The sequence below is a fragment of the Apus apus genome, chromosome 1 (genome assembly GCF_020740795.1).
Source record: "Apus apus isolate bApuApu2 chromosome 1, bApuApu2.pri.cur, whole genome shotgun sequence".
NCBI classification, from domain to species: domain Eukaryota; kingdom Metazoa; phylum Chordata; class Aves; order Apodiformes; family Apodidae; genus Apus; species Apus apus.
This window is the reverse complement of record NC_067282.1, coordinates 93,409,764-93,541,120: the sequence shown is the minus strand read 5'-3', so window position 1 is coordinate 93,541,120 and position 131,357 is coordinate 93,409,764. Positions and strand designations below refer to the sequence as shown.

Sequence of the window (131,357 nt, the reverse complement as noted above, 5' to 3'; positions counted from 1 at the left end):
CAAACACTGTCAGAATTATGACCTGCCTCCCTCTTTACATCTGGTTTGCAACTCTTGTGCATCTCTGTCATAGTTTTTAATGATGGATGCTAGTGCCACTTCCCCCCAGGAACACAATTCAACCAAAATTGCTTGTTCCAATGGAAGATACTATCTTTTTAGAAAGACACAAGGAAAAAAAAAAAAAAGACTATGCTCTCACAGTAAATTACACAAAACAGTTTCAAAGTCTGGGTTACCCAGGCACAGCTCCTGTCCAGAAAATGAGTCTACCAATTTTCTACTGTAAGGCAAACAAGACTAAGTGGGGTAAGGGCAGTAAACTGCTTCTTTTTCATAGGGGGAAAAGAGCATTTGGAGTTTTTTTCTTTCTAAATTCTTACTCTTGCCCCTGAGGCTGCCTGCAATTGAAGGACCAACTGCTACCCTTTTGTCATTATTAATGCCACACTCTTATCACAGGACTTTAAGAAGGAAGAAGCTGATATTCTTGTGAGCTGATGTACAGGACTAAACCAATGATATTAGTAGTCCAGAATATTCCCACATTAATTCATCCACACAATACTCTTTCTTAAGTGTAATACTTCCAGGAAAGATTTGATGTTACCTAATTAACATTAGTCAGGACAATACATTACTTTGAGAAACAACATAATATTGATATTTATCACAAGAAACAAATGCATATAGGCTCTGCCATCAGTTGCTCACTAAAAATAAATTAACAAAATACCCAACTTTTTGTGTGTGTGTGACTTTGAATACTCCACCAAAGAGAATTCCAGTCGTTTTATCACTTAAACTGAAATATGTCTGCTATGGGATTTTTGACAGATTAGCAGTAATGACTCCCAAACACATTGGTTACCTTTAAAAAACCGTAATTCTAGACAGCAGAAAACAGACATTAAGTTGTTATTCCTTTATTTACACTTACTCTATATTAGGCACAGAAGCAGCCGTCTATAGAGAGACCTGCTCTTCAATGCTGCCCCTTAGAGGACACATTGAAGAAATTCCATCTCATGTTGAACGCAACACAAGGCAATCTAAGGAGAATGGTATCAGGACAGTGTAATGTTACACCACTTGAAGTCTATTGACCATTTTAATACTGACTGTTCACCAATATGGCATATTAATGTAAAACTTCTTCACCACTTTAAGAAATTGCCTTTGCTGCAGCAATTTTTGTCAGAAAAATGAACTTGATTACCCATCCTGCCTTCATGCAAGCCCTTCATGACACAATGGTATCGATTTTATGTTTTTCTTCATGTGGTCATCCACAACAATCCAAGAAAAAAAAAGAAATTTACGGACTAAAGCTGTACTAATTAATTGTTCTAACACCATGAACTGCAATGCAGCCTGCTACAGCTCCTGCCGGAGCTCTTTACATCCTGATTCTTGTCTGAGAGTGACAGGAATGCCACCTTTAGAGGCAGGCAGGAGGGAATACCAGTCTTTAAATTATCAGAATTGTGGGCTTATGATAAAAACATTTAAGAGTCTCATATTTCAAAATATAACACCTCTATGTTTGAAGTTTCATCATACTTTGAATGCCTTTAGATCAACAGTCCATTTCACATTAAATGTTATGAAACATAAGACTGCAGTCACATGTAGCTGTCAATGGCACAATGAGAAAAACTGTGAGATATGTGGGTATCACATAGATTTTTGGGGTAAAACTGTATATTCCAAGTTACAGTTCAGATCACCAACATGTCTGCCACTTCATTATTACAAATCTCCAAGCACAGTGCAAAATTAGAACATCACTACTGAAGTACCTAAAAAGAAAACTATTCCTGTTTTCATAGAATCATAAGGGTTAGAAAGGATCTCTGAAGATCAACTAGTCCAACGTCCCTGCTGCAGCAGGAACAATTAGGCCAGATCACACAGGAACACGTCCAGACGGGTCTTGAAAGTCTCCAGAGAAGGAGACTCCACAACCTTTCTTGGCAGCCTGTTCCAGTGCTCTGTCACCCTCCCAGTAAAGTAGTTTTTCCTCATGTTGAGGTAGAGCTTCCTCTGTTATAGCTTGGTGCTGTTTCCCCTCGTCCTATCACAGGGCACCACTGAAAAGAGACTGGCCCATTCTTGACACCCACCCTTCAGACATTTATAGACATTAGTAAGGTCCTCTCTTATCTTCATAAGAATATTTTTTCCCCTAGTAAAATCACTGTACATGATGTTAGAAACATACACTTTGTGTTCTGCTGTTTCAGCTTGGACTGTGATTCCAGTATGTAAAATCAATTATTAGCTCTCAAATTCATAACCCATTAAAAGTCTCATCAGAACTAACAATTTATTTTGTAGTTCCCCTGCACATGCCAGTGGTGACTGCAATTCAGTGTTGAAGAAAAACTGCTGGTTAGACTTTATCATAATGGATTGTAGGCATGGAACACAATGAAGTTCCCCACTAGGTGTGAGAGTTCAAATTTCAGGGACTCTGCAGGCTTGAAAGGCAGGTGTCAACCTGCTGATGAGTGCAAAGAGAGTTACACTTGTGTTTTCAACAGCACCATAAATGGAATCACACTGCTGAATTACTGCTTTGGTTTTCCCATCTTTCCCAAAGATACTTTTCTGGACCGTATTCCACAGTCTTTTTCTGAGTTCATGCACAAAGGAAGTCTAATTGTCAGATCTCTTCTTTTATTAATCCAGCAAATCAAGTTCAAATGAAAAAAAAAAAAAATCAAAAAACACAGCAGTATGTCTTGGAGTCACGTACACTGCCTTCCACCACTCCCTTCTATGAAGGTGGTGTCTTCTGGGCCAGCCTATCCAAAGCCTTTGTAAATGATCAAACAAGACAGTTGCTCTCCAGAGCTTCTGCAGGTGTTGGGAACATAGATGACTCCCTCCTAAACCCACAACATAGTCATGCTCAAAGGAAGAGAGTGATGGGGTGACTTGCTGCCACATATTGTCCCACTTCAAGCACTGGCTTAATGTCTTCTGCTGTTTCTTCACCAGCTCGCTGGCAACAAGGACATCTGTTAGTGGATCAAAATAACTGATGCGGTGCTCTAGTGTATGTTTTGGACCATTTTCATGCGAGAGAATGATTAACAGAGAATCTGACATGTAGTTTACTGATGCCCATATTTTAATCAATAGAACTCAGAATCTGGACCATAACATGCATTAACAAACATTGAGACATTCACTTGACTGTACTGTGTTAAAAATAAATTAATTAATTAATAGACATAAATGCATCACAGGGAAAAATCTATTCTTTGCTAAACAGTGAACACCTAGCTTGCAGAGTTGATAAGATGACCAATACTGATGAGGAAAACCAGTTAAGACAATTTTCTTTCAAAAGCAAAAAAGGCAGAGATTTCTTTATTGCTCAATTACTCTTTCAATCTTAACACCAATACCGGGTTCTGAATTAAATCTGGCTGATAGCCAAAACGGAAAACCAATGATACTGCTGAGTCAGTTGCCACCTTTGCCTTGGAACTTCAGTGTCTGGTAACATCCTTTTGCCTCCCTCAGCTTAGTTTTCTCATTCTCATTTCACCCATTCGTTGTGCAGTGTGCAAAGCATTCAGAGATCAAATAGCTAGCCAATATACACACAAGAGTGGACAAAGAAATGGACTATTTCAGTAGCTGTACATATCATCACAGAACAGTGCAAATATTGGTTCCTGCTGATCAGAAGTACATTAAGGTGATTTTCTTATTAACAAACCTCCAGGACATAACTCTTATTTTATTGTACATATTACAGCATGAGTACATTCCCAGTTGCCGGTCTGTGCTTATTATTTATACGTAAACTGTGTTGCACTGCTTAAACAATACTTTGGTAACAGTTCATAAATATTTTATTCATCTATGTTACTTTGTTCTTCTCTACTGTGGAATGTAAACAGCAGTCTTCAACTGAACAGGTTATTTAGGCAGCAAGCGATGTGTCTACTGTTGAAGACACAAGATCACACTTTTGGGACTTAGCACGCAATACTGGGAAAAAGTCCCAGTGTGATACTCCAAAATTTTGGCATGAATCCATTCTGTGGCCTTTGGCTTTTAATACACGATGGCATGATTCCCTTATTCATACATTGTGGCATAGTATCTTCTGTTTTGGTGAATCATATTGGAAAGACTATGCACTACTGTGTGAGCTATGATTCTTGGTTACAGCTAGGAAAGTTACACAGTGCAGAAATGAGGGCTGAAAAGGTGTCTTTGGAAATCTTTTGATTCACAACCAAGCACAGATTCAGGCCAATTTCCCACCTGGTGGTAGATATATGGGGCTGAGAGAGTAGCCAGGAGATAATGGGGGACACATTCCCCAGGTCATGCTGGTGGGTCACATAAGGAGAGTGCTCTGCAGAGCCAGTCCTAATTCAGAGACCAGTGAGCCAGGAGACTCTCACTGACCTGGGTTCTGGAGAATTAATGGATTTCTCAACAGGTCTATTCAGATGACACATTAAAGAGTACTAAAGTTAATCCGCAAACAAGAATAGGGACAAAGTGAGAAACAAAATGTGGAGTTACTTGGACTCTCACTGACCTGGGTTCTGGAGAATTAATGGATTTCTCAACAGGTCTATTCAGATGACACATTAAAGAGTACTAAAGTTAATCCGCAAACAAGAATAGGGACAAAGTGAGAAACAAAATGTGGAGTTACTTGGACAAGGCTTTTGAAATTATTTGGGTAGAGAGAAACAAACTACTACAAACTGGGAAAACCTCTGTCTTTGTTCTGAAGATCTAGGACTGTGTTAGATAATCCTTAGAAAATTCCAGATTGGCTATTGAAGTCAAGGCATGACACAGAAAGAAGACCACAGATCTCAGTGGCCCAGGTGCCAAGCAACAAGCTGTGGTCTTGATCTCAGAATCCTCTTTTAGCTATAATTTTTCTGCTTAATGTCTGCAGAAAAAAATGCAAATCAGGAGTGGTAGTAGTGTGCAGACAGTTGTTACTTATTTTACTCTTCATTACTTCATTTGGGTGCTATTTCTAGAGAAGTCTGCAGCTATTTAATGCCAAGCTTGCCACCCTTTTCCACTACTTTCTACCTTTTCTAATTACAGCCTAAAATTATTGTTTCCCTCACTCCCCAGTTTGATGCTCTTCAAGTTTCCACATGCCAGAGGTACTGATAATTTCTTCCCACCTCAACAAGAACAGCCAAACTTTCAATAAAAGTTGACTTTTATTTCCAGGTATTTCCAGGCTCCTGGACACTCCACTGGAAAAAAGTTCTCATACGACCACTCTGAAGAAAGATGTTTCTCCAGCCCTTATCTGATCCTGCATTTGACTTCCTCATGCAAAACAGAACTCACCCTCTAGCAGACATACAATTTTTGTCCAATTATGCTTGCTTTTTTATGACATCAAAACCAGAAAGCTCTCAATAATTTTTCTTTCTCTCATGAAGCAGATACTCTTCAACTGTATTTTGGTGTGTACTGTCCCTGTGCCACAGCAGGATTTTATACCTCAATTGTACCTGCAACACAAAATTAATACAAAGAGTATAGATTCCTTTCTCAGAATATCATCCTTTCCAACCTTGTTTGCTTAGAGGAACCTCTGGATTCTTGCCATTTGGGCAGGTAGAATCAAACATACTGCATCCTTAACTCAGCTGGGGACTGTCCTCACTATTTTAATATGTCAGCATTTTCAAATAATTTAATCTACTGATCCCAAGCAAAGGCAATACTCCTCTAAAATCCTCAGAAGTGCTTTCCAGTGACTTGAGATAACTGGATTAGCTATAGCAGAAAGCACATATACTGAGGTATGAATACACAGATGGCAAGGAAAACTTGTGTTGCTGTCTAGCTTGCAATCCTCTGCACCAGCAAGCAAGATAAAACCAGGATGAGGGTAGTGTTTAACCCAGGAGCCATGGACCAATGACCCAAGAAATACTTAGTTGATTAGAGTGTTCCACCTCATTATGTCTCAAGTGAGATAAGCACAATCTGGGAAAAGCTGCTGAAAATGCTGCTAATGTTACCAAGAGAATTACATTCACCCTGAATGTTTAGCCCTCTGTGGTTCACAATTCTGTTTAAAGTATAAGCATGATTCTCTGCAAGCTAGCTATGGTCCTCAGGCTTCCCTCAACATCAGTCCTTCCATCCTCTCAAAGGACGGAGCCAGGCTCTTCTCAGTGATGTCCAGTGATAGGACAAGGGGCAATGGGTGCAAAATGGAACATAGGAGGTTCCATGTAAACATGAGGAAAAACCTCTTTAATGTGAGAGTGACAGAGCACTGGAACAGGCTGCCCAGAGAGGCTGTGGAGTCTCCTTCGCTGGAGACATTCAAAACCCACCTGGACAAGTTTCTGTGTGATGTGCTCTGGGTGATCCTGCTCTGGCAGGAGGGTTGGACTGGATGATCTTTCAAGGTCCCTTCCAACCCCTAAGATTCTGTGATTCTGTGAACATGCCACTCACATTTTTTCATTGGCCAGATGTCAGTGCTTTTGGACAAACACAGTCAGATGTTATTTTCACAACTTCAGCAGATACTTTTCTATCCCTTGTATTCCAATTGTTCAGGTTCTCACTGCTGAATAGTCAAACAGAAATAAACATTGTGTCCTTTTTATGAACTTCCTAAGATCTTGTTAAAGTTTTACCATCCTAAAATTTTGCAAACATGTGCCTACAGATAAGCTGGGGATTTCCATGTGTACAGTAATAGATTTTGGCTGATGAAAGGGCAGCCAACTACCAATAGCGAACCCTCTGACCTTTGGATGGTCTTTTAGCATGGCAGTGTCTGTGAAGAATATAAATGGTGTAGAGTAGCTAAAAAAAGATCAAGGCCAACTCAAAGTCGTGATTAGACAGTGACTCCCAAATAACTCCTGAGTTTAAGAGAGATGTTTAGTGATAGTTTAATACGGAGTAATGTATAAGCATATATTCATAATCACAAACATATATATACATTTTAGCTTTAGTGGTATTCTGGTGTGAAAAAAAAGGAAAAAGGTAGCTACCATAAGCTTCAACAGCACTGTACCCTCAGGGCAGTTCCAGAAATATTTAAAGATGGCATAAGGCCACACCACCACAGAAAGACTGCTGCTCTGCCTCTGTCCTTGTGCCAGCCCAAGGTTTTGCACAGCCATGTACTGAGCAGGAAAGCTGAAGGCTGGCCAGGCTTCTTTTGGGTTAGTCTTAATGCAGATCAGTTCCCTAACCTGGTTTATCTCATGGGTACACAAGTGTTTGGCAAGAGAGGATTTGAGAGAAGGGAAAGAAGAATGCAGAGGTGAAACAAGCAGCCAGAGATGGGACTGTTTGTGGCCACTGTCTAGAATACTGGATCTGGAATGTGGAACCATTAAGCAACACTGACTTTATGACTCTGCAGTATTATGAATAGAAACTAACATGGGTAAATTTACTTCTCCAAGCAAAAGCAACACTTAGAAAGAAGCCTAAACTGGAATTAACTGGACAGCCGATATGCTGAGTAAAAAGAGTTGAGTCTTTCACCCTTCAAGTTGCTTATTTTATTTGAGCAGAGCTGACCTTACAAGAAGCACCATGCAATGTTGAAATGATTACTGTTGGCCTGCATGAGCTGACTTTGCTTTTTGCTGCAGTTCCAACATTATGCAAGCTACATTTCCTTCATAAAATCACTTGAGAGACTAATTCAATAACAGTGTTTTGATTATTGAAGACTCAGAAAGGGAATGTCACCTTCTTAGTAGGACAAATGCCCACAAGGCTATCGTGCTACATTGCCAGGCAATAATTACCCTTGATTTAATTTCTGAGCTAACATTTACAAAGGTTCTGACAAGGCAAGTGCTCTGGAGAGGCCATCGCTGAAAAATCAAAGAGCAGAGTTCAGAAGTTATGAAAAGATAAATATTCAGCCTTTCTTGTTATGGAATGGTTATAAGCAGTGTAAACCTGATCAAGGAAGAATAATAATGTAAATGTATACCATTGAGCTCAGAAACATTTTTAAATACAAATCAATACTGTTTGGGGCATTGTACTTTAAGCCCAAAGCAATCCACCTAGGCAAGTTACAGGATTCTACAAAAAAAGAGCCATGGACTTCCTGGCTGAAGACTTCATAATTTCCAGGAAGCCATTTCATCATTTAACCATTCTTTTGGTACTCGTGATAAGTCCTGCAACAATGAGGAAGCTATGTCCAGCTAATGGCACTAAGAATGCAAAATATATGGGAAAAAATGACAAAACTTGAAAGTGCTGATCAATCACTATGGACTTGCCTGAAGTTATGTAGGGTATTAGTCCCAGAGAACTGAAACACATCCTGCAATTACTGATCAGCAGTCTAACCACTTGAACTATCTTTAAAATCATAGAATCCCTGGGGTTGGGAGGGACCTCTAAAGGTCATCGAATCCAGACCTTTTTAACTAGATCAGGTTGCTTAGAACCTCATCAAGCCTGACCTTGAATGTCTCCAGGGATGGGGCCTCCACCACCTCTCTGGGTAACCTGTTTCAGTGCTTCACCACCCTCATTATAAATAACTTCCCAGAATATCTCTGACGAGAATGCATCCAACTATTGGTAAAATGCATGTGACTTCATGCTCATGACTATGAAAAGTCTTCTGCACTGACTTCAGACTAAGTACCTCCTCTTATATTCATGCCTAATGATAGATTACAGAAGTTGCTTTATAAAATATAGTGTCTGGTATTTTGGCTGTAGAACAGGATGGACATTTCCTTTCTTCCTAGCTGCACTGTGGTGTGGATATACTGGAAGAGATAAGAGAGGGATAAATGTGGTATGCCCCCTATGTCAAACCCCAGCACTTCCTTTTGGTAGTGCCTACACCACTTTTTCATGATAGTCAGGACTGACTAGGTTCCCACTTCTGTTTCAAGTGGCATTTGCCTCTGAGTACTTCTAGCAAAATTGCATATAGATTTTTTGAAGTTCATTCATGGGGTGCTTTATGTAGTTTTGCTCTCTATCACCACTCTTCGTTACACTGCCATGGTGCTACAGATTAAAAATTATTGACTTTTAAGAATTTTAGGATGGCAAAATTAACCCATGTGGGTCCTTTTGAGGTTGCTTAAGCAACACATACCAAGTGATTTAATTAACCTTGCAGGTGACATACCTGTGCTGCAGAGGTAGAGAAAATCTCTGCTGGGTTACAGGCTTCAGTGCTGCATGGCCTAAATGCAGTATTCTTTCTAAGGCCTTGAAGTTCTTGTCTTGAAACAGTGTGTTTGATTTTGTGTGGCCCAGAAGCCAAGATAAAACTGACAAAACCTGAAGCAGCTCCACTCTCCCCTGGCTGGACCACAGCTACTTGTAGAGAGTCAAGGTGAGCCTCCAAAGCACTCTGATGTCCTGTAGCACACATTTTACTTGGGATTACCCTGGATAATGAGGAATTGACTGTACTTTATACTTCTATCAGTACATTTTTATTAAATTTGAACAAGATAGGTACATAGAAAGTCAAATACTCAACTGGACTCTGCAACGCTACATGACCATTTTTTGCCATTAGTGACAAGTGCTCTGAACTGTTTCTGAGACATGTATCACTAAATGTACATACAGAAATGGCTGGGAGACAGTATGTTGAACTCGAGAGTGAAAGAAAAGACTCTGAAGGAGCCAGCATCACTCACCATCACAATACTGTGCATCACTTCACTACATGGGCTATGTTTCCTACAGAACACCACCGTTCAGCACCCCTGACACAGAGACGGAGAGTTATACATAATATGATGAATCAAACAACGACATCTTACCTATTTCAGAAACACGTTAACTGGGCTCTTTTTCTTTTAAATAAATGACATGTTATATGTTCACTGGAAAAGCGAGATGAACCCCTGGCTTAATTTACCTAAAGCAAAACGCACAGCCAACAGGACAAGCCAACCTGTGAGATGTGTTCACCTGATTCGTGTTAAAACAGAACAATGTTAGAGTCACAGGGTGAAGAGTAATTCTTTGTGGAACAATGTTAGAGTCATAGAAGGAAGAATAATTATTTGTGTATAGTATTGCATACTTTTGTACACAGTAAAATTGTTATCTTTGCTTGTGCTGCCTGTTTTTGTATAGTGTAACAAAATTTTTATCTTTTGCTTGCATGTTGCTCTTTTATTGAGGATCTTCTGCTTGCATTGCATGTGATTTTTGTATTGTGTAGCAGACGTTGCGCAAACATTTTTTTTAGCATAGACCGGCTTTGCTGTTAACTGCGAGAATGTTATAAAGCAGATTTTTGGAAATAATTAACATAAGCCGACCCTTTTCTCGCAATAGTAATGCATAGGTATTAGTCAAAAAGATAAAAACTAAGAGCTGGCACTCTTTGGCGCGCGTCTTGGTGGAGCAGAGGCTCCCGGCGTGCCCAGCACTGTTCGCTTGCTTCCCTTCGCTTAATAAACTACTAATTTGAATAAAATATCCCACTTGGGAACGAGTCATTTATCACGAACCCATCCCTCAAGCCGGCACCTCTCCCTGCTGCCCGTTCCCTCCCTTTGAGGCCTTTCCCCAGCAGCCAGGCTCCCACTAGGCGGGCTCAGCCGAGGCCGCAAGGAGGGAGAAAGGCCGGGCGAGACGCTGTCTCCGGGGACCCGTTTCTGAGGGAAACCCTTCCGACCGAGGGGCAGGGGCCCCGCCGGGACGGGCGGGCACGGACACTGACGGGCAGCCGAGACCGGGCACCCCCTCCCGCCGCTCCCCGGGGCGAGGCGGAGCGCACAGCCCGGCCCCGGCGCTGCCCTCCGGCCTCCAGCGGCGGCCCCGCCCCGCCCCGCCCCCCCCTCCCCATCCCCGGGCGCGGCGCTTCCTGCCCGCGGGCAGCAGGGCGGCCCTACCGCGCCTGCGCGCCGCCGCCTTCCCTCCCGTCGTGCCCGCTGAGCCGCGGCGTCTGGCCGGAGCGGAGCGGAGCGGAGATGGCGCTGCACGTCCCCAAAGCCCCGGGCTTCGCCCAGATGCTCAAGGAGGGGGCGAAGGTGAGGGCGGCGCGGGGAAGGCGCCGTCTCTTCAGGGGGGGCAGGCGGGGCGTGGCGGCGCGGGGAAGGTTCTGGAAGGCCTCGGGGCCTGGCGGCTCCGCGCGCCCCGCGGGATGGGCCTGGGGGGGGGGGGGCAGGGGGGTGTCGCGGTCCCCGCCCCGGCCTGCGGCGGCCCCGGCGGGGCGGGACGGAGCGGGGGTGGGACCGGGACCGGGACCTGCTCGGCCCCGCTCGGCCCCGCGCCGCCGGGGGGCGGGGGCAGCGCACGCGGCCTTCGAGAAGGCTCGGCCGAGGCTCTGCGGCCTCCCCCCCCTCCCCTCCTTCCCCATCCACCTGCACCCCCAGCCTTGCGTCCTCTGCCCCCCCTGCCCTGAGGCGCTGCCGCTCCGCGTCGCTCGGTGCGTTTCCGCCGCTTGGCAGGGCCGCGGTGCTGGCCTGAGCCCTGCCCGCGGTGCGGGAGCGAAGCCGGGAAGGCGATTTGTCTGGGAAGCTGCTGTAGGTGGTGCCCGGCAAAGCTACCCCGGGCCCGGTAGATTCATCCGTTCAGAACCGTCCCGCTTGCTCTCTGCCTTCCCTGGCTCTTGTTCTGTGACTGTGCCCGTAAGGAAAGAGCCTGTGCCAGCAGTCGAGAGCAGCACAATTATTTTCCATGTGTTCTTTTTCCATAAATTCATTTTCACTGAATTTATATATAACATAATGTGATTTTTGGTAGTAGTCAAGGGCTGTGTCTGATAAAGCAGAAGCTTTCTTTGAAAAGCAAGCAAGATTTAGTTGTGTTTTTTTTTTATTGCAGAACAAATTTTTTTAAGAAGTCCCTCACTTATTGTAGCTACTTAATAAAAAGGGAGTCAGCAACTCGGAAGGCCCTCCCTCTGTTTTTCTTTTCAGAATCTTTCTTGGAGACAAAGAATGGCAAATGTCAAGAGCAGGGAAACAAAGTGGCTTAGATTCTGGTTTTCTAGTGGAGAATTCGTGGTCAGAATAGCAAGAACTGTCTTCTACAAAACAAGGAGGCAGCTGTCATTCTGGAATGTTTGGTTTGTATTTAGAGGGCAGGAAGGCACTGGAATAGGTTACCCAGGGAAGCTGTGGATGCCCCTGGAGGTGTTAAAGGCCAGGTTGGATGAGGCTTTGAGCAGCCTGGTCTAGTGTGAGGTGTCCCTGCTCATAGCAGGGGGGTTGGAACCTGATGATCTTTAAGGTCCCTTCAACCTTAACCATCCTATGATTATTAGAGAGTGACTTTCTCTCTTATTTTATGGGACATGCCATACATTTTGCCCTGCTCTTTCTTAAGACCCTTTTTGGGGGTCCCTCCTTGTCTTAAGGCTTCTAAACTGAAGGCAGGCTAATTGGCTTCTCAAGCACAAATATTTTATTAATCGTTCCAATTCTGAATTTTCAGACCACACACGTTGGAATGTAGAACTGAGTAAAATTTTTTTTGTTCCCCACAGGAGTACAGAGCTTTGAATAAAGAAGCATGTACAAAACCACATGCTCACAAAACCCTTGTCCCTCTCCAATATGGTATTGGTTATTTTTTGTTTCCCTTTGACATGCTACTGTCTGTTTCGGAAGACTTAATAGATGCAGAAGGTATTGAAAATTGAGTGACTATTCAAATTTCTGATCAGAAATTTATTTTGCCTACTGAACTGCTTAGTTGAGAAGGATTACACAGTAGTCCTTTTCTTACTCTCTTTGGGTAAGGTTTAGCTTCCATTTAAACTGTAAGTGAAATACCGAGTCTAAATTAGTCAAAAACATTCATGGACTCAGATTATTGCTGCTTTGATGAGGAATGACTAGGTAGTCCCTCTCTTTTTGTTAGAAAGCCTAATTCTGAGCAGGACATTTTTCTTTTTAGCATTATTCAGGCCTAGAAGAAGCAGTCTACAGGAACATCCAGGCATGCAAAGAACTTGCTCAAACCACCCGTACAGCTTATGGACCAAATGGTAAATAAATCCTAGAATTATTGTAGTGTTCTTGAGTAAAATGTTATTTTTTAAGGCCAAACCCACCTTGACAAAGAAGCAACTGTTTGTTTCTTGGGGAGACACATCGGACTTGCTCCAGAACTCTACAACGTAGTCTTTGTGGCTATACGGCTCAGACTTGGTTTAGTTAGCTCTGGAGTTACTCACAATGTGCCTGCCTTTGTCAGGTTTTTGTACCAGTTACTGTGTCTTTTTTGCTGCCTTACTGCTGTATGGAAGACCTACAAAAATCAAAGTAAAGACAGTAACTTGGTGGATAGTCATAATGAACATAACCATACCATGTCTGGTCAAAGATACTAAACAAAAGGTTTTGTATAAATTAATTAAATTATGTACTAATATTTCTGAAAAGAAGACTACTTACTTAGAAATAATTGACTTTTCATTAATTTAACAAACTTCTAAGTGTTATTTTGCAAAAATCTTTTAGGTTCTTAAATTATAAGTGGGGCTAACATTTTGGTGTGTAAGATATATTCAAAAGTTATGAAACAGCATCTGTGTACAACATTATGTTTGCCTAATGAATTATTTTTTCTTTTTTTTTTTTTTTCCTTGTTAGGAATGAACAAAATGGTTATCAATCATCTGGAGAAACTTTTTGTTACAAATGATGCTGCCACTATCTTGAGAGAGCTGGAGGTAAAGTTTTTGTGCATCAGAGGATGTCAGTCTTGAGCTAGTGTTTCTGTTCGTGAGCTGCTATCATTTTCAATGTTAATAAGGAAACACATGTTATCCTCCCAGATTATTTACATATATCGTTTGGTAAATGATTTTTTCACAGGATTTGAGTAAGGTCAATGTGCTGTACCCACAGTGAGGAGAACAACTCCTTTGTAAAGCTGCATTAAGTAGTTGCAGGAGATGCTTAATAATTGCCTACTTTTTTTCCCCCAAACCAGGGTAGATTTAGAAGAGGATATGCCTATACGACACAATGTTTGAAAACCTCTGAAGGAAGTAGCCCTTAATCTTTCAGTGTTGGTGGTTGTTGGTTCTGTCTGCTTAGAATCCATTCATTGGATTTAAGAAGCTAGGGATATAGCAACATTCTCCTGTGAATACAGTCAAAGTGTGGAAACACTGACCTGTCCTAACTTTTTCTCTTACTATCAAATTCATGCATATATCACAACACAATATTTTACTGCATTCTGTACTGACTGATAGAAATAGCATTAAATATTTCTTAATGAATTGTCTTTGTGTTCAGTATAAGAAAAAATGTGAAAGTCCCAGTTCTGTTTTTAAAAAATAGTCGTTGGACTACCTGCTTAATCTAACAAATCTTGCATGGTACTTTCTGGGATAAAATGATAGCTGCTCTATAGATTTTCAAGAACACAGCATTTATGTTGCATTTCTTTGAAAGAAAGGGAAAGCAGTGCAGTCTTTAAGCGGAAAAAACACTAGAATTAAACAGTGATTTAGACATCTGCTTCGCTTGTTACACATACAAATTCAGCTTGAGGATCTTTGGAGGCTGCTTTCCTCCTGCAGAGCTTGACTGTGAAGCTACTGTATCCAGTAAGAATAACACAATCAGTGTTGAGGATGTCTAATTCTTGTTGTAGCGGGAATGCTTAGTTCTCCTTTTTTTTAATGTGTATTTGTACTTGTACTTATTAGGAAAGTTAGCCAATTAAGATACTCTGTGGTACTTTCTTCTCCTATTCTGTGCATTCTTGGTATCTTTAGATACAACTTGAAATAAGAGAGCTTATACTTGATGCACAGAAAAACGTGAAGCTGTAGTCAAGGTGGAATGTTGGTAACTATGATGTGTAACTTCTTGTCAAGGTCCAGCATCCTGCTGCAAAAATGCTTGTGATGGCTTCCCACATGCAAGAGCAAGAAGTTGGAGATGGAACAAACTTTGTCCTTGTTTTTGCTGGAGTTCTTCTGGAGTTAGCAGAAGACCTTCTGAGGATGGGGTTATCAGTTTCAGAGGCAAGTTACACTGTGATTGCAGTTCACAGAGCCTGAATTCAGATTGCTGTTGGTCTGTATTCTTGGTTCATAATACTGTGAATCATCTGCTCCCTTCTGAACTTATTTTTTAGATAGAGGTGTATGAAGAAGAACAGTATGTTTTGCTGCTTGGGATTGCTTTTTTCCTTTGTCAGCTTTTGCATTTCTTAATGTTCTATGACCCTTTGAAAAGGATTAGGAATGCACAGTGAAGTGGTGTAGTGAATATTTGTTATTTCCTGCATAGGTGATCGAAGGATATGAAAAGGCTTGCAAGAAAGCCCTAGAAATTCTTCCAGACTTGGTGTGCTGTTCTGCAAAGAACCTTCGAGATGTTGAAGAAGTGGCATCTTTGTTGCACACTTCAGTGATGAGCAAACAATATGGCAATGAACAATTTTTGGCAAAGCTGATTGCTCAAGCCTGTGGTAAGTGAACAAGAATAGACGTGTGCATGCATCTAAAACTGAGTAGTTTTGCTTATAGTCATTACTGTTGTCTTCATGTGAGATTAAAAAAAATTTAGTTTGTCAGGTTAAATTGGATGGAATGCTTTAGCCTCTGAAATTAGAATAATCTTTCTTGCATAGAACTCTTCTTTGGCATTGTGGTTTAGAGAAGGTCTGTGTTTTCTAAGTATTTCTAGAAACAACTTTCTAGTATTTTTAAAGCAGAAGTCCATCTTTATCTTTTTTATCATTAGGAGGATATGTTGAACTTCAGATAAGCTGTTACTAGTCTCAGCTGCAGGACAATGGAAGAGAAGACTGTAGTTGTGCTGAGTTGTTGCTTTCTCCCTTTAGATTTCCAAGAAAAAAACTTTCATGTCTAGTTTAAGTGTTTTCTCAGAATGTTCTGTGTTGGACTTGGCTCTTGAACGTACATGTGTAAATGGATTTTCAGGTTTAATTTTACCGAGCAGCCTGAATAGATATTGCTTTCTGATTACTTTATTGTAAAAACAACAATTATTTTCTATAGAATCATAGAATGGTTAAAGTTGGAAAGGACCTTAAAGATCATCAGGTTCCAACCTGCCAGCTATGAGCATAGTCACCTCCCAGGTTGGACAAAGCCTCATCCAACCTGGCCTTAAACACCTCAAGGGAGACTAAAATTGCCTTACACTGAGGCAGGAATCTCAAAGCATTGAATCTGAGTACTTCAGAAGAACTCCAGACATTATTTATGGTGTTACTGTTTTAATTCCTTAATCAATACAAACTTTTTTTTCCCCCAACAGTTTCTATTTTTCCTGATTCTGGTCATTTCAATGTTGATAATATCAGAGTGTGCAAAATTGTGGTAAGTTGGAAGAAGCTAGCTTTACTCTAATATTAGAGTAAACAGTGTAATGAAAGTTAATTTTTAGATATTTGAACTTTGCAAGTGCCTCTTCTAATCTCAGTTGTGTTGTAGCATGTAGTTCTGGAAATTGTCTCTACATTCCTTGTTTAGTGACCAGTAGTAGCTTTCAGAAGTGAAGAGCATTAATATTGAAAGTTTACACTAAAACAGATACATGAACTTAATTATACATTAGGATGTTGTTGTTTGCATCTGTAGAAGCAGTCACAAGATTAGGATAAGATGCAGCCTGGCTGAAACGTAGCAGTCTGGTCTTGCATTCTTTTTGTCATTGGGATATTAGGCCTCAGTATGATATGTAGGATAGAATTGTAGTTTACATCTACTGTGAGATTCCCCCTGTGTTGTTTGTTTGGTTTTTTCCCAAGGTAATAAATACATAAAATTTGAGCACAGAAAGTGAGTGTCACAGACCTTAGCCGGGAGCCCCAACTAATCTTAAAATAGGAATCTGTAAGGCAATGTTTGATGGTACTAGATCAGCTTGTCTTATTTCTTTATGCTGCAATGAGAACTTAAGTTACTACATTCAAGTGAATATAAGAACTGCTTTTCATAAAGGGTAGTGCAGCTTTCTGACAAAAAATTATCAATAATGCAACTTTTCCCCCATTTCATTTCTTTCCTTTCAGGGTGCTGGTATCTCTGCTTCCTCAGTACTGCATGGTATGGTTTTTAAAAAAGAAACTGAAGGAGATGTTACTTCTGTCAAAGATGCAAAAATAGCTGTTTATTCCTGCCCTTTTGATGGTATGATAACTGAAACTAAGGTATGTAGAAGCTCAAAATAAGTTACATATCTATTTATGCTCATGTGCTCTTATTTTAGACTTAACTATAAATATTCTTGACACTTGGTGATTGAGATATTTCTGTTAAAATTGAGTTCATTATTTTAAAAAAGTTCATAGAAAACGTCTGAACCTAATTTTGCTTTACAGGATTTTTGGGGTTGGAGAGGTGTTGCTTGTTGTTTTGTTGTGTTTGGGTTTTTTTCATTGTTATTTGAGCTAAACTATGTCCTAGAATGTTTGAGTCTCAAGGTTGCCTAGAAATGCTAGAATTGCCCTTTTTTTTTTTTTGACTTGTTTTACCCCAATGCTGGGGAAGGGTGGCAGTATCATAAAATAGGATGACTAGAGGTTTGGATAGATTGGGAGACGAAGTTTTAAGGCACGTGGTGAACACTGGATTGCTAACAGTGTATGTGTTTTACTAGGGCACTGTACTTATAAAGAATGCTGAAGAACTGATGAATTTCAGCAAGGGAGAAGAAAATCTAATGGATATGCAAGTCAAAGCTATTGCCGATAGTGGTGCCAATGTAGTAGTAACAGGTGGCAAAGTGGCAGACATGGCACTTCATTATGCCAATAAATACAGTCTTATGTTAGTCAGGTAAGTACCAGAAGAGCTTAAAAACATTTGATCTACCAGGTTTATGAAGGTACTTGCCATATTGTCTTGCCTCTTAAACAAAATATTGCAGACTGTTTGGTTTTCTAGTGGATCAGAACCTGAGCTGCCATGTGGTTGTTTCACAGCTTATGTTTCTTGAGAGTATTTCACCTCTATGATATCTAACTGGGGCATAATTTGTGTATATAGTACTGTTATTCTTGTTTAAGTGTCTTTATAGCACTACTGACATCAAGAATACAAAATTTTGTGGATGTAATAAAGAGGCCCTCAAGGGCATGTAAGACTATACCATAGTGGTTGTTCCTGATCACAGTCCTCATGTGATGCTTTAGCAATTATGAGATACACCTCCCTGCATCCCTAACGCAGTGTTGGATTAAAGACCTAATTCTTAATACTTTTTAGTCACTTTTGTGGGCCTTAAATCTTCTTATCTATAAATAAAGCATGTTTGTATGTCTTGGAAATACAATCTGAAAAAGCACAGATCACTAGTAGCAACTCTTGCATCTCAATCAAGTAAGTGATCCTTTGTTGAAAGCTGTAGCTTTGGTGGACTCCAAAAACTTTCAGCTTCTGGAAATGAAGCATGATGCTGTAATCTCTTGCATGGCAAAGAAGGATTGTTATGGAGGTGAGGAAAAGATGAATTCAAGTCTTACGTACTAGACAGTGAAGTTTGATGATTTCTATGTATTTGAGTTACTTACTTATTTTTAAATTCTTAGACAATAGTCTTTGGATAGCATCCCTGAAAATATTCATAAAAATAGATGAGTGAATTTTATAACTTGATGCAGTAAATTTTGATGGTTGTCATTAGTTTACAAAATGCTGCTTAGCTAAGAGGATAGTTTCTCAAGTGTTAACATTAGTTGTGGAAACTTGTTATACAAAGTCTTTTTTTTAATTCTTAAAGGTTGAACTCAAAGTGGGATCTGAGAAGACTGTGCAAAACTGTTGGTGCAACAGCCCTACCCAGACTGGTATGGACTTCTCAGATGATGAGCTGCAGGGAGAGAACTGATGAGCAAATTAACCTCATATCTCTTGTTTTCCTTTCCAGACTCCTCCTACTCCAGAAGAAATGGGTCATTGCGATAGTGTGTATCTGTCAGAGGTTGGGGATACACAGGTTGTTGTGTTTAAGCATGGTATGTATGTCCCATAGACCTCCTAATGCTAATGTTCTGGAAGTATGATGTCCGTATGTGTTTGACATCAAACAAACTTAGTTCAGTAATGCACATGTCTGTCTGAACAGAAAAGGAGGATGGTGCCATTTCTACTATACTAATTCGTGGATCTACAGACAATCTGATGGATGACATAGAGAGAGCAGTGGATGATGGTGTAAATACTTTCAAAGTACTCACAAGAGTAAGTAACTGGAACGCTTCAATTATGGAAACTGAGCTATGGATTGGTTTGAGGCAGGACTTAACGCTTGCTTTGTGCTCATTTGCTACAAAGGCTGTCACAGATACATGATTAGCTTAGGAGTCTTCTTGAGAGGTAGAGAAAGCTGTGTAGTAGTGAGTTGTAGAGAAGATTGCTGCCGACATCCTTATGAATGCAGTGTACATAAAAGATGGTGCTCAGCATGTAGTGCACTCAGTTTTTCAGTAATGAGGTGAGTTCTTGAAGACAGAGTAGTTAGTTTTACCACTTTCTAATGGCAGTCAGCTCTTTGTTGATAATACTCCTTTTTTGTTTTGTAATGTTCCTTGAAAACTAGGCACAGAAGAAAAGTTAGCTTTGTCACTGGGGATTAGGAAGAACTGACTGGTTGCAAATTAAACTTCAGTTGATCAGTGACAAGATGTGCTTCTGTCACATTACAGATACACTTTTTATAGGTGAAAAAAATAAGTTCCCCAGAGTGTTTTTTCTGAACAACTTTTGTGGAGGTTTGGTTTGTTGTTTGTTTTGGGTTTTTTTTTAATGCAAAATGAAATGTTTGTGTATTTGGCTTGAAAGGTGGCATGCAAAAAATGTTAAACTTTGTTTGATGCTTAATGTCCTGAATATACCAACACATGCATGTTGATGCAGAGTACAGAAACAGCCAGAGACTCTGTAATTACAATTGTCTCCAAGAGTTGTCCGAACATCTGATGTATGTTGATTACTTTTCTGTTCAAAAGCCTAGTTCCCAAGTAAATGCTGGTTTGCCAAAGGTTATACAAAATGCTTTATTTAAGAACAAAGCAAACCCACCAAAACCCAAACAAATACATCCAATATCTTGTGATACTTGTTGACTTATTAAACTTAGTGTACAGTAGCTTGATTTTCTGCATGAAGTTTTCCAACAAGTTAAAGACAGAAAAACCTAGGATTTCTATTGTTAATAAGCCAAGAGTTGAAATTATTAAAACAAAACAACCCCAGACACACACCCCACTGCATTATTTTTTTCCTTTTCCTAAGAGAAGCTCTTTTTCTTCAAAGACATTTAGCATGAGTGAGTAAATTCTGGTCGGTTTCTCTTACAGTTCATGTGTGTTCTGACGTGAATTCTTAGTGAGTCTATGTGGGATAAAGTTCTATTGCATTCTTCTTGTTAGAGTGTATAAGTTCTAAAAAGTAAAAAAATAATACGATGCTTTAGGCAAAACTTTGCATTTTTGGGATGGTGTGTTCACAGGATAAACGTCTTGTTCCTGGAGGTGGTGCAACAGAGATTGAATTAGCCAAGCAAATCACATCTTATGGAGAGGTACAGCAAATTGGCTTTTTGACTTTTATATATGTGCATATGCAGGTGTACTTCTATAAATATATGACTTGCTTATAAATCAGTTAAAATTTGGGGGGAAGATACCTGCCTGTCTTACAGTTTTTGAAATGCTGACATGGTTCTTGGCTTCACTTTAGACTTGTCCCGGGCTTGACCAATATGCCATCAAGAAATTTGCTGAGGCTTTTGAAGCCATTCCTCGAGCACTGGCAGAAAACTCTGGAGTAAAAGCTAATGAGGTCATCTCTAAGCTTTATGCTGTGCATCAGGAAGGGAACAAAAATGTTGGATTTGATATTGAGGTAAACAGTCTATCATGTTACTTGGTGCTCTGGAATACAGAGTTCTATTTAAAGATACTTCTATTGTTATGAAGTATAGAGTAATTTAAATAATTTAAACTCTGTTTTGTACAGTCTAGAAGAATAATTTAGTACAGTTGTAATACTGTAGGGTTGATCGTTCTTTTTTTTCCATGAGTGAACAGTGACATTCAAGGTAGTGTAATGGCAAAGTGAGATACTGAATACAATGGAGAATAAGTCTGTAGTAATTTCTTAATTTTGTATTCCTGCTTATGGATTAGGAATGAAGGTTTTGTGAAGGGAGAAGGAGATAAGTGATAAATTTTTTCTAAACCTGTAACCTTGAAAACGCAGTAACTTGCTAGGTGGGAGCCTGAGAATGATGTTTTTTCCTCAACAGGCCGAAGCTGCTGCTGTGAAGGATATGTTGGAAGCTGGCGTGTTAGATACATACCTTGGAAAATCCTGGGGTATCAAGCTGGCTACAAACGCAGCAGTAACTGTCCTAAGGGTAGATCAGGTAAGCTTGCAAGTAATTTGGGTGCTGAGCTGAAACCTTCCAATCAGTGTGCACGGCACTAATGCCAAATACATGAATCTTCTGGGATTGTGAGGTGCAGAAGTATGATACTTGAAAACATGGTTTATATTCTGAAAGCCAGGAAGCAGTTTGTTGGGATGTTGCAATCTTGCTGCTTCTGTAGGAATGCTATTTATGCCTCTTTTTTTTTTTTTGTTAACTTGAAAGTTGATACCTGTGTTTAGAAAATTTTCCTAACTTCTGTAGGAACAAGATGTAACACAAGAAACATTTTTGCATACGTTGTTTTTACAAAAAAATCCCAATTTCTAGGAAAAATGGGATGACAGAAATCTAAACTTTCTGTATTTTGTGGAACTTAAGCAAAAATGTATTTGCATGTAAAATTTCTGTAGATTATTATGGCAAAAACAGCAGGCGGTCCAAAAGCCCCTAAGCAGCAAGGACATTGGGATAAGGATGACTGGAAAGATGAGCCTGAAAAATAGTATGCAGTAAGCTCTGTTTCTCTAGCAGAGAGCTCTGTGTGAGTGCATGCATGGATATATTGACGAGCACGTAGCAGATCATATCTTTCTTGAGGACACATAACACTGCTCTCTTATGTATGCTGATTGCTACCTGTTGTATTTGTGCTTTTGTGAGTGAATTTTACTCCTAAAACTGAATTATTTTTGACAAGTGCAATTTTAGTTTTACTTACCGGTATAGCAAGTGGAGGAAATGAGGCTTTAACATGGTAGCACTAGTGAACTTTATGCTTTTCAAGTGTGATGTTTAGACTCAGTAATTCAAAATAGCTCTGGTAATTCTGCTTTTCATAGTATGCATCCTGCAAATAAGTCACTCAGCCTATTTTAGCACTCACATTTTGTAGTCTTAACTAACTGAAGTCTTAATTTGCATGCAAAAGTGAGATAAGAGCCCTTTTCTGTTTATCAGGGCTCAGCATTTGCCATTTTCAAGAAAAAAAAATAACCACTTTGTGAAAATCTCGATGAGATGGATAATAATATTCACTGGCTTAGGTTCAGAGTGGGGAAACTGCATGAATTTAGTGAATGTTGACAGGATCATCTGGCTGTAAGAGAGAATGGGATAAGAGTTTCATTCTAACCTTGTCTTTTTCTACTTCCTTGCTATATTCAAGATCATTATGGCAAAACCAGCTGGTGGCCCTAAACCTCCATCAGGAAAGAAAGACTGGGATGAAGACCAAAACGATTGAAAAACTTACCTGTACTTCTTTAAGTTACATGATTATGCGAGTTTTTAAATATTCCAGTTGGAGCCTGTCAGGACGTTTTGCTCTGTTGCCTTTAAGTTATGAACAGCGTCCCTTGGAGCACAGAGCTTCCAACACTTCAATAAACCTACGGACTGTTAAAATGTTAACTGTCATTTTATTTGGACTCAGTGTGACGTGTTTGTTTGCCATATGTGAATATGAAGGCATTTTTGTGGGGATGACAGTGAGCAGGTGTGGTGGGCTGACTTTGGCTGGCTGCCAGATGCCCCCTCCTCACCAGGACAGAAGCAGAACATGCATTGAAAAAAGCTCATGGTTTGAGATAGAGACTGGGAGATCATTTAGCAGTTTCTGTTGTCGGCAAAACAGACTAGTGTGCAAAATTAGTTTATATTGGATATAAAGTTATAGGATGAGAAACAAGAACAAAATCACCCTCCAGTTCACCTCTGTTTCTTCCCAGGTTTAGCTGTACTCCTTCACTCCTCCTCTACCTTTTCTTCCCTGTGTAGGGTGGAGGATGGGAAATGGGGGCTGTGGTCAGTCCGGAACAGCTCCTCTCTGCTGCTCCTTCCTATGTGAACTTCCCCTCCTCTCCTTCCACAGGATACAGTCCTTTATGAGGTGCTTCACATGAGGATGCTCTGCCTTAGGTTACAGTTCATCAGAAACCACTGCTCCTGTGTGGCTCTCTGTGGGCTGCAGTTTCTGGCAGGGAAACCTCTAGTCTGGGCTCCTCTGCAGCTTGCTTCAAGGGGACACACCCATCTGCTGGGGGCCGGGAGGCCTGTGCAGCTGCTGTGTGGAGGTTCACCATCTTCATAGGCTGCATGGGGAGAACCTGCTCCAGTGTGGTCTCTCCAAGGACCACAGGGCAATCCTTCTCAGGTGCGTGGAGCTCCTCTTGCCTGGCTCCACACAGGGCTCTCACACTTCTCCCTACTCGTGGGCAGCATTTTGCCCTTTCTTATAGGCTTTGTGAGGCACTGCCAGCTTTGCTGGGGGGCTCAGCTGTGCCCTGCAGTGGATGCACCTGAACTGGCTTTGTCTAGCATCAGGCCTCTCCTCATGGAGGCCACATCTGCAGCCCACTCTAACATCTTGCCACCTGCACCCAGTAAAGTTCATGAGGGAGATGGACCATGAGCCAGCTGTGGGGTCCTGTTAGCTTCAGGAAAGCATCATCTATAATTTTAGCTCTTTGAAAGTATATATATTTTAAAGAATATTGCAATAAGTATGGCAGCAGGTCCATGCCTACATTCATTACTGTTACATGCATCTACTTCATCATCACCCTTGAGTCCATGCTCCCAAAATGGCAGCTTGAGAGCAGTGAACTGCATCTCATTCTAATGGCCTTAAAAATAAACACTGAGCAGCAATAGCTAGCATGATGCAGGGGGCTGGAATCTTTCAACTGAAGCCCCTGTTAAGATTCTTCTTGGCAAGTAAACAAACAGCCTGTGTTACTTGGAGTAGCTTGAAAGGAGAACTGCTCTTGAAATTCAAGCCACTTAAATAATTAATCCATTTATTACTCTTGCCAGTGCTACTCTCACAGTCAGAAGGGAGTGGAAGGCTAAATCAAGTCTGGATCTATCTTATTACTAAATAAGGCTGCCCCTACAACAGCTACGTTAGTGCTTGCTTTATAGGCAGTTGCTGGTGTGGCTGAAAAATAAACTCAGTAAGTTTTCAGGAGGATTAGCATACTGATCTAGTCAGCTGCACAAGTGCTGCTGTTGATGGCTGTAGGGTAACAAGAACACAAAAGACTGCCCATGTTTTTTAGTAAGGTTGTTAGGAAAAATTCACTGAGTGTAAACCAGCTGCTGCTCTAGCATGGAGGAGCCAAGATGGTGTTTCTAAGCCCCATGTGAAGCCTAGCCTTAAGAGACTTTCAAAGTTACAAGTCACTGCAAGACTAGTTTTCTTACCCCTCCAGTGCAGAAAGGCTACACTGCAGCGCCTGTAGCAACAGGGATATGTGAGCTCTTGGACTTGCCAAAATACCAGCGTAAGGTTCCCATGCAAAAGAATTCCTAAAGAGTTTGCAAACTGAAGGCTCTGTTGGCCATGAACCAGTGGTGGAAAGAGCTGAAGCTGAATTTGTCTCAGCTCTCAGATGTGTAGGAAGGAACAGTGTCTTATGCTTGGAGCCCAGCTCTAAAATACACATGGAACAGACAATAGCTGAGATAGCTATAGCTCAAAATTATAGCTAGTCCCTCTAAAGTGAGAGTTGTTGATTAAGATGTATAGGGAACTAAAAGTAGCAGCTGCTTGTCTGTGCCAACACAAACATTACTCAATAGAAGCTCAAAGCTGTAATTCTGAAAAAATCCTTTTATTCAAAATTAGTGAAAACACTGGAAAAAGTGTTACTCATTTGTCAGTGTGTCTGGGAAGCACAAAGCATATTATTGAAGTTCTGTATGGTAGCTCCAACCTGTTAACAAGATGATTTGCAAGTCCCTGCCTTCCAGACCATGTGAAGATGGCTGCACATACGAGAAAACAAATTACAGCAGTCGCTCATAGAAAAGGAGATAGGCTTGTGAGCTCAGCACTTTTGATGCAGATACAGCCTGTACATGGGTATCACTGATGTGGAACCATTGCCCTTTTACTAGTTCAGTTTCTAAAGCTGTAAAAGGAAGAATTTGGGAGTAAGAGTTATTAAGAATTAAAGCAAGCAATCCTGTTAGTTCTGCATAAGAAATATTTTGTGAAATGTTTGCAACTATTTACCTTGAGGAGTTTGTCCTCGAAGGACAAGGTCAGAGAGATGGTTGTTCAGACTTCTCATTTTAGCATAAGCAGTGTAGTGCCCAGACCTCATTGTTCCACTGTGTTCAACAACTCCATAGAGAGAGTACAGTACTTTTGTATTCCCTTCAGCCACGTTCTATGAAAGCCAAAGTTTAGATGTGTCAGTCAGGTACTGGGTTTTAAACAAGGCTTGAATATAAATACTTTGCCTTGTTTGCTGATGAAAAGGAAGCTGGTCATTAGAGCTTCATGCAAGCACCATGGCTGTGATCAGTGGAAGTACACTGACTCAAGCACAAATTGTACTTGCAAGTAACTCTGTATTATCACACATCATTTAAATTTTTGCAAGCATTCTACAAAGATTCTGCTAAGCACCTTAACTATGAAAGCACATTAGAACACAGCAAAGGAGAATCTGATGGTTTTCCCACTTACTTTACATTTAGCTGTACAGAAAGGAGCCAAGTCTATCACTTCTGGAAACTTGATATGCCTGTTAACCTTCCGTAGATTAAAGCCAGCCTTAGACAAAGTAGAGGAAAACCCCATAATGTTACATTTTAACATTTTAAAAACATGCTTAGTTACTAAATGTTTCAACAAAACAAGATTAGTTTTACATTACACAAAAATGGGCAACATTGGGTGGATTGGGTTTTTTTCCTACAATGCCCAAGGTTTTCTAGCATTACCTCCTTTCCCTGACATGCTGCACTGGAGCACAAGTTAACATGTCTCTTCAACTCACTCTTAAGGTTACTTAATGGTAGCAGAAGTGAAAAAAAAAAATCAGTCCAATGTACTATGTAACTATAAGCACATTTTGCTTCTCAGCTACTGTAATATGCCTGAGGATCTAATACCATCAAAGCTAATATAACTTCTTCTCCCACCTTATTTAAATAAACTTTCAGTATCAAACAGGAAAAACAAAAGGAAATAACCAATATTTCCTTAATTATGTTACAGTCTCTTGGAACAGGTTGCACATTTCCATTTTCTCTGTGACATTGTTATTCATCTACTTAAAATCACCTCCCTTTTTTCGACCAAAGCACTGAACAGTTTTAAATTTAGAAGAGGCTATACTGTCTTTCATCTTCCTTTCCTCTTTCTTGAAAAGCTAAAGCAAGCCCTACATGAAAAATTTTCCTATAACTTGGAAAAAAAGTTGTTCATATACAAGACTTAAGTTGCATTGCTTTCCAGCCTCCCCCCCCCCCTTCCAAATCTACTGACCTATTATACTACATTCATTTAATAAGGGATCATATTCTATCTGTACTGAAATTTGAGAGTCCACGAACAAACTACTCTACTAACAGGAAATACATAAAGCTAAGATACTGCTGAATACAGTAAGTGATACAAATATAATATATTGCAAGTAAGTTCACAGAACAGTGCTTTCCAGAAAACTACTGGAATATTATTTCGGAAAACAAGATTTTTAACTCCTCAAAGACCCACAAAAACCAACAGTGTGTATAAATGCCTTCCAAACCTTGGGAAAAAAATCCAAAACAAAACAAAACAAGCTTATAGGAATTGAAAATATGCTAACATTAGTTCTGAGTTAAGCTAGTACTATGTGCATAAATGCATATTAAGCTGATACTATTTTTGCAATATCAGTCTGCCACTTACCTGTTGAAACCTCTTTAAATGAAGAGTTAGAATTGGAGGAGCAAGAGAGATTAACATCTGCTTTTTGGCATTAGTATAAACATACTTCTTTTCACCTGCAGAAAAGAAAAACTCAAATGATTAACATGCAAACAAATGTTACAGTGAGAATTTATTTATTTTCACTATTTAGACTGTTATAATGTCATTTACTACAACAACTAAGAAACTGAACATGCCTCTCTTCAATATCACTTTAAATTATGATCTGTACAACAGCTGCCATCTTGCAGATCTGGTATCAACACTCACACCATGTCTGAGCAGTGTCAGCACAAGGAGGATGAATTCTTGCTTGTGTACAACTCTCATAATCAGAAATTGTATGCAGCTTTTATTGGCCTTTTCAGCAAATGCCAACATGATTTCCCTATGAATGTCACAGAAAAATTTTTACATTTGAGAAAGGAAGTTATCTGCTAACAAGCTACTCCCTACATTCATCCACATGATGATTTTTTTACTGACAAGCCCCTTCCCTCCCCCCAAACCCACTCCTCTTTCCTCACTCTTCTTTTTCATTCCTGCAGTATTCTGTACCCAAGCTTGTCAGCCTTCTGTTCTGCTCAATTGAGAAATCATTTGTATTAATCTCTGTGAAAGATGTTCTCACAACCTACCCACTGAATACCTAGTTAAACTGATCCAAGTTAAAGTTACACAAATACCACTTTAGGGACATTCCCACCCTTACCCACCCAAGAAGCAGATAGAGACAATTAAAGGTGTTTTTTTTAAAAGGTAATTTTGCATACTTTTTATGTTGTTCTTTGGTCCATTATGTCTTTGTGTACATACATCACAGAGTAGTTTATTGGTCTCAGTGAGTTTTTCATTACGGGTAAATTGATACAAACAGTGATGGATTGAACTTTCTTCCGGGTTCAGATCTTCCCTGTTTGCAAGAGTACAAAATGCTGTTTCTGGATCGTCAGTTGATACTTCACGCATCTTGGTGGGAACACTTTGAAGGTCATCTAAAGTACTCGTATCAGATTCAGCATTGGCACCCAAGTGTAGTTGTGAGAAGTCAGTAGCAAGGCCTTCCTCATCTTCATCATCCTCATCCTTCAAAGATAGGTTGTCAAGGCCATTGACAAACTTTGTTGGAGAACCTAAGCTTTCCATAGAGAGATCCATGAGAGACTCATTTTCTACACACTCTTGTTCTGGCTTTCCTGTATTTTCATGCATACTCTGAACTTCTGTACTCTTTTCCTGTATATTCAAGTCTTTTTCAGTTAAGCAGTGATCTTTGCAATCATTTGATGATTCTTCTTGCTTCATATCAGGAGTTTCAGAGTTAGTTTCTGACTCTGATTCCTGGTTATACTTGACATCCTCTTCTGACTGTTCAGTTGCACAGATATCTGTCAAGTGAAGAACCTTTCCTTGAAGCTTTTGCTGGCGGCGCTGGTTCTACAAATTGGAATACGTAATATACAAAAATTAAAAAAAAAAAAAGAGAAGAAGTTTAAATTATCTTTAGCATTTCTTACCATCTCTTTATCGAAATTTTTGTAGCTTTGCCATAGATACAAGGGGCAGGAGGGAGAATAATCTATGATTTAATGACCAATCAAAGGCGATCAATTCAACCAATACTGAATTTTTCCTCAGTCAGGTATAGCTCCCACTGCTGCTCCTTCTCACACAGAATCTACAACACATAACTAATGATTATCTTTTTATTTTCCAAATCTTTTCGTATTCATGTATTCTAAACTTAGTGAATATTATTGTAATCAATGACTGGAGAACAGCTGCCTGATACAAAGTAACACTACTTCAGGCAAGCAACACAAATTCCACATTCCTCTGGATACTAGCTTACTTCCTAGCACAGACAGAACATGTAACTTCTTAATAGCAAAGAGGTAGATACTTTTCAGCTGTGCATTTGAGTAAGGAGAAATTCTAAGCTGTCTCTCCTTCTTCATCTAAACCCAGGAAGCAAAAATAATCTGTTTTACCAGAAGTTGCAAGCACATTATTAATAAAAGTGAAATACTTATCAAAACCAACCTTGGCTTCCTTTTTGGCCTGTTTCTTTCTTTTTTTCAGAAGGTGCTTACTTGTACCAGGGGTCTCATCTCTCTGCTTAAGGTAACAGTCAGTGTTTTTATCCTCTTCATCTTCAGATTCCTTTTCTTTATTTTTTTTAACATTTCTCTCATTGGTAATTTTTACTTTCTACAAAAAGCAAAAGGCACCAAAAAAAAATCAAAGGAGCAGAGCTGTTACTGTCCTGAATAACAAAATAGTATTTCAAGGAAAACTAGGGACGAGATGTTATCTACGTTTTCAGCTCAAGATACAGCATTTTAGTGACTATAACATATAACTCACTCCTTTATGCCACCCTAATGTTTACAAAAGAGATGTCTCACTCCAGAGAGAGTCCATGTGAAACAATGACTTGCAGAATGAAACAGTATGAAAAATTATATAAAAGGCCACATTTCAAACCTGTAAAGGTGCAACATTACTTTTAGATGAAATCTCATTAAATGGAACAAAGAGTAACATTTTATACAAGTGGAGACATTTTCAGTTGAACTGCCTGCCACAGAATTCATTTGCTTCTAATAAAATTGAATTTGTTCATTGCAGAAAACATATGATCCCTTTGGCTGAGAGCATCTAATTTCAAGACATGCTGAGAGCATCTCAAGTTATTGACTTGCTAGCTTTTGTGTGAGCAGTGCTACATAACAAACCTGAAATATTACATATACAGATTATCAATATTAAATGTAAAGGAAATAAAGTATTTTGAGTGTCTAGAGATTGACCAAATAAATAAATATTGATCAATTAAGTATTCACATACTATCCTACTGATGTCTCTCAACTTTATTCAATAATCTGAATATTATGAGAAGTATTCTTGCACTTAGTGGATTAAAAAAAGTAAAAAAATACAAGCATTCAAACAACCACTAGGCAGCCATCGCTGTAATGCTATTTAGTTCAGTTTTACATGAGTGAAGATGAATTGGGAAACACTGTTGTCTGCAACTCAGTCTTCTAAAAAAGTGAGACAACATTGAAGCATACTAGATTATTTCCTAAACCAGTATCTAAATCAGAAACATCAACTGACAAAAAAGCAACATCACCAACAGACTATCAGTGATTTTCTACAGACAATTTATGAGCCACAGCTTACAGGAATGAGTCTCATTAAAATCTTATTCTCCATTTTTCTGGGAAAATTTATAATTTTAACTTCCAAAGGAGACATTTAGAAAGATGCATAAATTCATCCTCCAATGATTATATAAGTGTTTTCATATAAACAAAGAAAAACTAAGCCAGAAAGAAAGCATGTGCAATTTCTTACCTGATCATCTAGTACAGGAAGCGACAAATCAAGGAAAGACTCATGGACCAAGGATACCTTTAAATGAGTATTTAAGAATTCACTTTAATTTTGTTTGGAAGTGGCTGGCTTGTCATCAACAGGCTTATTTGTATGTAGCCTTGTCTGCATTCAAGGAATGTTTTCAGTTGTGCATACAAACCTAAAACACAGCTAATCTACCTTCACAAACAGCTATCCATGACCAAAATCTAGCATAACCGTATTACCACAGAAATAAGCAAGAAATATTTTTACAAATTTCATTTTTCTAGTGGCCTTGAATATGAGAACCCAACTTTAGGCCTACGAGATTGATACCTGCTATCTGTCATGACACTTATCTAAGCCCCACTAATACCCTTAATTGTTTCTTTCTCAGGATGCATTATCCCAGTACTGCCTCCTTACTCAAACTATTCTTCTGGCAATCCCGTGGTCATTCCAGTGTGTGGATGACCTAATCATATGATGATAAAGGAAAAAGCCTCTGGCTGCATATTGCTGGTAGCAGAACAATTCATCCACTCTACAGTTTGTGGTGCTGGAAGATGTTACCAGGAATCTGAGAATCAATTCTTCTGGCAGAGGCAGCTTGCTGTTGCTGACCTCTTTTTCTGGAATTCTGAAAGGGACTGAAAGATGAGCTTCATAACACATAAGAAGAAAGATTTCAGCCAAACCATGCCTCTCTGAAAAGCATGCTGCCAGTCAGCTTTTAGAAGTGTATCAACTGAAGCAAACCTCTCCAATTCCATTTACTTCTACCTATACTTGGGGGTTTTCCTGCAGATTACATGGAATTATACTCTAGGCTATTCAAAACAGGTAGTTTACTTACAGTTCTGCATTCATCACACATAATTGTACTGGTTAATTCTCCACCAAAGATTCGATCTACAAAACTTTGTATTCCCTTTTCCTTTTCGTATTCTGAGAATTTACAAAGTATACATGAAAGTTAGTAATATTACATATAATATACTGGCAGATAATGTGGTTATAGCATACCAAATACAAAAAAAAAAGAAAATTAAGCAAGATGAACAATGGAACGTGGTAGTCTGTTCCAGTTTTGCCAGGAAGCAGAACAATATTAAATGAAGATGCTTTTGGGATGAGGGAGAAAACATTTGAAGATGACAGTTTGAGTGAACCAACACCTATTTTTTCAGAAGTTCCATATCCCAGTAAGAGTTCCTGTTTTGTTGCAGGACTTAACTGTCTGAACTTAAATAACAAGCACCAAGTTTTGTCTCTATAGGTGCACTGTAAGCAAAGCAATTTCCTCGAGTTACATTTTCAGTGTAACACGTACTCTGAACTTAAACTTGCTCTTCATCTTCTAACCTAAGTGATGTGGAAAATTTCAAACATCCTTCTGTTCAGTAGTTTGGGTTTGTCGTTTTTTTATACCACTGTTAAGTAATAACGAACTATTAGGACTGAATTACTACATTAATGTGCTAATATTTTAATTTCTTACATAATGTTTGAATGATTGAACACTACCAAACATATTTTAATGTACAATGACTACAGATTCAACTCTCTCTTACTCTGTTAAGAAGTAAACACCACCAACATCAGCAACACATTTAAATAAATAGACTGATGCTATTGAGCCATATGTTCTAGATACACATATATTTGAGACATGGCATAAAGTTGTACAATTAAACATGTATCTCTTGGTTTATACTAGTGTTACTTTGGGTACTTTGCTGAAATATTCCATTTACCGTTAATTTTCTTTTTAAGTTCTTCTTCGTTTTCTTTGTTAGAGTCAGTCAAAGCCTTCAGTATTCCAACACTTACTCGCTGAAATTTTCAAAACAATACACACTGTAAAATTTCCTAAAATAATTCAATTAGATTTACAAAATGTTTAAGGTGGAGGAAAAATTTAATCTTCAACATTTAAGAGAATCCATACTAACAACACAACTGCCTGTAGAGACACAAAATACTTCCTACAGATTTTTAAAAAAACCCCAAACAACTGAGGAACAAGCTTGCAACCACAGTTTTGTAATTTAGTATGCAAAAAAAAAAATTAAAATCATTAAAAAAAAAATTAGTCTAGGATTAAATACTTCCGCATATTAAGCCTGGAAAAAACAATTATATATATATATATATATATATTTATATTTATATATATATATATTTCCACAAGTGAACTTTCAGGCATTTCAGAAATTAAGACAAAAGGACGTTCTTTATGGTGATTATATATACTCCAAATCCACTATTGCTATAGAAGTTTTGGACAAGTCTATCTATTTCTGAAGGACAACAGACATTTATGTTAAAAGTACTAAATCAACCAAAAACCTTTAAAATAAGCAATACGGAACCATTTTATTTTATTAGAAAAGCACAGAGAATAATCAGTACACTGCTTTCCAAAAATGGAGAAAATATCATTACCTTAGAAATGTGGGGGGGTTTTTTTTGGGGAAAAAAAAAAATAAAAAAATTGTGTCCAATTCTGGAGGCCCCAACACATGAAGGACATGGAGCTGCTGGAGTGACTCCAGAGGAGGGTCACAAAGATGATCAGAGGGCTGGAGAACCTCTCCTATGGAGACAGACTGAGGAAGTTGGGATTGCTCAGTCTGAAGATAAGAAGGCTCCAGGGAGACCTTACAGCAGCCTTCCAATACCTGATGAGTACTACAGGAAAGCTGGGGAGGAACTTTTCACCAGAGAGAGCAATGAGAGGACAAGGGGGAATAGTTTCAAACTGGAAAAGGGGAGATTTAGATTAGACATTAGGAAGAAATTCTTTACAGTGAGGGTGGTTGAGACACCCGCACAGGTTGGCCAGGGAAGTTGTGGAAGCCCCATCTCTGCAAGTGTCGAAAGCCAGGCTGAATGGCGCTCTAGGCAACCTGGCCTATTGGGAAGTGTCCCTGCCCATGAAGGGGGGTTGGAACTAGATGATCTTTAAGGTTCCTTCAACCCAAACCATTCTAAGATTCTATGAAATGTAAACAGTGTGTGCAATATATGTAAGAGATATAGGCCACAAACTTAATTTAATAGTTTTGTTAAATGAAAATAGTAATACCCATGGTTGCCCCTTCAAAATCCCACTGCTTAAAGGCTGCACAGTCCTACAGCTGTGTTGCTAATCTGCTTCAAGTAAGAACTATGGGTAGCACAAATCACTCTACAGAGACAGATTTATCTCTGAATACATGTTCTCTCTCTCCTGAGCAGGAGAAAAAGTCTTGGTATGGAATATGAAGAAGAAAGGTATGCACAGCTAGGAAATAAGCACTTACTTGGATTTCTTCTGCTCTCATTCCATCAAGTAAGTAACGAAGCAATTCATGACTGTCTTGCTGCTGATAACCTTTAAATCGTATTGCTCTGTTAAAAGGAACAGTTACTGCTGTGAAGTATAACCGAACTTAAGACAGACAAAACAAAACCAATTCTATACCAGACACAAAAGGACAGTCTCGAGCACAATGCATCTAAAAGCAGTTAAGTCTCTACATATGGTATTTTCTAAAAATATGAAGCTTGCTAACCAGAATATGTCACTGATTATTTTTTATTTTACTTACAGTCACAGAATCTCAGGGGTTGGAAGGGACCTCAAAAGATCCAGTCCAACCCCCCTGCCAGAGCAGGATCACCAAGAGCACATCACACAGGAATGCGTCCAGGCGGGTTTTGAATGTCTCCAGTGAAGGAGACTCCACAACCTCTCTGGGCAGCCTGTTCCAGTGCTCTGTCACTCTCACAGTAAAAAAGTTTTTTCTGATATTTACATGGAACGTCCTATGTTCCAGTTTGCACCCACTGCACCTTGTCCTATCACTGGACGTCACTGAAAAAAGCCTGGCTCCACCATCCTGACACTTCATTTAGATTTTGCTTTTCTTTCAAAACTTGCCAAGTATTACATCAGTTGTATATGCTGTGATGTGAGCTCAAGAAAAGAAAGGGAGAAAACTGACCTTCTTTTTAAACAACTTTTTTTTTCATATTTACTATAACATGCAATTGCACAGATACTCACTTTTTACAAACCTGAGCAAAAAGTTCCTTAGGAGTGACTACCCCTTTTTTTGTGTCTTGCATTTCCATCAGGAACTGATACATGGCTAATGTCAAAGGACCCGGCTGATCTAGCTTTATCAGTTGAGGTTCCTGTTTTAAACAAAAGCAACAAAGGAGTTTTGCCTTAATTTGGTGACAGATCCTTATGGCGTTAGTTTTTCCTTACCTAAACAATTCCGTTTTTGAAAACTTTATTATACAATAGAAAACACAAAATACCAAAATGGCAGTAAGTTAACCTGACAAAAAACAATCAACATACAGCTTCTCATGAGATGGTACCAAAACACTGGGCTAAGAATTACAAATTATTTATTGCCTAGTTGCAACTCTGGATTTCTTGCTTTTATTAAGAAAAAACACAGTTTCTTAAAATGCACAACCCTTCATTCCCAGCCAAATTCCTAACTGTAATGATAAATGCATTATTCAAGTTAATGCTGCAAACATCCTCTAGTTTCTTATTTTGAGTTTAGATAAGTGACACTATTGCAAAAGTTACACATTTTCATCCTTTAAATAACTTAATCATCATGTATGTACCCTTTTGATGACGACTAATACTTAAGAGTACTGAATAAAAAGTACAAAGAGTACAGAGTACTCTTTGACTGGAAGACCTCTGCTGACTTCAGAAGCAGCTCTGTGGAAGTCAATGGTAAAGTTCCCACTGATTTTAAATCTTTGTCTTGTTAGCATTTAGCTGAAACAACTTTTAAAATTGAGAGATGAGTATTGCTTGCTCCTTTAGCAGATTGGAAGGGTAGCAAGAAACACCATGGAAGTTGAAGCATACATACTGTGGATAACTCAGGTGACTCGATTTTAACTGATGTGCCAGGCATTTTAGCCTCTTTAAGCAGTTCCCTCAGGACTGGAGTTTGTGATAAATTCTGTAGAACATAAAAGAAAGAAAAAAAATTGTTAACTGGGGAACAAGAGCAAGAGCAGCCAGATCAGCAGCAATTTATTTTTCCCCAAACACGGAATAAGAGTGTTTACATATACAGCTCTGGAATACAGCTCTGGAAATTCTATCAGTGTTTAAAGGTACATTCCATACAGCTAAAGGGAATTCCATGTGTGCTCTCTCTATATTACTTCAGATTGCAGAAACCCTAAATGTACCATTCTTCTACAGACTGATCTTTTGGCACTCTATTTACTAGTGTCTGTTCCTAAGATTAAAAAGTAAACACATATTTGCTTGGTTTAAAAAAAAAAAAATCAAACCATTTGCTAGAACCTGCAAGTACTGTGGGAATTCTGAATAAAGCTTCGTTATCAAAAGCCAAAGAGTACAAAATTACATGCTAGTTTCAATACACATAAAAAAGCAAGTTTATTCCATCCAAACATTACTTAGCTGAGCAAGACATTTAAGATGGCAATGCAGTGTTGCTCAACCTGTTAATATTTACTTTCATTTGATTTCCTGTTGCTGAGAGAGACATTTTTGTTTCAGTACACACCCATGGTGTTTGAGTATTAATCTCTTGCATTCTAAAACGTCAGCAAGGGTCATGTGCCAGACTATTTTATTTTTTTTACTAAACTAGGAAGTTGGCATGCTTAATCTGTATCAGTGAAAGACACTGTCCTTCAAAGACAGAGCAGTTTGTCTTATCTTCCCTTAGAGCAAGTCTGAACCTGCAGCTCCACTTCTTCGTATTTCTCCAGGCCAACACACTATTTTTAGAATGAACCCATCATTCCTGGCAGATGAAAATCACATTCTAATTGTGTCATTGTACAATACTGGGAGTGGAGTTGTTGTGGGTTGGTTTTTTTGCTTTTTTTCTCTCGCTATTAAAAAAAAATTAAGACCAGCGATAACTACCATACCTGCATCACTGCATTAAAGAAACATGTATTTCCCAAGTTACTAAGTCCTTTCACAGCCACTTCCAAGTTAGTACTTGAATGAGAATTCTCTTCTTTAAGGGAGATTTCTTTTTCTTGCTCATTTTTGCTGTTTTTTTCCACTTTTTTATTTTCAAGCCCTTTGTTCTCCTGTTGTTTTTCTGCTGAAACAAATTTTAAAAATACCACATATTAAGCCAGTAAAAGGGAATGGGCTAGGAAACAGTTATTGTAGGCAGCAGCAATCTACAATGTTTAAAACTTAAAGTTATGATAATTAATTCTGTAATTGTATAAATGTAACACTACTGGAGTTAAAAAAGAAACAAAACAAACAGAAAAAAGTACCAAGAAACCCCTGAAATGCCATTTCAGATTAGCATACAATTTAAATGTGCCACTTGGCCCACAAGCCATTCTTGCCAGCAATCTCTGAAACTCTGCAGTAATCTGAATTTTCATTCCTGTTGCAAAATCACTTATATTAGGGCTTTATAAAACAACCAACAAGATTGCATCCGAGATAGCCCTTCTGACACGGCACTACTGTCTGAAATGAAAGGCACAGGCCTTCACTGTCAAAACATTCTCATGTTAATTTCACTGACCTAAACAGACTAAACTGGAAGATTTATATTCCTCAAGACACATTAAAGATATTTTTCAAAAAATTACTTTGTCGTATAGCTCAAAATGTTAATGACCTGTTTAATAAAACCCTAAGGGAATTTCAGTCAAATTTCAGAATAACACCCACACTGGCTCTGCCAGTTTGGCAGTCAACTATTGAAAAGGTTTCTGATAAATAAGGCTGTGAGCCAAGATTAATTTTAAAATAAAGTAATGCCAGCTCGGAGAAAGCAAGGAAATGAGGCAATACACTCTTTGCAGATGGACAATAAACGGATGGACAACAGATGGAACATGTGAAACAAAGAACTGCACAGGCACTTCTTCATTTTTCAGTTCAAATCTCAAAAGAAATTTCTGGAAACCAATATGATGTTTAAATATTATATGTAGAGAAACTACACGTCTGAGGAAGATTAACCAAAACCGCTCAGATTCTGCTACTTGTGGGAAAACCCCAGCAACTTCCTGGACAAATACTCAGAGACAGCCACTTGGCACTGCTGGATGGTTATGATCTACAATTTCACCTAAGCATACAGAATGTTGTTTGAATTTTGATAGCTATGACTTATATAATTTTTTTTGATAGGCAAATTCTTTCAAATCTTCTAGTGGAAATGCCTTGTACAAAACCAGTTTTTCTGCTGTGGAAACTGGGTTTTTTTTGCTGGGTTTGTTTCCTTTTAAACAATCATGTTTTGCACAGCCTGCTTTGCACATAGACTGCAGGCTGAACATGCTGTTTTAGAGAGTTCTGAATGTACTGCAACTACCTACACTAAATGTACAGACCCAGCACGCAAATCCTTTTGTATACTCCTTCCATTGGGAAATACGCCACAACAGCTGGAGACTTAGCCATTCCAGCTGATACATTCACAAATACCTACAGATCCTTCAGATCTCAAGACAGACTGAGCAATACTGACGAATAAACACAGCACTTCTAAGTACTGCAAGTCAATTCTTTACTCACAGAATAACTGAACGTCAGATTTTTTAAAAAACATCACAATTAAGTTGTATTTTCTCCTCCTGTTTCTGTATTTCTGGTCTGTAAAATGTTAGGGGACACTGAGCAAAATCCTGGTCCAATTAGATCTGTGGGCTAGGACAGTGCTTGTGCTATCAGAACTTCGACCAAAAAAAAAACTGGAATAAATTAGCTTTCCCATTTACCACAGGGCGATTCAAAAGTTATCTAATTTAGTGTAGATTCTTGATGTACAGATCCATCTACCAAATTTAAGGGAGTTTCTGATTTACTGTATATATACTAGAGTTACTTACCTGTATGTGATGAGCCAGCACAAACTTGTTTTCTAATATAATCCACAGTCTGACCCAATCGGGTTGAAGTATTATATGGGACTTCATTATCGCATATGTAGCACCTGTCTCCGCCCCGCCCGCCCACCCCCCCAAGAAAAACAATTAATCCTATTTTTTTCTATTGTTTAAAAATTCTAAACTATTTGCTCATTTCATGCAATTCATTATACACAGCTAATAAAATTACAAGATTTATTTTAAGACTTAGAAATCTTAGAGAAGAGTTCAATCTAATCCTGATTGAGAAAGCAGAAGTTTAAAAATTATCTTTACTATATTATTTCAGTTACCACAGGCTGCAATTTACAAATATTAATTAGAACCTTAAAAGGTGTGCTTAGAAACCTAGTCTGCAAGAAGAAATGCAGGAAAAAAATTGCCAAAATTAATAAACTAAGATATCAGGTCCCAAGGAAATGACTTACAAATTTTCACATTTATTCATGACTCCTTGATAAAACTGGCTCAGCCTTTGAAACCCTGAGTATGTATTTATTGTCTGCCTAGTTAATTATAAAAACAGGTATTCTCACTCCTCGAATAACAAATTATTGTTACTTCCCTGGAAAATTTTTACACATCATAACCTTTCATCCATCTAACATTTTTACAGGAAGCTTTCAAGGAGTCAAGTAATTGGAAAGAAGTTTTTTCAAAAATGACTGTCTGACCAGTGAGAGAAAAACAGAAAGTAGATCCAATTGGTAAGTCATATCAGTACTGAAAATACATACAACAGCAACTGTTGTAACCCCAGATGAGCAGAACAATTAATTACTACAACTCTCCTCTTTCTCTCAATGTTCAAAACCTTTTCTTTTAACCATTTACAGGTAATATTGAAGTCCAACTTCAACCATATATGTAGGCACACTATGGAGATTTGTACATTCGTAGCATTAATAAATTCTGACCAAAAAGGCTTTTGCTTGCATGTACTAGGCCCACTGTGAAATACGTTCTTCATTTTAGGTTTGATTCATAGCAGTAATTTATACCCAGTATCAATCTCTGAATAATTTCTTGTGCAAGTTAGTACAACTAGGAAATTATAGAAGCAAGCAAAACATCTTGCTTAGACATCTTCCTCTCATTTAAATATCATTTGATTTAAAAACTATTTAAGTTTTGGAACAGAGAAAATAAAGCCCTTTAAAACCAGAATTTTAAAACATACTTAAATTCACAAAAATAAGTTCACAACTTCATTAGTAATATATATGTTATTAATGTCCATTTCCATTCTGGAGTTCATTAAAAATGCTGATTGCTGCGTATAAGAGTGCTAAATATAGTAATGGATAGAGACAGTGTTCTATAAAATTAACATAATGACAAATAATAAGTTTTTTAAAAGGTTCCAAAGCAAAATAGACACTTCTTATGTAAGGCACAGTATTTCTGTATGGCACAGGTTGGGAAATTAAAGTTCCCCCTTACATAGTAATGTGCTACTCCTTTTAAGAATATTCCTCTCAGAAGAATTCCTTTTAAGAGAGATGGATTTTTTTTTTATTGACTGATCCAGTAGCATCTTGTATTTCTACAGTTGTGCTTCTAAAATATATATATGGTATTAAAAAGTCATAGTTATTGGGAAAATGAAAGTAATTAAGTTTGTCACTAACTGTGCACCAAAAAGTAGCTTTTCCCAAGGCCCAGAGTTAAGATTTAGAACTGCATAACAACATACATTTCTATACATCAGTATTCTGACCACACAAAAGCAGTAAAATATGAAGTCAACAGCATTTACTAGGTGGTCAATTCCTACTGTAATTATGAAAGCTTCCTGGTTATAAATTTTACAAGTAATATTTACTCAGAAAATCTCAAAGACTGCTGGGAATTTTATGTATGTAAATGCTTTGCAGATTTCTAGAGATAAGTCCTAGAACTCACAAAGAAAACACAAATTATATCCCAGCTTCTATCTAGCTATTTCTTATAACTGTTGTCTGACAAACTCACCACACACTCCAGTTGTCCAAACTGAGAACCAGACAATGGGGATCTGATCTCGGCGTTTTATAGTGCTTTAAAGCATGCTGTTCCTGAGAATTTCTGCCACAGCCCTATAATGTTAATAATCAGAAGTGTCACAAAATCCAAACATAAAGTCAGAGTATAAACAAAGCATTAACATTAAAATAGGTTATGTTAAACTAATTAAGATGAAGAGGTGGATCTCTAGTTCAAGATACTTATTTCTGCACAGAGAAAAGTAACATATGGCACGCAGAGTAACTATAAAGCTGCTCGAGAACTGAACATCTAATTTACAAATTCCAGTTTCGACAGCTTGAAGAACAAAACGTCACAAAACCAAAAACCTCTTCAGCATGCAGAGTTCGAAGTTTAATAAACTAATTATAGCATAAGATCTTATTGTAAAAATCACAAAATAGGAGCATCAACAGAAAATTTTATTTTCTTAGCAAAATAATTGGGGTTTTCTAGGAAAATAAGTCCTCAAGATGGTGTTTTAGCCTTAAGTCTGCTATATGCTTTTGTGTCAAGCTTCTAAGTATTTCATTTGCAATTCAGAGCAGACATTTTTTTTAGCACACTGAAGTATATCAAACCATTTACGTAGCACCATCTTTAAAATAATAATAATAATAAAAAATATAATAGTTTAATTTGAAGCTCTCTTGTTCCTCTATATTATGAGACACTGAAAAATATTAAGACAAATAAACAGGAAAACAAGAGATACCCTATGGCCACATTTTAGACATAACCATATCGAAGGGCCTTCATCAGTCTCCTCCTCAGATTTCTCTTGTGTCTTATTGTCTGCCTTGCAGTCCTGACAAACATGCCATTCCACATTCAGCAGTGCCTTTTTCAGATGACCTTGTTCCAATCCTTTACGAATATGCTTGCACACAGGTTCTACAAAATAAAAAGCACATGAAGAAAATAGGTATCATAACGAATGCAGATGTCTCTAGGTTTTAAAGATACAGGCAGCAATCCAGAAGCTAGGATAGCTTTTCTAGAGCCAAAAAACATTACCAGTTCAGCAGATGTACCAGAAAGAAACCCTTTGTTACCCCCATTCACAATCTGGAGATATTGTTGCTGCATCCTGAACTACTACATTACTAAAAAAAATTTCAAAAACAGCACTCAAATCTACATGTAGTCAGAGAAATTGAAAAAAACCTTCAGATACAAACCTACCTACTGTGCCAGGCTGTGGGCTTCTATTATTGTGGCGTTACGATTCCCACACCTCCCAGGGAGCAGCCACAGCCCACTGCCACGGTTCCCAGTCACCAAGGCAGCACCTGGCTGGCCTATAAAAGTGGAGATCATGGAGGTTACGCTTCCAGCTGAGCTGCCTCACTGGAATTATGCAGTGGACTATGGTAAAAAAAGAATGTCAGAGTCATCCTACCTATACTGTTATGCCTTCACGCTACAATACTACACCCTAATTGGAGCTGCATCTTCTGGGCATGGTGTGAACTCTTATTTATTTAACCAAACTCTGCTAATAGTGGTTATGCTGAGAGCAGGCATCTGAACAATTGAATTCTTGATAGTAGAGATCTTATTTATTTTCTGTTTAATTTTTAAGGTTGTTGGTTATACTGTCACTTGAGTGAAGACGCCTGTAAGCTTAAGTCACACATAGAGAAACTGCAAGTGACAGACAATGCATATGCAAACTGTTTTAAGTTCTTCCATATAAAAAATGAGGAATGTATTTTTTTTCTTCTTTTTTTTTTTTCACACATAGGTTTCTAAAACATTTAGCATTATCAGCCTACAGTTCTTCTTTATTTGCAGTTACAAATGTCTGTGTCTGCAAACACAGGGTCAAAAATCTGACAGTAAAAATAGTTACCTCAAAAGTTGAAAAAGCACAGAGTAAACAAACCCATGCTAAAAGAAAACTGTTGTATGTACTTGGAATGTCAAAAAAAATAAATCACAATTTTGTGAAACTGTTCAGAAGCATTACATAGCTATTGACATAATTCAACTGTCTTAAGTCCTTTGCTACAGAGGTATTTTGATTTTTATTATTGCTATTTTGAATGTAACAGCTCTTAATCTACCTTTGTGGAGGATAAGGTTACAGCCTCAAGATAGCAAACTTTCCTTGGCATAAGCTGAAACTGGTGAAAAGTTTCATACCTACAATTCTGTTTCTGTCTGAGATTACAGGATTTTACCACAGTACAAATGCTAGCCAATAAGAGCCAAATACAGATATTCAGAGGCATTCTTCATGCCTTTTTAAAAGGCACAGGCTTCACCTACAACTTCAATACTGTGTTTTTTAGACAAACCTTTTGTATATTGGTCCCTACTATACAGTGGAATTATTCACAATTATTAGTCTTAGCTTACATTTGTGGTTTTACGGGACTTTGTCAAAGTAAGCTAGCCTATTTTTAGCCAAAGAAGTGAGATGCTATCAGCAACTGTACCATAACTAATTTTCCTGCCAGAGAAAAATAAGAAATGGTCATAGCGGACATTGATCTTGACTCTAGGGAAGTTAAAACAACAACAAAAAAAAAGCTAATAACCTGTAAGAGACAGAAGCTACCACAAGACCAGGACAATCAGGAAATCAAAGTAGAGTAGACTTGAATTTAAAACAAACAGGCCATCACACCGAATCTCTTGGCCACAACTTTAAGTGCCCTCTCTCACAGCTAAATTAGCATGGCTCAACTTGTTTCCCAAGTTGGGATCAACAAAATGATGGGCAAGACACAATCTGTGATGTGGAAGACAAGGTGGTAGAATAGAATGCTACACAGCAGAAGCAAAAACAAGAGCTAGCATAACCAGGATAAACAAGGTAACAAATAAAATTTCAATACGGGGTGAGATCCAGTACAGCTAGAAGGGTAACATTAACAATTCTGGACTTTCTCTGAAGGAACTGAAGGTGAGGAAGAGAAAAGTTTTAATCAAAAAGCACTATGACCAGAGAGCTGAGATGTTCAGGGCCAGTACTATGTTAGTTGTTAAAGACAAATGGTTTCACAGAAATATTTTAATTTAAAAAAAAAAAAAAAATGAAGTGAAAATCTCCTGCAACAAAATTTTCATCAGGAAAATGCTATTTAACCCATCAGGACAAGCTTAGCAGCTGACTCTACAAACACTTTAGATTCTAAGGAACTTTATACGATTCAATACAATCTGCATACCAGTAAAGAGCTGTGTGTCTGTTTCTTGAAAAAAAATATAAAAAATCCTAGTTTTCAAGACACAATTATTATTTTCTATTATAATTAGAAAGTAGCAAAACTAATGTTTCTTGGTACACTTGAGTTTCAACTATAGAAACTCATGCTTTGTAAATGAGACTTCAAAGCCAGTGACTAGTGTAAAGGACTTGGAACACGCATGAGTTTTCAAGTCCTCTTTGAGATTAAAGCAACAGTAGGACCACAGATGTCTCTGAGAAAACATACCCAGCGCGTCCAGAGATTCATCAGACTGTGCAGTTTTGCTTTTGATGCGTTTCTTTCCCATATTTGTAGACTGCAATTTTTCTTACACGGAACAGTGACCTAGCAAAGAAAAACAGCGGATTAGAAGGTAGGTTTTGGTTTTACTTGTTCATTGCTAAACAAGAAATTATTTCTATGGCCAAGATGTCCTTTAAGGTGAATTAACTTGTAATTTACATTTTTTAAAGAAAATAAATACATTTATACTGTACCATGAAACTGCTGTAACTGTTGTAGAGGCAAGATCACTGTGTGAACTATAAATACTAAATTATTTAAAACCTTAAGTCAAAAGCATTGCACAAAAGAACAAGATGGGAAAGTGTAAAAAAAATTCTGTAAACCTTTAGGACTTGTACTCGAACTAGTAACACCAGGATTTTAGGAAGAAAAACAAATAAAGAGTTTGTTACAATTAAACATTGAAGTTTCTTGCAACTACAATTTTTCAGTTTTCTTTCCCACAAATTCCTTGTGTCTTTGATGAAGTCTGACACTTGCAATGTGTTATAAATACACAATGGGAGTTCATATTTTTCAGTTTCTTCACTGGGGGAGATTTATCACCACCTTCCCAACATCCCAAGCAAATAATTCAGATACGGTCTGCTATTTGCTATGTCTGTAAACCCTTCTAGACAAAAGTAATCTGTCACTACAGAATCTGAAGCCAAGTGCTTGCCTTCCAAAAGATGGCTACTGCACATACAGTGGGACATTCTGAAGTTCTAGTCTGTAGCCCCTGTAAAGCCCTGTGCCTTATCTCACAAAAGATCACGTAAACTTAAAAATCGATGTAAGACAATGAAAACATGCAAGCTGAAAGGGTTCAAAACCAAGTCTCCGCAGCCTTATGCCATCTTTGCAGGCTGGCCTAACGCTGCTGCACACCCTTGATGTAAATCTGTTGGTGCACCACTAAACCTGACTCGTAACACCCATCTTGTCTAACCCATACCTTCTCTTGTACTCAGCAGCATGGCAGCCACAGAGAACAGCTGCCAGCTTGGAGCTGTCACAGCTGAAAAATTAAGCCAGCCGGAGAATCAGAGAGAAAACAAGCTGGGAAGCATTCAGATGTGGAACCCACAGAGGACTTCTTAAATGAAGAAGCTTTTTGAAGCATGCTGTTAGGGCCCAGGTGTTACCTGGGAAGCTGGAACTCCATCAAGAGTGAAATTATCACCTTTTGCAACTTAGCATTCAATTCGTTCAGGAAAAGAAGTGACAGCTCATCCAACATACTCCCTCTGCAGCATTTTTTTTGTTTGTTTCAGCAAAAAGATACAACACTTGATGGTACGAAAACGGCTCTAAAACCTTAAAATCCTGGCCAACTTATTCTGCTCTCACTAGGATAACAGGGCCACGCGTGGCTGCTGGCTTAACCCACGCTGTTGGCTGGACGGACCTGTCCGACGGACTCCTCACTAGCCTCTTCCACGGAGTGGCTCACGGGGCGCTAAAGCAACGACACGACCGTCTGATCGATTACGTTGTTAACACATAAAACAGGGCTGCCAGCAAACGACCGAAAGCGCCCCTGGGTCGGACGGAGACCCGGCAAAAACGCCCACAGAGCCACGACTGCGCACCCACCCCCCCGGCGGCGGCGGGGGGCCGGAGGCCGGGCCCCAGGGGTCCCGCCAGACACCTGCCGCCACCGGTAAACCGACACTCCTGTCCCGGGGGCGGCGACAGGGAGCAGGTGCGCCCCGGGGCGTGACACAGACCGGCCGGGCCCTCGGCTGGGCCCCGGCCCGCCCCACATCACCCGGTGCCGCGGGTCGGTTCGGGCCGCCCACGTGCTCCCCGGCCCGGCCGCCGCGCTGCCCCGCCCCGCCTGCTTCCGACGGGCCCGCTCCCGCCTCCCGCGCCCTCGTGGACTCGGGAAAGCCGAACGTCCCGGCAGGAGCGGAGACTATCGGCGGAGTGAGCGGCGGGGCGGGAGAAGGAGGGCGGCGGCGCTGGCGGGAGCAGGGGAGGAGCGCAGGGGAGGGGGCCCCTGTCCCTCACCTGCCGCCGCCGCCGCGGGACCAGCAGCTCGGCAGCGCATGGCCGGCTCTCGGGGCAGCCCGGCAGCTTCGCCCTCTCCCCCGGCGGTTGGGCGGCGGTCACCGGCTGCCATGCGCGCTTCCGGCGCGCTGCATTCTGGGGCCGCCAGCCCGCGGGGGCGCGGCGTGCGCGTGCGTGCGTGCGTCTCGCGCAGTCTCCTCCGCCCCGCGGGGCGTGCGGGGGGCGGGAAATGCGGGAGGTGCGGGAGGGAGGCTGCTGGGGACGGGGCTCGGGTTCCTAGGCCGGGCTTCCTCGGTGGCGGCGGGGATGTCCCCGCCAGGTGCGCTGACGCCCGCAGCCGCGCCCCAGGTACGCGGGTCATGCGCCGGGGAAACGCAGCTGGTGACAGCCCGGCGCCTGCCGTGCCTCGCGGCGCCGGCGGGTCTGCGCGCTGCCGGCCGCCCAGCGGGGACGGGTGCGTTTGGGCGGGCCCCGTTATCAGGACCAGCATGATTGGCGTGGGTCAAACGGATGGACGTCGTCCCTTGCTCGAACCCAGTGTTTCTTCCCTGGTTTCTTATCTGCGTAGGAAACGGCAGAAATGAGTAACCGAGAAGAAGCCGGGGTGCAGGCTTCGGAATTAGACTTGCTCTCTAGCATGTTTCCTTACGAGGAAGAGTTTGTTGTGACTGACCAGCTGGCTGTAGCAGAACTGAAGCACTATGTTGAAAACGAGTCTGCAGAGATGCCATCTTCAAAAGTTCAGTTTATACTGAATGTGAAGCCAGAAGCCCCTAATGCCTCTACGGTATTGTAAACACCTGTTTTTCCAAAAAAAAAAAAAAAAAGGAAAAAGTGGGATTTTAATGCTTACTTGAACTGAACACATATTCATTTATTTTTAGGTGGAATTCTCTATGGCCTGTGCTTTACCTTTTAAATATCCCACCGTTCTACCAGAAGTTACTGTGAGGTATGGCATTAGATAGAAGTCCAGCTAATCAAAACACTTAGAAGCTATGGTGTGCTGCCTAAATGCAGTTATAATAGGAAAGAAAAAGTTATTTTTTGTTTAACCCAGATGGACAGCAATGTTGAAGAAAATCAAATCTACAAGGTTATGATTTCCCTGGTGTCCTCAGCAAAAAACTGAGAAAAATGGGAAAAGCATAGAGGAATGCCATCCTCTGTGGAGAGGGGTTGCTGTGTAGATACTGTTCATAGGCCTGGCATCTTGTCAGTTTGAGAAGACTTAACACTAAATAAAAGACTGAAAAGTTGCTTGATGGTCTTACTCTTCCCTTGTCAAAATGTTACTACTCCAGGCTTCTGATAGTTCTTTTTGAAATGTTTCTGATTAAAGAAGTGGATGAGCATATTGCGGAAATTGGTTCATCTGCCATACTTACTTTTCTAGTACCTTTTTCTTTATTTTGATTTATAGATTAGTACTACTGTCTGTGAACTCAACTAGCACACTGATTAAATACTAATTAAAACCTTTGCATAGCTAATATGACTGAAGTATTGATAGCAAGTGCATGCCATCTAAATATGGCCTGATTTTTTGGCAGGTTGAAGTAAAACTGTTTGAAAAGTGTGTTAAATTGAAAGTATACTAAACTGTATTTGTATTTTTCTTTAGGTCATCGTTATTAAGCCGTTCTCAGCAGGTTCATCTGAACTCTGACCTGAAAATGTATTTGATGCAAAACTGCAGTGGTGAACCGTGCATGTTGAGTGCAAGGGAATGGGTTAAAGACCATGCAGCTGCTTATATTGACAAAGAGATTTCGTCTTCCTCAGTGGCAACATCAAATGCCACACAGTCAGAAGATGTCACGTTCACTCGGCTGTGGATCTACAGTCATCACATTTATAACAAGCAAAAAAGAAAGAATATTATTGACTGGGCCAAGGAGCTCTCTCTGTCAGGGTTTTGCATGCCAGGGAAACCGGGTGTTGTTTGTGTTGAAGGTCTGCTAAGTAGTTGTGAAGAGTTCTGGTCAAGGTTAGTTCTTCTTTGTACTTGAATGCCGTTAATAGTTAGAATATTACGTTTTGTGTTGTATATATGTTTGGAAGGTGGGAAACCCAACCACCTTCCAACTTATAAAAGTCTGCAAAGTATTTGTATTTATCATAATGGATTCACAACTCTGAATATCCACTGTACTGTATCCACCATCCACTACTAGTACTTCACTGTCCACGTTTATTTGTTTTCCTCTGTATTTCACTGGTATGGTGATGGACGGCAGGCAGTACCCATCATGTTAGATACCTGTGCTGTTCTTCTGGGTGGTGCACCCTAAGTGAACACTGCGTTTCGCTGTAACAGTTTAGAGAGGATGAGAAATGAGAATTCTTAGCACAGGGATGGCAGAAGTGAGCACTGAAATTTAAACCACGTTTTCACGAATTATTTTGTAAGGAATAACATTAAGAATCCTGAGGAAGCACAACAAAACAAGTTCCTGCTTATGGAAATGTTTGCATGTGAGTAGTATTTATAGGACCAGCTAGAAAACCATTATCTCTGTAAAGATAGAGGTACAAATTAAATGTAATTATTTCTGTGATAACAGCTATTTCATAGTACTTTTTAAAACAGTCTTAATTTATAGATTTGTATTTCTCCAATTGCTTTCAGAGTAAGACGATTGACGTGGAAAAGGATCCTTATTCGACACAGGGAAGATGTTTCTTTGGAAGGGGGAGGGCATGCTGAGATTCAGAAACAAAGAAAGTTCTCCACTTTGGAAGAAAAATGTTTTGATGCACATGGTGCCAGAGGAAATCACATGGATTTGGGGCAGCTGTATCGGTTTTTAGAAGAAAAAGGATGTGCTGACATTTTTCAGATGTACTTTGGGGTTGAAGGGCAGTGAAAGGGTTGAAGATCAGCACAAGTCCAAGTGCCTACATTTGTAAGTGAATCCTTGTAACAGATAGTTCTGCAGCAGTTGATCAGAGAGGAAATTCATAGTTCAGGTTTCTAAGATGAATCCAGTTTTTAACGAAAACAAATCTTCGGTGAAATCCAGAATAATAAAAATGACTAAATGAAAGCTTTGCATTTTAAGGACATTTAGGGTACATACCTAATGGCAATGAAAGAAAATACATTTTATAACCAGCTGGGCAGTTACAGAATTATAGATGAATGAATAGATAGAATTTTGGTGAATGAAGTATTGATATCTCAGGAGAGGAAATGGGATGTTTACATTATTTGTTACTGTTTACATACACTACATGAAGACTTTTTTGTAAGTCTTTTATTGTACTTCCTACCTGAAAGTATATTAAGCCATGAGATCAATGTTTCATTACAAAAATAAAAGGATGGAACAAGTTCAAAGAAGCCTTCTCCAAGTGAACAGCATGAGCTAGGAGAAAGTTCTTACACAAGCTCCGAGGCAGAAGGACTTGTGGAAAGAGCGTGTGTGCAGATGAGAGGGGTGCTGTGCTGGCTCCGCTACATTTGTAGCTGAGGAGCCTGCTCTGTTTACCCCTGTGAAAGCAGAAGCTTACCCAGGGTTGGGCTGCCTGACCGTGCACTCCAGACCATTAATGGGATCCTCGCCCAGAGGAGTTCACAAGGTTGCAGTACACTAATGTACATTCTGCTTGAATATGTTCTTCAGTCTGGTTTCAACAAAGTTGTATCCATGAATGCTAATTTGTTTCATTGGTTATGGACTCTGTATTAAAATCACTTGGGTGTACTAAAAGGTGGGCATTGATTGCTTCTCATGTCGATGTACTTCTGCGTGGATCTGGGAACATTCCTCCCCTTCAGACCTCCGGTGTGGGCTTGGGCACGTTTTCTGGTGACACTGGGCATCGATTTCATTCGACAGGTGCAGATTTACCTCAGTTTGACACCTACCGCGCCTCAATAAAGGTCCCAAGGTCTGCTTGCAGATCTGTTGGAGGGTACAAAGTTTCAGGCCAGTTCAACCAGCTTACACCAGCGCCAGGTCGGGCAGCTGCCTTGGCGCTTATTGCACTGTTCGCGCTTTCCCGGCCGGCCCCGGCGCACCTCTCACACACGCGTCCCGGGGAAGCGGGGCTGTCGCGCCGCCCCGGCCCCCCGCAAGGCACCGGCCGCCCTCCCGGCGGGGCTGCAGCCGCCCCGGGGCCCGGCCCCGCCCCGGAAGGGCCGCGCTGCCCGCCCTCCCGCGCTGCTCCTCGCTACCAGCCGTTGCCCGGCGTCGCCGCCATCACCATGGGGGGCAAGAACAAGCAGCGAACTAAGGGCAACCTGCAGGTGAGCGCGGCCCGCGACGCGGGGGAGCGCCGGGTCCCTGGGCCCGGCTGCCGTGCGGCCTCGGCTGGCGGCTCCGGCGGGCCCTGCCCGCCCCGCCTCGGCGGCGGCCTGCCCGAGAAAGGGCGTGGACCTGGGCCTCAGGCTTGGGGCTGGGACTTGCGGCACCGGCTGGCGCGTTCAGGCCGCCCGTTCTTCCGCTGGCGGTGCCCCGGGGAGGGGGCTGCGGGCGGCGGCGCCTTCGGGCCGGGTTGCGGTGGTTGGGGCGGGGGCCGGGGCCGAACTTCAGGGGCGACTCTCGGGCTGAGCCCGTGCGTCGTGGGAGGAGGGCTGCGCCTTCCCGTGGCGTTTGTGCGCGTTTCCCAGGGTAGGGGAGCGTAGCGGCGAAACCAGCTCGGGTAGAAGTTTAGTACCCGTGTATGTTTTCTGTGGAGAGCCCTGGAGGACACCTGTCGCGGTGGTGTCCCCGCCTTGCCGCCGGGCCTGAAGTGGTGTGGCGTCCATCAGGTGTGGCGCTGGCTCGGGGAGAGAGAGCTGCGGGTGAGGCGGTGTGTTCAGGTTATGTTATGCGATGTCTACAAATCCTCTCCCTCTCGTGTATTTAGAGGGGAGCGGGAAATACAAAGGAGCATGTTCTTGTAGTTGAGGTTTCACATGCAGAAAAAATCGCTTAGTCTGGAGATAGAGTAGTCAGGTAAGACGTGGCGAGTGTACCTCAAGAAAATCAGAAAAAGTATGATGTGCTTCAGCAAGTTGTCATTACTTTTAAAAAAAAAATCAACAAACTCAAAAGTTCAGCTGTCACTGGGAAATAAAATATATTTGGACTAAGGTATCACAGAGAACATTAAAACATCAGCTGATTTTGAGACAGTCTTAATAAAAGGGTGGCTGACATAAACATGAGCCATGAAAGTGGTGAGCAAGGTGTTGACTTAACTGGGGCAGACTAGAAGAGATACTGAACTCCAAAACACTCACTGTGACACTTACTGTATTGTATTATACTGTGTTACATATGAACCTTTTTGTTTCCTTCCTCTGAATCCTTCTTGGCACGTTTGTTGCAGGTAACATCCTTTGTTTCATATGTGTTCTTATTTTCCCCATGACATGAAGAAGCATTCCTTGGGAGCTGTATTGGTCCATATGCAATAACATGAGAAGAACTAGTAAAAACGGAAGTAGGGAAGGAGATTAAATTGTTTCTTAATATACTGTTCATTTAGATAAGGACATTTCTGTTATGCTTTTTTGCATATGTATAAAACCAGTATACTTTTCCATAAGTATTCATGGCTTAAAATCACTATGAGAGAAGGGAATGCTTATGAGGAAAGGCTGAGGGAGCTGGGTCTCTTTAGCTTGGAGAAAAGGAGACTGAGGGGTGACCTCATCAATGTTTACAAGTACGTAAAGGGTGAGTGTCAAGAAGATGGAGTTAAGCTTTTTTCAGTGATGACCAGTGATAGGACAAGGAGTAATGGATACAAATTGGGGCATAGGAGGTTTAAGGTGAATATCAGAAAAAACTTTTTTACTGTGAGAGTGACAGAGCACTGGAACAGGCTGCCCAGAGAGGTTGTGGAGTCTCCTTCACTGGAGACATTCAAAACCCGCCTGGACACATTCCTGTGTGATGTGCTCTAGGTGACCCTGCTCTGGCAGGGGGGTTGGACTAGATGATCTTTCGAGGTCCCTTCCAACACCTAGGATTCTGTGATTCTATGATTCTAGAAAGAATAATTATTTTCTAGGTCAAACTTGTATGTTTAAAGCATCGGGGGCCTTTTTTTCTGAGACTTTGTTTTAAATAGAAGGTTAATTATACAAATAAACAAGTTCATTGTTTCAGATGCATGATGTATACAAAGTAGTGTAAAATGACTGAAGTAGATAACTGACTTCTGTCCCTGTGTTTATGTCAGCCTTCTAGCAGTGGCCGAGCTGCAGAACTGCTTGCCAAAGAGCGTGGAACAGTGCCTGGGTTTATTGGCTTTGGAACATCTCAGAGTGATCTAGGATATGTTCCTGCAGTTCAAGGAGCAGAGGAAATAGACAGCCTTGTGGATGCTGATTTTCGAATGGTCTTGCGAAAACTTTCTAAAAGGGATGCCACGACAAAATTAAAAGTGGGTGTATCCTTTCTCCCTCTTAATATTTTTTAATTGGAAAACAGTAACTTTTTCTTGGAGGTGGGGGAGGAGTACATCAAAGTAGCTAATACTAATTTCATATGGGTAAATTTTCTAGAACTGTGATCTGTAACGAATCTTGGAAGACTTATAAAAAGTTCCGTCATACAATGCTGATGGAGCATTCATAAATTAACTCTATAGATGCTCAATTGAAATAAATTAATTGATTTTATAAAAAAGAGAGTTGGCATGTTTGGTAGAAGCTGGTAGATTACAGAAGTTACCTATCTGAGTTTTTAAATCATGCTCTTGATGTCTTGTTTTTAGGCTATGCAGGAATTTGGAGCAATGTGCAAGGAAAGAGAAGGGGAAGTTGTTAAAGGAGTTCTTCCTTACTGGCCAAGAATTTATTGTAAAATCTCACTAGTAAGTATTTATGTATCAAAATGAAAAACTTCTCTGCATGCTTCCTTTGAAAACCTCTAAGGCAGTCTTCATTGATATATTTAATTTTGTTGAAGTTACTGACTTGTTCTGGGAAAAAAATGTGAAAAGTAATGTTCTTATTGTGGAGAGGTTTCAGTGTTGACAGTGGGTGGCATCTTGAACTGTTTATGCCTGAACTGTACTTGCTGGATGGAGGTAGCTGTTCGTTACACCTTGAGGTTAAAAAGATGAGAAGATATTTCTTATGAAAAATGCTTTTGTGTAGATTCTAGAACGGCTGAAGAGAATCTACTGTACAGTTAAAATAATTATAAATGGTAACGATAACGGTATAAATTATATACATATATGTAAATGTATAATAATGTTATACAAACTTATAGCATTATATAAAAATATATAATTTCATTATATTATTATATAATTAATATTATATTATATTATTGCTTGTTTTTATCTAGGACTAATATCTGACCAGACTTAATTAAAAAAAAACAACCAAACATACAACCCACAAAAAACCTCACAGAAAAAAACCCAACCCAACAACAACAAAATAAAAAAACCATGCCAAACAGGAAAAGACTATATGTAGCCTGATATTCCATAATTTTCTGATGTATTGAATACTTCTTCAAATTATCTGGACTGGCTGCTGTTGGAAAAGTGATATTGGACAAAATTAATCTTATTCTCATCTCTTAGAGCAATTCCTATTGTTTCTTTCAGGAGTCAATAGCAGAAAAAGTCATGATGTTACAAATTCATACTGAAATAATGGTGCACCATTTGTGTAGGCTTATGGTCATTTTAATCCAAAAAATGTCTTCAGGGCTTCCTGTTTCTCTTGTCTTTCTGTTAAATGTTTATATGAAGTGGGAATGGAAACTGTAGTTAGGAGCATGAGGAGAAGGTTAAAATTTTGAATGTACAACACATTGGAAATAAGAGGCTGCTAAGTTAGGACTCTGCTTGTCTAGGGATTCCATGTTGCTGTTCAAATCCATATAGCACAATTCATTGTGAAAATAGCTGAACAGAGAGACAGCTTTTTTGGTTATCATTTCTGCTTTGACGTACCTGGCATCAAAAATCGATTTCTAAAAACAATAACCCTTTCTCTCTCTCTCTCTCTCTTTTTTTTTTTTTTTCTCCATTTAACAGGATCATGATCGTCGTGTTCGAGAAGCAACTCAGCAATCTTTTGAGCAACTGATTCTTAAAGTCAAAAAGCACTTAGCTCCTTACTTAAAGACTATCATGGGATACTGGCTGATTGCTCAGTGTGACACTTACTCCCCTGCTGCTTCTGCTGCAAAAGTAGCTTTTGAAAAAGCTTTTCCTTCAAGCAAACAGCCTGAAGCCTTAGCATTCTGTAAAGATGAAATTCTTAATGTGAGTTTATATATTTAAGGCTTTTTGTTGAGTATATATCCGTTTTTATTACAAGTTTAAAATTAAATTTATCCTGCCCCCATCTATTCTTCATGGTTAAATTTCTTTCTCATCTGAAACTTTGCTCCCACTAATATGAAGAGAAGACTGCGACAAAGATACACCCTGTTTTTCTGACTTGTGGTTAGAATGACTGGAAGCAGAGGAATGACTATGACGTGAATTTTCTTGCATACGTGTCTGTGTAATGACACTTGATCATTCCATAGTGTTGCTGACAGGTGGAATAATTATGCTGGAGCAGTTCAGCTGCAGCAGCAGAGAATTAGGGAATGTTGAGCAGTGTTTCAGAGAGCCTCTACAAGCTTCGGTTCTGACCAAGGTTAATGCTCTTCTGAGCATTCAGGAAACTGAAATGACTGAATTTAAAAAGGTGAAAGTTTGCATTGCTGGCCCATCATATGCAAACTTAACCATTCTGTTTTATCTCAGTTTGGCTTCTTTTTTGCCAGAAGCCTGTGTCATAGGACTGCAACTTAGAAAGTGTTATGAAGTCTTGATTGAAGCACTGCCACAGTTACTGTGTTCAGCAGAAGTCAATTAAGTTATATTTTTGTTTGCTAGCATGGCTGAAGTGTGTTTAAAGGACTTGACCTAGAGCTTGTGAAGTTTTATTGTAGAGCTGTTTCTGAATAATGTATAGATTATATTACACAAAATACTAAATTCTGATGTGTATGTTTTTCTTTCATCTAGGTACTTCACGATCATCTTCTGAAAGAAACACCTGATACACTCAGTGACCCCCAGTATGTTACCTTGCTAAAATGTATATGGTTTAAGTCTTGGTCTCTATTAGGTTCTTTGTCCCCGGAGGCAGTGGATTTAGATTTGTTTTGAGAGAGAGTACTTATTTGAGTCCATATCCCAGCAACTTTATTTGGGACTAAAGTATAAATGGTTTTGAAAGTGTTATCAGTTGTCTAGTTCTTGTTTCAGCTCTTTTAGGAGTAGCATTTTTAGGAGTAGCACAGCTGGAAGATCAGATTACTGGAAACTCTTTCTAACGCTTTATAATGTAATTTGATATCAGTAGACCGTATGGAAAGTTTACATATTTACATTGCTTGCATCTGAAATCAAAAGAAGAACACAGAAAACCTGGAGACAATTTAGAAGAGCTTGAGAAGCCTGCTGATTTATTTATAGTTGGATTTAAATTTTTTGTTTTGTTTTGTTTTCTGAGAACTGTACCAGAGGAAGAAAGGGAAGCCAAATATTTCCGGATTCTGACCTGTTCCTTGTTAGCTTTAAAAAAGTTGCTTAGCATGTTGCCAAAGAAAGAGATGCATTCACTGGAAGAAAAGTTAATGTCACTTCTGTCCCAAAACAAATTTTGGAAATATGGCAAACACAGCATACCACAGGTGATTTTTTAAAAATTTCTTCTCTATTTTGATTGGTTTTAGTTAAAGGAAATACACTGAACCTAAGCAAGTGCTAATTACTTGTATCCTGCAGGAATGAACTTTGTACTTCGCTGAATTGTGTTTTTGACAGTCTTCACATTTCTAAGCCTTCAATAGACAGTATTGCTTTAAAATCTGCCAAATACACTAGTTATTTCTGTGTCAACAACATCTATTTCTTGGCAATATGCCGTAATTTCAAATTAATATAAAAGGTATAAGCTGTGTCAGCTGACTGCATGTGTTCTCAGTGCTTTTGTATTTTTGGGTTTTTAAGCCATTTTATTGGTCTTTGAAAGTACATAGAGTGATGGATTCGATCTGGTGTTATTTTGTTAAAAATTTTTAAGGTGCTTTTGGGAAGACATGCCTTTTGAGAAGTATATTAAAATAAAATTTTTCAAAACAGGTTTATCACTAAACAATTTAATTTAAAATATTAGCCAAGCTTATAAAGTAATTATTTTTCTTAGTTTTAAATAATATTGAATCCTTTTCTGATGTGATATGATATGGACACTGCATGTTATAAGCTACAGTGACTTGAAAAGGAATGTTATAAACTGCATGTAGTGTCAGAGTGTTGTCATTTGACTGAAATTTTGTTTTGCTGTGGCTTTTATGTCAGGTTCGCTCAGCTTTCTTTGAGGTGGCTTCTGCTTTTTGCCGGTACTTGCCTGAGCTGGTGAAAGCTGAAGCACCAAGAGCTTGTCCTGCTGTTCTTCTCAGCATTGATGACAGTGATGCAGTGGTGTGTCCTGCTCTTTGGGAAGCTGTACTTTATGCTATTGCCACTATTGAGGTAATATGGGAAACCTAAGGGGCAGATATTTTACTCATATTTAACTTTCCACCAAGTACCAGTGTTCTGTGTGTAGAATTAGGAAGAACAGCTTTACTGTGTTTTATTTACATTTAGTAACATGAACTTTTCAATGCTACTTGCTCCTTCTTCCTCCTTAAGGTTTCAGTGTAACTTTCGACTATGTTGTATCCAGCATGTCTGAAAATCAGGGTTGTTTTATATGTTTAATAAAGTTAATCTGAATACCTCTGATTAGAAATAGTTACTAATATAAACAAATATACTGAAAACCTTTTTTTTTCTTTTTTTTCTTTTCCAAAGAATGTTACAAAAACTACAGTGCATTTTTGTTTGTTTTTTTTTCCCTTCTAATTTTTACCTTCTAATGCTTGGTTCTATAATTGTTTTTTTAAAAATTGTAAGTGTAATACCAGCTTTGAATTTATTAGTAGGATGAGTGAAGTTGCCAAAGACTGGGATAGTTTGAGGATTTAATGCTGCAGATCTCTTTTGTAAATGGTGGTATGAACTGTAGCAATTAATGAAGAAAAATAAATACCTTTCTTCCATTTGCTATGCATAGAGGTATTCGGAACAATGATAAATCAGATCAGATGACAAAAAACTTTAGGCTGTGGGTGTGCCAAGGTATTTTGTAACCATCAGAAGATTTTTGAGGGGAGTTTTGAACTTAGTGATGCTTCTAAAGTTAGGATTTTGAAATTGCTGCTTATTCTTAATACTAAAAACTCAGAATTAAATGCAGGACCTGTTATAATAATGATTTTTATGAAGCATCCTTAAAGCATTACTAAAGACAAGTCTTTAATTGCAGTTTGCTAACAAGGAAGATCCATTGATTTTAAGCAATACAGAAACTGTTTTTTCATCTTTACTTCTTAAATTCACAAGCTGAAATAGGGAGAAAGTGATTTTAAAAAATACTGGCAAGTGAATTTAAATTTACAATTACTTGTTTCAGCTACAACACAGGGAGGTAGATTAAACTATCTTGGGAGTTCTTCCACTGCAACATAAAATCCCAGAATTGTTTTGGTTGGAAAAGGTCTTTAAGATACCAAGTCCAACAGTTAACCTTGCACTGCCAAGTCTACCACTAAACTGTGTCCCTAAGTGCCACATCTACGCGTCTTTTAAGTAACTCCAGGGATGGTGACTTGACCATTTCCCTGGGCAGCCTGACAACCTTTTCAGTGAAGAAATTCTTCCTAATATCCAATCTAAACCTGCCCTGACACCACTGGAGGCCATTTCCTCTCATTTAATTTGCTGTAAATGTATTTCTTCCTGTAGGACTGTTGGAGTCATGTAAATGCCAAAAAGGGAGTTCTACCAAAGCTGTGGACAGTGCTTCGAGAAGGTGGACGAGGACTAGCTACCATTATATACCCAAATCTCTTGCCATTTATTAGCAAGGTACCTCCTGGCATTGTAGAACCAAAGCTGGAGTATTTCAGAACTTTTTTCAGCTCTATGATCCAAGGGTATGAACCACAAATTCATGTATTTATTTGAAATCGGTCTCTTTTACTTTTGAGAATAGGACAACTAATCTTATTTAAGCATTTAAAGATAATATGTCATTTGGCTTGAGGATATTTAAATATACAATAATTCTTTATTTGGGAAAAGACTGGTTTGACTATGGAGAAAAGACTATGGAATTTGAAAATAATATTTTAAAAATACTTCTAAATATCCAAAATTAGAGTCAGTTCTTTGTGTTATCCTTGTCTTTGTAGCCTTCTACCTTCTTTTTGATTTTATTACCTCTCCATTACTTAAAGCATTCTTATCTTTCCTTGTCAAAGCTTTGTATTCCATGGAAAGTTTTAAAACAGAAAATTAATTTAAAATTGAGTGTCTTTGAACATATCAGGCTATTCTCACCAGTGTGTAATTATTACAGAGGTTATTTGGGATTAGTGTTGTGTTTGTGAAATTTCCTATATGCAGGAACCAAAATTTTTGTGATACTGGTTTTTAAAGGATTGAAACTGCTCTGATGTTTTGCCTTTAAAGTACATCAAAACAAGCTTTCTATCAAATCTAATTTAAATAGGTGTATGTGCATTGTGTACTCACAAGCATATATGTTACTTTATGTAAGACTAAAATGTAACTTATTTAAGCAACAACCAATTCTCAGCTGATGTTGTCATGGCCATTAGCAGAGCTCTCGGAGAAGAGACTTATGTATGGGCTGGTTTTCAAAAAAATATAAGATTTTATTACAAGTAGTGGAATAGCTGCCATATTTGTATTGTAATTCGTGTGGTCTAATTTTCACTAAAAAAGCAAACAAATCAGTGCTGTTCAGACTCAAACTGGCAATGGTGAAACTGTCTTTTGGTGGATTTTTAGCTTTTTTCTTTTTTTCTATAATGATGGAAAATGACAGCTTGTAAACGTCTGTGGGGTGTGTAGAAAATTGCAAAGCAGTTTTGATAAACAGCTGAAACAGTACTTCACTGGAAGTGTTTCCTCTTTACATAAATATTTTTTATTTATGTTAAAACTAGATTGAAAAGTTATTAAAAGCCTGGATTTATTGTTCTGACTTTTAAAATATGTCTTATTGAATTTGTTTTGATTTGACTCCTATCAGTGATTCTGTGGTTCTCAGATGGGTGTTTTCTGGAGAGAAACATCATAACCAAGTTTACATTAATTAACTACATTCTGGGTTTCTCAGAAGCACAGGTGACTGAACATGCCTTTCCTCTGCTGCTGCCTTTCAATAGGTTGTCAACTGAGCGAGCAATTGCCAGCCCTTTGGAAAGTTCAGCAATTATAACTGCATTCATGGAATGTTTGCGCTTTGCCATACTACAGAAAATAGAAGATGACCAGAGACAAATTCATCAAATGCTTATAAATGACCAGGTATTTATTAGAAATACTTAATTTTGTTGTGTGTACATTTAGTAATTGAAAGTTAAAGAAAAACTGAAATTTATCCAAGGATTTACTTCTCTGTTGAAGGTTTCACTAGATTTTATGAATAAAATAATGTTACTAAATTTAGTAAGCTTTTTCCTTCCTCTAAAATAATCCCTCTTACTGTGCAGTTTGTTTTTTTTTTTTTAAAAAAAAAGAAGCATCCCATCTTGTGTATTTATATTAAGCGTTCAAGCATGAGTAATTCTGATGTTTTTGGAATTGCTTCTGGTATGTTTTTCAAAATTACAGAATTTCTTGGTATTATAAAGAATAAAATGATCATCTAGTTGGATCAGTGTTCTAAAATAATTTTTTGTCTTGATAGCTGATTCCTCTTACTGATGCTGTACTTAAGGAGCCTAGGTTACAAAACGGACCATTATTTTACCAAATGGCAGAAATGCTGAGCTCCTGGGAAGCTAAAGCAGAACTCTCCAATGATGATGGCACAGATGAAGTTTTCCAGAAATTGTTGTCAAATTTTTGGGACCATCTTTTAAAAATGTGTGTACTTCATGTTGATACATTGGATGCTGATGAGAAGTCATTGTTTGCCATATCTGGAATGCTAGAAATTCTTCGGAATCCAAAGAGTGCTACAAAACCAATGAACAGAAAATCTCTAAAAATCAGATTTACAGATGAAGAAGAATCTGAAATAAACTCTGAGAATGGAAAGCTCATGGAAGTGAGAAATAGTGACTCTGAAATACAGGCTGACTTGCAGCATAGTTCACTTCGAAGGAAAGAACATTTAGAGAATTTAGTCTGCAACCTTGCTGAACTGAGTATCGTTTATGTCAATGAACGGAAGTCAGAACAGCATTTGAAATTTCTTGCTGCCCTGCTAAAATCTTTTTCTTCAAACAGAGTTTTCCAAGTACTTTTAGAACAGGGAAATGAAGCAATCTGTGCTGAAGCTGAATCCCAAAACAAAATTAAAGCTCATTATGAAAGTCCATCTGTACAGTTTCTGTATATGAATTTAATAAATTGGCTGAAAGAAGACTGGAGGAAGGACACTCACTTTCTGGTTGATATTTTGTACAGCGTGCTCAATTGTTGCAATAGTAATGATGAAAGGAAGATAATTCTTGATGATTTAACGAAGGTATGACTTGTACATTTTGTTATTAGTTTTTATCAAAGTGACTGCTCTTCTTGTGTGCGTTGGTTGGTTAATAATTTTATTTTGCGGCTGTGGAATGGAAGATGTTCTACAGGAATTTGGACAAAGTCAGCGTAAGGAAGGTAGATTTAGGAAAGGTTGCCGTGACAGTGCTGGGGTGAAAGGTTATGACTTATGCCATATAAAGGGACATCAATTTTAAAAAAGCAACATGAAAATTTAGCTTTAGTTCTTGCTTCTTTATACAGTGTGCTTTTATACTAGTTATTGGTGGCCTTTCTCCTAAATATAGTGTTTATTGATCGGTGTGGTAGAGGAAGACTCAGAAGCCAAAAATAGAATAAATAATAACTGTTACTGAAACATAACAATTTCTGCTTTACCGTGCAGAAAACAGCATTGTAGAACAGACAGTGAAAATGGTATTAAATGCTTCCTATTCAGCAAAACATTTGTTAAATATTGTGGACTTTTGTTTTTGTTTTCAGATGGATCTGAAATGGATTATTTTTCTCCAGATAATTCAAAAGGTACTACTTAAAATTTTTTGTTCATATTTTGCATAGTTTTGAATATTTCCCTGCTGTTAGCACTGAGATCTGCATGGCTTTGAATTACTTTTTTCTAATGTATTTAAGTAGTGATAATTTCCATAGTTTGAAAATCTTGTAGTAATATTTTCAGATTTTTGTTTGTTTTAGCTGCATTTATATATGGGGACAATTCTTAGAAATGAAACATTCATATAAAACCAAAAGCATCTTTGTCCCTTTTATTTTTGGTCAGTTTGGTCTTTGAGCCAGGGTATTCCTAATTTGTTTCTGGTCATCCCTTCTAAGCTAGAGAAAATGGAGTTGGATGCCAATAATTTAAATTATTTCTATCATCACCCTTATGTTGTGCTTCCAAGGAAAAGATAGTATACTATTTTTTTGCATGGGATATTGAGAGACTGACATTGAAGTGATTACCTGGAGTGAAATATGAAGTGTATTAGAAACTTTTGGACAATAAATTTTATTTACAATCCAGTGCGTTGACTATAATACAGTTTCTCACAGATACTGTGTATTTTAGGAATACTCAGTTTTTATGATTTTGTAACTTAAAATGGCTTATCACCAAAATAATGTTTTTCTGATTTGTGACCTTCTAATTTATTTATTTATTTAGAGAAATTCAGATGCCATAAATAGATTTTATGGTTTTTTGTCAGCCAACCTGGTCATCCAGAAGTTATCTTTCTAGCTCAAATGCAGGCATTCCTTGGGCTCTGTAGTCAGAGAAAAGGAAACAAAAAAGAGCTTTCAGAAGGTGGCTTGTTTCACTCTAAAATAGAGCTCTGACCTAGCCATAGGTGCTGTTTCTGACCAAAAAGATACGTAGGGGGATTGTTGCAGATGTAAACACCTAAGGACTTATTGTTTATGACAGATGATATGATTACTATTCTGTGTGTGTAGGTTTGTCATACCAGTCTTATGCTTAGTTAGTAATAAAGTTAATACCCTCAAAAGTTTATTCAAATTATTTTCTTGCGATTCAGGCATGCTCAAACACAACAAAATTTTCCTTAGTCTCTGCCTGGCTGAAGGGAGATACACTTGGAGAAAGACTTGTAATGCTGGCAGATGATCTGTGTCACCTGGGTTTAAAACCTGTAACAGCCTCAAAAGAATCACCTTCTTCAGAAAGGTGGACCCTCCTGAGCTTAGTGTTGTCACAACACATTAAACATGGTAAGCATATTTATTCCTTGGAGTTAGTGATGTGTAAATACTGCTCTTATGCTTTGTAGAAAGTTAAAAGGAATTTGAGATCTTCCAGAATACTTAATTTTGTAACATCTAGGCATTCTTCTGGGTTTTTTTTTGTTTTCTTTTAGGTTTGTTTTATTCTTTACCTGAACTGATTAACCATGTCCAGTTTAATTTAATAAAGACTAACTTGAAGCAATATCATTGCGATTTTAAACAAATAAATATCAAAAGTGTACATGAGAAGAACACAGTTGTAACTGTATCTACTCAGTTGTAGGCTCTGAGTTGTTAAAACTCAGAAAAGGGGTCTTCAGTCATTGTGGTGCTTCCCTGCCAGGGGTAGGTTGGTGCTCAGCAATGAAAAAGCAACACAGTTTATTAGATTCTGCTGTGAAAAGAGCAAAGGACAAATTACAATTATTATATCATTGGTGTGCATGTATCTTGAAAACTGCCTTAGTTTTGATCACTGCAATATTCTTCTTCATCTAAATGTTTGAAAAGATGTATGATAGAAGTAGTGTATGGCAGGGATGGTTGGGCAAATACAGTGACCTCTGCTTGTAGACACAATAAAGCACGCTAGAATTTTTCAGCTTGCAATGAAAGTGATTGGGGATGGTGTTGGGGTGAAGAGCTATAAAACCATAATTTGGATAGAAAAGGCAAATAGGAAGACCTTTTTAATTGTTTCTTTAAATGGAAGAGCCAGAGGTTGCTTACAGATTTTTAGATAGTAGGCTTTAGGAAAGAGAAAAATGTAATTCTTCATACAGTTCAGAATTAAAGGAATTCATTGCTACAGGATGCTATGGAGTTTGAGGATAAAGGAGATTAGCCTACTTTGATACAGTGAGAAAGGGACTAAGCATATTAATGGAAGATGGATCTGATTGGGTGCATTAGGTGCAGTGGTCCAGGTATAATCTCCAACTCATGATTGTGAGGATGTAAGAAGGCATAAAAAGGAAGGGATCACTCTGCACTTGCTCTGTTTTATATACCTTTTGTCTAAGCTGCTTCAGCTGGTATAGAGAAAGGATACTTGGCAGTGTGAAACTTTGGCTAGGTGATCCTAGATGACTGTGGAATAAGAAAGACAGTTTAGCTATATGTTAGACTGAAACTACTTTGCAATTTATTTTACATTCAAAATTAGTAAATAAAATTAGTAAATAAAAACCAAATCAGTAGATCTTAATGTGATACCTTTGAATTATCCCGTTTCTCAAGTAATCAAGTGTGCTGTGTATTTCCTCTCCCCAATAGAATCTTTGATTGGTGAAACTTTTGTTGAAAGGATTATTGATAAACTTCAAGAAGCCCTGTCTAAAGCTAAGGATCTTTCTGAAGCTGGAAATACTGAACCATCAGTATCTTTCATCTGTGATGTAGCTTCAAGCTTTTTCAGCTCCGTTAAAGGGTGCTTACTGATGCCGTCCTCAGAAGACCTGCTGCTTACAGTCTTCCAGTTGTGTGCTCAGAGGCAGGATGTTATGCATTTAACAGGTAATTTGGAAAAAGAACTTAAACTAAACTGTTTTGTTGATGATCATTACATCTAAATTCTTATTTTTAATTAAACAAATTCAGGTATATAATAGAATATTAAGTTCACAGACACTGAGCACTTGCATCTGTAGCTTATGCAAACATTTGTGCTTTAATTTACAATTCCAGTAATTATTACTAAATGTCAAGTCCTGTACATATTTACAAGGATTTTAAACTATTTAATGTTAGTGTCCCTGTGCTTTGGCTATCTTTGATGCTGTGATATTCTGTACTTTTTGGAGTGTTACATCAACTATTTAAGGTCTTCCAAGTACACAGAATGAGCTTTTTTTTGTTGTTATTAATTCTGCAGTGTGAGGATTCTATGAAAAAATGTGTGCAATCACTGCAGTAAGGATGCATACATTTATTCTGAAACTGTTTATATTGGTCAGGTTGTTCTAACAAATTGTGAGCTATTCCTGTCTCCACCAGCATCACGGTTTCAGACTGAGATCTTAATATGTATTTCTTTGAATGCAGAATTTGAGAGTAATACATTGGTATATGCATTTACTGGCATACATAAATAGGAGTCAGTGTTGCAGTGTTGTTGTAGAAGTGAAACAGGATGACACCTGAAAACAACTGATGCTTTGCAAGTGAATACTGATGTTGTGAACGCTCAGTGTTTTTAAAAGATCTGTGGTTTTGAAGACCATATGAACATGGTTTAGTAGGCAACAGGAACGTCACTCTTATTCTCAAATAAAGTATTACCTGTCTGTCAGAATTAATTTAAAATTGCTCTATGACAAGAAGCCTGTATATTTACTCTTGGTAGTTATTTCATGTAAACACATAGAAAAGAGAATTATTTTCCTGCTCTAGGACCTTTAGACATGTAATTATTACTGTATCACAGAATTGTCAGAGTTGAAAGGTACCTCTAGAGACCATCTAGTAAAACTCCCCTGCTAAAGCAGGATCCCCTAGAGCCCATTACTCAGGACTGCATCCAGGTGAGTCTTGAATATCTCCAGAGAAGGGGACACCACAACAGGGCAGCCTGTCCCAGTGCTCTGTCACCCTCACCATAAAGAAATTTTCCCTCATATTTAAATGGAACTTCCTATGTTCCAGCTTGTGCCTTTTGCCCCCTGTCATTGGGAACTACTGCAAAGAGTGTGGCTCCATCCTCCTTGCACCCACCCTTTAGATACTCGTAGGCATTGATAAGGTCTCCCCTCAGCCTTCTCAGAGCTGAAGAGTCCCAGCTCTCTCAACCTTTCCTCATAAGAGAGTTCTTCCAGTCCCCCAGTCACATGCTGTAGGTTGTGATTTGAATTTACCTCTTTGTGGTGGTTTTGTTTGTCATTTTTTCTTTTCTCTTCCCTACAATAGATTTACTTGTATGTAAATTAAAACACACTTGGATGTCTGGTGTAAATTCACTTGTGCGTCAACTTCAGGGTATGCAGAAACAGAGTACCTTTTTGCATAAATCTGCATTGTGGGTCAAGAGTCAAGTTCAGTCCTCCTCTTTGGATGTTAAAAGGTAATTGTGATGTACAAGTCCATTCCAGAAGATGTTTTCCAAAACAAAGTATGATTAGTTCTATACTGTTCTTTATTTAATTGGTATCTGTGTTACTGAGAGTTTTTTCAGCCAGTCAAGAGATGAGAAATGTGGCATAGAGCATAACTTAAAATGCCCTTGGTATAGAATGCATATACTATATATATATAGCCTTGTATTAGTGTAAAGCAAAGCACCTTGATTTTACTGGATCCTGACAAACTTGTTTGAAGTGTTTTCTCCTTTTCTTAGCCTTCAGGTTTTGATCTCTGAAGTTAGTGATTTGTTGTCTCAGCTTATGGAAGCTGGCGAACTGTCTGGACATCTTGTGGGAGCTTATGTTGAGCATGTCATGCCAAACAAAACTGAGTGGGGGAAATTGCATGAGTCCCTATCCACTGAGGTATGAAAGTGAAAATGGACTTGTACATGCTAGTCAATCTTACCTCAAGTCTCTGCCCTTTAGGGTGATAAGCATTCTTTATTTTGACATGGTACTGCAGTTATGAATATGTATGTCTGTCTAAAGGTTCTTTTCAGCTTCTGTCCTTGACAGAGGACAAAATCTGTATGTTTATCCAGTACTGCTGGAGAAAATTAAAGTCTGTGAAATTACCCTTTTCTGCATGGAACACCAGCAACATACTCTATGAGTCAGGAATTTTGTCTACAATACACATGAAGATGTTCTTATATTTAAGTTAATTCTTCTATAAGATTTATTTTGTGAAATATAGCAATATCTGCAGAGGAACATAATATACTGACTGTCAACAAAATGCTGACATAAATAGATTGGAGAATAGGGAAGCACATAATTTTTCTGTCCAAACACTGATCTTCAGTAACTACTGTTTCTTGTAAAATGCATAGAGTTCTAAAGATGCATTGTAATTTCTGAGGGACCAATGCAACTTCAATTTACTGCTGTGCATTTAGGGTTTTTTTTGTGTGCTGGGGTGGGTCATCCTCATTATTTTTGATGTTAATTTGTATCTTTCATGCTCATTTTAAAAATAATTTTGAATATTAAGCATTAAATAGCTCATAACTCCTCTATGCATCATTAAAACATCAGTTAATTGTTCGTACTTCTTTTATGTATGTATTTCAGTGGATGCACAAACCTCTTTTGGAAGGAAGGCTTAGTATGAATTGTGAACCTTTGGGATCATGTGTCAAGCTGTGTGGCACAACTAAACTTCCAGGCCATTTGTGTACTTCAGCCTTATTGAGTAAAATGGTGCTACTTGTATTGGAAAATGGTATAGTCCATGGAAATGATGATGCTGAAAGAAAGAAAATTGACAACATAAGTAAGTTACAATGGGAAAACTTAAAGAAATTTGCCTTTGTAGTGGTTGTAAATTAACCTGAATTAGAAACTAATAAAGTTTGGTATATAGATGTGAGAAATCATTCTTTTACCTTTTGTTGTTTTTTGTTTATTTTTCTTTAATTCTCTTTTAAAAATGTAAGTATGCACGAGTATAGAGTGTATATTTTTAGGACTTTTGTGATTATATACATGCCATCTTAACAGACCTTTGAAATTAGAGAAATTTCAATTTATGAGTATTTAGCCATAATGTAAAGATAATTTGAGACAGCAATTTTTCCTAATTCCACCAGATGGAATCTTGTATCTTTTTGTTTACAGAATGCTCAAATTAGACCAAACGTTGTCAAATTAACGCTTCTTATAATGGTGAGACTTTTGGAGACAGAAGTGTAATTGTTCAGTGTGGGTCTTTGTAAGCTAATGAAGAGACCACATGCTAGCTTTCAGAATCAGATTTGTTTGTTTGTTTCAGGACTTAGATCTTGATTGCCTTGTCTTAAAAAAAATTAAATAGCAAGGAGTTCTTGTCATGCTTGATTTGCTTTAAAATTTCTGAACATTCAGAATAGATTATTATAACCTTTGAATCTCATGTATTTTGTGATGCAGTGGCAAATATCCAGTTCATGCTCTGAGATTGTGTGTAATGTCATCTTTTTAATGCATTAAAATCATAATTAAAATTCCAGCAAAGCCTCAGCATGAAACTTTTTGCATAAGCACTGAATATATTCAGCAAGTGTGTGTAAACAACAACCTTTGTTTAATTAGTTGCAGAGCTGTTGTACTCATTACAATGGATTGAAGAATTGGAGAGTCCTCCTTATCTGCTTCTGGAATATCTTCATATGCTAGAAGAAATGCACATCACATTTGAGAAGTTCAGTACACTTAGCAGTACAACTAGCCTTCAGCAAACAGTATTTGATAGGTATGTAAGGACAAGGAAAACAACCCTTGACTCTGTCTTCATATTTTGCATTGTATGAAGTGTTACTGTATTTCCTTCTGTGTACTGATTCAAAATTAATGCAAATGCTTTTGTTGTGAACTGTACATCTGTATATGTTCACCAGAGTCTGTCTTCTTTTTTGAAGATCAGAGGAGCATGGAAGACTGTGGTCCCTAACTATGGCTAAAGTGATTCGAGCGGAAAACACTGTATCTTGTGAGATGAAACAGCTTTTTAAGACAACAGAAGGGTAACTTAATATATCTTTATTATAATCTTGTAGTTTGTTGCTGATGTTGATAATGTCAAATGATAGTGATTCTGATGAATGACAACTGAAGACTGAAAATTTTGTAATATATATGTATGCTGTGTAAAAGTAAGACTGTGGGAATAGTTACATCATAGCATATTAGATCATTATGAATTTACATTTTCTTTACTAGTTAAATGTTCGGGTTTGTTTCATTCTTGATGTTTTGCTTGTATGAATAGGTTTCTGCCATTAACAGAGGGCAGATTGCACACGCTTCAGTGTCTATCACCTTTTTTAATTGAGGAGGAAAAGAGAGAACTTGTCTTCCACTGTGTGGCCAAGCTTATGATGTGCACACAGACAGAGCTTTCCAGCACAGATGGTGAGTATGTTCTTACCTCAATTCACTTCATTAGAATTTATGAACATTATTTTGTAATAACGTTTACTTTTAGATAAAATGTGTTAACTATCATGATACCATTTTTCCTAGAAAGAAATGTCTTCTCAGTTTGCATGTTTCTTCTAGTCTGTTTGGTGTAATACTTTTCTGCCTTATTTAGGAAGTACAAGCTATACTGTCTGGTTCAAATTAGAACGGTAAGATTTAGGCTGATATTATTAAAAGAGTTTTGATATTGCTGTACTTTTTGTTTGTTCTATCTGATTTAAACGCATCTGAAAATATCAAATTTTTCACTTAATAATTTAGGCTTTACACAGCATGCAAAAATATTACTATTTTCAACTGATAATGTCATGATTGTTTTTAGATGCTTTTAACAAGAGCTCTTTCCCAGTTTGTGTACGATTTTGGAGTAGTTTTTCCAGTGCATGGAATACAGTGTCCTGAGTCAGAACTGCTCTACAAAGACTTTCAGCAGCTTTGTGAAAAATTATTTGAGATGATTGAGATGTGTTATAGTATTGCTTTGAATATCCTTTAAAAAAACTTTTATATTTTCACAAACTTGTTGCTTTTCAAGAAAATTATTTGGAAGTGGTCATACACAGTTCTTCTACATGTTTGAAATAGATGTTTTTTAAAAGAAAAAAACTACTCTTTTTTGTCAGTACTGCTTTTGTGCTTTCTTGCACATACTCTTATTGATCAGTATATATAAACAATTGAAAGTTGATTTTGTATTTGTTATTTGTGTATTTGTTAACAGGACTCTTCTTATGTTGAAAAAGATTATATTTGGTCATTTATATTTGGTTATTTTAATTATCAGAGGAGTTCTTTAAATGGATATCCTCACAACGTGAAAATTTTCAGTGTTGTTGTTTCAGCAATTGATAAGAATCTTCAGTCTTTCTACAGTGATAGTTTCCCTAACTCTTACTCTTCTGACTTAGTTAAGCTTTCTTGGCTTTTTGAGTGAACTGGTGAACCAACCAAATGTGGCTGTGAAACTTAAATCAGAAAATGGGGAAAAGAATCCTCACCTGCTATGGAGTGTTTTTTTCTGAATGCTGGTCTGCTTTTCCTTTCGGCTGCTTCTCATTTTCCCAGAGACTTCTAAGCAGACAAAATATACCTACATTTTCCCATTAAGTGTGACATAGGTTGTACTTGAACTTACCATTCAAGTTCTAATTCTTTTTAAAGATCAGGAAAGGGCTAGTAAAATTGTTGTAGATATTTGCATTGCTGCTTAAGTGCCCTGGTGTTTTTGTTTATTATGCGTAAATGGCACTTTGACTAACTCCATTCACTGTTATGCAACCTGTAAGAAATCTTTTCTTCAAGAAATCTAGATACATGCAGTTTTTCTTAAAAATGGAACTTCACTCAAAGTAAAAATGAACATTCGTATTTAATATTGGAATTCACATCTCACAGTTGTATTTACTTAAATATCTGTCCCAAATGTTGTTTAGCATACTGTATTTTTAGTAGCACAGATAGATTTAAATCTTAGCAGGTATTTTTCCTTTTTGCCAATTGTGTAAACCAACAATATTATGGGAGTTTTTGGTTGGTTTGCGGGCTTTTTTTGTTTTGGGGTTTGTTTGAGTGTTTTTGAAGTTTGGGTTGAATATAGTACTTTGATTTAACAATGGCATTTCTGGATTCAGTGTTCAAAAAGAAAGCTTAGGTATTATCCAGACTATCTTAGAATATTAATGCTAAGTTGAAATAAAATTATGAAGTCAATTGACACACATTCCAATTGTTTGTTTAATCTTCATAGTAAAGACCTATTGAGTATGATATTTTTATGATGTTGTAGGAGCCTTTGGGTGTCTTTCCATTTTGAACTCCTGCTTGAATGATAGAAGTATTGATTGTGATCACCTACTACCTGGAATACTAAAGATCATAATATCTTGGAAAACCGATAATGAGGACAGCTTTCTCTTTAGCTGGTGGGTACAATTTTGAGATAATTTGAGGGGTTTTTTGTTTCTAAAACAAGAGTTTAAAAATACAGTGTGGTTATTAACTTCAACAGAATCAACAAAATCAATTTCTAAATTACAATCACCATCCACTGCGCTAATATTACATTTTAAGCCTTTGTAGAATGGCATCCCTCAGCTTAATAGGCCTACCTATGAGTATCTAATAACTCATTCTGAAGAAAATTACCCAAGTGTTTGAAGGCTGGGAAACTAGGAGTTTTTTTAGTGTACCTAGGTATCAGCTGTTCTCAAAAGCATTTAGAACTGGCCAACTTTTGTAGATGTTGCTGGATATTTAGCTGCAAATTCTGACTGCTTATTTAAGTAGCAGAAAGAAAACTTGGACACCTTAGGTGTCTGTTTTTTAAAATACTGTACCTGAGAATGTAACTTGGAAAGCAGGGAGTAAAAGTATACTGAGGTTCATTTGTCTTGCGTATAGTGAGAAAGATCTAAGCAGCTAAGTCTTGGAAGAATGTGCACTTTTTGGACACTTGAGGGCTGAAATTTTATTTTTAAAATTAGTAACTTAAATGGTTATTTTTCCTGGATTGATTATGTTAACATTGCTAATTTACTAGTTTAGGTAAGCTTATTACTTGAGTGAATATGTAAATTGTACAGTTTGAGCAATGTGTATAACATACAAATGAGCAAGTAGCTCTCGTAGACTATTTGTATATGTTGACTATTTAAACTTGGCAGCTCATGTAGTATCCTAACTTTGAAAGATTTTGAGAGAGTATCAAAAGCTCATAGGGCATAACCTGATGGAAGACTAAATTTGTCCCAAGAGGAGGAGTGAAGGCAAGAATATAAATACTTTTGTCTACAACGTGAAGATGTGTAAGCATTAGTTGTATTTTTATTGCAGCAATCTGAAAGGAACAAGTGCTCAGTTGCTTGGTTTCAACATAGAGATGATCCGTTACATTCCCTTGTTGCTGAAGTATTCTACAGCTCCTTTGGCCGATAGCGAGTGGGACTTTATCATGTGCTCCATGCTGGCTTGGTTAGAGGTAATATGAAAGAGACTATTACTAACCATTGTGTTGAAGCTTTTAACAGGGTCTCCTGATGCCCTCTGATCCTAGTGGACTGATGCAGAGGAGGGGAATTTAAAAAAATAAGCTATGTAATAACTGATCATTTAATCCTAAATTTTTGAAAGCTGTATGTTGAAAGTTCATCTATTTATGGAGTAGAAAGTTGGGTATGAAGATGAAACGGTAAAACATTGTAGAAGTTGAGCCACATGGCAATTAAATTTGAGCAAAGATGCATGAGGATGACCAAGAAGAATGGAAATCAGAGTGCTCCTAATGGTACTTATTTGAAGTTTAGAACACCATGGTCTTAATGTGTGTGCTAACTTTCTAGTACTTTAGGGTAATGATCAATATTAATAGCTGGTTACTCGTAATTTTAAAGATTACTTATTTTAAAAAGCATCTTAATCAAAATATGGAACTAGGAAAATAACCTTTACTTACTGCATGAGTGCTAATGTTCCATCTCCAGTTCTGATGTGACTTGCCTTTTTAGAGTATTCTCTGGATATGGAAGGCACCTAGTTAGCCTAGCAACTATTTGACACAATGTTCAAAAGAATTGTGCAAAGTCCTTTTTTCAGTGACCTTTGACAGAAGTCATGAGTGACTTAAAAGCACAAACAATACTGTATCTTCTCTTTCTTGTTGTATATAGAGATGAAGTAACCTCTCTCTTGAAGCAGTGGTATGTTTAGTAATGTCATTGGTAATTGAAGAATATTTTTTTAATGTGTCTGTGATAGGTCTCTATATTGAACAATAAAGTCTATTTAAGACCAAAGTCTAATATGACATACAAAAAGTAACTGATCAAAAAGCAGTATCTGCAGTTCAATATCAAAATGATCACATGAAACATCAAAATTATATGCTAATGCTGTTAGAAAACAGGTCCAGAGGTCTTAATCAAATAAAGATGCATATTCTCTCACCCTCTAGCCTCTGCCTCTGTCACCACATGCAGGTAGGCTGGAAACTCCATGTGACCTTTCTTGGTCTCAGAATTCATCTTCTTACCTATGCTGTATGTCCCTCAAAACTGTATTTTTTAATTAAAAACCGACCAAACAACAAACTTGTACAAAAAAACTTGTTGCATATGATAGGTGCTTAGGAATATTGTTAATATTTATTGTTGTTCCTTTTTGGGGAAAAGTAGTAAAAAGAAAAATAAGAAGGAGTTATATTGGGAGAGAGGAAATACTCTCCTGATGGCCAGTTCAATAATTTCCCATTTACAGTAGTGTATTGCCAGTTTGCAACTTGGCAATACAAGCATGATACTGGAATGGCTTTTATCTTTGGGAGAGAAAAGTGAGAGCAATTCACATATCCGTTTTGGCTCACATGGCTTCACAAGTGCTCCAGATAAGCTACAGGAGCATACATTTGTATTTCAATCCACTTGGTGGCAGTTTCTTTCTGTTATTATAAAGAAGGTCATATAAGGGAAGCGATCCAGGATTCTAAATGTTTATATGACTTGGAAATAATTTTCAGTAAGTCTTACTAAAAGACAGATTATATTTTTAAACTTTTGTCTTTTTTCCACCCAAATAGTTTTAAAATTATCTCTGCAATTGAGTCTATACTTTTTGATATGGACTTGGAATGTGAAACATATTTTAAAGCAAATTCATAGTTAAGAAATTTTCCTCTTTTTTTTTTTTCCTTCTAGACAACAAGTGAAAACCGTTCACTTTATCATGTCCCACTTGTGCAGATTTTTGCTTGTGTCAGTTGTGACTTGGCATCTGCTCTTAGTGCTTACTTTGAAGCTGCGGCTCCTGAAACTACTGAAAACCTTCCTGCAAACTTGATCAGTGAATGGAAAGAATTCTTTTCTGAAGGAATTCACAGTTTGCTGTTACCTTTGTTGGTCAAAATCACAGGCAAGTTTATGGAGAGGAGGCTAATAGTGCTACCTGTCAGGCTATTCTGAAATAGAACTTGGTGGGTAGTTTTTTAATTTGTAGGAATATTATGTCAACAGAGCTTATAAGAACTCACTTATATGGCAATTAGTAATTGCAGTTAATATTGTGACTTCTAAGATTAGATGGATTCTGGTAAGAAGAATCTGAGCTGTTTCTAGTAATGCTTGTTTATGATATCGTACATACATTCTTTATCACAGCTTCTCTTTCTCTATTTTAAATAGGAGAAACCAAAAATACATCTGAAGCCTCCTTTCAGAACTCTGTCTTAACATCTTTGGGTGAAGCTCTAACGTACATCTCAAAGGACCAGCTGTTAAACCATAAGTTGCCAGCAAAGTTTGTTGCAGGCCAGAAAACAAATCTTCCAGATAAACTCCAGACTCTACTAAATACATTGTCTCCATTGTTGCTTTTCCAGGCTAGGCCTGTACAGATTTCTGTCTACCATATGTTATATAAGTAAGAATAAAAAACTTTGTGACATCCCTCCCCCCTTTTTTAAATATGTGCTGTAGAACATGCACATATAGATACGTTTAGCAGAGTCGTGTTCCATTATGGGACAAAATTCTTAACTGGGAAATTTTTTTGAGAACACTATGTAAAGCTATGAATGTTATATTTATTTTTAAAAGGAGACTAAATATATACTGAGAAATTTTACTGCAGTATATGAAGGTAGAATTTTATTTTCTGTACCATAGTTACATAGATCCCAGTATCATAACTAAAAAGCTATTTCTTTTTAGCCTGTGTTTTGACACTTGGAGAATCCTAAAATGTAAACTGAAATATTCCATGTTTGATCTGGGTCTGACAGTATTGTTAAATAGTATGACCTTTTTATTTTCACTAGTTTAGCTAAGAAAATAAAGAAGGTGAATAAAAATGTAGTATTCCTGTGAACTTACTGGATATTTCTCATACCAAAAAAGGGAATACAGAATTTGAAAAATAGCATGTGCATTTGCTCAAAATGCAGACTGTGAGGCAGATGGTTAAAGTGTAAGAAGCTACCACTATCTTTGACTTACACTGAGGCATAAAGTTGCAATAGCTTTATTCTGAGATAGAGTAGTTTATCTTGGCATGACTCAGGAAGTGTAAAGATCTGAAAATGAAGTGAGCAGAGCTACATGCTCGTTGGCTACTGTTCTTCAGGAGCCAACTTTACAGTGGTGACATGTCTCTTCAAGATTCTGTGTTATTATTAAGAAATAATTGCCAATATTGTATCATTTATGATTAATGTTGAAATTAATAAGCAAAGAACTATGCATTAAATATATGAAAGTAGTAACAATTAAACCTTACTTTCTTTCTGTAACTCTATAGATTAATGCCTGAATTGCCTAAATTTGATGATGAAGATCTCAAATCTTATGGTGATGAAGAGGAAGAATTGGCATTGTGTGTATTTTTTTCTTATCCTTTTTTTTATGACTGTTTTATGTATTTTTAAAATGTGTTATAAGAGTTGAGGTTTGCATCAGAGTAGTCATCTATCAGGAGATGTTAAAAGAAAAAATTACATGGTTATGACAATAGGGTCATAAATATTGAAACTATTCAATATAATTGGTTAAATCTTCCTTTGTGCTAAAAGTGGAAACAGTAATTGCAGTTGTTTTCTAGGTACAGTTAATAGAGTAAGTGCAACATATGTACTCATATACTCTATATTGTAACTTTGATGGATTTTTACTGGACTGCTGTCCAGTATGTCCAGCTTCACAGGTAACTTGAGTTTCTTGAACCTCCAAATTGGACCTGGGTGTTACAGCTTGACAAAGAAAGGAAGAAAGCAAACCAGCTGTCCATGATGTAGGTTAAATCAGCTCAGTCTTAGACTACTTTCAGATTAAGGGATCAGCGTTCAGTTTATGTTTGTCTTGCAAGAGGTAAAAACACCAACTGTCCATTTAATGGAAAAAAATTAAAATTAAAATCTAGAACTAATGTATGAATCTGAAAGTAATCTTTCCTTAGCAAAAAGCCCCTTTAATGTAGAACATACCAGGCATTACCAACAGGTTTAAGGGAAAGCTGTGAATGTGAATGCAGTTAACGCTCTGCTCAAGGTTTGGGTTTACTATGACAGATAATATTTTTCCATAGATCTCCTCCAGCAGCTCTTATGTCTGTCCTGGCCACTCAAGAACTCTTGCTAGAAAATATCCTGGAATGCATTCCAGTTGGAGAATTTGCAGTTATTCAGCCCCTGAGCGATGAGTTCTGCCTTGTTTTAGGATATCTTCTCACTTGGAAGTTAACCTTAGCTTTCTTCAAAGCAGCTTCTTCTCAGGTATAAGTTCAGTCTTTTAACGAAATTTCTTAATGTGCATATTTGATTTGAACCTTGGAAGTTTCATCCAGACCTCTTATTCCTTTAATGATCTATCTTGTTTTTGTGGAATTACTGTAATTCTGAAAGCATGAATAGACTTAGATTTCTGTACTTCAGTAGTTAAGGATGGTAATATTAGAGCAATAAGGAATTTAAATTGATTAATGGATGATTCTTTCTGGCATTTTCAAACAAGCTTGCTACGTTTTATGATCTTCTAACAATTCAAAGTGGTGCAGAGAACTAAATCACTCTTCTGAACACTTGTTCCAAATCACAGTCTTGCTTTTCCTCCCTACGGAAACTTAGGTGTGTTATTTACAGAGTAAGCTGTATTTGTTAAATCTCATCTGTATTTTATGTTTGTTTTGTTTTTTGTTTGTTTTTAAAAAAACTATCAGCTGCGAGTTCTCTACTCACAATACCTTAGAAGAACTAAAAGCTTGAATAAACTGCTTTATCACTTGTTCAGGCTTATGCCTGAAAACCCTGTCTTTTCTGGGCCAACTTCAGAAGTTCCAAATAAGGACACAAAAACCTTCTTTACTGAAGAGCTTCATTTAGATGTCAAAGGTTAGTAAAACTTAAATTTGTGCATTTGAGAGAGTTTTGATATCACTGAAGTTTAAATATGCTCTTCTGCTTAAAAATACATATTTTAAAAAAATCTTACCTATACAATAGATACATACACAAATACACATTTAAAAATCTTTGGCTGACACCCCTCATTTGAAGATTAACCAAAGCTGAAATGTTTATCACAAAAATAAAAAAAAAAAAAATCAAATAACCAGGAAATTATTATTCAGTTAGGGCAGAAATATACATTGCTACTACTATCAGAGCTTGAATGTATGAAAATATTCCAATATACTAAAAATACATGATCTGTTCTGGGACTTCTCCATTACTTCTGGATATTTTTTAATGCTAAATGGAATTTCTATTTACTTTTTCTATTTTAATATGTATAAAAAACATAAAAATATATTTTAATATTTTTTAGATGTTTGAGATGTTAAATTGTATGTTGTTTTCATGACATGTTCAGAAGATGCAGAGAAGATACACTGTCTTTTTAGATGAAAAACATGAAAAAGAGAAATAGTTTTGAAAGTTAATTCATTGAAATTATTGTTTTATGTAGCTGTATAGCTTTTGAGTTCTCATTTCTTAATTTTTCCTGGAACATCACTGTATGTTGCAGAACTATTTGTCTAGATGACAGTAAGAAAATTACTAACATGACATCCCAAGAGAAAGATTTGCCTTATGTTTTTATGGAATTCTATAGAATACTGCAAACCTTGGATATGCTCCAAATATCTTGTTTATTCACTCCAGTGTGTGAGCAGTTTGTAATTTCGAGAATATAATATATATATTATTCTATTATATATTATTCTATTATATATTATTCTATTATATATTATTCTATTATATATTATTCTATTATATATTATTCTATTATATATTATTCTATTGTATATTATTCTATTGTATATTATTCTATTGTATATTATTCTATTGTATATTATTCTATTGTATATTATTCTATTGTATATTATTCTATTGTATATTATTCTATTGTATATTATTCTATTGTATATTATTCTATTGTATATTATTCTATTGTATATTATTCTATTGTATATTATTCTTGATTTCTGATAGTCCACCTCCAGTTCCTATCAAAATTGGAAAATGAATTCTCAGTTGTGAAGTGTTAGCCTAAGAAGCAAAGAAACCAGACTGATGCAGAAAGGCAGAGACAAACAAGCAGTTACAGTAGCAAATATAGGAGCATGTACATAAAATTCAGGTTATCACAGTTATGTTGGTATCAAAATTTGTATATGTGGTGTGGAGGAACCAACGTTTATGACTTCTGTGTTGGAGTATTTCAACATCCTTTCTTTCCCTCCCAGGGAGAGGAGTCCTGTCATCCCAGATTCCACACTTGGCCTGCTCTGTGTACCATATAACACTGAAAGACCTGCCAGCCATGGTCAGGCTTTGGTGGAATAGCTGTGAGAAACGTGTCTTCAATGTTGTAGACAAATTTACAAGCAAATATGTCAGTAGCGTGCTTTCTGCACAGGAAATATCTTCTGTTCAGACCAGCACACAGTTATTTAATGGCATGACGGTTCGTAAGACTTTTTGTCTTTTTTTGTGATTTACTAGCGTTTTTTGAGACATTTTAAGAAATTTTACTTCTCAGAACCAGACTGTATTACAGTGTTTCACATGATTGCTTTTTTGTTGTTCTAAATGACTAATGAAAATGTAATTTAGCTTGGTATCTATATATTGAGTAGTGGTTTACTAATATTCTGTTTGGGGTAAAAAATATGGAAGAAACTGCTATTAATATACTTCTTTTTGGTTTATTAAATATGTAATCAATCAGTAGACTGAAAAATGGCTGGTAATTTGTTTTGCCAAGATATAAGTGGATTTGTTTGAGAAAAGTGTTTTCCCAGTCTAAGAAAATTATGTAATGCGTCTAATAAAGTATGTGTTGGGGTTTTATATATATACAAATACAAAAAGACTAGAGATTATATTAATTTCTCTGGATTTTTTTAATATGTGCTTTTTTTTCATAGGTAAAAGCTCGGTCTGCAGCACGGGAGGTCATTGCTACTTATTCAATTGATGATATATTTATTGAGCTAATAATACAGCTTCCATCCAATTACCCACTGGGATCCATAACAGTTGAGAGTGGCAAGAGGGTTGGTGTGGCTGTACCGCAGTGGCGCAATTGGATGCTACAGTTAAGCACGTATCTTACACATCAGGTGAGTTCAGAGCAAGCCCATGGTTTTGAAAACTTAAGAGTCCTGATAATAGAAAAATATTCCTAGTAATGTAGTATTATTTAGATCAGTATAATGAATCTCAACTGTAGATTTCAAAGGACTGCAAAGAATTGGTCACTCTTACCATTTGCTTTGCTCCAGATGCTGTAACAGAGGTAAAATTACGGATATTAAATCCATAGCCAGAGTTGAAAATGTAGGTCTCTTAAGAGATGGGCCAGTGTTTGCCACTTGTGACAATGCCATCTCAACTAATATTTGAAAATAAAAAACTAACAACAAAACCCAAACCAAAACCCCAGTACCTTAAAGTCTCTAAGATTGGTGGTTGTTGAAATTGCATCATCTGTAGTTAGAACAGAACACAACAGTGACTGAAAATATTAAAATCCCCTTTTAAGTGCTCCTAAGTGCGTTGTTTTTGTTGTGATGAATGCTTGTCTATATACTACAGCATTAACAGCTTTTTTCCTTCTGTTAGAATGGAAGTATTATGGAAGGCTTATCTTTGTGGAAAAATAATGTGGACAAACGTTTTGAGGGTGTTGAAGACTGCATGATCTGTTTTTCAGTCATTCATGGTTCCAACTATTCTCTTCCCAAAAAAGCTTGCAGAACATGCAAGAAAAAGTTTCATTCAGCTTGCTTGGTAAGTACTTACACTAAGTTTTTTAAATAGGCAAAATGTTAATTTATTGTTTGAACCAGGAACTTCTGTCATAATACCATCAATTCTCCATTATGTCATTGGAGTACTTGGGATTAACTGAACTCATAAATTACTTTATGGATTTTGTACTAAGCTGTAAGGGCATGTAATGAGAGGGGTTGCTACACTTCTTAGTAGTTCATGTGTTGTGACACATCAACACAGAAACCATTACATCTACGTAGGGTATAGCAACAGCTATAAATCTTCTTGTTACCAGCTCAAATATGGGGATAGTAAAATTTTAATTTATGTGGCATGCTTTTTAGTAAATTATGCTGATCTGGATAATTAATATTTAACTATATCCAAGTCAGCATTGGTTGTATGGTTACAGAGGATACTGGAACAGGTTGCCATATACTGGAGGAATTATTGCTGCCTTATAAACACTAACTTTTTATTCTAAAATGAGACTAGGTGAGAATTCCTTCGTATCGGTTTTTTTAGAATAAAACTGTAGTGTTGTGCGTATGCAATGTGTGTATATACGTATGTACATATATGCTTATATAAGTGGAAAAGTGTTTTTTTAAAAAACTTTTTTTTAAATTGGGGTTTTTTTATGTATAGTTAATGTTTTGATAGTTATATTAATTGGTAAATCATGGTTATTATTGGCGATAAACTAATGTTCCAGATATTTAGCTTGCATTCATATATTAAATAGTTGTATTTCTCTTTCAGTACAAATGGTTCACATCCAGCAACAAATCCACCTGTCCACTCTGTCGAGAGACATTTTTCTGAAACAAAAAGGTCTTTTCTTCTTTTGGTGAGCGAAGTAATTAATGAAGAGGAAGCAATAAGCTCTATAACTTAGAATAATGTCAGTTACTTTAAATTCTTGACTAGCGGGCTATGACACACATTTACCTCTGGACTGTTTTTTGTAAATGTGAAGGTTCTTCTTTGATATAAAGAAATATATAATAATAATTTATTTTAATTTGTATATTTTTAAGGTATTGAGACATGTTAAAAATTCAGAAATAATGCAGTTAAGTCTGAAAAGTGATGTTTAAGCCACTGCATAGTTGATAAAAACCTCTTAGGTATATTCTAACACAGTGTTATGCACTAACACAGATTATGCCTCTTAATCTAACAGGTGAATTTAACATAGGTGGTATAAAGACTGGACTTTATTATAGTGCATTCTTAATAGTTCCTTTTATGGGGACAATGAATGTTGTTGCTGTTACACATTAAGGCATGGAACTGGGGTGATAACCTTTGGTTAAAGCATAAAATTTAAACATAGCATGCTCTAAATTAACATGTTTATGAACTGAGTTTTTCCAAAAAAACCTTAGCTATCCAGCACCCTCAAACCACGAAAACTCAGAAGCCCAAGTAGAGAGAGTACAATCATTCCTGCATGACAATGAAAAACACTACCTATTTATCAACAATTGGCTTTTGAAGTGAAGGCATGCACACTGATCAGTTAATCAGTTCAGTTCATGTCTCCATTAGCTGGCAAACTAACTGTCACTGAATGTACACTGTACTTCCACCATCCCATAAAAATAATGACTCTTAAGTGAACATGAAAGATGCATCAGAGTTTAATATTGTCTTCAAGTATACATTTTTTTCATGCTCTTTTTTTAACAGCAGTAGCATACTAATAGATTCTAACTTGGATGGTATTTGTGATGGATTTCTTTGAAAAGTCAATAAAAGGGGAGGACTGAATAACTTTTGTCAGCCTCTGTAGTCTCTGGACTGCTGTGTCTTCATCTGTGTGATAAACTTTCGTATGAATTTTCAGATGCCAAATTCATAGTGCACTCAATTGGCTGTACCTCAACAGCTGCTTTTTTTTTAGATTGTGTGTCATCTCAAAGCTGGTACCTTGTGAGGTTATAGCTCTAGAAAAGGTAACTGAAGTGTATAATTTTAATGGGTAACACTGAGCTTTCAGGAGAGACATTTCCTGATGTTTTTTGACATAGAATGGAAAAGATTCAAAACTGGTATTGAAAAGGTCTGAAACGGAAAACACAGGTTAAGGAGCAAGCTGTATTGTTTTCATAATTACTGATACCAAACCTCAAGGATTGTCAGTAACTGAACACTAGTTGTGGTTAATGATATTGCTTGAAGAGACACCTTAAACTCTTCTACAGGACCCTAACTTGAAAATTGTCTACTAGGAGCAGCCTTATGGAACGCTTTTGTCTCAGTACTGCTAAAACAAAGTGCAGGTGCTTGCAAAACAGCAGTGTCTTTTGACAGTGGTACTTGCTGGCAGAGCAGTGCCTAGGGGCCTGGGGGAGCAGAATTTTTGCTTGCTTGTTGGTCAAGTTTGACACTATATATAAAGTCTGTTATCTATCGTGTGGCTTATGCTCATGTGCACTGAATGCAGCAATATGCCTCCCAAAACTTTCTAGAAATAGTGCTGCATTCTGTGGTCTCCTACGAGAAGGGAATAGGTGTTAAATAGTGTTAAATCCCCCTCGGATTGTATTTTGACAAGTGGTTCCACTGAAGTTCCAACAGACAGCAACACAGTATGGCCAGGAGAATTGACTTGTTCTATTAAAGCAGACACATTTTCTTCTCAAAATATCCAGTTGTTAAAGACAGTCCAATGCAATTTTTTTTGCTGAAAGCATTATATGTTTTATTACACTCCTAGAAAAGTTTTTGGGTGGTCAGATCAAAACATGTTTATATAAGCTGAGTAAGTACAGAATCATAAGTTTAGTTCTGAAGTCTCAAATGGAATAGTCTTTTTGGTGCCTCAGCATCCTACAAAAAAGTGGTTTCTCAGTAAAAGTTTGTGTTGACGCAAACTTTTAAAGGTCAGTTTCTTTGAACACATTCTCTCCAACAGGGCTAGTGCTGCTGCACACCCAAACAGTTTCTACCTTTGCGTTCACGTCAGCAAAACATCTTCCTCATAGGCCTGTGCCCACTGCACAGCACACTTCTCATCATGCTGCTGGAATGATGCTGTACCGGAACATTCTGTGGGCACCAGGAGGAGGGAAGCTGTGGAGGAAAGCTGCTCTTCAGGCTCTGGTGGTCAGAAAAGGGCTTTCTATTTTGCATAGTGATTTTGAGAGAGGACTTTTGTTCCACTTCTCTACTTACTGCCATTGTTTTCAGCTGCCTAGCATTTTTAATAGCATGTATTCCCCTTAATATCTTTTAATGGATGAGAACTCTTTATCTAATCTACATCTCCTTAGTAGTACCCTCCTAGAAAAATGGTGTAAGCACCATCACCACAACACTTCACCCTGAAGACTTCAGAAGAATAACAGCTTGCCTTTGTTCCAGCCCTTGAAATACACCTCCTGCATGCATCATTATGTTCTGAAGTACAGTTTTCTTACCATAGAAATAAACTCAGTAAGTATGCCTTAGACCTGTAAGAGTGCCTGGTACTACTTCAAAATTAGTAACACTGATTCCAAATATTAATTTTAAACAGGAAGAATTATATCAGGTATGTTATTTTAATCATCTGCAATGACAAACATACACATACCTATTTACAGAGGAAAAAGTCTTCAGTGCTTAAGTGCAAATGCAACACAGTGGGGTATTTCACAGTTCCCCTAAAACTGCCCTGCAGATACTGAGAGGACAACTACCTCTGACACCAGATTATATCTGGTTAGTATCCAGAATAAAAACAGACCTTTGGTCAGTTTCACTGCAGTAATTAGGAAGTGAGGATAAGCCTTGAGACGATGAAAATCTTGGCTTAAAAATTGCTTTTAGAAGTTCAGTATTCTGTGTTCAACTTTTTGCATGTATCTGGTGGGTTAAGAGCAGTTTTCAGGACTTTCTAAATTTGAGGATAGTAAGCATCTCTTGTCCGGCTTGCCTGGAAAGTACTCGTGTGCCTTCTAAGCCGTATTTCTTCATTGTTTCTAGAATTTCATCTGAAATTGAAAATGCAGTGTTAAAACCAAGTTATGTAAAAGTCCCTCTGTAGATTAGACACCCACACAAACATGAAAGATGAGAAGCTCAAGAGCCTGCAGAGATGCCATGGTTCATATAAAGCATGCAGATACACTCTAGCTGTCAGCAGCATTTCTAGAAAATGGCCTAGAACACCAATTTTCATTTCAATGCATGTTGTCAATCTGCAGTCAGGTGCTATCACCACATGCTACATTATGTTACTACTTTTTCTTGTTTCTGAAGTCTAATAACGTGTAGAACACTGCTGTGATCAACATTTTGATTAATACCGGGTAAATCTGGTTTGGCACATGTAAGGGTCCAGGGAAAGTGATCACCTGGATTATTTTCTTTAATTGTGACCAAGTAGAATAATCCTCCTGGTGAAAGTAGGTCTGGTACTAATGGAAAAACTCTATCCATTACTTCTCTGCCCTTTTTGCCACCAGCCCAGGATGCCTCTATTCCATGGCTTTCCACCTAGGAATAATAAAAGCAAAGATTGTCTTAAGAAGGATAGACGTGTCAGTGGTACTTATAAAGGAAACATCACCATAATTGCTACCTTTGGGTATCTGCCATTAGAAATCTGACAACTTCAATTCAGCCGATTAGTTTGTGCTGCAAAATTACTTCAAAATTACTATTTACACAGTGAGGATACTATTTTTTTTTTTCAATTTCAGTTCTTAAACTGAATTAAAAGAGCTACATTTTGTCACACGCTTCATGTATGTATTTTTCTTGTAATGTTTTACAAGCTTGTCTGCCAAAGGAAGGTGGCCAGTAAAACCTTTTAAGTGTTCCTGGGTGCAATTCTGAGAGCTGGAGTCTGCAGAAGCAGACAATATTTATTTTGCAGGGAAAAAATGCATTTTCCTCTGACAGTTTTCTATAAGAATCCCTTAGCATGCCTAACAGAAGTCTTACATGGTTTATAGTTGATGGAGAAACTAGGTATTGAGAAGGAGCAGCTAGCATTCCTTATTCCCATGTAGTCTTTATATGCACTCTAGTAATAATTTTCACCAAAACAGTGCTGGTCCTACCACATCCTTCACTAGTAAAAAATTCCTACCATAGCTTATTTGATTTACCATCTCTCCTCTGACAGTAGAAATACCATTTTAATTACGTATTTCAAATTTTTCCTACCTCTTCAGAAGGTGTTACCACGTATGGTGGATTAAATAGCAGTAGATCAACACTTCCATTTAATCTTGGAGTCAATCCTTTGACCTACAGATGAAGTTGATTCTTTTGTTATTTTTTTTAACATAAAGATTGCAAACATTTTATGAAAATACAGTTACATAGTTCTGGCTATTCTGAGCATTTCAACCTGACTCAGTAACCCTAAACTTGACTTTCTATGAAGCATCAAGAAGTACCTGTGCATAGCAGAACAATTTCAATAGTTGTAAGGCAGTGTTACATATGGGATGTAGAAGAGGAAGACACACATATGCAGACACAAAAATAGCACTTTATTCTTGCTCAGTTCAGAATTCAAGTTAGATAGGAGAGGATTTTGAATTTATCATGAGGTTAGCATTTGTTACCCAAAATGACCAATCTGTGACATGTTCAGTTCTTAAGTGTGAGCAGCTGACCACATTTATTGTTGCCTATTTTCATCTTTTGTTTATAAACACAGGTATTCAGGGTATTTTAAACAAATATCTTGCTAAAGAGATAAGAAACATAAGCTTTTTTCCATTACAAATTTTGTAAGAAACAAAACGTAACAATATAGTTTCAAATTAAATCAGAGAGCTGAGAACCAAGAACTGTGTCACATTAAAGGAAGAGCTATGATAAAGTCTGCAGAGTGCCTTGTGCAGCATCTTCCAAGCCATATAATTTTTTATTTTTGTTTTTAAATGTCTAATTTAATTTTTAAAGCTTTAATTTTAGAGCTTGAGTAGTTTGTTTTCCCTTCTTCCAGAAGCACTTTGGCAATTTTCAGCTGTGCCTTATTAAGAGAATGTTTTTTCTAGACTTATTGGTTACTTTTCAGTACATCTAATAAGTATTCATAAATTACAAAAATTATAAAAATGTATTACTGAAACATCTATCTTACCAAGTCAGTAATGATTGGCTGAAGGTGAACATTGTTAAGAAGAGCTGTCTCCAGTGTACAGTAAGCTGCCATAGGGTTGATATCAGTACATCTAAAAGGAACATATAACTAAGTGTAAGTTACTGGCTATTGTGTCTGGTAGTTTAAACTTGTGAACAACATGCTTATTTGCTTTCTTGCAGCAAAAATATCCTTTCCAGCATCCCTTACTTTGCAAGTAGATAGCAAAAAATACAATGTATCACCAGCTAAACCAGTGAACACTGCACTGGAAATATTAATGACTGAAAGCTGAAGTACAGGATTTATTTTTGAATGCTAGCTCTGCATAAATATATATGCATACATGTCTTTAATAAAATTCAGTTATTGCCAACACCCAGGTAGCTAATGTTATGGCATCAAACCTCAGTAAGACTATTCAGTGGCTAAAATTTAGGATTCAATTCAGCAAACACAAGAATAAGCTTAGCAATTTGTCTAAGAAGTGGGACATTGGAATTTAGTTGCACAACTACAGAACCTGAAGTAAATACTTTAGGCTCACTTTGCTTTGATTTTCCTATCTGTAGACTGAGCTAATATTTCTTTGTGAATAGTTTTGAAAATGTGAAAAAAGGAAAAGTATACATGTGAGGGCTAAGTATTCCTTGTCATTGCAGCGGCATGCAACAGTTTAAGTGCTGTTATACTCACATGTACAGTGCATTGGATCCTATAATGGAAGAAGCTAGAAATGCTGAAACCACACCAGATCCAGATCCTATTTCAAGGCAGACCTCCACTCTAAAGAGAGAAAACTCTGGATGACTTTTATTTGTAATGTACAAGAGCACCTGCAACAGACACAGAATTAGTCATGACAGTATTATGAAACCTGCTGCCCAAGTGCCTTTCTCCCAGACAGGCTCAAATACTTGTTGATCATATGGCCCCCAAAGCCAACGTTATGTCCTCTGTGTCATAATGGCTGACAGGTCTACTGGTGCCCACACAGACCACTCCTGGTCATCACAACCCAATTTGGGAAACAAGTGTTTTCCCCCCCCCTAACATTTAGTTTCCATTAACTATACGATCACAACCGTACAGGCTACATTTCTACAGCATTTATTACACATTCATTGCGGCAAGACTGAACTCCAACAGAAGTTATGGAAAATCACCATGAAATCACACAATGAAATCAGGACTGAAATAAATAGAATCATAGATGGTTTGGGTGGGAAGGGACCTTAAAGATCACATAGTTTCAACCCCCCTGCTTGGGCAGGGACACCTCACACTAGACCAGGTTGCTCCAAGCCCCATCCAACCTGGCCCTGAACAATTCCAGGGATGGGGCATCCACAGCTTCCTTGGGCAACCTGTGCCGGTGTCTCACTGCCCTCACACTAAAGAATTTCTTCCTGATGTCTCACCTAAATGTCCCCTCTTCCATTTTTAATCCATCACCTCTTGTCCTCTAGCTACAAACCCTTGTAGAAAGTCCCTCCCCAGCTTTCCTGTAGGCCCCCTTCAGATGCTGAAAGGCCACACTGAGGTCTCCCCGGAGCCTTCTGTTCTCCAGCCCCGGGCGAACGGCAGTGAGGGGCAATTTCATGTTAATAACGTGTAAGATTTAACTACTTGGGTGATTTCTGTAGCCGCTACAGTTGCACTGACAGCCACTGACCCCGGGCAGTGACTCCAGGAGCCCTGCAACTCCCGATGCCTCGCCAGGGCCGACAGACGGGACATCTCACCGCGCTGGCCGCTCACTGCCAGCTGCTGCCGGCGCGACAAGCGCGGCGCGACCCCGCTCCAACCCGCCGCCCTGCAGCCCGCGGGCGGGGGCAGAACCCACCCTGCGGAGAGCAGCGGGCCTGCCACCACCGCCTGGGCCTGAAGCTCGGCGAGCAGCTCGGCGCTGGAGGGACAAGGCACCGCAACACCCGCCGCCGCCCCCCCGGGGGGCCGCCGGCACCGCCCCGCCCGCGGCAGCCCCCGCTGGCCTCGCCCCCTCCCCCGAGCGGCCGCTCCCGAACGCCGCACCCGCCCCCGCCTCTCCCCGCTGCGCCTACCGCGCCTCCCTCAGGCCCTCCGCATCCCGTTCCAGAGCGTCCAGCAGCAGGAAGGTGTCCTCGGCCGGCTCGTACACGGCCCGGAACGGGCCCTGCGACCCCACGTGCTCGTACCGCGGGGTGGGGAGCGTGGGCGCCGCCATCGCCGCCCCCCGTCACCGCCTCTCGTCACCGCCCCCCGTCACATCCCGACATCACCGCCCGACATCACCGCCCCCCGTCAGTCACCGCCCCCCGTCAGTCACCGCCCCCCGCCAGAGCCCGACATCACCGCCCGCCGCCCGCGCAAGCGCAGCCACGCCGGCCCGGCCCGGGCTGCGAGCGGCGCGCCGAGGCCGGGAGGGCAGGGCAGGGCAGGGCAGGGCAGGGGGAGGGCTGTGGCTGCGCTGTGGCTGCGCAGCCGCTGGGGTGGAGGGTGCTGGAGAGTGTTTAGGGTTCGGTGTGGGTGAAACTCGAACGCTACCGGCTAAATAAGAGCTGCCGCTTCTCTGCCGAATGCCAGCGCGGCGTCCCACCGTCCGGAGCCAGCTGGTCCGACGTTAAAGATCTTCACTGGGTCAGCGCCCTCCGCTGCCGGGGACCTGGCCGGCCCTGAGGGTTGGTGTGAAGGGCACGGGTGCTACTCCTGCCTGTTCTTTCTCTGCCGGCTTCCCAAATTAATGGCATTTCTGTCGTCACTGGTGCACGGCAACTTAGCAAGGAGCCGAACGAAGAGATGCTGAGGAAGCTTCCAAGTGGCAATCCTACAGCAAAGCACACGGAGGAGAAGCTTGCACGGGTGGTACTCAGGTTAAATGAAGCTCTTCCTTCCAGTTGTTAAACACTGTGTTTCTGTGATTCTTTCCCAGAGAAACTTGGCATCATCCTTCGGCCCAACCCTGTGAACTCCAGAATTCGAACAAAAATGAGGCTCTGCACAGCTAAATATTGAGGGGAAGTTTCAGGGCACAGATCAGATTAGTAATTTGCTGCACTCATCAAAACACAAATGAACAAACAAACAATTATGAAAAACAGGAGAGAGAGGGGTACGGATGCAAATACCCACTAAATGTCTCTGTTCGATTATTTATGCACTGAGTGCTCAAATTCTGAGATGAATAGCTAGGTCAGTGAAGGAAAAAGGTAACACAAACAGGTCAGAATCTTTTATTTTTGTTATCGTTTCAAAGAACACTGTAAACCCTAGACCACCCAGCCAGTGGGGAAACAGGAGAGGGACCTTGGCATCAGGAATAGGGAATATAAGCAGTTATTCACCTTACTATCAGGTGTGCCTACTTATTTAGGTCACTCATTCTTGCAAGATTATAAATAAACTGTGCTCTGCTGAAGGATCTGTTTGGGCCTATTCACTGGCTTGACAACCGTTTCTCATAATACTAATGGTTTTCTTTACTGGAAATCCCATGACTGATGCAGAGTAGGTTTATCACTTTTGTGTCAGAATGGTGGGTTCTGACAGAGGTTAACAATGTCTGCTTTTCCTAAATTACCTCGATCACCAGTGGAGCACAAAGGGCTGCTTCAGGGGGCCATAGTGAGCAGGAGCCTGGCTGGAGACAATTCCTTTTTTTTTTTTTTTAATTAATGCAAAAGGAAACCTAGGAGATAGTCATTTGTGTCATCTGTCTTCCCAATGACTTGCTTCTGTGCCAGAGGAACAAGTACTTGTAAAACATACTAAGTTTGCATAAAATACCATTACTTTGGCAAAACGAAGTCATGGCAAGAGACAGAATTTTGCACTGTGTCCATATTAGGAAAATGAATTATTTGGATTTTTTTTTTTTAATCTCTACAGGTGGTCGGGCTTTGGAGTGTAGCAGAAGAAATGACTTGACCATCTTCAGCTGCACTGTTTGTTATTTTTGGCTGTTTCATACTTCATGAAATCTGGTTATTTATTATTGGGGTTTTTTTTTAATACTTGTAAGTCCTTCTGGGTGAATTTTATAAAACATTTATTTTTATTGCTTATGTAACTACCCGAAATGTTTTTCTTGGTAGACAACAGTACTGTTTTTGCCAGAACAGATTCTATTTCAATTTTGGGAAATTGTTGGAAAGCTAATATTCCTGTTTTCAGTGGTACCTATGCCATGTTATTAAGGTCAGCTTTATGGAGATTAGAACTTGTTCTTGACAGGAATTATAACCATTTGTTTACACTAACTAAGCTGTATGGCTCTATCCCATTTGGAATTCAGTGCTGTTCCCCTCAGACAGTGATGCTTAACCCATAACTTCCTAGCTGCCTGTCAGCTCTCAGAGGTTTCCACTGTAAACTTGCCAAACATTTCATGTCTGTGCCTGGACCTGTGCATCCTGGAAGAGACACACGCCTGTGCTAGACCTGTGAATATGCCTGTTTTGGTGCATCTCAGAAAGTGGAGCCACCAGGATAACTGCAAGGACAGAACTGCTAAGACAGGTCTGAAAGAAATTTCTTTACCTATATAGTCCAGCAGGCAACCACATCATATAATCTCTTCCTTAAACTGAGCAAGTATCTTCCTAAAAATAGCTAGGTTTCTTGCCATCAGTATTTCTAATGAAAAGCTATTATAACACTTAGCGCTCTAACTTTTAGAATCCTTGTAATTCCCAGCCTAAATGCAGTGGTGATAGGTTTTATACTCACTCTTCTGGCAAGTGTGTAAGTGGTTCTTTTCATAGTTTTTGCTTGGTGGATTTGTAGACAAAGGAAGACTCTCATCAATCTTTGTTTTGCCTGACTAAATAAGACTAACTCTTAAATGTTTCCTGTCAGAAGACATGCTTTGACTTTCTCTTACCAATCTTACAGGCTTTCTGCATATTGATTCAAGTCTGACTTCACCCTGCCTGTGACTTGTATAAAATACTCCAGGTAACGCCTTAGTGATGCTTTGCAGAATTTACTGGCTTCACTGTCTCTCCTGGAGCTTTTCTGGAACATCCTAGGATCATGTTTGAATTTTCTTCACAAAGGTGGTTTCTTACCATTTTGTGATCAGCTGGTTTTCCTCAGTTTTTGTTCAATGGTGTTCAAATTAATTCTCTACAAAGTGAAAATTCTGTAGTGTTTTTTTTTTACTAGTCCACTTTGCATGCCTGTTGCTCATGTTCTGGTAATGCTGTCCCCCTGAATGATGTCTCCTGACTTCAAGCTGTCATCAGAGTGATGTCAAGGAAAAACTCTAGGGAAAATCAGCCTCAAAACTGATCTTTCAGGAAGTCACCATTAGTGACTTACTTTTAACCTGATACTATTCCTTTGCAGTATGATGTATGACTGTCTAACCTTCATTCAGTATCTTGTTCACCTTATGTTTCCTCTGCTAATTCCATCATCTCCAGCTTAGTTCATACTTATCCATGTAACATCACATCAGAAGCTGCAAGGGAGTCTTAATAGATTCACTGGCCTTCATTTTTCTTGTTTAAAAATGGAGACAGACACTATAGTGTAAGTCTGTACTGACACTGCAGCGTGCTGCCTTTGTCATCATGGCCAAATTCATCATCCGTCTGTTGTTTTTAATCGATATTCCAGCTTAACAGTAGAGAGGTCCTGCTGTTTTCCTTCTTGTCTTTTTCAACATACATGTAAAACGTTTTGCTCTGTGTTTTAGTATCTTCCTTAAGACAATTTCAAATTGATTTTAACAATTCTTATTTTACAGTGTATTGTCTACCTCTAAGACACAACTTTTTTATGGATCGGTCTTTTTTTCTATTCTTTTTGATACTCTGCATATTCATAATGGCTTTCTTGAAATGGTTATTTAACCAATTAGGTTTGAAACTTATTCCTGCAAGTACTCATTCCTATTCTTCTGCCTTTAACCGTTAAAAAATATGGTCATCCCCCTTTGACCGGAATTAAGACCTCTTTCACATTCACATCCTGAAAGCCCTTCCATAGTTTGATTTTTTTCATCCAGTTATTCTCTTAATTGTTAAAGCTTGTAACTTTAGAATAGAGTTTTAGTTACAGACCTGCTTTTGTTCATCCTTCATTTAATTATATTAAATTATTCCATGGTTAGTCATGTGCAGTTATTTTCCTTGACACCCTTGAAATAACACACTCATTACTTCACAAAGTTGAAAGTAGAATCTTTTTACTGTTTCCCTGAGTATTAAGTGAAGAACTATGCTACTGTTGATGTGAAGAACACTTGGATGTTACTCATTTCTAGTCTTTGGATAAGTAACATATTTCTCCAAGTGTCACATTTCCCAATTACAATTCCCATTCTTATCATATTACTGAGTTCCCTAACCATACCAAAAGCCAAACCTTGGAGTTTATACTCTAATAAAACTTTTCAACTACCTGTTCTCTATGGATATTCTTGGATGATTCAATGCTGTTTTTTACACATTGTTCTTTATTTTGTATTTCTAAGGGGAACAGATTGAATCTTTTTTCACTTCCTCACTTCCCCACTGACTGATGAAAATTCTTGCCCTTACATCATGACATTGCTTCAATACACTATGGCATGGTAATACTTAACCACAGCTGTGGAATTTTTAGACCTGCTAAGAAAAGGTCCAGGGATGACATATTAGAGAGTAAGAATGACGGATACTTGTTTATAGCCCTTCCTGAAAAGATCCCAGAGTGCCTGCTAAACTTTACAAACCAGTTACAAACTGTTCTATTGAAGGAATTACATCACTCATCACTGAAATGCAGCTACCTCAGGGAGAAGGCAAGGAACTTTTAATAGTGTAAAAAAAGTATTTCAGCACTTCAGGAGAGAAAATGAATAATACCATAATCAACTGAGCAGAAAGAGAATGTTTAGTTAAGTAGTCATACATAGTTGTTTTTACTGGATGTAGGCCAGAAAGCTAGGAAAAACCTACTGCTAATGCAAAAAAAAAAAAAAAAAAAAAAAAGAAAAAGAAAAATAATTGGGATTTTTATGTCACAAATTATCAAATCCTTTGGTTTACATTTACATCTTAAAACACAACACCTCCAGAAGGAGAGCTGTAGCAGAGTTTTCTTGTATAACTGGGTTACCAACATTGGCTCTTTCAGTAGGTAGGAATGATGTCTGATTTCCTCAAGAACCTACAACAATGTGCCTGCAGGCGGATTGGCTCCTTCAGCTATTTTCAGGGCATTTCTGATTTTTCTTGCCATTTAACACTGGTTTTAAGAAGTAAATACGGCTGAAAACTGTTTTATTTCATTAGTTTCTGACATACAATCTGGGCAGGTAAGTGATTCCCTTACTTCCTGCCTGCCCAAATGCTGAAGAGGACTCTCTACTATGACTGTTAGTTTTGACTGTGCTTTCTTATTTTGTCTCCACAGACTTGGACTGGAGAACTCAGAGAAAAAGTGAGAAAACAGGAAAATTATGTGCAGCCGCAAGGCAATATTCTTTCTTGACAATTACAAAAGATCAGGAGTCCTTTTTAAAAAGGTTGAAAATAATGTGGATTACTCTAATCACTGTGTTGGTCTGTCAGCAGCACTCATGACAATCTAAAATGCAGATGTATTCCTTTTATGTTTGAGGTAGAACTATCACTAATGGGAAGATACAAGGGGATGATTTGGAATCTTACAAATAGCAAAACTGCAGTGCAGTCAGACTTGGTAGGATCATGACAAGGAATTTACTAAAGAAATAACTGTTTTGAATGCATGCATATACAATGCAGAGACTTACTGGTTTTTAATTACATTATTGATTAAATGCATATATCTGCCAGGAGCAATGTGACACAGGAAGGAAAACACTGGCTAGAAGGGTGTTTTCTTAAGGCTGTATACAATAGAAAAAAAAACCTTCTGGGGTGCATGCTCAGTAAACATGCTCTAAAAAGCGTGAAAAATCTCTCCTATTTCAGAACTCAGGCTGAACTGACATTTTAATTCCATAAATAATGGATAATATCTCTATGTGTCAGTTCACTGGAACTGGAGTGAAACTGAACTTACTCAACAGTTAAGCAGGAAAGCTGGGGAGGGACTGTTTACAAGGGCATTTAGCAAGAGAACAAGGGGCAATGACCTTAAACTAGAGCAGAGTAGATTCAGATTGGATATCAGGAATAAGTTCTTTACAATGAGGGTGGTGAAGCACTGGAACAGGTTACCCAGAGAGGTGGTGGAGGCCCCATCCCTGGGGACATTCAAGGTCAGGCTTGACAAGGTTCTGAGCAACCTGATCTAGTCAAAAGTCTTGGTGCACTGCAGGGGGGGCTGGACTAGATGACCTTTAGGGGTCCCTTCCAAACCCACACATTCTATGATTCTACAAAGTTATCCCAAGAGGGACAGTTTCTTCCTGAATCTCCTTAAGAAATCTCTCTGGTTGCTAAATCTTTCTCTCCTTGTTTTATAGAACACAAAACTCTAGGAGCTAGCCTTTCTTTTTGGCTTAGAGAATGTGTAACAAGGAAATCAAAGAATATGTGCTCAATTTCAATGATAAAAACTGGTTGACAAATTACTGAAGTTATCTAAAATAGTTGTACAGGACTGTAGGGAGAAGCAGCAACACTAAAGTCAGTTATTTAAATTAGTGTTACAGAAAACCATAATAAACACCAATCTTGCCTTATTATAGGCATCTGAAAAGGTATAAATACAGCAGATTCAATCTTTAGCTATTTTAAATTATTTTAACTTTATTGACTTCAGCAGAGTCATAGCTCTTCTAGTGTTCATAAACAGAAGGGAGAAAAACTGGACAGAACAATTATAATTGTCCATAGACATCTCAAAGTAAGTTTGCCTTCACTCTTCAGAAAATCAATCAATCACTGTCATGGGAAATCAGGGACCATCTGTTTAACAAATGCAAGAAATACCTATGGGATAGCTTGGGTTAGAAAAAGGTAAAAAATAAAATGGGAAATATTATAACAATGTTTTAGGTATTGGTGCTGATGCATATAACCATCCATGTATTTATAATGGCATTGTGTAAAAATTGTATTGTATATTGTCATGGGCCCAACACAACAACAAAGGAAAAAGCTCCATGGCTGCTCAGTCAGCTCCTCCCCACACACACACACTCTGGGATGAGGAGGACAAAGCTCATGGGTTGAGACAAAGGACAAGGAAGGTTCTTCACCGATTAAGGTCCCGGGCAAAACAAGACTCGAGGAAAAAATAATAATTTAATTTCACACTAATTAAACACACACAGGACACAGACAACACACAGAGCAGGGCTTGCATATGTTACCCCACCCCTCCCTTCTTGCTGGGCCCAAATCCCTTTGTTCCCGGTTTCTCTCCCTCCTTCCCCCCAGCTGCACAGGGGGACAGGGGATGGAGTTTAGAGTCAGTTCACGGGCTGGCGGTTCTTGCCACACCATCCTCCTCAGGAAGAAGGATTCCTTAAATCCTTCCCTGCTTCCCCATGGGGTCCCTCCCATGGGAGAGAGTCCTCCATGAACCTCTCCTTCATGAGTCCTTCCCACAAGGTCTGTAGCTGCTCCAGCCTGGGCTTCCCACAAAGTCAGGGGCTGCTTTGGGAACAGCCACCTCCCCTGGTGCCGGGGTGTTCCAGAGCTGCCTAATCAGAGTCCACTGGCAGCAAATCCTCTGGCCACAAAATCCAGGTCCCCTGGCCAAGTTCACCCCTCCTGGCACCTCCAGGGAATGTTCCACCACGTTCCTCCATGAGTGCAGGGGGACAGCTGCCATCTCGCCATGGGTTGCAGGGAAACTTCTGCTTGGGCACCTTCTTCCCTTCTTCCTCACCAACCACCAGCCCCACTCTCCTTCCCCAGCACAGCTCTTCTCCTTTAAGTGCCTCTCTGCTCAGGTGTTATCTCAGTTCTTCTGTATGCTAAAGGCAGAGGTGCATCTGTTGTCCCTCTAATGGCTCCTTGGCTGGAACAGTAGAGCTTCTCAGCTTCTTTAGGCAGCCACTCCTGGGGCCCTTCCCCTGCTACCAAAACCCACCAAACCAAACCTAAACACATATACATAATATATTTTATCTGATGATGCATGTATGTATTTTTATATACATATATAATATTTATTGTGTACTGGTTTTGTAAAGAAGCTCATAAATGGGTGATGTTGAAGCCAGGGAGTAAGAATAAAATGTGACTGAAGCTTTTAAAGCAGTAAATGCTGAAAACTACATTGTATGAACTGAAGAAATTGAAACTTTAGTGAGTTCTCAGGAACTCATAAAACTTAAGGGGAATAAATGTATTTTTTTTTTCACAGTATATAATTAAGTAATAGAACTAATTTTCAAAATGTGTACATGAAGCCAACAGTGTGAAGCAATTTATTTAAGGAACAGGTAATAAAAGACACTAACACTTTTAGTTCAATTAAAAAGCAGCTGTCCCTAAATGAGCATATAGAGTAAGATTTATTAATGGTCAGGTTATTCAAACGTTATGCACTTAGTTTTAATTCTGATGGGCTTACTCTACATTAAGTGTGACTACTGAGAGGTGTTAGTAGAAAAAATGTCGTTGTCTGTTAACTGGCTGAAGCAGGTTACATCAGTGGTACAAGAAAAAATTAACTAATCAGCCATTCAGTTTGAACCGAGTAATTTTTAAGGAAGATGCCTAAGAACAATCAAACAATGTGAGAAAGTTTGAGCTGATTTTTTAAAACCTTACTATTTCTATTAAAAGGTCTCTACCTGTAGGATTAAAGAGTCACTTAGGTGGAAAGGAGCTTCACGTCTCTGGTCCAACCTCTTGCCCAAAGCAAGGCCAATCTCTGCCATCAGACAAGGCTGCTCAAGGACTTTCTCCAGGCAGGTTTTGAAACCCTCCAAAGATGGAGCCTGCACAGCCTCACTGGCAACCTGTTCCTCTGCTTGACTGTTTTCAGGGCGAGAATGTTTTTCTTTATGTCCAGCCTGGACCTCTCTTGTTTCCACTTGAGTCCATTGCTTCTTGTCTTTCTACCACAGAACTGGTCCTCCCAGTTGTTCCTCTGAAAACTTGCTTGAGATTCCTTTATTATCCAAGATACTTGTAAAAATGCCAGGGAAATCTCCCTGTAGAAAATTCTGTATGTCTTCTTCTGGCTGACACTGCTGATACTGATTGCACTGGCACTGACACTAGATTAGGTGGGCTGTGGGTCTTGCCTTTGTAAATGTTATGTCTCTCTTTCTCTTTTTATATGGATATATTATGAACATTTGGACAGCAGCTTCTTATCCATACTATTTCCTGGGCAATTTTAATATGTCCATATAGTCAGTAAAGGAAAGCATAACTATTAAGAAATTAAAGAAAATCTGCATGTAATTATGTTTTGGGTGGCAGTTTTCCCAGTGTATATTTTAGTATGAAAATCTAATAAAGAGATATTAAAAAGGATCTTAATTTCAAAACAACCATGAAATGTCTTTCATAATGACATTTAATACTCCATTACAGTCATGCTTCAGAAGCAGGAGGGGGCGTTAGGCTGCTGTCCACCAAAACACTGGATGTTGATGTAGCAAGTTTAATAGGTACTGGATAGAGTGTGTCATCAAAAGGACATGATGGAAAGATTTGCTTGAGGGTTATATAAATAAAGCATCTTCACAGACTACAGGGAAAAGACACATTATGTAAAACTATGTTGACTATAGCTGTATATATTCTAGATGATTGTTGAGTATACATTGTAAAAGTTCATGTCATAGCTATTCATATAAGACTACTTTAGAGAAATAATTTCTGAAATATTGCAGTGGTCAGTCAAAAAAAACCCCACAAAACTCAATATTTGGCCCATATTTAAGGACTTTGTCATAGCACAACACAGTCAAGATAAGACTGCCACCAGAATAGTTTAACTTAATGCTAAGGACTATGGATGGGAGTCCACATTTGCTATGGCTTTCCATAGCAACAAACATTTGCTGGCACTTAGAAAATAATGAAGCAATCCTCTATTTAATGGGGTTTGCAGGTTTTCAATAACTTTATAGCAAAATTTTAATTAAGTTTCCTATTATTTTTTTTTAAAGGAAAAGTAAAAGGAGTACATACAAAAAAGCATGACTGAAAGAAGAAACTAAATGTATTGTGGGAATGAGTCTGAAGATTAGCTTATTTCTGGCTGAGTTAGCCTGATCTATAATCACACTGTGAGATTTGGGAAACTTTTTTTTTTTGGCTTGTAAGGCTACACACTGTAACATTTTCATTGGAACACACTCAAATTGAGTCTTTGTCCAGCTACAACAACCTCCTTGAGCTGTCTGTTTTTCACATGCACACCTGTTAATATATTTTAAAGGAAGTACTAAAAATATGTTACAAGTAGAGACATAACATATGTCAGTAAGAATAAATGAGGTGATTTAGAATTGTATTAAAATCTTCAAGGTGCCTGGTTGGTGAGCCATGCTCTAGAGTGTTGCAGATTGACCTCAGCTGGAAACAGGATGTAGCTGAGCAAGTAAAATTGCTGCAATGGATCCTTCTTGCTTCTCTCTGTGTAGCTCTGCCTTTGGTCTCTTAGTGCAGAGCTGAAGTTTGTAAGAAATACTGGAAAATATTTTGTGATCTGTAGCCAGTTGGATAAAATGTAGTCAAAACTCTGTCGATCCGCAACCATTTCACTGTTGCATGTAAACTTGGAGGACTGAACTGAAAGATCCATTTGGTCCCTTTCAGCAGCAGCTCCCAGCTAGGAGCAAAGAGGGAGATAAAAGAGTGGAGACTTAAAGCTGCAAAGGCTGAGAATTTGAGGAGAAATTCACAGGGACAAATTTTCTACCAAGAAGAAAAAATATAAAAGAAAAGGCAAGCTCCACCTTGAAACAAGGAAAGTGTTGTTTGCTTTAGGTAGATCTAAATAGTTCTTGTAAAAGATAAATTGCGATTTGTTTTCCTTTTGCTAAATCTGTGTTTTCTTCAACTATATTGATGGCAAATTGGAATTTGCCAGAAGAGCTTGGGGACATTTGGTCCCCTGGGGCATCTTTGGTGCATAGACACAAGGACTGGCAGCACCTGGTTTTCTGGAGACTTAATTCAGGAGGGAGCGTGAGGAAGGGACAACCCTCATGAAGAATGCCGCTGAGCTAATGGCTAGATTCTCCTCATCACCGAGAATCTAAAGTCTTCTAAGCCCAGCGTATGTGTAAAGACACAGAAATAGGATTAATAACTACAGAAAGGATTACCTAGCAGTGTTAATTTAAATACTAGATGACCATACATGCAAATGTGAATATTAGTTAGATATCAAAATCGCCATTTTATTTTTCTTCTAAAGAGAGTACTGCTTTCTAAAGGGAGTAAATGATCCCTAAATTGTGGACATCTAATACCCTTAGTTGACAAACAACAATATTTTGAAATGTCACTCTCAAAACTCTAATAACTTGAACAGATGTTTAGTCAAACAAATATCCTATGAGAGATTTCAGTAAGCTCTAAGAGATAAAGTTTGGGAAGGAAATCAAAACTTGTAAATAGATACATAAACAAGGGTCCACAGCAATTGCACATGGAAAAAAAAGGTTATAAATTCTTTTTGCCTGTCATAATTCAGTACGTATGACAAAGAAAGCAAAACTAATAAAACTCTGAAAGGCTGGTGGGCTGATTAGCTAATGTAATTCCCCCCAATAAAATGAATTTCTTTCTAAAATATGCTAAATGTTACAGTGAAACCTATCAAATTAAATTTCATATGGCCATGTTTTTTACATCTCCAGCTTAAAATAACATCACTGACTTTGGCACAAGGTAAGTTCTTGAGATTAATGATCAGCTTGGGTTAATGATCCTTGGCTGTGCAGCTGACCTTCATCTCCCCCCAGCCGGTCATTAATCCTCAGGAAATTTACTGCTCCTTGATTGTTACTACTTACATAGCCCATGTACAAACCTCAGGAGCTGTGGCAAGTATATAAATGGTACTCCAGATCAAGAACTCTCACAACAGAAAACAAAACAAAAACAGCTTTGAAAACTTTAAAAAATCAGAAAGCCAAATCATACGAGTTTGAGCAGACTTAGTAACAACCTCCATAGTGTGCTGTTTTCTCTGTATGACTCTTGGAGCAATTATTGAAGAATATTACAGAATACAAAATATGTAGCATTTGGCATTGACTGTCTGGTTCAGGCAGTTCTAAAACAGCTGTCAACTTTGACTTTAAAATGCCAAAGACAATATTCTGCCTTGATGTAATTCTTCAAAGTACCATTCATTCTTCTTCCACTGGAAATGGTGCAAATCAGAACAATGTTTTTATGAAGCATTGGTATGAAATGAGTGAGGAGGCTTTTGCTCATCAATTATTTTTCCCTACCCACGTGTCATGCAGTTAACTCTTGTGCTTTGCTACAGTTTATAGATGGAGATTACAAGATTATGAGGCAGAGAAAAGATGTGATTTGTCCAAGACGTTACAAATAGTTGTGTATGGGAGTTATAATTGGAAGATGAAATTTTTCTAGTTAATGCTGATATTTAGTGTTCATTCCTGAAGACAATTTTCCCTTTGCAATCTGTGTTAAGGATCCTGTTCCTGATGGTGCTGTATAAGCTAGGGTTGCTTTTCCTAGCCCTGAGAACTTGATCAGAGTTCCAGATGAAGGAACAAATAGGAAGAAAAATAAGTGATACAACACTCCTTTCTAGGGCTGTTTGAACTAGTAATTCAGGAAAAAACAAAGAAATAACACAAAAACACCCTACTGAACTCAAAACCAGCATAGTGTGAGAGGTCTTGCTGTTAAACATAGGTCTAGCTAAACTTCCTTTTCTCTCCAAAAATGAACAACCAGGAATTCAGCAGCTTGAGTAGAAAGACATCCTCGAATTCCTTAGCAATCTAAATGACTGCAGAATTAATTGAAGCAAAGACACCTTTATTTGCAAATTAACAGCTTTAAAGGCCAAGGGGGCTTAATTATTATCAAGCAGAGCACCCTCCCAGCGGACAGAAGCCTCGGACCAGGTGAACGGGGCAGCCTCTACAGAAGGACCCTGTCGGGATCGGCAGGCCCCCTCCTGCGGGGAGCCTTGAGAAGCAGGGAGCGCCGCAGGGCGCGTCCCGAGGGAGGCGGCGGGAACAGGGCGGATTATCAAGCACCGGAACAGGCTGCCCAGGGAGGTGGTGGAGTCACCGTCCCTGGAGGTGGTTGTAAGACGTGGAGACGCGGTGCTTGAGGGACGCGGGGCACTGGGCTCTTGGGAGAGTTCGGCTAATGGTCGGACTGGATGATCTGAAAAGGCCTTTTCCAACGAGCGCGACTCCGCGACGATTCGGTGGCTTCCCGGGTGAAGCTCGGCGCCGGCAGCGCACGCAGCGCCCGAGCTCACGCTTCTCTCTGAAGAAGCCCGGATGGCTCCCGTGGGCGCACACGCGTGGCCGAGGAGCCGGCCCCGGCGCAGCCACCCACAGCCCGGCCCCGGCGCAGCCAGCCACAGCCCAGCCGGGGCGCCCGTGGCGGGCAGGCCCGCGGACCCTCCCTCGCACGGCGGCGGCGGCGACACCCGCCCGCGGGGCAGCAGCGCCACCTGCCGGCCCAGCCCGCGCCTGCCCGGGCAAGGGAAGGAGGAGGAGGAGCGGGCCCGGCCCTGCTTTTCTCCTCCTCGCAGAGGAGGTGCGGCCGTATTGCTTAAAGGTGAGTTTGGAATTTTGCCTGCTGCTGCAGCAATAAGAAGCCGGTACCTGGGCGGGGGTGCTTATTGACTGCTCGTGGCTGGCAGGGGTAGGGAGGTGATGGTGCCCCCCGTTCTCGGCTGTGTTCAGTTCTGGCCCCCTCGCCACAGGAGGGACATGGAGGGGCCGGGGCGAGCCCAGAGAAGGGCAGCAAGGCTGGTGAAGTCTCTAGGAAACGAGTCGTACGAGGAGCAGCTGAGGGAGCTGGGCTTGTGTAGTAGTTTGGAGAAGAGGAGGCTGAGTGGGAGATGTTGTTGCTCTCTACAGCTACCTGAAAGGAGGTTGTAGGGAGGTGGGTGTTGGCCTCTCCTCCTGAGTAAAAAAATGGTAAGACCAAAGGAAATGGCCTGAAGTTATGGCAGGGGCGGTTTAGACTGGGGGTTAGGAAGAATTTCTATACGGGAAGAGTGGTCAGGCACTGGAACAGGCTGCCCAGGGAGGTGGAGGAGTCACCATCCCTGCAGGTACTCGGGAAACGTGTCGATGTGGCACTTCATGGCGTGCTCTAGTGGCCAAGGTTGTGTTTGTTTTGTTGGTGTTTTGGTGTGGTTCTTGTTTGTTTGTTTTTTGTTTGTTTATTTTTGTTTGTTTGTTTTTATGTTGGTGGTTCAGCTCAGTGATCTCAGAGGTCCTTTTCAACCATGACAATTCTGTGATTCTCCATCCATTCATCTGCATCTTCAGCACTCTACAGCAGCGGCAGTAGGAGAACACAAATCCATCAGTCTTCAGTAGGCTGAATAATGCCAGCCCAGTTCTGTGTCATGCTGGCAGCAGCCAGAGGCCAGGCTTGGCATGGTTTGCTTTACTATGAAGCCCCTGTTCTACCTGGGATAGTGACAAGCTCCCTGCAGGTCTTCTGAAGCTGACTGCTCTGCACTCAGAAGCAGTGGGACACCCATAAGAATAGGAAAAAAAAACATCGTTCCCCAAGCCTGATTGTGCTCTTAACCCTTAGTCACAACTGGCATGTTTGTAAATGGTTTTGCTAAGGAGACAAGATCTTATTTATCTTAAAATTGTACATCATCCTCCATTTTCTTCCATTTCAGTTTTCTAACAACTTAGGCCCTGCATTGCTTGCCGCCACCACTGTTCTGGCTGAGGAAAATTGAATGAGAAGCTGTGGAGTTGCTGTATTTTAACCAACTTGAAATATAACCAGTGAAATATGTAAGGCGTTTTTTCCCTGTAAATAATTGATGTGAATGTCTCCCCAGCATTCCCAGGTCTGCCAATCTGAAAAGCAAAAAAATAAAACCAGTAATAGAAATGGAACAGCTACTAAATGTTGTATTTCCAGTGTAAGTTCTGGCTCTCTGCAGATACACAGTGAAGGAGTGGTTTTCCCAAGCAAGGCAAAAGCACCAAAATGCAATTACTTTGTAAGGACTGTTGTTATGGCAAAAACATTTTTTGAGATGAGTAATCTTATTTAACATACTATCTATATATCTTTATAAACACTCCCTTTGAACTATTTGCATGCAACATAAGCTGCATCCAAAAATCCATTAAACTCTGAAAAATGTAACATTTTATTGAAAGTTTCCCTACTCCTTTTTTCATAATAAGAAGTAAAAATTATTTGACTTTTCTGTAGGTCTAAGAGTATTTTACTGAGATAAAATAAGAAGTTCAGAAGTTAGAAAAAAGTCTGGTTTTAGTGCAAATGTAAGTATCTTGTAGTGGAGGGGAAGAAGGGAGAGAAAATATCAGGAGCCAACAGGGAGTTTATCTTGTGAAGCCCTTGTGGCCTGATGAGGTAAAGACAGAAATCTTCAGTCAGCAGCAAAATGTTCAGAAAAACCAGCTGAATTCAGCTAAGGACTTGTTTTCTGGGGACAGTGATGGATGCTGGAGGAGGCAGTTGGTTGCCATGACAAGGGACAAGAGGCTGAAAATTTCTAGGAGTCACCTAACCTGGCTGCTGGGAAAAGAAGGAGGGTGAGTGGATGAATAATGAAGAAAGGAATAGGCACTCTCCACTCAATTAGCCTGCAACACCCTTTTGACCCATCAAACACCTTGTTGTACATCTTGGATTACCAGCCTAGATGCAAATTTTTGCTTGTTTTCAGGGAGACTGGAAGAACCTAGTAAGAAAATGTGCAAGTAACAGAACTTCCTTGTTTTGGCCAATCCATAGCATGAACAAAAATGTGGGTTTTTTTCTCCATATCTCTTTTGACCTTACCAAATTTCACTGACATGAAGCTTATCTAAAAATTATCTTTCCGAATATTTTTTTCTAATCATAGAATCAGTTAGCTTGAAAAAGGCCTTTAAGGTCATCAAGTCCAACCTTTAAGTCTACTCTGACATTGGAATATAAGTAATATTTTTAGAAATGTCAGAAATATATGGAATAAATATTAATGATTTAACTAAAAAGGCAAAAGTATGCATGGCTCATCTCCCTTTCAACCCTTTTCTAGCTCTGTCTCAATATCTCATACTTGAAGCAAAGATCCTCAAATATTTATTTGTTGATTTGTAGCAGGTAGCTTGAAAAGACTTCTAGAAATGGAGAGCTGTTTAGACAAGCAGCCAATGAAATATACAGTTTTGGTATTTCAACAGAGATTTCTTTCTTTTGTCCTGCCAGAAGAGGAATATATGAACAAAGAGCTCAGATTACTAAATACATATAACACGCATGCATTTAGTACCGCCAGAATTAGCTTAGTGCCAACTGAGACTTTCTAAAGTCCCTGCAAATCCTGGCTTAAAGGATTGTTATGTATAATTGTGTACTAATAGCAGCAACTTTTAATTTAAAAACACATTGAAGGAAGAAGATGCAGAAGACAGAGTAACTACCTTTTTAATAGATTAACAAAACACTATTTTATGTGACAAAATACATTAAATTATCATGCAGTTAGGAAAAAATATAGATGTGAATAGGGTATTGAATTAAAATTACCTGGGTGGATTTAAATTTTATATTCCTTATCTTTTGAATGCCGCACTTTACAACCGTAGTTTTATTTTAGTGTAGCTAAAATGCATAAAGCAAATTAAATAGAAAAGAAGAAACATAAAAGAAGGTACATTAAACCAATACATTTTAATATAACTTAAAACCTGCCATAAAAGTAATCGATATCTCTACAATAACAGCAGCTTGTCTGGAGAGCTTCATGTTGATATTACTTTCTTTCAATGGGAAAGTTTTATTACTTCTGACAGCCTGCTGCAAGCTGTACAGATAAAGTTCATATTATCCCTATTATCATCTTGCTTAACATGTTTTGCTGTGAGGAATTCACAGAAAGACAAAGCAAAAGGATTGCAGGAAACAAGACTCTGAAGAATAAAAAGAGACTCTCACCTGAGAGTCACCTTATGTGTTAGGGCTGGATTTATGCTATTCTGAAGCTGAAGGTGGAGTTAAAATGCACTGATCCAACTTACAAGATGGTTCCAGTATGTGTGAGTGGGCATTGCTTTAGAGGAAACCAAACTGGCAGCTCCTCATCAGCTGCATGTTAGGCTTTGATGTGGTGAGTTGAGGTGTAGGCTGTATCCCGCTGGGAGATCATCCAGGATCCCTACTTCCTGCCACTCTCATCCAGCACTATCCTGTGCCAGTGCTCCTGGGAGATGTGCAGCTTTTTGTACATTTTGTACCCTTCAACTGCAAAGTTGATGGGGTGTGAGAGGAGTGCTTGAGGATTATGAAGGAGTTGGGACCTTTGGCTCGTAGCTCTGGGGAAGGGTTGTGTATGGCAAGCCTGGCTCCAGTCCCCCTGGAGATTAGGGCTGCAGGAGAGCCTGTGTGGCTGCTGCGTGCAACAAAGCCCACCTGTCTACCACCCAGCATGTGTGCCCAGCTCTCTCCATACAGCCCCAGAGATATCTCTGCACAGATGCTGCTCCTTGCCTTGAGGTCAGAGGATTGGTGCCATGCCCAGAGGGAGTGTGGCTCATATCCTGTCCTCTGTCACATGAGAGACAAGCTCAAGCTGAAGGGTCTCTGAGCATTCAATAGTTACCCGTTGAGGAGCAGCCAGTTGTGGAAACTCTCTTCTCCTCCCCTCATCTCCGTTCCCAGTAGCACAAGTTGTGTGGCTGCCCACCTTTGGTGCCATGTGCAGCAGGGGTGCAGACCTGCCCCTGCATGTCCTCTGCTGCAGAGATCCAGTGTAGCATTGAGCTCACCCGTGGGCTTTGAGGGACTGGAGGTTTGCAGGAGCTCAGCAGACAGCACACAGGCTTCCCTTCCCTCTTTCAGCAGGCAACCCACAGACGAGATGCATCAAGGGTCTTGACTTCCCAGCCAGTGGGGCAGGTAGAGAGGAGGGAGCACTGCTGCCTTTGCTGACGAGCCATTGCTGCTTATGGAGCACTGAGTCTGGTCACGCTATCTCCTCCACTGCAGCAGAAGGGTGGTTGTGTGGGCACTGCAGGCAGCTGCATGTGGAGAGGCAGCCCCTAGGTGTTCACTGCCACTCTGTAGCACACAAGACCATGCCTCAGTCTGGATGGTACAAGACCATGGCACAGCTACCAGATAAGGTGCCTCTGGCCTTACTTTAAGGCACTGTAAACTCTTTGGATCAAATCCCTGTCTCTGGCTGTGGGCAAGAGCAGGTATCTGGAAAAGAACTTAAGTAGGGATATCCCTAATACGCTGCCCTGTCTTTTAGTAGATACAAGGGATGGAAAGAAGTGTTTTATTTCCTCCATCCACCTGAGGGGATTAGGCAGTCCATCCCATCACCTACAGCAGGATCAACAACACTCTGATCATTCCTGACAGCTACCTTTGTGCTGTGCCCTTAAAGATATCTGTGATGCATACTCCATGTTTTTCTAGGCAATCAATTACACATTTCCCTTAAAATTAGAAAGGACTTTCAAAAATACCTATCCTAAACAGCTCTCATTTCAGTTCAAGCCTGTGACTTCTTGGTTTTTTTTGCATGAAGGACATAAAGAAAAAAAAAAAGGTTTCTCCTGGCAGTAACCTGCGGTGAAAGATTGCTAACTTGTCTGTCACTTATGGTACCTACCTTTGAGTTGTCTGCTCTGAGTGTGTATTTATATAATGTCTTTTAAGGCATCATCTCTGAATAAGAGTTCCACTCGTGGAGTACGTGTTGAAATCTACAGCAAGGGCTGTACAGAAGTTCCTTTCCAAATAAAACTATTACTTTGTGCTTAATTATTTGCTACCAATTTGAATAGATGCTGCAGTTGTGTATGGTCACACCCGATTCACAACATATGTGCCAGAACAAGAAGAAAACAATTAGTCCTTCTGTTCTATTCACATCACATTTACTGCGGAGAAAAAGTTGCTTTCTTCATGCAGGAAGATTTTTTAAAGGGATTCATTTTCTCTCTATCTGTGCCAACATTCCTTTCCCATTAGAAAACTTGAACAGATTTAAGCCCTCATTCAAAGCACGGTTTGTAGTACAAACATGCTACAGTTGTCAACACACAATGCACAAACACAAAGGGGCAAAAATAGACCGAGTGGGCAGCCGCTCGCCCGTATTGCTAAATGTCTGGTGGGAGAGGGGCATGAAACTATTTTTACAGACTGCCAGCCAAGCTCTTCGAAGTCTCAGTAAGTCTATATTTGGAGTAATTATATGACTGTGTTACGTCTTGGCTAATTACGGCAGTCATATTAAATAATGAAATTATTCAGCCATTTCCTTTTGTGTGAGAAGTGGCCCCAGATGGTCACCCTCATCCATTTCATACCAGTGTAGTGTGATGGTGGGACTTATTAAGAGCATATGGGGAAATATTTTAAGTGCAGTGTAACTAGCTTTATACTGCAGTTTATTTTCAATAAATAAACAAACTGCAGTAATTCCTCAAATTTTTTATTCCACAAATGTTCTATAAAATTCTGATTATGTCCGGGCTCTTACAACGTAATTTTAAAAGCTGGCAAAGGAAAGAAATGTTATAAAAGCAAATAACTATTCTGTATAATTCACAACGTAAAAAGTGGAAAAACTAGTATTGTCTGTAGTATTTAATATACATACTCAAGAATAAAAAAGCTCAGTATCTATAAAATACAGTTTCCCTTAGCACAATTTTGCTTCATCTGCTTGGACTCCACAAGTTAGCTTTACAACATAACCAAGGAGACAAGAATTATTATTGAAATTCCACCTGTCCCTAGTGGTATGTACCTAAAAGCGATGCCAAGTCTAGCATGATGTCAAAACGAATTCGTTCACACAAGAGCAGAGTTAACCTAACTGCAAGCATTTGATATTATCCAGACACTCTTAGAAAAGGAAGAAAAGTTAAACTGGGTTGAATTTTGATTAGGGAAAATGTTTTGCAAAAACGAGGGGCTAGGATTTCTGCTGAATATTAATCTGAAAATTATTTAATTAGCCTTCCCATTTAATGCTTAGGTACACTGGGGCACTGTTACGGAGAAGGATGACAACAGTATGTACACAAAGCTGGCTTGTTACATCCTCACTGAACGATACGATAAATTCCAAAACTCCAAGTGCTTATGCACATCGTTAGAATATTCATGAAACAGCTCCTGGAAGCCTTACCTTCAAAGATTACAAAATAAACCAAGAATCAAACAGATGCATTTCAGTGCCAGTCCCAAGCTGGTTTTCTAAGAGAACAAGTCTGTTTTCTTTTTTTTCCTTTTTTTTTTTTTTTTCAGGTGGCCACACATATTAGTCTTTAAGCACTCTTGTGTTTTTGTGTAGGGTGTTTTTTGCCTAGTGTGTCTGAAATGGGAACCATTTGGAACAGAGTCCTGGGTTATATTTGTCAAGATTTTTTAGATTTATCCTTAAAAAAGAGTAGGCTATCTACATATGAACTGGCAGAAAAGGGGATATGAAATCAGTGATTTTCTTTTAAGAAGCTTTTGGAATTTCGTGTCTTTAAAACTATTATTTCCTGTAAGTGGAAGTCTGTCTTCAACAGGTGGCCCAGAAAGTGAAACCAGCTTCTCCTGAGAAAATGTCACTCTGTTGGACATCTAGCAGAAGAAATGTCAAGAGTAGAGGGGGAAGTCTGTCAGATTGATATTGAAGGGGGCTATGAGGTACAGTAGAAAATGATCAGATTTTGAGCAGGATACAGCCTCGGTTTTGCCTAATGGCAATAATTTAGTGATTAAGGGACGAGTGAGGCTGTTAACCATTAGCTGAAGTCAAGTCCCTACAGAACAGTTTTTTGTAGCAATGGTTGCTGATATTAGTGGAGAAATAGGCAATTAATTAATGGAAAGGCTGGAAATAACACAATGTACACAAGCCTTTTGCAAGACACAAAAGATTGTCACCACTAAATGATTTAATGGATGTTTTGCGTAGCCTATTGTTTAGCATTCAATTGCTGAGTCATCCCTTTTACTGTCCATGAGGTTTATTAAGGTCAGAGCTTCTTTCTGGTGTCATATTGCAACTGAATTGCTTAATGCAACAGTTAACATACAGTTAAAAAATTGCTGGTTTTCCCCTGAAAGAGATACTTATACTTAGGTGAGTATACTGAAAATTATCTTGGGCAAATTTATCAAGAGGATACATGACAAAAAAAAAAAAAAAAAAAAAAAAAGAATTAATAAAAGGAGAAAGCACCAGTATTCCCTGGCTGCTGATTGTAGCAGCATTCCACCAAGACACAAAGTTCCTTTAGTGCACAGATTGGCAAGACATTTTTGTTCTTTGAGAACATAAAATTCATATGTACAAATATTGGAAACATATTGTAATTAAAATTACCACTTTATTAATAGGTGGTTTGTGAGCTATGTGTTACCCCACCCCAGCAAAGTCTGAAACAGTACTAAGCCATACTTTGTAAACTGAAACTGGACCTGAAAATTCCACGTAACTACAATCTAAGACATGCAAAGTCAGGAAGAGCATCCATATGGATCACAGGGTATAAGCATGGTAACGTATGGGATTTTGAACTGATGCTGTGAAAATCTGTTTCTAAAAATGCAAGTTTCAGTCGGAAATCTACATATTTTCCTTTGCCATGTTATACACGAGATCATCCTTTAAAACTTCTTAGGAAGTAACTGATGAGACTGAAAGTTTAGAAGGACTTGTCTTTATGTTTTAGCATGCCTAACACTTTGTCATTACCCAGGCAGTAGAAGGTGCTCTTGTAACAGCAAATGATGTTTCTTGAGTGGACCAGTTAGACCTCAGAATCATACTGCCCCTCATGTAGCCCAGCATCCTGTATTTCAAAAGCAATGGAGCCAAATGATTGCTCAACCTGATTGTTTTTAATCAAGCAAGGCCAGTTTTAGTTATGCTGAAGTATATTCAGAGAGCTATACTTTTGAAACTTTCAGCTGATCTCTTGGGTATCTTCAGATTTCTAAAGTGTGTAAGTATATCCTGTTGTTGCTAGGATTGCATGTGGTTTTATGTATGAGGAATGGTGTGAGGAATTTGACATGGAATAACAAAATAAAGATCAGTATCATATATGTACTTCGTGTAGTACTAGTGTTGGCATAGCCACCATGGCTCCAGTACCTGAGAGGCAAGTTTTGTAGGATTTTCTCACTATTTCCCGGGAAAGCAGATTTCCCGGCCTTAATCTCACCTTGATCTTTCCATAAGATTTAGTACTGACCCAGCCATTCTCCTCAAACACTACCTGATGTTCTGATAAGGCCTGCCTCTAGAACACAATTGCTACCAGCTTCCCTACATTGCCTTGACTCTCCCAAAAGTTCAAGTTTCCCATAAAGTCTTCAACAGCATTCCTTCATCATGTGAGCCCTGTTGCTCACTTTCTCAAGCCCTGTATCTCCAGCAGCTAGTTTGTTCCACACCCCTGGAACTTCTGACAGCTCTAATGGTACAGAATATTTTCCTTTAAAATAGAGGCAAAAATGGTAATTTCTACTGTGTTTAGTTGTTCTGTGTATCCGCCTGGACAGATGAGTGTGAACTCACTTTGGCTGTTTAGCGGTATCAACTGTAACTGTTTCCAAATCTACACCAGCAGCCTACAAGAAGCAGAGCTGTGTTTTTTCAGTGATGGAAGAAAACTCAACCACTTTTCAGTTGTTTTAACACCCCATCTGGTAGCTGAGAGCACGCTTGTATCTTAGCATTGCGGCAGTTCTACTAAAGAGCTTTTGCTTTCCAAGTCCTTTGCCCATCTGTAGCTAAAACACAGGTTGCAGTTGTGGAAAAGAGCCTGTGGCTGAGCAGTTGTTGAAGGTTTCTGATTCCAATAGTTGGGATGTGGATCTCGACACTCAGAGAACGAGTGTCATGGAACAGAAACAGATAAGGAACACATGTTGAGTTAGCGAGAATATAAAAAATAAAAGGTTAACATTTTTGTTAGACGTTAATGGATGAATTTCAATTTGTTTCTCCAAGATCTAAAACAACTTACAGCTGTTACTTTCTGGAGGAAGACACTGCCAATATTTTAATTCTGACTATGCACTGGATACCCCTGTATATTTTCACTCACATCTTAGTACCAATATACCAATGCTATCATTATTCTCTAAATAAGTCTCTTATTACGTTTTTTTTTTAGTTTGTGATGCTTCCCTCTGTGAAGAAAGTACAGTGCCTTTTTGTTAGGTTTCAGTCTGCATGGAGGTTTTAGTGTAAGTTGGATACACATGAAGTTCAAGCTGAAAAGAAAACTCATCCTTCTAAATATGCAACAGTAAGTCAGAAAAGACTGGTAGATGCAACTTTATGGGCTTAGTGGGTAATGAAAGGATTTGATTATTAGGACTAAGGAGTATCAGTTTGGGTAACTGCATTTGTATTCATCCACCTAGATTAAAGGTGCCTCATTTTCAGAGGTCTTCAAGCATCCATAATGAGGTGGAGCAGCAGGGGGTCAGTAAGAGTGAAAAACTGACCATTTAATAGTGAGTGTAGATAGTCTATGAACATTTTGGCAGCTAAATTTCTATTTTGGCCCACCATGCTTATTTGTGTGCAATTATTTAGAAACAGCTTAGTTAAAAGATTATTTACATGAATTTTTAACTAACACCGATGTCTACCTGCAGAATGAAGATAGCCATCCCCATTAAATATATTTAAAAAGGAAGAATAATCTACCTACCATGTTTTAGCAATCTTGAACAAAATCTCTTAGATTTCTTGTAACGTGAGTAAGCGCTAGTGAGATTACATTAACTGTATGATCCTGTATTGGCTTGTTACCTTGTTTTGTTGTAAATTGAGACACTTGAATACTTTAGACTTGAATATGGGCCACCAAAGAGAGTCACACGATTAGCAGCACAGATGTGTAAAAGCAGTTTGGAAAAAAATGAAGTAGAGATAGGCAATAAGTGCATTTTGTTGTGTGTACTGAAATCCCAGAATCCCAGAGTCTCTGAGCTGGTGGCAACTGCCAGTTACAGAATCACAGAGTCACAGAGTCTTAGGGGTTGGAAGGGACCTCAAAAGATCATCTAGTCCAACCCCTCTGCCCGAGCAGGATCACCTAGAACACATCACACAGGAACGTGTCCAGGCGGGTTTTGAATGTCTCCAGTGAAGGAGACTCCACAGCCTCTCTGGGCAGCCTGTTCCAGTGCTCTGTCTCTCTCACAGTAAAGAAGTTTTTTCTGATGTTTATGCGGAACCTCTTGTGTTCCAGTTTGCACCCATTGCCCCTTGCCCTATCACTGGACATCACTGAAAAAAGCCTGGCTCCATCCTCCTGACACTCCCTTAACATATTTGTAAACAGTCTCCTCCAAGCTCAAGAGACCCAGCTCCCTCCGCCTTTCCTCATCAGGGAGATGTTCCACTCCCTTAATCATCTTTGTGGCTCTGTGCTGGACATTTGGAGCAGTGTTGTACAAGGGACTTGCATCATATATGCTGCAGTGCTGAGTCTGGGCTGACAATCTATAGTAGACCTTCAGGCTCTTATCCAGGCAGCATGTGACTGTTACTACCTGTATTTCCACTTACTTCCCTTGCTTGCTTTCATTTCTGTCTCTTAATGAATATGAATGAAGCAATGCAGCTTTCTTTTCTTGCAACTTCAGAGTCATGAAATCATCATAGAATGGTTTGAGTTGTGTCACCGTTTGACTCGGGTTTGACAACAACGCTCTCGATCCCCTCCCCCTCCCACCCAGGCAGGGAAGGAGAGAGAGAAAAAGAGAGAGACTTGGCTGGATTGAAAACTAAACTACACAGCTTTAATTAAACACTAATGATAAAAGAAAATATATACAATTATATACAGATATGTTCAGGTACGTGCAAGAGCCTCTCGCCTCCCCCACCTCCAGCAACTCCCACCACACTCCCCTCAGCTGGAACAGTCCTGAGAAATCCCGGAGCTGCTGCTGGAGAGAGCACAGAGGGATGAGGGTCAGGAGAGCTCGAGCCTGGGGGTCGACAGTGCTGGATGGACGGAGTCATCCCCGTGCGCCAGCCATGGACAGAAGAGAAGGGAAGAAGAAGAAACAGGAAGGAAGTTTTCTTCTGTGATCTCTGACCCTCCTCTGAGCTTACATAGATATATGGAATGGAATATCTCTGGCCAATTTTGCTGTCTGTCTAACTCAGCCTCCTACGGAGGGTTCATAGATCTCCCCGTAGTGTTTGAGCTGGCAGAGTGAAGGTGCGACCTTGAAGCCCCAGCAGTTACAAAAACATTCCACTGTCTTATCAGCTTTAGTTAGAACACACTGTTGCTAGTTAAAAGAAAGCTTGCTGAAGGAAAAAAAAAATTAGTAAAAGGAAAATTTGCTTCATCCTGATTCAAACCAGGACAAGTTGGAAGGGACCTTAAAGGTCACCTAGTTCCAATCTCCCCTTCATGGGCAGGGACAGCTCCCACTAGATCAGGTTGTTCAGGGCCCCATCCAACTTGGTTTTGAACATTTCCAGGGCAACCTGTTCCAGTGTCTCACCTCTCACACTAAAGAATTTCCTCCGAAAGTCACCAAAGAAGCAATTATTAGTCTATTTTCCCCTGAAATTTAAAGCTACATTTTCTTAGAATCATAAGCTAAATTATACTTATTAAACTGATACTCTTTCAAGTAGCACCATGACAGAATCTATTTCAAGGTCACTTATTGATCAGGAATAATCTTGCCTTTATAGCTGTCCTTTACAGCTGAGATCAAAGCATCCTGAGTATCTTCTACATCTTTATTTCCTGATGAGTTACAATAGTAGTAGCAAGAGAAATTAAAAGCATACATGCTTAAAAAAAATTCTAAACAATGCAGATATTAATGCATACCAACTTGTTAATGGTCCAAAAGAGGAACTGATGTTTGCAGTCAAGATTTAAAAAAATAATCAGGAATTTTAGTGCTGTGATTTCCACATATTATCCACTAGAGGCAGTTTAAATACAGAATATTTTCAGGGAGTGTCTAGTAAACACTCCTGAAAGTGTCAAAGTTTGTCCACTCAAAATTAAACAATTTTAAAACCTAATTTTAGTAATGGAATCATATTGGCATATAGCGAAAAAGCATCAATGCATATCTATAATCCTTTTCTAAATTATTTTCTGAGTGATTTGATTTTAAATTTGATTTTATTTTAAACAGTAACTACCTACAATTAGATGAAAGATATTTACTTGGCTTTTTGTATTGACACCAATTCATTTGAAAAAGGGGGTGTGTTAAGTGTAGAATGTTTTTTTGGACAATGAAAAATGTATCTTGAGGTGTACTTCAGGGTAAATCATTCAAGGCATGCTTCCTTTTTTGTACTGGAAACCTGGGGCAGTAATTCTACACATACAAAATGCTTTCATTTTCTCAAGCACTTTGACAGTCGTCCTTCATCCAGTATTTGGTCTCTCCCAGTCTGTGGTGTGTAAGAGGTTATCAGTGTGCTTAAAGGGCAGGGAAGGACCACTACCCAATTAGAGTAATAGGGAAGTTCAGGCCTAAAGACATGAATGGCCTTAGTTCAGGCTGCTGAAGAAGTCTGTGACAGAGCAGGGAACAGAAATAATTTCACTCTACACATCAACCCATAATTAGGGGGACATGTTTACTCTCTACATTCACTAAGTTTCTCTACTGTTTTTGGCTTCCTGTGCACTCCCACTACATACCTCTCACGTATCATAGGCAATCATTAGACAAAAATATCAAACCCACACTTTGAGATGCAAGAACATTCTAACAATGCAGAAAATTTTACTTACCATTTCACATTTGTAAAATAGTTGAATTTTCAACCTATTTAGGTATAATGTAAAAAAGCCACAACAAACCTCAAACCTGTGAGAATATATACTGAAAACTTAGCCCACAAGGTGAATGCTAGAAAAAGTTCTGATGTAGGACATGCAAGTCATCACCAATGGTAAACGCAGTATCAGTTACATTTAAAAAGTGATCTGTACTGATTTTACATTATAGCTAAAAGATGAAATTAAGTGTTTGCTAAAAACCTTTGAGTTAAATGATCTACTGCTAGCAAACAGGAAACAAATGGATTTTCTACAATTATATAGTTTTAGGAAATACTGCCAGCTGTGTTGTCAAAGCACTGAATGGTGCCTTCTAAAAGCCTTGTAATTAGTCAAGTACACAAAAGGATCAGATTTTAGCTTGTTAAAATCACTACTCCACACCTGAGACTACTGCTCTTTGAATTAATAGGTGAGCTTGATTCCAGGCATTTCTTTAAGTCCTGTGTTTGCAACAGTATTTTATTTTAAACACTGAAAATTCGGGTCATCTAAATTAAATAAGATTCTCTATTTGGATGTTCACAGCAACCTGTTAAAAGAGCATTCAACATTTTAACTCATCAGTGCTGATCCGCCTAATTTTCTGTCAAAGGATCCTCTGTCTAAAGCCTGTTCTCTATCTTTGTATTTGTTGTTTCTTTCTCCTCTTGCCAGTTTACAGAAGGGCCCATGTAGTCTATTCCTTTTGTTAATAGCGATGCATTACAATGTCATTACATATTGCATTACAATATGAAGTTTACATGAGCACTGCCTGCAAGCTATAACAAGCAACACATTCAATTGCATAACATTACTGTGGAGATACTTTTGCAGTAAACCAAACCTGTCTTCCAAAAGCTGCAAGAAAGGTGAACTAGCCACTAACTCCCCTGGCTATTTGGTGGCAACAAAATTTACTTTTTGGGTCTGCAAAAGAACCCTGCAATGTTGGAAAAGATATAACTCCATTCCCACAGCTAAGGGGGAGGCCACTGACATGGCAGTTAAACAAGGGAATGAGGCTTTCAAAAAAACCTGAGGGTTTAATATGACTTAGGAGAAAAAATTGCCAGCCAAACAGGATGCCCACTCTGGTTTGTGAGGAGCAGAGAGAATCCACTTATTTTAATATGCATGTTTTCTTTCCTGTCCAGTGCTTCCCTTTTCATTGCCAGCCGCACAAAGCCACTTAGAGATGAATCAATGGAAATGGCAGTGGCTTTGGGCTCCAGTTGTACTTTGCAGTTTTGAGGGAGGAAGGAAGAGTGAGTCTGTTTGCATTTATGTTGTAGATGTGAATCTTCATTTACAGCCCACTGCTGTTTTGCTCATTAGCAATGGTATGCCTTACAGACTGAAAAGCTGTTTCCGTAGCATTTTTTAATTAAAAAGAAGAAAAAAGGAAATTTAGAATTACATGATCACGTATCTGGTCAGTTGTTTCTTAACTGAAGCAGGGTTCCTGCATTGCACAGCAAAGAATGACCAAGTCGACAGTTAATTCCCCATATGAACTACCTTGTTCTTCTGCACAATATACAGACACTGTCCCTTTAATAGCTTTGATGTTTTAGATAGCATAGTAACCCACACGTTGTCAAACAGTACCACCAGACATCCTCAGGTGCTTTGTTTGGCAGAACATTTGAACAGAGTAAATATGGCAGATAAAATTATTAACTCACTTGAAGAATCATTCCTGTCTCCTAAAAGACAACCACACCCATTACAGGTATAGTTACTGCACTAACATCTTGTAGTGGTTGAAGTTATGTTCATACTTAAAGTAGCTTGAGTTTATGCAAGCAATGCACTGCAATATGAACAGGGCATTGGCCTCTGCTGCTTTAGACACAGGACTGGTAGAGACTGGTGCATCCCCACGCTCACAGCAGTTTCCATTCTCTTTTTCCCATGCGTATGCTTTGCACAATTCACTCCTTAAATGGGTCTGACATTCCACCAGCCATCTCTTCCTCCACAACAGATATCCGTCAGAGAACAGATCATTGTGAATGGAAAATAGCCAGTGTGGTTTTTTTTCTTAGATGGATTTTTGGCAGTTTAAAGCATAAATGTTATGAAATGCAGTTGCCAAGTCACAAGGCACTTTTCTTTTCCTGATCAGCTTGCTCCTCTCAACCTTGTCTGATACAGAGGCTTTGGTGCGGCTACCTCATGATGTCTACGTCCTCTAGAGTCATGTCACTTAAACTGTTACCTGTGCCATGGCTTACAGGTTTTACTTGTTCATCCAGCATCAGCCTCCTATTTTGGAAATTCTTTTTCATCATCCTGGTATCTGGGTGACCAGCGTAGTTCTGGCGCTTTGAGTCTGCAGCCTCTTCTAGCACCAGCATACAGACAGGGAGGGATCACCAGACAGAAGAATTTAAGGAAGATTCATTAGCCTTTGCAAACCAAGCACAATGTTTTGTATGAACAGATGTAACTAATAGCACCAGTTAGAGGCAGACGAGAGTCAGGAAAGTGCAGGCATTGCATAAGATCTGTGCACGTTTATGTCACATTCAGATCCTGATCTCCAACACTCCCATTGAACTCGTATTCAACTCTCTTGAATGCAACCTGCCATGGGCAGTGCTTTTGCAGTGTGCAGGGTGACCTCCTAGGACATTGGTGACATAATTAAGGTATCTCAAACACCAGGCAAGCTTTAAACCTTCACATCTGGAAGAGCTAGATGTATGCTTGGAAGTCCTCTGACATCTTGCAGAAATCCAGGTTCACTGTATCCTGTCTCTTTTGCAAATCTTGCTTTAAAGTGGACAGAACAGGAGGAAGTTTATTTTATGCTGAACATGGGTATGAGTCTAGTTCAGGGCTTCACAATGAGTTAGCTTATTTCACAGAATGCTACATGTGGCATGCAGCAAGTGATTGCAAGATGAGTAATAAATTAACCTGTAAAAAATGTGAAGCTTTGGCTCATGATGGATTTCCAAACAAAAGTGTTGGACAGTGGATGTTATTTTGATTTTTAACACCTGCAAGCACATGGAGATTTATTCTTCCACCATGCTCCTAGCCTAAAGCCACAGATGTATTTTGCTCGTATTGCAAACAGGCTTATCTGGAGCTTAGGGCTTAACTTCTGATTAAGGTTTCAGGTGCTAATGCAACACCAACAATTATTTTAAGATGGGTGGTAGCACCTATTCCAGTTATGCTGTTCTGCGTCAGCAGATTTTTAATTCTCATGTATGCATTTATTTTGTAGTTTGTCTTTACTTTACAAGAAACATTATTCATGAATCTCTGTAAATTCCAGCAGTCTTCTCCTATATATGTCTTTTACATACACTCTTATAGGAAAGAGCTTCGGACAGGATGTAAGAAGTCTGCTGGTTTTATTCCTTACGTGGACATGAAAGGTTGTGAAAGTGTGTTGTGAGAGGCTTTTCTTTATTTTCCTATTCCTTTTTACCCAAACAATTAGCTCACTCAGTTTACAGAAAGACTAATGTAACTACCACATATAACATCTGAGTTTAGGACTCCCATGATATTGGAGAGAGAGTGGATTAGTGAATTATTCTCACTACAATAATACAGCAGATTTTTTGTTTCTAATATATTAACATATGATTTTTATTGTAATATATTTTTGTTCTCCTCTTGCCTTCAAACTTTTCTCAGCAATTAGAGAAGAACATTGTAAATTCTCTTCTGATTTATGGAACCTTAAATAATTTTCTTCAGTGGAATTTGTCCTGCTGGTTGTATGGTCAGCACATGTTAAACACTTGCTGTGTAAAAGCACTTCTGAGCTCGTTAAACTCAGAAGAAAACCCTAAGAATTTAAAAGGAGCCAAAGTAATAATCTAAGTTTAAAATAAATTGAGTAGTTTTCTGTCTTAAAAATGTGGTGTTAGAATGGATAACTTAAGAAAATCTTTTTTATAGATTACGATTCAGTTTTTTTCAAACTAGAGTTGTGGTTATCATAAATGAAAATCTATAATGCAAGCACACCTTTAACTAAATACAGTAAAGCCTACAGAATCCAGCTGTGATGGGTTTGTGGACACCAGGGGAGTCAGAATAGAATTAAGGCCTTGCTGTCAGGGAGACAGCTTTTCTGATCTGTCTAAAGAGTATTTCTGAGTAATGGGAAACTCTAGCCCCCTGTGAGGAGCCAAGCTCTGGCACCCAGGAACTCAGTACAGGCTGCAAACACCTGCCCAAAGGCTGCTCTGTGTGTCCCATGGTACGGCTGGTGGGCTGTCTGGCCCTTTCCTTCCAGGAAGAAGCAACAGGGTTTCTCCTGCCATACCATTGATTTACAGTGTGAAGTGCAGGCTTGTCCTCTGACTTCTCTGAACTGCAGTCTTGTGTTCTTCTGCTCTTTGCAAGACCTCTGGTTTTGGCTGTGGTGGGAGGCAGGACAGTAGGGTAGAGGAACCCAGCACTGCCGTGCCATGTCTTTACATATATGCTGGCACTCAAAAGTGCACCTGCTTTTTAGGAGCCATTTGGGAAATATAAGTTCCAGTCTTCAGGTGTCCACTACGTGGCCACGGGGATGATAATCTGAAGATATTTTGGTCTTCCTTTGCAATTAAGATAGGAGAGATACTGGGACCACTGCCAGGTAAACATCAACATGTAATATGTAATATATTAGCAGTAACTTTCATGGGAGAGATAAAAATGACAGCCACAGTCTTTGAAATCACATGAAATACATCATTACTGCACAGATAGTGAGGCTGATATTTGGTTAGGTTTGATACATATTTCTAGGTCCCAAATCTGTGCATATTTAATAGCAGCTATGACTTCTGGTAGCTATTAGTCATTTAAGGTAAGGACCTTGATAGTGTTACTCTGGTTCTTGGGGGGATGTGTGTTTACGTCTGCACTGTCCCCTCATGCCTTGGATCCTATGAAGCATTTTTGCAAGGTGCCACACTGGCTGAATAAGCAGTGAATGCTGCACCAGGGTGTGCTCAGGATTTGGCTACCAGTGGGCAGCAGTGTAGGTATGAGTGCCTACCTGTAGTTCCCTGAGGGCCTCTTTATCCCAGTATCTCTGGCAGTGCCATGCATCTTAAATAGCAGCACAGTCAGGCAAGCCCAGCCCACAGAGGGGATCCAGGCAATACAGGCATAGAACAATTTGGGTTGGAAGGGACCTCAATGATCATCCAGTTCCAATTCCACACCTCCCTCTAGACCAGGTTGTTCAAAGCCCCATCCAACCTGGTCTTGAACACGTCCAGGAAGGGGCATCCACAGCTTCCCCAGGCAACCTGTGCCAGTGTCTCACTACCCTCACAGTCAAAAATTTATTTCTAATGTCTAACCTAAATCTGCCTTCTTTCAGTCTGAAACGGTCCCCCCTTGTCCTGTTACTACATGCCCTTGCAAAAAGTCCCTCCCCAGCTTTCCTGTTGTCCCTTCAGGTACTGGAAGGCTGCTATTAGGTAACGCTGAGTGTTCACCTTGGCTCTGACAGCTCCTTTTCAATTTTGAAAATGTGTACAGCTGCCTTGTGCATTATAGTTCTCACCTGCAAAAAGGAGGTAGACCCCTCCATCCAAATGGGATGGTGAAATAATATTTTTCTTTGTTCTATTGCTAGGATTTGTACTTATTATTTTAATTACTGGATTTAGTTAAAGTAGGGACTTTCCTCTCCATGATGAGGCCTTCAGTTTGGTTTTTTTTTTTGTTTACTTTCTTGTCTTAAATTTTGTTAAAAAATGCTGTTCAGATTTGCTAACAGTTGATCATTTATCTTGGAAAACAAGCTTTAAAAAGACATCCAAAGCAAATGTTTTGTTCAATTCTTTAGGCTGTGGGTACAAATTGAGTGACCCTTAGCCTTTAATTAATAGACATAATTCACTACTTATTGAATTGTGAATTTAATTGGCAGTCTTTTAAGAATTCCGGAAATAACTGAAGATTTAAATTCCTACCAAAATATGTTACCAAGTTGTGCTGCCTCAAATCTGCAGGAAGAATGCTTTTGTTTATACAGACTTTAGAGTGATTCATCCACATATTTCTAAATTAAGCTGATCTGGGTTTTCGCTAAGGGAAAAGGTTCTCTTCAGACCTTGATAAAGCCTAAACTGCATCTATCTTCATGCAGGTGCACAGGAGGCAAACTACTGTCTCCTGAAGCCAGCAGAGAAGAATAACTGATGCTGTCCATTTCAGGTGAAGCACGAACTTGCCTCCACAACTTAGACGACACTGTACAACAAAGAGTGCTGGCCTTGTTCTGAGAGTTTCGTTCCACATCAGAGAGGTTATACCTTTGTGTGCAGTTCAGCCAGCCAAAGAGTCAGAAGCAAACATCATTTGGGGTGCTCTGAATGCAAACTTCTTTGATTTGTTTTCCAACCTGAAAAACCTCTGAAAGGGTTTTTTGGAAAACGCAACAGAATTGAAACAACATGTTCCTGCCTGGACCACCTCTAACAGGAGCCAAGGAAACAAAAGAGCTGGTTTGCAGACTCGTGGAGATGGGCTTGATGGCAATGCTAGTGCCATCTCTCTTTCATCCAGGCATCTGATAGCCAGGGCATATGCAGGTTTGATCCCCTGCATGGGATTTGAACTTAGTTCCTCTGCAAGAGCAAGAAGTATGATGGACAGACTCAACTCTAGACCATGCTGCTTGGGAAATGAGTTCCCTAGTTAATAAAGCTCTATTATCTCACAGTCCTTTTAAGTCATTAATGAGGGCTTCAGCATCAACTGCTCTGATCTGCTTTACCTGTACTTCTTTGCTTACCGATGTCTGCAGTCCAACATACATGTCCTGTTCTTTGGACTGACCTATCCTTTCTTCTGATTTCCCCCCCAAGTACTTCTGCTCCTCTACTTGGTTGAATCCTTGTCCTCCTTTGCCTTTGTCACCCCACCAAAACAAGGGAATGGCAACCCATGGACAGCAAATGATGTAGTCACAACAGAAATTACATGAACTTGGATTTTCCAACATAAAGTACTTCACCCCCATGCATTCAAAATCCTTTAAAAGGTCTTTACTTGTTCTTTTTTCAGCTAGGTCTTTGAGGAAATACTATATTTGCATTTTTGCTTTTCAGTTACTCCTTGTCCTGGCTTTGGAGAACTTCCTGCTCTTCACATAATTTGGATACTGCTCTCTGTTTCTGCTTGCACATTGCCCTGCATTCACTCCAACACTGTGATAGCAGAGCTGCCCATTTGCTGCAATGAGGTGGAGTGGGCAGCTTCTTAACAAAAGACAAAATTCAGTAGGGATGTGGTGAGGGTACAGGCCCCTTAAGTCCTATTGAATATGCACCAGAGCCTGAAACAGTGTTCTGCACTTGCAGCTGCCCTGTGAGGCTGCTGCAGCTCCCCAGGCTCAGTCCCATGGTGCAAGATTCAGTGCAAAGAGGCAGAGATGGTTTCAGGATTGGTAAAACAAATTTGAAACAAGGATAAACCTTGGTGGGTCTAGAATTTAGTATATAAAACAGTTAATAGTAGCTGCACAGGCAGGAATTTGTGCAGGGATGTAAGAAAGCAGCTTATATTTAATATTTCTTATGAAAAAGGCAAAAGGTCCAGATCAACTAAATAAGCACCCTAAAGCATTTCCTGTTGTTTATAAGAGTCCTAAGACACCAAGTTGCAAAATAAAGCACCTGATTTAGGAAGTGCCAGTCATAAGATCTTCTGGCCAACATCAGTGCCTCTGAATTAGGATTCAGTTCTGCAAGTATTCTGGTCCATGTCTCATTTATAATGCATGAAAGATTGCAAAGCAGTTCTATATTTGACTTTTATGTACAAAAGAAGAGAATTTTCTTTTGCAAATTAGGTGTTCAACTTACATTAATTGAAAAAAAACCCAAACATGCAATGGTATTCTGCAAAGATTAAAGTGTCTTAAACTTTGCCTGCAGCGTATTACAATTTCTTCTGCTGAAGAGAGGGTTTATTGCCCATCCCAACCTAGCAGCTTTTCTTTGTGTTGCAGAGGATCCATTTCAGCAGACACATATTAACCACATGCAAAAGCCCTTTTGATGAATTTGGGCCCAAGAAAATGATGCCTACCACAATATCTTCTCTTTAAAAAATAACTTATGATGATTTTGATTTGGAGATGTTTCAGTTTCACATTAAAGAAAAGACATCTATAAACTTTGATTACTTTTTCCATACCCCATTGCCAATGCTCATTTTTAGTATCTTTTCACAGGCCTTTTTCCATTGCATTTAAGCTGCACATTTTTAAGACAAATCCTACCATCCTGAAGGCTCCCTTGGCAGATGCAGCAAGCAGTTCTCACAGAATAAAGGTACCCAGCACTGCACTTGGAAAACTTGCTTTTACTGACCTACTGATGATGCATAGAAAAGTGATGTGGCAGGTCTTGCTGAAGGCCTTAAGTGGCAAATCAATGGAAGCAGATATATGTATAAATTTTTTTTTTAGATATCCAATCATGTTTGCTACCTAACGGGTGAAGAGTCTAATCAGGGTGTCCTGTCTAATAGAAAGCAAAACAGATTACTGCCAGGATCAGGAGGTGGTTGAAACGTATCACATTGTTCCCGTGAAACTATCTCTTATGGGTGTCTGATGTTCCATGGTGAATCACAACATTAAAATGAAACAAAATAGATGTCATCTATCTGGATTTCTGCAAGACCTTTGACATGGTCCCCCACAACATCCCTCTCTTTAGGTTGGAGAGATACGGGTTTGATGGGTGGATTGTTCAGTGGCTAAGGAACTAGCTGGCTGGTCACATCCAGAGGGTAGTGGTCAATGGCTTGATGTCCAGATGGGAAACGATGACACATGATGTCCCTCAGGGGTCCATACTGGGACCAATGTTGTTTAATATCTTCATTAATGATATTGACAGTGGCATTGAGAGCACCCTCAGCAAGTTTGTCAATGACATCAAGCTGGGTGGTATGATCAGCACACCAGAAGGATGGGATGCCATCCAGAGGGACCTGGACAAGCTGGAGAAGTGAGCCCCGATGAACCTCATGAGGTTCTTCAAGGCCAGGTGCAGGGTCCTGCACCTGGGCCAGGGCAACCAGAGTTATCAGTACAAGCTGGGGGAAGACATGCTAGAGAGCAGCCTGTGGAAAGGCCTGGGGGTACTAGTGCATGAAAAGCTGGACATGAGCCTCCAATGTGCAATTGCAGCCTAGGAGGCCAGCTGCATCCTGGGCTTGATCTAAAGAAGTGTGGTCAGCAGATCGAGGTGATTCTGCCCCTCTACTCTGCTCTGGTGAGACCTCACCTGGAGTACTGCATCCAGCTCTAGAGCCCCTAATGCAAGAATGATGTGGACCTTTTGGAGGGTGTCCAGAGGAAGGCAACAAAAATGATCAGAGGGGCTGGAGCACCTCTCTTATGAAGAGAGGCTGAGGGAGTTGGGGTTGTTTAGCCTGAAGAAGACTCTGGGGAGACCTTATAGTGACCTTCCAATATTTGGAAGAAGCCTATAAGAAGGCTGCTTATGACCTGTTCACTAGGACATGTAACAGTAGGACAAGAGGTAATGGTTTCAAGTTAGAGAAGGGTAGATTTGGGTTCGACATTAGGAGAAAATTGTTTAATATGAGGGTGGTGGATCACTGGAATGGCTTGCCTAGAGAGGCGATGGAGGCCCCATCCCTGGAGACATTCAAGGTCAGGCTTGATGGGGCTCTGAGCAATCTGTTCTAGTGTGAGACGTCCCTGTTTATTGTAGGGGGGTTGGACTAGATGACCTTTAGAGATCTCGTCCAACCCAAGACATTCTATGAGTCTATGATTAAAGATTTTAGTAACCTTCCTTACTATCTGTTTCTGATTTTGTGGAGTTTTATTGAATTCATATCAGCAAGGTAAGGTAGCAGAGAGGAATTTAAACCTTTTGCTCACCTGTGCCAGGTCTTGCAACCAGGTGGAGCTGCTTTGCAGTGCTGGCTGCACAAGGATGTTTTCTTTTTCCAGAGCAGATGTGGTAGTCATGGCAGTTGCAATACTTTCAATCCAAAGATGAAGCTTTCTCAGCTTTTCTACCTCTGGCAGAGCCTAACGAGGCTGGGGGGGAGTTTGGGAATAGAGCTTACACACATGGTACTTCTACCTAACATTTTCCCAGCCTCCAGCTTCCGAATCAGATGAGGTTTTGGTATATTTAAGAAAACACTTAACCTCTGATATGCTGTAGCTACTCATTGGTTCATGTAAAATTTTAGCATCCACGGCATCTGCATCCTGCAGGAAGCAGATCTACAGCATGACAAAACACATCCATTGTTTTTTTTAGAGCTTTCATCCTATGAGGTGCATTTAAGACTTTACAGTACTTATACTGGAAGAGAAAGCAAACCCATGTCGTACCATGGTTTCATAGACCTCTGTCATGTTCATTCTTAGATGTCCCTTTTGCAGACTGAATATTCCTAGTTGCCTATCATTTGTGGACGTACTGTTGGCTGCAGAAATTGGCATCCCTAACCTTTGCAAATCCACTAAGTCCTGGTTGTCCCTAGGCTGCAGGACAGACCTCTTGCTTTCATTCACAGTACATTGTATTTAGCAGCTGTGTTGGCAGGTCTCTGTGCCCCTCACTTGTCTTTACTATAGCTCCTGGATCCACGCCCCCAGTGCTGGAAGCAAAGGGTGAAATCATATACGCTTAATTTTTTATGGGTCACTTAAGCAGGCATAAATTATTCAGAGCTGGAATTTGCCCAGCACAGCAGACTTTAACAGAGCTCGTATCACAAAAAAAATGTACCATAGGAATTTTTACTGGTCTTGAGGACTCAAAAAACCCATGACTTTGGTATCCCATATACCAACATATTGCTTCCTAGGAGCAAGCTGTGACACTGGATCAGACCTGACGAATCACTAACACCCAGGAGCATCCTGAGGACTCCAAAACTAAATGTCGACTGTGTTTGACCCTGTGTGGTTTGTACAAGATGAAATCCTGATTTCACATGGCTAGAGCAGATCAGTAACATTCTTCATTAGTTTACTGGCGCCTCCTCAAATTTGGAATCGTGCCCAGCTGTATTGAGTCCCCAGAACTATTTGTTCAAACTGGCCGAGGTTTTGTCTTTTTTAACCATTAATCACTAAATTGTGCAAAATAAAGAATGGGAGACAGGCTGACAGCAGCGTATAGCCACAGACATAATAAATAGTTTACCAAGAATATTAAATGAAGTCACATGGATAATTTGCTAGTTATTTCTCTTTAGTACATACCAGCTAAGAGCGGACAAAAGTACATTTGCTGACAAGATTTTTGTGCCATCAGGAAAACATTTTATACAGCTATAACAATGGTCTAGCTATTATGCTAAGAATAATAATGACAGCACTAACATAATACCTGAATTAACTCCTCGCAGTCAGAGGAATGTTTTAGGTGTGTGGATGGAAAAGACAACAGATTTGCCACATCAGGAAAAATTTGAAAGCCAATTAAAATATTTTTCCTTTGCAAAAAGTGTGATTTGGCAATTAATTTTGTAAATGTTCTTTAACTCAAACAAAAATGTTTTCCATTAAAAAAACATTATTTTGCTCTTCGGTTGCGTAAGACAGGCCTGAGACAACCATTTTATTGCTAAAGTCTGTTTAAATTTATATTGTAACTAATTGGGCTTTGATTAAAGCACAATAAAACATTAAGTGTCTGTAGGCTGAGTCAAATGATTAATTTTCTTTCTAAAAAGACAGATTTTTTGGAGCCTATATGACTCCATGTTTCATGGTTCTTTACTCTAAGAAACTACTGGTACTGTGAGTACTTGCAGTAGTACTTACAATTTGTGGTTGCTTGCAATGTGTAGCAATTTGTGGTTACTCACAGAAGAAAATCACCATACAATGTACACATAATGTATCATAATCCTGTGCTATCTTTATTTAAAAAAAAAAACAACACACAAACCAAAACAAAACACACAAACAAACATTATTTGATTAGCTTGTAGAAACAGCAAATCTTTACTCTTGGGATGGGAGATGGGAACTTCATGTCTCCAAGACTGTTTATGAAGTGTTCAGGATGTCTCTTGCTCTCCTAATCTGTGATATAGATCCTGTGACTAAGATCCTAACTTAATGTTGATGGCAATTTGTATGCTGCTTGCAGTTACCGTAAGCTTAAGAGTGTGTATTCTGGTTTCCTACCATTTTCTACCTTTGACCATAAAGAAAAAAGGAGATAAATGTCATCAACATACAGAGTATGTTAATACAAGTAAGTTTTAATTTCTTCCATCCCTGCCATGCCCTCAAGTGTCCCTAAAGGAGGAGCTGGCTTCAGGGTCAGTGCAAACTTTGGAATAACACTTGTCCTTTCTCCTATGTTTTTTTTTATATATATTTTTTTAACACTCTGGTGTATTTTTCTGCCTTTCTCATGGGCCTGCTGTTGTGCCAGTAGGAAGAATATACGTGACCTGTTCCAATGCAGTTGTCACCACCTCTGCCCAATATTGCTACCTATCTGCACTGGGTTTTCAGATGTGCTGCTGTCCTAAAAGCTCAGTCATGCAGAAAATAATGACTGACCCAAAACCTGCAGCTGTGAAACTGAATTTAACCCCTAGCAATGAAAGCACAAAGTAAAAATTTACATGCTCAATCAAAATTTTTCTTTCTACTTTCTCTGTTTCTTTACCAGAAAATATTTGTGAGTAAAAAATACATGCTGAAAGGCCTTACATGCTACTGAGGTCATATTATGTGAACAGTCACACAGAAAAAAGGGCATGATGTAGTTTCTTGTCTATGTAGTAGCAGCTTTTATAGAATTTTGTTGAGTTTGCAAGATATATTTGTCCACCTGCCATCTCTGCAGGCTTCTGATCTTACTGAAATCAGAGCTGCATTCTTCTTCACTTCTTCATTGTCACCGTAACTTTTCACCAGCCAAACTGTCTTCTGTTGTAATTATGCAAGCACATGTTCTTCAGATTCTGTTTCTAGTTAATCTTTTTCATTCCATGTCTTCCAGAGGCTGTCTGGAGAGACAGGATTATGGCCTTGGATTTAGAACATATCGATACATGATGCAGAACAGAAAACCATTAATTCACAAAGCAGAACAGTAAAACATATTGATACATGATGCAGAGCAGAATCTTATTTATTCTTCCTTCATGGATGTGGCTTTGCAGTACTTAGAAAAGGCAGAAATAAGAATAAATATCTACTTTAGGAAGAAAAAAAGTATGAATCATCATACATCATGTATGAACATATCAGCAGATATATATTTATTTTTCAAATCTGCTTTCCAGAGCAGGAACTGACTTGTTATGGACTAGAGTTGGCATTATGAGTAATTTAGAGGCTAAGGTAGGGTGGCCCATAGGATGGGTACTCAAGCATAGGACTCAAGAGAGTTCAAGTCTCTCCTTTGTTGTAATTTCACTTAAGCAAATCAATTCAACTTTGTGATTAATTTTCTTACTTTTTAGAAATGTTAGGAAAACAAACAAGCAATATTTGTGGCGAATATGTCTGAAATAGATTGCAATAACTAGGCTTGCTAATTTTGTTCCATCATAGAATTCTAGAATGGTTTAGGTTGGAAGGAACCTCAAAGATCATCTAGTTCCAACCCCTGTACATGGGCAGGGTCACCTCCTACTCGACCAGGTTGCTCCAAGCCCCATCCAACCTGGTCTTGAAAACTTCCAGGGAGGGGCCAGCCACAACTTCTCTGGGCAGCCTGTGCCAGTGTCTCATCACCCTCACAGTGAAGAATTTCTTCCTAATGTCTAATCTAAATCTCCCCTCTTCCAGTTTGAAACCATTTCCTCTTGTCCTGTCTCTACAATCCCTTGTAAAAAGTCCCTCCCCAGCTTTCCTGTAGCCCCTTTAGGTCCTGGAAGTCTGCTATAATGTCTTCTAGGAGCCTTCTCTTCTCCAGGCTGAACAATCCCAACTCTCTCAGTATCATAGACGTGCTCCAGCCCTCTGATCATCTTCATTATAGATAATAACATACACATAGCTATTAATTATTATAATTACTACACATATTAATTATAATTACTATATAACATAGAAAAATATAATTACCATATATAATTATTATATCATGTATTATAACATATAATAATAAATGATCACCATCATTACATGTACCCATATAATGCCAAATAACCTTTATTCTGTTGAGTTTTCCAGAACAACCTGTTAAAAGCATGATGATGATCACACACAAATTGTGAAATTCAGTAATAGAGTGTTTTGAAGCTGTTTGCCCTGAAAGTGTTTTCTTCCAGACAGCAGGTTAGTCTATGTGGGTATTGTGATTTTTCTTAAACTGCAGGGTGTTGCTTCTCAATGCCCACAGATTATTTTGAGGCCATGTGTGCTGTAAGTTACCCTCAGTGTTTCATTTCAAAGCTAGGGAAATTGCTCGGTATCTGAAGCGGTGTGAAAATGTCAGGCTTCTGGGAATACCTCAAGGGTGATCAGTTTGTATTTTTCAGTGTTGGTGGATGTTGCATGATTGTTTCAGATGAGCCATATCACAGCAAAAAAGTTAAGAGCAGTCTGAGCCTGAACCTAGCACTGACTTTCACTAAAGGTCCCATTAAACCCTCCTCCAATTTTTGCAGATGTTATTTAGCACATGTGAAGGTGGATCCTACAGCTCCGTCTTGAAGGACAAAAATTCACCTTAGTGACATAAATGGAACAGTCTGTCAGGAAAACTGGGTATGGGAAGTACCTACACCTTGCTGACTGTTCCCCGTGCTTTGCACTCCTTGTGTTTGAACATAACAAATGTGACATAGTCCAAGTCCTTGCTGATCAGAATCTGAAATCTCTTGATAAAATCAACATTTTTGTATGCTTAGTTTACCTGTTGAAGCTATCCTTTGAAAGACTATGGTGAGGAGCAAAGAACAGTGTGGAGCCTGTGGTGTGTGCTGTTGTATCACTGTGTAACGTTAATGTAATCTCCCTTTTCCCTCCCTTGCATCCTTTTCTGCTGATGCATGGACAGATCTCAGACTTTCCAGCAATTGGAAAAAAAAAAAAAAAAAAAGGAGCATGAATCAAATGTAACTTTGTCACTAAAAGTGTACCAAATAACGCCTAAAGAATAACATGTCACACAACTTCAACACCTGTGGTTTTTTTCTGAGATTGGACCTCCCTCCCACACATCCTCCTTGTGGCTCTAGGAATTTCAGCAAATGGCCTGCACTAACCCACACCCATGTGTTATTCTAAGATGACTGCAAGTTGGTAGGCATGTCTCAGGGCCACCAGAGACAAAGCTTTAGGCCTTCATCACCACAGGCTCCAGAGTGAGAGCTGTGGGCAGTTTAGCTGAAGAACTTCCAGAGAGTGTGACAGCTTCAGTTTGCATCCAAGGGTACATGTGACTGACTAAAGGTTTTACATCCCAGCCCTCAGCTGGTCAGCTGCCATTTCCCAGACCTGGTTCCCAACTAGTGCTTCCATGTTGACTAATACTGTATTAGTCTCCAGCACTCTCCAGAGCATCTGTAAGTCTCATTTACCTCCTGGCTTACACTGTGTTACACAGGAACAAATTATTTCATCATTTGTGCAACATCTACCCCTGCAGTGTCTTGCTCCATGGCTAAATTTCCTGGTCACTGTGCTAAGGTGAAACACAGCTCACTCATTTTTCTTTTCAGAGATCAGCTTTGCTTTCATCAGGGAGGAGAGCCTGCAAAGATCATTGCCCTTTATGTGTACTTGCCTGTCTACTTTCTTTTGCTTTCATCTACTGAATCTATGCTACATCTGTCTCATGACCTGCATGTCTTGTTCTTAATGCTTCTAAGGCTCTTTGAGAAGAGACCTTTTCCCCCATGCTTTCACAGAACCACAGAGAAGCTGAGATTAAAGGGGACCACTTAATATAATCTGTGCCTCTTCTCAAAGCAGGGCCATAAATTGAGTTCTACAGGGCCCTGTCAAGCCAAATCTGGAGTGTTTCCAGTGATGGAGATGCCACCACTTTGCTAGTCAACCATTTCTAATGCTCTAATGTTCTAATATTCTCACAGTGATTTTTTTTTTCTTACATCTAGATGGCATTTCTCCTGTAGTAACTTGTGCCCATTGCCTCTTGTCCTGTTGCTGTGCATCCTTTTGAAGACAATGGTTCTCTGTACCTCTGTCTACCTCTCTAAAACTCCATTTTGAGTGTTAGAAGACTGTGTTTAGATTCCTCATGGGCCTTCTCTTGGCTGAAAAACTCAGCTCCTTGAACCTTTTCTTCTACATAGAGTTCTTTAGCACTGATTACCATCCACCAGGCTGTCTCTGATTTTTCAATATCTCAAGGGGAGAGAAAGCAAAACTGAGTGAAATAGTCCAGGTGTGGTCTGACAATTGCCAAGTAGAAAGGAATAATCACATCTCTTGGTTTGCTGGCTGTACTCTCGCTGATGCAGACCAGGACATAGTTTGTCTTCTTTGCTGCCAGGGCAGACTGCTGGCCCATGCTCAGCTTGCTGCCTGCCCAGACCCCAAGGGCTTTTTCTGCAGACCTGCTCCCCAGCCAACCAGTTACCAGCCTGTACTCCTGCTTGGTATTATTCCATCCCAGCTGCAGGACTTTACATTTGTCTTCATTAAACCTGAAATATGTATTGTTTTAACCTCATATTAAACAGCAATCTCATTGGCTCAGTCTTGAGGTCTCTTTGTGTGATGGCTCATCTCCTTTTAGCATATCTTTTTTCCCAGTTTGGTGTCATACACAAAGTTGGTGTGGGCACCCAGTGCCATTATCCAGGTCACTGAAATATACGTTGAACAGTATTGGATTCCTTATCAGCCCCTGAGAAACACCATTTGTGACTGGATCAGTTTTTGGCCATTGTTTAATCATAACATATTGATATTTTAGTTGGTTTTCCACCCATCTTGTTTTGACCTATTCTTTCCATTTCAAGAGAGATCTAGGTTGTCAGTAAAGATCTACAGGCTGCAGAGTTGTCGCAGATGAAGTATTTTGACATGGTTATGATTTAGCAACAATTCAAAATTTATTAATCAAAAGGTTGAATTTTGGCAGCACTTAATCGTTAACCAATTTAAAGATTAAGACATGATTCAGTAGAATATATTATGATTAAAACAGTGACTTAATTACAGATTCAAGAATGACAAGATTCACACTAACTTACTACAAGGTGTCCTAAACTAAACTATATATACAAATACACACAGAGAGAAACATTTGGGCCCACTGAAATACAGACACACACTCTCAT

At 39.1% G+C, this 131,357-nt stretch overlaps 5 protein-coding genes across 8 annotated transcripts; 3 read left to right on the top strand and 2 right to left on the bottom strand.

Moving 5' to 3' along the window:
- Nucleotides 1-10,888: 10,888 nt before the first annotated feature.
- CCT8 (chaperonin containing TCP1 subunit 8) lies at nt 10,889-22,796 on the top strand. 3 transcript variants are annotated; one of them, XM_051625852.1, is made up of 16 exons: nt 10,889-11,039; nt 12,913-13,003; nt 13,611-13,690; nt 14,852-15,001; nt 15,270-15,450; nt 16,266-16,327; nt 17,023-17,160; nt 17,610-17,788; nt 18,732-18,798; nt 18,879-18,966; nt 19,077-19,192; nt 20,463-20,534; nt 20,693-20,857; nt 21,261-21,380; nt 21,797-21,895; nt 22,552-22,644. In XM_051625852.1, the coding sequence occupies exons 1-15, from the start codon at nt 10,980-10,982 to the stop codon at nt 21,887-21,889; spliced, it is 1,662 nt and encodes a 553-aa protein (XP_051481812.1). In that variant the 5' UTR covers nt 10,889-10,979; the 3' UTR covers nt 21,890-21,895; nt 22,552-22,644. The 3 variants fall into 3 exon arrangements, with proteins under 3 accessions (XP_051481812.1, XP_051481905.1, XP_051481993.1); XM_051625945.1 differs by having other exon boundaries at nt 21,797-21,888; nt 22,552-22,639; XM_051626033.1 differs by lacking the exon at nt 21,797-21,895 and having other exon boundaries at nt 10,890-11,039; nt 22,552-22,796.
- Nucleotides 22,797-24,979: 2,183 nt separating this feature from the next.
- On the bottom strand, nt 24,980-46,024 carry USP16 (ubiquitin specific peptidase 16). 2 transcript variants are annotated; one of them, XM_051625645.1, is made up of 18 exons: nt 45,892-46,024; nt 43,837-43,935; nt 41,106-41,284; nt 40,358-40,461; nt 38,345-38,448; nt 36,404-36,585; nt 35,359-35,451; nt 34,518-34,648; nt 33,772-33,859; nt 32,221-32,299; nt 31,320-31,411; nt 30,461-30,517; nt 29,140-29,307; nt 27,870-28,533; nt 27,076-27,170; nt 25,864-25,950; nt 25,405-25,561; nt 24,980-25,300 (listed from the first exon to the last, which is right to left on the bottom strand). In XM_051625645.1, the coding sequence occupies exons 2-18, from the start codon at nt 43,895-43,897 to the stop codon at nt 25,176-25,178; spliced, it is 2,466 nt and encodes an 821-aa protein (XP_051481605.1). In that variant the 5' UTR covers nt 43,898-43,935; nt 45,892-46,024; the 3' UTR covers nt 24,980-25,175. The 2 variants fall into 2 exon arrangements, with proteins under 2 accessions (XP_051481605.1, XP_051481696.1); XM_051625736.1 differs by having other exon boundaries at nt 36,404-36,582.
- A 115-nt stretch (nt 46,025-46,139) lies between these two features.
- RWDD2B (RWD domain containing 2B) lies at nt 46,140-49,237 on the top strand. Its single transcript, XM_051608025.1, has 5 exons — nt 46,140-46,239; nt 46,460-46,678; nt 46,776-46,843; nt 47,516-47,881; nt 48,524-49,237. Exons 1-5 carry the CDS (start codon nt 46,198-46,200, stop codon nt 48,759-48,761), a joined length of 933 nt encoding a protein of 310 aa, XP_051463985.1. The 5' UTR covers nt 46,140-46,197; the 3' UTR covers nt 48,762-49,237.
- Nucleotides 49,238-50,048: 811 nt separating this feature from the next.
- LTN1 (listerin E3 ubiquitin protein ligase 1) lies at nt 50,049-80,865 on the top strand. Its single transcript, XM_051618004.1, has 30 exons — nt 50,049-50,146; nt 52,072-52,275; nt 52,609-52,707; nt 53,893-54,123; nt 54,880-54,932; nt 55,370-55,550; nt 56,221-56,394; nt 57,712-57,902; nt 59,163-59,304; nt 59,687-60,472; nt 60,979-61,020; nt 62,037-62,229; nt 63,520-63,759; nt 65,149-65,302; nt 65,576-65,726; nt 66,438-66,639; nt 67,437-67,596; nt 67,763-67,867; nt 68,113-68,255; nt 70,111-70,246; nt 71,157-71,301; nt 73,013-73,226; nt 73,496-73,733; nt 74,610-74,684; nt 75,393-75,579; nt 76,023-76,194; nt 77,553-77,773; nt 78,237-78,431; nt 78,934-79,101; nt 79,849-80,865. The coding sequence occupies exons 1-30, from the start codon at nt 50,105-50,107 to the stop codon at nt 79,909-79,911; spliced, it is 5,307 nt and encodes a 1,768-aa protein (XP_051473964.1). The 5' UTR covers nt 50,049-50,104; the 3' UTR covers nt 79,912-80,865.
- Nucleotides 80,866-82,598: 1,733 nt separating this feature from the next.
- On the bottom strand, nt 82,599-87,450 carry N6AMT1 (N-6 adenine-specific DNA methyltransferase 1). The gene is made up of 6 exons (XM_051618017.1): nt 87,244-87,450; nt 85,877-85,966; nt 85,181-85,271; nt 84,250-84,333; nt 83,433-83,574; nt 82,599-83,069 (listed from the first exon to the last, which is right to left on the bottom strand). The coding sequence occupies exons 1-6, from the start codon at nt 87,384-87,386 to the stop codon at nt 82,963-82,965; spliced, it is 657 nt and encodes a 218-aa protein (XP_051473977.1). The 5' UTR covers nt 87,387-87,450; the 3' UTR covers nt 82,599-82,962.
- Between the last annotated feature and the right edge of the window lie 43,907 nt (nt 87,451-131,357).

Bases quoted from the DNA above. Each gene is read 5' to 3' on its own strand.
- CCT8 (XM_051625852.1), top strand. From the start codon at position 10,980: ATGGCGCTGCACGTCCCCAAAGCCCCGGGCTTCGCCCAGATGCTCAAG. The intron at 13,004-13,610 runs GTAAATAAATCC...TTTCCTTGTTAG, and splicing joins TACAGCTTATGGACCAAATG to GAATGAACAAAATGGTTATC. The intron at 17,161-17,609 runs GTATGTAGAAGC...GTGTTTTACTAG, and splicing joins GTATGATAACTGAAACTAAG to GGCACTGTACTTATAAAGAA.
- RWDD2B (XM_051608025.1), top strand. From the start codon at position 46,198: ATGTCCCCGCCAGGTGCGCTGACGCCCGCAGCCGCGCCCCAG. The intron at 46,679-46,775 runs GTATTGTAAACA...ATTTATTTTTAG, and splicing joins AAGCCCCTAATGCCTCTACG to GTGGAATTCTCTATGGCCTG. The intron at 46,844-47,515 runs GTATGGCATTAG...ATTTTTCTTTAG, and splicing joins CTACCAGAAGTTACTGTGAG to GTCATCGTTATTAAGCCGTT.
- LTN1 (XM_051618004.1), top strand. From the start codon at position 50,105: ATGGGGGGCAAGAACAAGCAGCGAACTAAGGGCAACCTGCAG. The intron at 57,903-59,162 runs GTATGAACCACA...GCCTTTCAATAG, and splicing joins TTCAGCTCTATGATCCAAGG to GTTGTCAACTGAGCGAGCAA. The intron at 71,302-73,012 runs GTAATATGAAAG...TTTTCCTTCTAG, and splicing joins CCATGCTGGCTTGGTTAGAG to ACAACAAGTGAAAACCGTTC.
- USP16 (XM_051625645.1), bottom strand. From the start codon at position 43,897: ATGGGAAAGAAACGCATCAAAAGCAAAACTGCACAGTCTGATGAATCT. The intron at 40,462-41,105 runs GTATCTCTTGTT...TTAACATTATAG, and splicing joins GTCTAAAATGTGGCCATAGG to GGCTGTGGCAGAAATTCTCA. The intron at 27,171-27,869 runs GTATGCAAAATT...TCTTTTCTGCAG, and splicing joins ACCAAAGAACAACATAAAAA to GTGAAAAGAAGTATGTTTAT.
- N6AMT1 (XM_051618017.1), bottom strand. From the start codon at position 87,386: ATGGCGGCGCCCACGCTCCCCACCCCGCGGTACGAGCACGTGGGGTCG. The intron at 85,272-85,876 runs GTGAGTATAACA...TGTTCCTTTTAG, and splicing joins GGATCCAATGCACTGTACAT to ATGTACTGATATCAACCCTA. The intron at 83,070-83,432 runs GTGATCACTTTC...TTTCAATTTCAG, and splicing joins AATTAAAGAAAATAATCCAG to ATGAAATTCTAGAAACAATG.